Source organism: Lycorma delicatula, chromosome 3 (assembly GCF_047948215.1).
Source record: "Lycorma delicatula isolate Av1 chromosome 3, ASM4794821v1, whole genome shotgun sequence".
Classification (NCBI taxonomy): Eukaryota; Metazoa; Arthropoda; class Insecta; order Hemiptera; family Fulgoridae; genus Lycorma; species Lycorma delicatula.
The window spans coordinates 34,664,417-34,808,595 of NC_134457.1; positions in this window are offsets into that span (position 1 = coordinate 34,664,417).

Sequence of the window (144,179 nt, forward strand, 5' to 3'; positions counted from 1 at the left end):
CCATCCACTTTCTTCAACTTTTCTAAGTTCCAATTCATAACTACCCTCACTTTTTCTACCTTCTTTAAAGCTATTACCATTTCTATCATAAGGAGCATATGATCTAGAAATCCATCGACATTTTTAACTGAATTCTTATACCTTTCATGTACTATGATATGCTCTATCTAATAGCAATCTTTGTTTCCAGGGAATACTCATGCATATCTCATCATTTTATGGTTTTTGAATGATGTGTTGGTTATAATTTTTTCTACGTGAAAAATTTCTTCTCCCTTCCAATCCTTACCCCTAACACAAATTTCCTTACACATTTCCTTCTTCACCTTCTCCAACACACCCTCCAGTCTCCTATCACTACCTTACAGCAATTCTTTTTTATAATATTACATCATCAATATTCTCAAACATCTTTTCAGTATCTTCTTCTTCTTCACAATTCTATGTTGGCATATATACTTTTACTATAACTAAATCATTTGGAAACATTCTAATCATTAATAGTATTAATCTATCATTTATAACATACTTCCTGCACCACATTGTTTATTTTATTTCTCATAATTATTACCATTTTTTTTTCCTTTCTTTCTTTCATAATAGAATATGGTAACTTCTCCATTCATCCTTTCACCCTATCCTTCCCACCTTACTTCAACCTAGTCCAAATATCCATTCTATTTATCTTCATTCTTCTTTTGAGATTTTCTAATTTTCCACTCTATAACAAAATTTGGCATTCCCAAATCCTATAGGCAATCAGTCCTTTAACTTCTTTTGTTGCTTCTTCTGGAGATCTGAATGAGAAGCTGTTTTAATTTCAGAATATTTAACAGAAGAAGCCAGCATTGTAGCCTAATGAAAGGAACTATCGCTACGATCTTTAATATAAAGGATGTCTGTTACCTTTGTATTCTAACACCCACTGACTTCCCAAAGAAGTCAACGACTTCCTCTGTTTTTGTGGGCAGTTTCCCACCTCCAGGCCTTCAGAGTGCCCTGCACCACCACTGTTCAACCACCCTCTGAGGAGGTCGTTGGCATTTGTAATGGTGGGAACTTCTTATAACGGAAGAAACTCAGTCTCTTCACGTGTTAGCTGCTGGTGTATAACAGTTGTTAATAAACAAATTTAATCATTGCCTATCTCTATGATGGAGAAGTGAATATCAGGATTTTCCCTTCACCATATCTCAGAGCATTTCCTAGACTCTGTAGTATGTTTACAGAATTATTTAAAAAAGAAATGAATATAGATTAAAGAAAAATCAATAAAAAACTATTCACATTTTTTACTACTATTATTATCATCATCATCTCTTTTACTACCACCTTTTTTTGTATCTACATAATATTTAAGCATCAGTGTTTACATAGCTCTGCTTTATTGTTCAGGGGAAATAAATATTATAAATCAATTAATCAATATCTGTTCTAGTACTTTTATTAAACTTGTTTCTAACACAGTAAAAAATTTAATATTTGAAAGAGATTTAAAAAATTGTTATTTTTTAAAAGTAAACTGTTTATATGAAAACTTTTCTTGTTCTTGATTTTTATGCATACATGACTTGTTTCAATGATTGTAGTTTGGGGAATATAGTTTCAATGTTAAGTTAAAGTAATTTAATTAGTCTTACTTGTATGTAAGAAAAGCTACCCCCTGATTGCTTTTGTAGAACTTATTACAGTAGTTAAAACAGTCCAGTCATAAATCAAATTTATCTGACCGGTTGTGTAAGTTTTTGTTTGCTGATTAAAATTAAAATAAAAAACTGATATTTTCATTGCTGAAATAAAAAAATTAAATAAGTTATTGAATATTTCTTGTGTATTTTCTCAGTATATTTTAACAGTAAGTGAGATATGTTCTTGGTAATATATGTAATATAAGTCTACTTTAGCCACACAAAATCTTAGTAAAGTCTATCGACCATCATAATTCAGTTAGGTAATCTCAATTAAGTTGCACGAAGTTACTGTTTCCACAACGCGCCTTCTCCGCCTAAACTCTCTCTCCAATAGTTAATCCCAAGAAATTATATAATTTATAAATTATCTCCAACAGGCAATATTAAATTTTCATAACTGGAGAGGTTTAAACCACTTCATAATTATTTGTGGTCTACAGAATCTAATGTGTGTAATAAAATGAAAACAAACACACTTAAACAAACAAGTCTGTCTGTTTGTATTGTTTGTTTACTGAAGTTAAATTAACTGAAAATTTTCTTCCATAAATCATATTAATTTGGTTATCTTTGTCTCCTTTAAGTACAGTGTGTTCTTACTGACAGAATAGACTCGATTAATTCAGCTTCATTAATCTTTTATTTTTCTATTTTAATGATTACATAATACTACACAATGTTTACTGGATATTTTATGTACACAGCTTATGCTTGATTCACATCACATTATTATTCGATTTACACGAACTACAAATAAAAGTTATATTATTTAATTTTGTATTCAACCTAAGATTTATTGGCAGAATTTTAAGTAACAAAAAAAAATCAATATTAGAGAAATTTAAAAGTCACTAAGTATTTTATGATTTATATTTTCGTTACAAATTTAGTTAATATAAATAAATTTGCATTAGTTATTATTATTAAAAAATATGTTCGTTGGGAAACCCGCTGTATTTTTTTGAATAGACATCAAATGATGACTAACAGACTAGCAGACAGAGACGTTTAATGAAAAATTTGGCCAAAGAAATTTAAAGAAATCTTAAAAAATAGTTTAAGTTAATATCCCAAATTAAAAATAACTGTAACAATGGCATTTATAAATTGGAACAAAAACAAATTATTAAGACAAGCTAGATTTTTTTTTAATATTTAAATCCAATTTTAACTGCGAAATGTAAGAAAAAACTAGATTTTAGCATCGTATTCTAAATTACTAAAATGATTTTCTTATTCTCAGCAGAATAAATCTATTCATTTCATATCTTTTTTTCATTTCATTACACTAAATAGATTTTTAAAAATGAAGCAAATTCAGATTTACTATAAAATGTAATAATTATATTTTAATTTTATCTAAATTGATCTAGATAAAAAAAATAATTAAAATAAGTTTAAATTATACATATCAACTAAATGTTTAAAACTTAATTAGTAACTTTTACTGGAATAAAGTAATAAGTTAATAAGTATTTAAATCCTTATTCGTATGGTTAGGAGTAATATCGGATAATAAAAATTTTATGTTCATAACACATACACCTAAATTTATAATACAGATGAGTAGTATTCATAAACAATAATCGATAAGATTGAGCAATAGCCAAAAGATTTCGTTCTCTATAGATTGAAATTAGATAATGTGAAAATGATATGAAATAAGCTTAAAATATGTTAACCCACCGAGTTGGTCTAGTAGTCGAGTCTTTGCAAATCAGTAGATTTTGAAGTCGGGATTTCCAACGTTCAAAACCTAGTAAAGGTAGTTTACTTATACGGATTTTAATATTAGATCGTGGATACCGGTGTTCTTTGGTGGTTGGGTTTCAATTAACCACACATCTCAGGAACGGTCGACCTGAGACTGTACAAGACTACACTTCACTTGAACTCATACATATCATCCTCTGAAGTAATACCTGACGGTGGTACCCGGAGGCTAAACAGAAAAATAGCTTAGAATATATTAAAATTTACAACACAAAAGTAGGATTTACTTATAAGTCCGTTTTCTTTTTGTTACTTATATTTTCCACACACCGATTCATATCATTTTTATTTAAAATAAAATAAAATTGATTTTACTATAACATAAAAGCTGCTTTAATGTACCAACAGCTACCAATAAAAAAATTAAACGACATTCATAAATTTCAAATCAACTGAAATCAAAATAGGAAATGGTTAAATGCAAGGCTTATAATTTGGTTGTTTATAAACAGATGGTAAAATACAAATTCCAGCTATGAAGTTCGATTGGTTGAGGAAACAGGGAGAAAGTACTGAACGAACGTAGTAATACAATGTATCTACTCCAATCGCTAATCGTATGAAATACATGATGTTCTGCACTCATAGTTTGTAGAAATGGTATTCCTGATGCAAAGGAATTTAAGTACTTAAAAGATTAAGTAAGATTATCTCAGTAGACTGTATTGTAATTTTTACCCAGCAGTGTGTAATATAGATTCGGTCAAAATAAACAAATCGCAAATATAGTTATTCAACCGAAAGAAGTAGAATTTAAGCAACTAGCCTTGTTGAAAATATTGAACAGAAAAAGTAAAAATTATTGAACTAAACCAAGTATGTCAAACACGTGGCTTGCCGGAAACAGTTATGCGGCCCGCCAAGATTGATAACCAATATGTTTATTTAACTTTTGACCACACTAGATTCTTTAATTCAAATTATAATTAAAAATTCCTTAATGAAACAAAATTAGTTTTGAAAAAATGTTTATCAAAAAATAGACTGCAAAATACTGATTATAAACGGCGGTAACTTTGTACGGTGAATAACTAAATTCATGAATGCAAGAAGGCGACTGAATTCCCGCTTCTACTCAGTCCTTTAACGCATCTCCCTACTCCCCCCCCCCACCCGACAATATCATACTAGCATTGCTCAAACCACTTTACATGCCACTCCCAGTCGAGTTTCTGTGCATCCGTGTGTTTACACTTCTTTAACTTAGAATAGTTAAAACCCACCGAGTTGGTCTAGTGGTGAATGCGTCTTCGCAAATCAGATGATTTTGATGTCGAGAATTCCAGCGTTCAAGTCCTAGTAAAGTCAGTTATTTTTATACGGATTTGAATACTAGATCGAGAAACCAGTGTTCTTTGGTTGGGTTTCAATTAACGACACTCAGAAATGGTCGAACTGAGACTGTACAAGAACTACTCTTCATTTACACTCACTCATACATATCATCCTCTGAAGTATTATCTGAAAGGTAATCACCGGTGGCAAAACAGGAAAAAGAAAGAACAGTTAATCCACCGAGTTGGTCTAGCGGTGAATGCGTCTTCACAAATCAGCTGATTTTGAAGTCGAGAATTCCAGCATTCAAGTCCTAGTAAAGGCAGTTACGTTTATACGGATTTGAATACTAGATAGGGAAACCGGTATTCTTTGGTTGGGTTTCAATTAGCCACACAGAAATGGTCGATCTGAGACTGTACAAGACTACACTTTACTTACACTCATACATACCATCCTCATTCATCCTCAGAAGTAGGGAATCTGACGGTTTCCCGGAGGCTAAACAGGAAAAAACTTAGAACAGTTATACTTCGGGCGAATAAGTCACGAAATGCCAGTAGAGTCGGAAGCTATTCGTTAGCAGTCAGAGAACGAATGCTGCGTTCTAGTCTAGTTTGCACATAACAATTTTCATCAGGTTTTCAGGTGTTCTTTGTTTAGTCTTTAGCTGACGCTTTATAAAAACAATGCACAAGCCCTCCACAAGTATGAGCAGAAAACGATCGATTGAAGAAGAGCACGTGTGAAGAAAATTGGGATTTACAGAACTTTTTTATTCAAGAAAAAAATGAAATTTTATGTTGGATATATAGAAATTTCATAGCATTTTGTAAAAGTATAATATTAAAAGACACTATGATACATTAAAGAAAATTATGACATATATGTACGGAAGCTTCGTAAAGATAAATTGTCAGAATTAAGGTTGATACTTCCAAAACAACAAAGTATATTTGCCAAACCTATTGAAGATAATACAGCTGATGTAAAAACGAGCTATTTGACATTGCATTTAATTGCAACCAAATCGAAACCATTCACTGAAGGGAAATTTATTAGCTAATGTATGATTCAGAAAGTGGAAGTATTGTGTTCAGAAGAATTAAATTCAAAACTGTAAACTTATGAAGAACTACCATTGCCAGCAGAATTGAAGATACAGCCGAAAATTTACGTAATCAACCATACCAATAATTCAACGTTTGAAACTTATTCCATTAGAATTAACGAAAACACAGTCGCACAAGATAAAGCTTAGCTAGCTGTTTTTATTCGCGGATGTTATGCGAATTTGAAAGTAGTGAAGAGCTTCTGGAGATTATCTCAATGCACGATACAACCACTGGGTTGATATTTTTAACGCAATGATGGTTGTTCTGAATAAATATAATTTATCATTAAAAAAGAGAACCAGTAGAAAACCTTGGGTTTCAGACGATATATTGCAGCTGATGGATGAACGTAGAAAATATAAGAATGCTAGTGATGAAGAAAGTAAAAGGAACTATCGGAAATTAAGAAATGCTATAAACAGGAAGTGCAAACTGGTGAAAGAAGAGTGGATTAAAGAAAAGTGTTCAGAAGTGGAAAGAGAAATGAACATTGGTAAAATAGACGGAGCATACAGGAAAGTTAAGGAAAATTTTGGGGTACATAAATTAAAATCTAATAATGTGTTAAACAAAGATGGTACACCAATATATAATACGAAAGGTAAAGTCGATAGATGGGTGGAATATATTGAAGAGTTATACGGAGGAAATGAATTAGAAAATGGTGTTATAGAGGAAGAAGAGGAAGTTGAAGAGGATGAAATGGGAGAAACAATACTGAGATCTGAATTTAAGAGAGCATTAAAAGATTTAAATGGCAGAAAGGCTCCTGGAATAGACGGAATACCTGTAGAATTACTGCACAGTGCAGGTGAGGAAGCGATTGATTATACAAACTGGTGTGTAATATTTATGAAAATGGAGAATTTCCATCAGACTTCAAAAAAAGTGTTATAGTTATGATACCAAAGAAAGCAGGGGCAGATAAATGTGAAGAATACAGAACAATTAGTTTAACTAGTCATGCATCAAAAATCTTAACTAGAATTTTATACAGAAGAATTGAGAGGAGAGTGGAAGAAGTGTTAGGAGAAGACCAATTTGGTTTCAAGAAAAATATAGGGACAAGGGAAGCAATTTTAGGCCTCAGATTAATAGTAGAAGGAAGATTAAAGAAAAACAAACCAACATACTTGGCGTTTATAGACCTAGAAAAGGCTTTCGATAACGTGGACTGGAATAAAATGTTCAGCATTTTAAAAAAATTAGGGTTCAAATACAGAGATAGAAGAACAATTACTAACATGTACAGGAACCAAACAGCAACAATAACAATTGAAGAACATAAGAAAGAAGCCCTAATAAGAAAGGGAGTCCGACAAGGATGTTCCCTATCTCCTTTACTTTTTAATCTTTACATGGAACTAGCAGTTAATGATGTTAAAGAACAATTTAGATTCGGAGCAGTAAAAGGTGAAAAGATAAAGATGCTACGATTTGCTGATGATATAGTAATTCTAGCCGAGAGTAAAAAGGATTTAGAAGAAACAATGAACGGCATAGACGAAGTCCTACGCAAGAACTATCGCATGAAAATAAACAAGAACAAAACAAAAGTAATGAAATGTAGTAAAAATAACAAAGATGGACCGCTGAATGTGAAAATAGGAGGAGAAAAGATTATGGAGGTAGAAGAATTTTGTTATTTGGGAAGTAAAATTACTAAAGATGGACGAAGCAGGAGCGATATAAAATGCCGAATAGCACAAGCTAAACGAGCCTTCAGTAAGAAATATAATTTGTTTACGTCAAAAATTAATTTAAATGTCAGGAAAAGATTTTTGAAAGTGTATGTTTGGAGTGTCGCTTTATATGGAAGTGAAACTTGGACGATCGGAGTATATGAGAACAAAAGATTAGAAGCTTTTGAAATGTGGTGCTATAGGAGAATGTTAAAAATCAGATGGGTGGATAAAGTGACAAATGAAGAGGTATTGCGGCAAATAGATGAAGAAAGAAGCATTTGGAAAAATATAGTTAAAAGAAGAGGCAGACTTATAGGCCACATACTAAGGCATCCTGGAATAGTCGCTTTAATATTGGAAGGACAGGTAGAAGGGAAAAATTGTGTAGGCAGGCCACGTTTGGAGTATGTAAAACAAATTGTTGGGGATGTAGGATGTAGAGGGTATACTGAAATGAAACGACTAGCACTAGATAGGGAATCTTGGAGAGCTGCATCAAACCAGTCAAATGACTGAAGACAAAAAAAAAAATCATTAAAAAAACTATTTCTCTTGCAATTGATGGTGCTCTTACTATGATTGATGTTATTAAAGCAGTTATTACAAGTAAAAGAAAAATGGACAAAGGTAATAATTTTCTTCAGCACTTACAATGTATTATTCATCAACAAACATTATGCTCAGAAGTTCTAAACATCGGGAGTGTTTTAAAAAATATTACTAAAATTGTAAGTTATATTCGCGCACGTGGACTTATGGACTTAATCACCGTCAATTTAGTAAATTTCTAGAATATATAGGAAGTGAATACGTAAATCTGCCTTATCACACAGAAATTCGATGGCTTTCCATTCATAAAGTTTTAAAGCGACTCTTTCAATTGTTGAACAAAATTATCCATTTTTGTTGAATCCAAAAATTATGAATGTGAAATATTAAAACACGATCAATGGATAAAAGATGTGGCTTTTGCCGTTGACATTACAACTCACCTTAGTCAACAATATCTCAACCTACAAGGCAAACAACATGTAGTTACTACCTTATTTGACAATATCAACGTTTTCAAACAAAAATTATTACTCTGACAAAAACAAATTCGAAAAGAAAATTTATCTCACGTTGAATCTTGCCAACTATTATTACAAAAATCACCACAATTGAAATTTTCAGAATATGCCAATGAAATTATACGGTTATAAAATGAATTCGATAGAAGATTTTTGGACTTCAAGAAAAGTGAAAATCAATTTCAATTATTTACTTCTCCTTCGTCCATTGATGTTGAAACTGTTGATGAAAATTTACAACTGGAACTAATCGAAATTCAGTACTATTCCCTATTGAAATATAAGGATGTTTTGATTGCACATCTCTTAATTTTTTATCACCGGAACGATTTACCAATATGTTATTAGCAATTAACGTATTTTATCTACGTTCGGTACCACATATTTGGGCGAACAACTATGTTTCACTTTACAGAATAATAAAACTGCGAAAATATCAAGATTAACAGACAAGCATGTGCAAGTAATTTTAAAAATAACTAAATCTCAAAAAATTCAACCAAATTTTGTAGATTTAATAAATGAAAAACGTTGCAAAGTTTCTTGAAAAAAAAATTTTATTTAAATAACGTTAAACTGAATAAAAGATACTTTCCTACATACATGTGTATTTTTTAATATGTTTATATTCTGTGTATTATTTTGTATTTCATAGGAAATAATAATACACATGGAGATAATATTATAATATAATATGGAGAAAAAAAGGAAAAAAGGATGGCCGAAAGGAAAACCTAGGCTATAATTTAATTTAAAATCAGCGAGTCGATAGTACAATGGAGCATCAATGGATGTTTATCAAATATCCATGAGCTGCAACGCTTGGTACATGACATAGACCCGATTTGTATATGTCTGCAAGAAACATATTTCAGCCGAAATGAAAATTTTTAATTAAAAGGATATGATACATTTCGGCGAGATCAACCGCCAAATATAAGAGTTAGAGGTGGAGTAGCCATACTAACATCGACCAGAGCTACCGCCGAAGCTGTTGATCTAAATACAAACCTGCAAGCGGTCGCCATTAGATTCTGAAGCGTCCGCTTCAGGTCACTGTTTGCAGCATATACTAGCCAAATTTTGATTGGAAGGAGGATGAGATAGCGCGACTAATTTCTGAGCTTCCCCCACCTATTTTACTGGTGGGTGATTTTAATGCTCATAATTCTCTTTGGGGATCGCACCGAGTACATCCCCGTGGAAGAGAATTGGAAAGGTTCCTGATGAATTCTGAACTTATGCTTTTAAACGATGGGTCAGGAACCTTTTTCAATGCCAGAGATGGATCGACGTCGTGTATAGATCTTGCACTGATAAGCGGATCGATAGCACCGAGGTACAGCTTCCATGTTTTAGACGATTTGCATGGAAGCGGTCATTTTCCGGTGCAAATTGTAACTGATGTTACAAGAAAAACATATCCCGTCTCTATAAGATGGTTATTTGATAAGGGACGAGCTTCACAGCTAGAACGATACTCCCTGAAACAACTGGAGTTATCGGGGACGATGTCGACGCTATAACAAATGCAATACTTCAGTCGGCATCGAGATTCATTCCCAAAACATCTAGGAAACTTACGAAACGACCCGTACCCATGGTGGAACAATGAAATAAGTGAAGCTATTAAAAGAAATAAAAGGACGTATAACACCTTTAAGAAACGTCCTACCACAGAGAATCTTATTGCCTTTAAAAACTACAGGGCGTATGCAAAACGTCTCATGATAGACTCGAAGAAACGATCCTGGCAGCAATACGTGTCATCCATCGACAGAACAACTACTGCATCAGATGTTTGGAGGAAAGTGAAGGCGATTTGTGGGCGTAAAAATTTTGCACCCATAACTAGCCTTCAAGATGAAGATGAAATAAAAGATACTCCATATGAAATTGTAGAGTTATTATCCAATCACTTCGAGAAAGCCAAAAAACGGCTAACTACGAAGAAGATTTTCGAGCGAAAAAAGAAGAACTTGAAGGTCTACTAAATTTCCGTACTGAGTATAATTACTCATGTAATGTACTATTTAAAATGGATGAATTTGTGAAAGCGTTGGAAAAAGCAGGCAACACAGCTGCTGGTCCGGATGAAATCCATTATAATATGATCAGGCAGCTGAATACCACTGCAAAACGCGGACTATTCAAATATGGCGGGATGGATGTACCCGCAGCAGTGGAAAAAGGCTCATGTTGTTCCCAGTACCAAATAAAAATTAAAATTTAACAGATCCCAATAGCTATCGTCCTATTTCCTTGACGTGCGCTATGGGAAAAATACTCAAAAAAATGATTAATAATCGACTCGTTTGGGTTTTAGAAAAAGAAAACCTGATATCACCATATCAAGCAGGTTTTCGACAATACCACTCTACCACCGATCAAATGATCAACTTAGAGAATATTATATATAACAGCTTTATTACAAGAAAGCATTGTGCCGGAGTCTTCTTTGATCTTCAGAAGGCTTTCGATATGACCTGGCGACATGGAGTAATGCTCCAGATACATGAATGGGGCATTCTTGGCAATCTGCCAGTATTGCTCAGCAGCTATATGAATGACCGTACCTTCCAAGTACGTGTCAATAATGAATATTCATCTGAAAGAATGTTGGAAAATGGCATACCACAAGGTTCGCCGTTGAGCGGTACCTTGTTTACCATCGCCATTAATAAATGTATATTAGCCATTCCAGTAGAAATCAGCAAAAGCGTCTATGTTGATGACTTGGCAATTGTGTATGCCAGCAACAAGACTGCTATGGTGAAGTACAACTTGCAACGGGCGATTAACGCTCTAAATGAAGTTTCGAGGAATAATGGATTCCAATTTTCACCAGAAAAAACGTGTTGTGTATACTTCTGAAGGAAGAGAATTCCTCATCAAAGTCCTATGTTGAAAATTGGCAATGATCCAATACAATATAAAGACAACGTGAGTTTTTTAGGACTAGTATTGGATACATCCCTTACGTGGGGATTACACATACAGGACTTGAGTGTTAGATGCAAAAAAGCCCTAAACATTATTAAATGTTTACCGAACATTAATTGGGGCTCAGATAAAGAGATATTATTGAGATTGTATAAGGCATTGATTCAATCAAAACTAGACTACGGATGTATTATATATTAATCCGCTAGGAATTACATTTAAGAAAGTTAGACGTTATTCACAATAGCGGAATAAGATATGCGACAGGCGCTTTCCGCACAAGTCCGGCGACTAGTCTAATGTCTGAAGCCGGAATACTGCCACTACATTATAGAAGAGAGATCCTTTTGCTAAGATACGCAGCAAATATATGGGCTTTTCCTGCCCATATAAATAACAAACTTCTTAATAATCATCCTATGGCTGCATTATACGAACATCGTGCTACCTATTCCAGACCAGCCGGAATTAGGTACCACGAATTAAGAAGAAAATACGAAATTGCTATTCCGGAGACTCTAGCAATTTCCACAAGAGAAATAGCGCCATGGCTGTTGACAGCGGTAAATACAAGGTTGGATCTCTCTCAGGGAGAAATAAAAAAGAAACCAGCAGTGATCATCCAACAGGAATTTTTGGCAACCGTCAGTAGTTATGAAGAATATATTAGAATTTATACTGACGGTGCTAAAACCGAACATGGTGTTGGATGCTCCATATATGTAAATGGAGAAGCACATTCTTGGAAACTTCCAGAGATATGGCCAGTATTTATACAGCAGAACTTACTGCCATTCAGCAAGATCTTCGCTACACAGAACACTATTGCGAAGATGTTCCGATTCTCTAAGTGCACTTGTTGCAATTCGGAACAAAAACATTAAGGATGTCCTAATTTCAAACATCCTGTCCATTTTGTATGTTCTAAACCTACGAGGGCAGCGATGCGTATTTGTATGGCCTCCAGGGCACGCTGGTATTACAGGTAATGAAAGCGCAGACGAAGCTGCCAGAAAGGCAACAGTCTGCGATGATTTGGATGCATTTCCTGTAAGAGTGGCAGATGTTAAAAAATGTCTAACGAACATAGTAAGAAACAAATGGAATACTGATTAGAGGAGTTTAAATACAAAATTAAACACAGTGAAAACTTCTCCATATAAATGGAAAAGCAACTTTAAGTTGACTCGCCGTGAACAAGTAGCTGTGATCGGACTTAGAATCGGTCACATGCGATTAACAAATTCATATTTGTTAACCGGCGAAGAGAGACCAATGTGCGGTGTTTGCAATAAAACACTTACAATTAAGCATCTAATAGAAGAGTGTACAATATATGAGGACTCAGAAAGAGGTTCCGTCTAAGAAGTGACATTACTGCTGATCTGGATAATGGAAATGAAGAAGAGATAGTTGCATTTTTACACGCCAGTGGACTTTATAGAAGTCTGTAAAAGTTGAAAAATTTTTTAAAGCTGTGTTAAAGAATCTCTAAGTGGAATTCTTTATGTATATGGGAGTCTCGAAGCGTGGCACGTATAGTGACGGGAGGTAGCCCTCTTGCCTAGGCCATCCTGGCTTGTCTGCATTCAAGAGCAGTGAGTCGGGGTGTGTCAAATGATAGCATGGGGGACCCTCAAGGGTAAACTGAGGGCGCGAGGCTATAGGTAAGCGCAATGGATGCCTGTAGCCTGTTTATAAGGAGTCAATTGCCACGGCATCCTGGCGCGACTAATATACTGCTTCACGGCGGTTCTTGTCGCCCCGAGGGTGCTTAAACAAACTATAAACGAGACAGGTAGAAGAAAGAATTGGTATTGATAAGTTGTATTTTTAATTTCATGGTCTTTTTGAGAACCGTATCTCAAATGTTAATATCGGGGCCCTTTAAATCCCGTAAGTGCTGTGTTTGTCCTGTTGTTGTTGTGTCTTAATGTTTTTTTATGTTGGTTGTGCTTTTAAATAAAATGTAAGGGCCCTTTACACCCTTACATATGACGATCCTGATAGTGATACTAATTTCTTTTAAAGAATGTGACGAGGGCTAATGACCCTAGCAGTCGATGCCCGTAAAAATTCAGGAAAAAAAAATAAAAATAATACACGGAATATAAACATATTAAAAAGTACATATGTACTTAGGAAAGCATATTTTTTCAATTTACCATTATTTAAATAAAATAATATTTTTTTAAGAAACTTGGCAACGTTTTTCATCTTTATGATACTTCATCTTTATTTCCACTTGTTTTTTTCTTTTTTTTTGTTATGCGGCCCGCAATTTAATATATAATAGTATGGCCCTCGTTGGTTAACGAGTTTGATGCCTGAACTAAACTATTCTATATGCGGTGTACAGAATAAATGAATCCAGAAGTGACGTTATATGATATTGTTGTATTTAATATTGTTTATTATTTATTTATTGTTATACTTTTAAAACACTACTTTCTATTAGTTACCGGCTCACTCAACTATAACATTTATCAATTACTGTGGTTTATTTTTGGGAGATTACACTTAATATAGTATTGTTTAATATACTATTTTTCTTTCTTTAAAAAAAAAATGTTGACTGTAAAAGTAGATTGGGACAGATAAATTTATGTATAGATAAATTTATCTATGGAAATTGTGACGAAAAACAAACAGTGAAATTACAACCCCCGACTTAAAAATAAAATTCATGTTTTGTAATGAAATAACTTTAACAACCAACTCTTTCACTCTCTCACTCTCTAAATATATATATGTATACATATATTCAGCGCGCGCGCGCGCACACACACACACACAAAGTATGCACGCAATACCATGACAGCCGATTTGCATTCGAGTACGGTTTACCTGACTTAATGTGAAATTGCACATGGTAACACTGCTAAGCTCCTTGCTTAATATTACTCAATGAATACTTTATCTAGATTACTCTTTGTACAACGCTAATTACAAAAATATTGTACCGAATTACGTCTAAAAAATAAAAATTGTTTCGAATTCAAATCTCTAAAATTATTTAATATTTTCAGAATTTTCGGATCCGTTCGTACAATTAATTACTTTTACACTTTAATTTATTAATTTTATTTCTGACGTACATATATTGTTTCCATATCTCAGTTAATGAAAATTACACGAGTATCTGCTAATCAACTGATAATATCTGTTGTACATTTTATCGAGTTTTAGACGTAGGGTGACTGTTAATTATTTATTTATAAAGAACTGGCGCACCAGTCCCTAAATCGATTTTAGTAATCAACAGCACATTTAATTTTAAACAGATGTTTTACACATCTTTACCTTTTTACTAAGTAATGAAAAAATTGAAAATTAATTAGTGTAAAAATAGCGTTCCGATCGTTCAGACAGCGTGGGTGGTCACTCGTCATCATCAAAGTAACAAGATTAATTTTCATCAATTTAATTGATATTTTTTATTTATTATACACGTCAGTTTAACACAGCTTACGTCAACAGTTCTCTAAGTCTGCAATTGACATTTAAACTTTTTCATTGCAATATCTATAAATACGTATTTTAATTTATATTTTTATGAGTACGAGTAAATTATTAACACGATTAAAAAAATGTTTGCGGTTTCCTTGAACGTGAAAACAAAATAATAAAGAACTACGTAACATTCCTAATTTATCCGTATATAAAGCTTTAATAAATTCTCTTGAAAGGATAAAAAAATAAACTTTTAAGTATTTTTACATTTATATGGTAGTATTTCAGTTCACTTGGTAACTTAAGCTTTCTAAATTTCTGAAAATATTTATATATAAATTGTAAATTTTAAAATAAATATAAGTTAAATATCTTAAAATATATTATATTTTCTTTACAACAAAAGAGATAAAAAAAAGGTTAACTACATACTTTGTTAATTTTCTTATTGATTATTAGACTATATAACAGTAACACAATTATTGCATTCTAATATAATAAATTGAAATTGATTAAAAAATACAACAGATCAAAGATAACGTTGAATTTTTTGTACTTAATAATTAAAAAAATAATCCTATTTCTAACAACCGTTAAAAACTGGAGTTTCGAATTCACGCTTTCGTCTGGTTAAGTGCATCAGTTAAAAACATTCTAAAATCCATGTAGCAGAAGCCTGAATGTTTGAATACTGTATTCTCTATATATCACGCACTTTTGGCACATTAACATCAGGTTTCTGGGCTAAAGGTGCCCAAAAGTAACGACTTATATTAAGAGAATTCATTTCATATAATAATTTTATTTTTAAAGAAAACAGCAACTTTCAAGGTTTTATCGTAGGTTAGACATCTCAATGTGTGTACCTTTTTTAACTTTGCAGACGTCTAGACTATAATCTAACTCTTGCCAGGTGTTTAGGAGCATCTGTGATGCTATTAGACAAACAGCTTCAACAATTGCCCATTTTAAATCGTCCAAATCTCAAACTTTTCTATGTTATCCACAGCTCTTAATAAATCTCTAAGCAAACAAGTCCAAAGTATTGATATCTAAAAAGTTGGCCATCTATACCGAATGAATGGTATAGGAACGCCCGGTTGCGATGAAACTTTGGCGAGTTGTGCGAAGGTTTCTGAATTAGTTTGGACTCGCTAGGTGGTGCTGGGGTCGAGATAGTTCGGAAAATTGTATTTATGATCAATTTGGCTCATATGCAGAATATGTGATACGTACATGGAAAGAAATATCTCGGCAAAAAATGGACCCGCTAGATGGCGCTGGGTTTAGATATTTAGAAAAATTGTATTTATGAACCAATTTGGCTCATATTCAGAATATATATTAGTTACGCGAAAAGAAAAATGTTTGCAAAAACTATACCCGCTAGGTGGCGTCGGTGTCGAGATATTTACGAATAAAGGAAACAGACTTTCTTATATATATATATATATATATATATATATATATATATACGGCAATGTTCGTACGTGTGTCCACTATAAACTGTGTGTCCAGAGTAAAAAACTATTGACCAATTTACGCGTGGGGAAAAGAGGAAATGGGAAAAGGGAAATAGGTAAAATAAAAGGGAAATATGGAAAGGGGAAAGGAGGAAATAGGGAAAATGGGTAGCAAAAAGGGAAATAAGAAAAAAGAGAAGAAAGTGAAGAAGGAGAAAAGGGAAATAGGGAAAAGAGAAGAAGGGAAAAACAGAAAAAGGTAAAGAGGATAAAAGAGAAAAAGGGAAAAAGAGACTGAAAGGTTAAATTTTGTGAAGTTCCTTAATGTTCATTTTTTTAATGTTTCATCGAACTTTCAATTGTGTTCATTTAATCTATTATATATATATATATATATATATACTCAAATCTCGCAATAGCGAAGCATTGCCGAGTCTCCTAGTATTTAATAAAAGATATATTGGAGTAAAGAGAACATAAAATTATTTCTTGAAAATCGTTAAAAACAGAATTGCAATTTTGTCGTTAATATATATTTAGAATTTTCTGAATAAGTTACCAAGATTTTTTCTGATAACTATTGGTACTGAGAAGTTCCGATTTCAATCACAAAATCCTAAAGTAATCTTAATTTTATTTATGCAGCGAATCTCAAAATCTGAAATGTAAAGCACTGCCTAATTTCTAAATGGATATGGAATGTATGACTAAAGAATAATTTTATTAGGATATTACGAAATTATTAAAACTGTTTTCCTGATTAGCAGCAACTTAATTAAACCATTATAATTTAACCCAAAAATAAAATAGAAGAAAAAATTTATTTATTATTAATGATAAATACTTTTAAGTGAGATATGAAGTTTGGAATAATTAAAAGATTATAACTTTCATTTTTAATCGATTACCGCTGAACAAATATTAACCGCTGAGATAGTTTATTTATTCCTTTATGATCCCCGCAATATTATTTTTAACTCAAGGGTAACTTTCCTAAAAATTCAAAAGAAGCTTTACAATCTTTTTCCCCCGGAATGTTATATTAAAATTACAGGAACTAAAATTAAGAAAAAAATTTTTATGCAATAAGGAAGATTGAGCTTTCATTTAAAATAAAAAAAATAATAACGCTTTTCTCTTTCTATCAATTTCTATGTGTGTGTGTTTGTGTGTGTGTGTGTGTGTGTGTGTGTGTGTGTGTGTGTGTGTGTGTGTGTGTGGGTGGGTGGGTGTGTGGGTGTGGGTGTGGGTGTGGGTGTGGGTGTGGGTGTGGGTGTGGGTGTGGGTGTGGGTGTGGGTGTGGGTGTGGGTGTTGTGTTAAAAATTTTCTCAATGAGCGTTATGTACTGATCATACAAAAATCGTTACGACTATTAATAATTTTTAAGATCGATTTTAGTTTCAAGTACCTTTAGCTTCTATATTAATATAATGCAATAAGTCTTTTGATTCAATGGTTTTTTTTTTAATTTCAATTATAGCCACTTTCTGGATTTAACATTTTTATAATTTATTTCGCGTATTTTTGACATGATTACAATTAACTAAAACAATTACTAATTTATGTACAATTAACAATTTTATGTTACAATTAACTAATAACAATTACCATTAACAATTACAATTAACTAATGTTATGTAGAAACAATAATTTCAACGACTGAGATCTCATCAATATCAATTACTAGTTGTTGATTTAACAATATTATCATTTGGTAATCAATCTAAACAAAAAATAGTTTTTCCAGGCTTTATAGTCCTTCATGTATACACAAATACTTTTATTCAAAAATCAAAATTTTTTATTATACAGTTATTTTTTTATGTACAGTCAACTTCCGCTATTTTATTGTTATATGTATTTTACTTATTGTATATAGGAGAATAATGAAAAAAACAATAAAAATGTTTTATTCTTTTTACTTTTGTAATTAAATGAACATAAAAAATTAATATGTTTTATCAACTCGCATTCCGAATTTTATTACTCCTATTGCAACGTGTACTAAAATGCCACGATATACTATCTCGGAAAATCCAAAAACGCTATTTTCTCCTTGGTTTCTGTAAGAAGGGATGTATGTAGGTAATCAGGTAATTTAAATAGCCGAATGACATTTAAATTTTTTTTAGACGTAAAAAATAAGCACGTTTTGGATATATGATACAAACAGTCCCTTGTTGTTTCTTAGTAATTTAAATTTATATCGACAGGTTTGTAATAGAAATTTGTAATATATAAAATATGTATATTAGAAGGCCTAAATTCTTAAATAAACTGGATTTTTCTAATCAAAATTATATATAAAATACTATTTAAAGGTTCTCTTTAAATCAATCTTAAAATAACTAATGGTGGTAAGTAGAACATTGTAACGTTCTAAATCTGTAATAGTTGGATATTAACAATTGCATGCATTGAATTAATGAATAAAAGTTTTTAATATACATTTTAAATTAGATAAACATATACAAGTAAATTTTCATAAAACTTATACAGTAATCAACATATTCATGTTATTATTGAACACGAAATAGAGAGCACTTACCTTTATTGGGCTGTGTTCCTTATTGAAAATTTCCAACAATACAGATGTCTGACACGCCGGTCGGGTATGCAACTGAAACACAAAGGTAGCACATTTTAAGATTCAGTTTTACAAATATTTATTATAAAATTACATGCATATCTAAAAGTTTTGAGATAAAATAAAATATAATGTCATCTTGATTTTTCAGATCCATGACTTTCAAACGCATAATTTTCATGTTCTTTAGAACAAATATACGTAGTTATTTTACATAATTATATATAAAATGTACTATTATTTTAAAAATGATTTTTAATTACGATATGTTAGTATTTAGATCTTGGGCAATAAATTTCATTTAACGATTTGAGTTTTATTATGATATATAACTGTAAAACAATAATTATGCATTTCATTTCAAAAATTAATTATACAGATTAATTTTTAAAACTCGCAGAAATGGGTAAAATTTATTATTTTTTTCTTTTAAAAAGTAATACGTATTTTCTAGATACTTTTAAATCGACTGAAATGTCTGAAAAAAAGTTAATTTACATTTACACGAATAGTAGTTTTGTTTTTACAATATAATACTGGAATCTTTTGCCTCGTGTAATTGTATTTGCATATATATATATATATATATATATATATATATGTGTGTGTGTGTGTGTGTGTGTGTGAGTATGTGTGGGCGCGCGCGTGTGAAAATTACTTGATAATGAGTGAACCGTCATTTGACAGTCAAGTAGTATTTTATTTAAGAAAACGTTCGACGTTTAATTATAAACTATATTTTCATTTAGTTGAAACTGCTAAAGAGGAAAATCATGATGAGGCAAATTTTATTGTCTATAAGAATATAAAATTTACCTAATGTATAAAAATATGTACACGATAGGCTATTATATTAGCAGGGTTATATGTTTGATGAACTTATTCTGTATATGTTGTCTTTTATGTTTTTTTTTTTTTCAGTTAAGGATATTTTTTTCTTTCCTTTTACATTTAAACCATTAAAAATTAAAGTAGAATAATGGTGAACGTAATTTGCTACATAAATTGTAAGCTACAAGAATATAATGAAAATTAGGGTTGGCAGCACTGCATGGTTTAGTTAGAAGTCAGTGTGTTGTTGTTTTGAGTGGTTTTTTCACTTTTTTTGGTTGAATTCTGGTTTAAAATGATTGTGTGAAATTTGAGTATAAGTTGATAATTTTCTAATTAATAATTTTATCTTTTATTAATTATAGTTAAATTAAATGTGCGGAGTCTTCGTAACCTAAAAACAGGTCCGTAAACTAGTATATCTGGTCTTGTTATTTAATTATAGCTCGGTTCTTAGAAAAGCACGTACGCTTTTTCCTGAGGAATGTGACTCACTTTGTTTACATTTAAAACTCGGGTTTAGTCGAGAATGACTAGTTAAGTCTTGCAATATGTTTTTATTTAAATTAATTTTTACGTTTCTAAGAATTCAATTTATGCTCTTTCTCTCATAACAACATTCAGTGTTTTTTATTTTTTATTGATACGTAATTAGTTTACAAAATTGTATTAGTCATTCTCTGATTTTTATTTTTGATTATTATTTTAATATTATCCCGTCTTCTGGATTCCGTTATTGGGACCAATCTATTCAGGGGCTTCCTTCTCTCTCCAATGCTATGATAGCCCTCTTGGCGACTCCTCGTTTTTCCTGTGCATCATATATCATCTATTGAATAATAATTAAATTTTTAGGTAACAGTATCTTTTGAAGTTATAAGGTAATAAGCTGGAATAATAACGTAGATGGTGTATTTAATATTGTATTTGTACATTTTGCGTTTCATCAATGGATATGGAATTATTGTTATCTCTTTTGGAGAAATTAAAAACGAAATTAAGTCTGATATGGAGGAAGTAATTAAAAGAGAAATATGTAACTTAAATGTAGCCGCTTATATGAAAGATCTGAATAAAAGGATGAAAAGGTTACCTAAGGAAAATGTTGAGTTAAAGCAGCAGAATATCTTAGATTTTATACAGCGACAATATAATTTGGTCTTTTATGGTATCACTGAGACGAAAGGTTAAAATCCCGGTGATTTGAAAGACGAAATTGGTGAATTGTGTTCAAATGTTATGGGCTTAGAGTTAAATGAAACAGAACTTAATTATATCATAAGGATAGGAGTCAAATCAAACCGGGCTCGGCCTATTATAGTTTCCTTTGTGTCTAATATAAAGAAAGTAATGATTTTACGCAATGGGGTGAAACTAAAGGGTAAGAAGATTATTGTTTCTCAGGATTATGATGCAGAGACGTGGGAAAGCGTAAGGTATTGATGAATAGTACAAATAAGTTGTACGCATCAGGGCAGTCTTCTAGATTGCGTCGAAATGGATGCTTATGAATGCGAAATTTAATATGTATGAACATCTTGTAGAAATATATAATAATGAAGCTAACACGGAGATGGATACAAATTCTACAGAAGAAAAGGTTAAAAAGAGAAAAAGGGGTGTCTATCAAAAACAGTGACAAAAAGAAAAAAAATAGTCAAATGATTTTTTCGTCGCAGAACCGATCATACAATGTCCTCTGACTGAACTGAAGCCTAAGGACAACCCTAATGTATCATAACAATCTGACAATTTACGTATTATAGCATAAAATGTATCTAGTATTAAGGATAAATTACATAATCTAGAATTTCTATGCTTTTTAGAGGAGCACCATGTATGTGTTCTTTCTGTTTGAAACTTTTACATTTGAGAAAACATTATTTTGTTAAGTTTAAGATTCTTTTGCTAATTATGATATAAAATGGATACCTGCTGAAAACATCTCACTTTGGAAGGGCAAGTGGAGGTTCCATTTTTGATACGAGTATAAAAAAGGGACGGAAACATAGTTAAGATGAAGTGCGATTCTGAATCGGTGTGTATTTTGCCGGTATTCTTAAATTGTAATGTTTGGAATCAAGGATAAACTTTACAATTCTCTTATCGAACGCATGACACAATTTGAACAATTATTTAACAATTTGACACATGACACATGTACCGGAGTAAAGAAAGGATGTCCTATCCTGTTCTTTCTATTTTTGAATGATATCGATGAAAATATGGAAGATGGAATAAAAATTGGAAATATAAAAATAAAATGATTTGCTTATGCTGACGATATTGCCCTATTGGCTTGTGATCAACTTTCTTCGCAGAAGAAGATAAATATGTTGGTAGAGTATTGTCAATGTGGAATTTAAAAGTAAACCTTAATAAATCAAAAAATGTCGTTTTTCGTAATGGAGAAAAATCAGAAAAATATGAGAATTGGTGGTAAATATTTCATACATTTTCTTTATAATAATGAATATACTTTTTCTTATATTATTTAATAATTGCGTAACTGAAAAGTTAACTATTTAAGTGTTGAAAAAATGAAGTCTATATTTATTTAAACGTTGTACATTTTAAAAATATTAGTATGTTTCTATTTTCATTACAAATTGAATTTCAAGACATAATATCTTTTTTCTTTTCTTTTCTAGAGTGTAAATTGCAGTCTGTTCAAATAGTGAACAATAAGATCCTTCACGGCTCAATGAGATAAGGATAAGGATGAGGTGTAGTGCTTGTACAGATTGGTTTAGTGGTGAACGCATCTTCCCAAATCAGCTGATTTGGAACTTTATAGGGACTTTTTTTGGACTTTTTTTTTTGGAGGGATTTGAATACTAGATTGTAGATACTGGTGTTCTTTGATGGATGGGTTTCAATAAACCACACATCTCAGGAATGGTCAAATTGAGACTATAAGACTACCACTTCATGTACACTCATACATATCCTCCTCATTCAGCCTCTGAAATAATACCTGAACAGTGATTCCCGGAGGCTAAACAGGAAAGAGAAAGAAAGTCTTTAATGAAAATTTATTAATATTTTTTTCAAAAAAAAATTTAATCTGTTCTTGCCTTATTTTTTGTTAATTTTAATTAAAGTTTTTGCTTAAAAAATTATAATAATAAATTTTATTATACTTATTTTTATTTTTCATTTTAAATACTGTTACTGAAAAATGAATTTCAGGTTTGAAATTGTAATTAGATAAAAAGATTGAAATTCATGATTATTTATACTCTGATTATCATTATCATTACCAATGATGTATACTTAAGTAATATATCAAAGTAATATATATAAGTAAGTGATATGATATAAGTAATACTTAATTACAAGATACACCTTGTATTACGTTTTTGGCATAAATTACTGTTACCACATACATTTTTTTCCGCAATTTATTTTTACCATTATGTGGCATAAAAAGTTCATTCAGGTTATAGAAGAAACTTTATACTGTAATTAGAATATTTATTATATATTATAATTTAAAATAGATAAGATTTATTAGCATATAGCTAGTTTAAATGATGCAATTTACTAAATGACAAATGATAAAATTTACTAAATTTTGTAATTTACATATGGAAAACTTTTAACTGTTTATATGTTTCTATTTTTATTCTAATAATTCTTTTGTGGAAAAATAAATTTTAGGGTAGATGAAATTTTATTAGAGAACAAACAGTTTTGATAATTGTTAACATCTAATTATGGTATTTTAAATTATTTTTTATCATCTGTGTGAATGAAGTATGTATCAAAGTATACTTGGTTGCTTTGAGCATTAAATATTTTTTTTTTGTCAATTTATTAAAATTTTATTTTGAATATTTTATACTATTTTTTCTTTATACAATCTGCACCAGTCTTTCTTATAACTTATAGACACCAGTAGAATTGCTTTCTTTGAGAATAATGATACTCACTTTATAGCCAGTCCCTATGGTGAACCAAATAAAGGTGTCACTTACAGGTTTGGCTATCACCTACATTCTAATAAGCTTGAAATTGTATGCAATTTTATTTATGCTACAATTAAAAGACAACAAGAAAACACTTCATTTCTCTTCTTTTTTTTTAAACTTTTTATGGAATCTTGTTATTCTTAGAGTTAGTTATTTATTTCTGGGTGTCTTGTGACTCATTTTCAGGTTACTTTCAACCATGAGATCAGACAACAAACAGAGAATGGACCTTCAGACTGATGGCTGGACTGCAAGTCTGGGGAACTGGGATACAAGCTGATCCAGTTCCTGACCGATCACGATTGCCTTAAAGCATACTGGTGTGCGTGGTTATTGAGAACTTTCACAAAGTTTGATTATTGTAGAAGGGAGGAATTGCAAACCACATGGTGTTCGAGTCTGATCAGTTTTTGCACCACAAGGAAATATGCCTCAGAGAATTTAACATGCACACCCCATGATAATACAATGGAATATTACACTGCAGATTGAACGGATACTGCACAAGGTGTCAAAGATGTTGGTAAGAATTATCTGCACAAAAATGGTGAAAGTACAGAGTGAATTCTACCTTGCTTTTCCTGTTTAGCCTCCGGTAACTACCGTTCAGATAATACTTCAGAGGATGAATGAGGATGATATGTATGAATGTAAATGAAGTGTAGTCTTGTACATTCTCAGTTCGACCATTCCTGAGATGTATGGTTAATTGAAACCCAACCAACAAAGAACACCGGTATCCACCATCTAGTATTCAAATCCTTATAAAAATAACTGGCTTTACTAGGACTTGAACGCTGGAACTCTCGACTTTCAAATCAGCTGATTCGGGAAGACATGTTCACCACTACACCAACCCAGTGGGTTAGAGTGAATTCTACCAGATTTTCTCTTGGAGTTGTGTTTAAATTCAAAACAGGTCAAGTCCCATGCAGAAGTAAAAGAAAACAAATATGCCTTCAACCATTATAGCTGTGGAATTTAACATACTCATATTGTATTTTAAAAACTAATGCTTAATTTAAGCTGATTTTCATCAATTAACAGAATTATTTTTCTTGGATCTGTAGACAGAAACTAAAGTACAGAAATTATTTTAAATTTGTATCAGAGCTTTTTTACGTTTTGCTACTTTATATATATTCCTTAATATTATAATTTACCCCTTATTGGTTTCATTATTAAAAAGAAAAGTTATTCAATATTCAAAATGTTTGTTGATAATTAGAAGATATCTTTAAGCAAATCTACGTGATCATTATTAGTGAAGTATTAATAATAACCTATTTATTCTGAAAGTAAATAAAAGAATATTTAGAATTATGATTTTCTATATATAGGTTATAAATGTTATACTACGTCAATAATATTTTGTTTTATCAACATACAGGGTATTACTTTTCTTTCAAGTTCGTGCATTAATGTACACATTAAACTATATGTATTCAAAAACTAGTTTTCATAAATAGTACAAAAATCAGACACACTGGTATATTACAAACTTGATTGGTTGCACAGTGTTATTTACATAACATTAAATATATAATATTATATTTCTTTGTTTAGTAGATGACTACACACGTTCTTATAGACTACTTCTCTAAATTACTAAAAGCGTTATAATTCCAATGAGATACAAATGTATACATAATAATTCATCGTGTGTTAATCTCATAAAGGTCTTTTTTTTTTGCAGTTTGCAGACACTGTTATATTACAGCAAAAACTAATACAGCTTTAATATCTGTATATGTTATATATGTATAAGTTATCAAACGTGAATGAATTATATGAATAGATTTAAACTTTGCTTGCTTGATAGGGATTCATACTTATATTATTCTTTTTTTTAATTTTTTATACTGTATCCATGAAGAAGGAAGTACTGTATATCCTTTTAATACCATTTTAAAGTAAAGGGATATGCAGTCCACCAATTATATTTAACCTGAACATTCTTTCTTATTTTACGGTTTTTAAATATACTTGAGCATTTACTAGTTTATATATGATGATGTGATTTTGAATCCTTTGTTAGTTATTTACTTTGATAGAACTCATACTTTATATTACCTTTTCTTGTTCTTCTTCTATCATGGTATTGGATAGATCGGTTTTATTTTTGGATATTAAAAGACTCTTCAGCATTAAGAGTTTGGTACATATGTCTGTAAAATGTGAGTTTTTTTTTTACTTTGAATTAATTATCTCACAATTATCTGGGCTAAGAAAAACCTGGTTCATCTTTCTCACTAAATTTCCTACTTCATCTGCTTTTGAAGTCTCTATTCCCTGATTTAAATTACCTAATATATCACCCTTATTTAACTATGCGAATATAAACTGTAATTTGATGAATGTCTTGATTTTGATATTTTATGATAACTTCCTTGACTAGTCCTCGCCCAGAGATTCTACTGAGAGATTATTTAGCTTCCAAAATATTTTACCCAGAAGAACGTCATTATATAAAAAACTAAAAATAATATGAAAGAACATAACTTAAAAATAGATTTCAGTTCAGTACTCAAGAGATAAAAAAATAGTAATTTCAAATTGTTTCTTCATATCCACTATCAATTTTTTTGTACCCTGAACAACCACTGAAAACAATGGTGCACTCATTATCCACTAATATTTATCCTCATGATAGTACTTCAAGAAAGACCTTCTAAAAAGGCATGCAAGCATTTCACTTCTGAGTCAGGAATATACAGACTCCTCCTTTTACTCCTGCATTATGGTGTAGTGTCCTTATCGTACTTCTTAGTAATTGAACTCCATCCTTTGACATTAGCTTACTCAGATCTTTTAATTTTATTCTACATTTCATTCCTTATTATATTTGCCTTGACCGCTAGTTATACTGTCCATAACTCTGATCCATAACTGAAAATTTCCCATTGGTCATTACTCTAAATTGATGTGGAATCAAAATTAAGTTTAAAATTGTTATCACAAACCTTAAATACACAAATTTATATAACTTAATTTTAAATCATTTCACAAAATAATAATAGAAAGATGTCACATATTCTATATAATTGTCATAATTGCTGTAATAACAAAAGATGTACATACAATCAAAAAATTATAGCTGGATTACATTACATTTTATTTTAAATTGTTGTTGAAGTCTTATGACAGTTTTCAAATAATAATTGCATTTAACAGTTATAACACAATCTGCTAAATTATTAAACACTCAAGTTTTCAGTATAAAACTTGAATTAGAATGAAGAACTTGGAATTAGAATGCTACTAAAGATATACAATTAAAACTTTAAAACTTAAAGTTCACTATTACGTTATAAACTTACGTTAACTATTAACTATTACAAATTTCTCTTTGTATTTAAAAAAATTCCAAGTTGTAGTTTTCATTTTATCCTTGCAATAATTATACTCCTTTTATTAAACCATGAATAGGACATCCATTCATATATATAAAGAGAACATTTATGAAAGGTACAGCTAGCTATATGAGTACTTGTATAACTTGAATCGTACAGCCACTATGAATTCATAAGAGCTGAGTTGAAACTCAACATTCGTCCTTTCTGTAATTTCTATAACTATTTTATCGTTCTTCTTTCTGTAACTATATTAAAAACATAGTTATAACGTTTGTACAAGTAAATTAAAATTTTATTACTGATAGAAAATATGAACATATATAGTTTGTGTACATAGACTCTAATGAAGATGAAGAATCAAGCTAATTAATGATGTATGAGACTGAATAAGTGATATATAAATATATACTTCTAGTTACAGTAATTTTTTATGAGTTTATTATGAATTAATAAAAGACCGATTATGATTTTTCACACATCTATATTTCTGGCATGGAAATTTTATAAAATGCGGAAAAATATTTATTATCTAGAAAATAATGGTATGAACACAATTAAGTAAATTGTTTTTTGAAACCCTTAATGTTAAAGTCCTTTTTTATTCATTATTTTCTCAATGATATATTTATAATATAAATAATATATTTCTATCTCTCAAAAAATTATTTTCCATCATTATTTGTCACTTACAGATACCATATTTTAAAACGAAATAAAATAATGGTAACTAAATTTTATAAGTAATTTTGTCTGCATATATGTAAATACTACATTTGCATTCGCCATATTTCTTTTTTTAGATGTTAATTCACCATATTTGCTTCAATTGATGGGAATATGAAACTGAAATTTTTCAGCTATGAAAAATTCCGTGCCTAACCAGGATTTGAGTCCCAGACTTCCAGATGAAAGACTGAGATGCTACAAATTATGAAATTTGTATAAATGTAATTATTATATAAACTAATTTATATCCAAGAAAGAATTTAATTTAAAATAATAAAATTTTGTTTGGTACTTATTTACATGTTTTCTTATAACATAGCATTTTTTTCAAGAATTCTTATTACATAAGATTTATAATGTATATAATCCTAACTGTAATTCAGAACAGTAATTTGATGAAGTTGTTCATTTGAGTTTTTAATCCGCTAATCCATTTAACTAAGTTAAGATAAATATCTGCTATTTTTAACAAACAACATTGTGTAATATGATTAGCTTATATATGTTTCTATTTACTTCCGACAATTGTATACCATATAGCAGGTGTCTGAAAAAGAACTCCACAGTTTTAAATTTAATTTACTTTATTACATTTAGATTACTAATGTATGTGTTTATTACACATTAGTACAAAGACTAAAGCTTTCTACACCTTTTAACTCTTTCACCCATGGATCGACCACAACATTAACAGACATTACCAGCACAGAAATATTTGTTGTAAATTTTACCCAAATTTATTAGTATTTCTTACTAAGTAACCATAAATGTAGAAGGAAAAAATATTTTTAAAAAATAAAAATAAAATTATTTATTAAGTAGGGTAGGTTCATATTTTAGACCATCAAACCACAAAAGTAATTTTTATACCTTCATAAAACTAATTTTTACATCAACATGTAAATTTCATTACAATAAAATAATTCATTCAAGATGTTCAGTAATAAACTGTTTAATATCATTATTTGTAAAATAAAAAACAAGCATAGTTTAAAACTATTATGAACACAATCAGTTTATAAGGGACAACACCTCTACTATATTCCTTGTAAAACTATGTACCTACATAAATATATTTGTAATTTAACATAGAAAAATGGTTTATTAATACTTTTAATGTACCTAGAAATACAATTAATATTCAGAATGTTGTAGTAATCTATAATTAATATACAAATTACATTGCATCAAATGTAATCAAAATTTGCAATGAAACATAATAAAAAAAAAAAACTAAATTTAATTAATGAAAATTTATACATGTTACTTTTTTAGTATGATATGTTTGGAAACATGTTTATTTTTTCCCCAGATATGATGCAACATTGCAAGTATTACAATCCCAGCAGTAACTTCATATAGGTTTCTTCTTTGTACTACACAAGCACAGTGTCTTCTGGTACTTCTTTCTGGTCGATGAGCTGAGACATTTAGTCATATATAGATATTTGGTTTGCAGTGATTAATTTCAATTGATAGTAAAGCAGCAGATCTCTTTGTTGACAACTCAATTAACTTCTTACTTACAAAGCCATCAATGACCTTATGATGAAACTCTTTTAGGGTTTTTTTTAGTTGTTGCAGATTTTTGTAAAACATCTAAGTGTTGACAACACTGGTATCTAATTGAAAGAATATACGATGCCACTACTTGTGGTTTTTCTATCTATTTCATATATTGACTTCAATTAATCAAATTTGATAACCGAATTCAAGTTTAAATAATAATCTTTAATGATTTTTGGACATGATACTGCCGAAACATCACAATGTTGATCCCATCTAGGGACTGTTTCAATATCAGCAGAATTATGAAAATTTGAGAAGACATAAACACATCTTTTGTCTTTCCACAATAATGTTAATAAATCATTTTGTTTCCACCAATCAATTTCATCCTGATGAAGATATTTTCCATTTACAAATTTTAGCAAATTTCTCCTGATCTTATTAACAGAGATCCAAAAGCTAAAATTCAGTCCATTCTTAATTTTTCCATCAAATCTACACTATTGAAATAATTGTTGAAATAGTGTGAAAGTTGCTGTATAACAGATGTCATTCTTAAAATCACTTGCTCCTCTTATTTTTTTACTACTGTACTTTCAATTTTTCCAGTATTAATGTCAAAATCAAGCATATACACTGTTTTATCAGCCAGGACCCACACCTTATCCCCCTTTTTATGGGCTTGTTGGGTAAATACTGTTTAATACTGACCTTTAAACTTAATCATGGTCTTATCAACAGACACAATAGCTGATGCCAAGAAATATTTTCTTTCAGGCTGTCTACATAAGGTTTTAACTTGTACAGTTTATTGTAATCTGGGGAAGTATGAATAGGCATGATACTATTGTTATTTATTTGCAATTACCTAATAACCATTCAAATCTAATGACGTTCATTAATTTGGATATGTATAAATCATTAAGGTCTGGGGCACTACTCCAATAATCTTTGTAGCTGATTTCCTGATTCCTATCAGTAAATTGATCCCAAAAAAAGTTTTTATTTTAGCAAAATTGATGGAAATTTACCTTTTACCAGACTGCTGGGTAAAAGTTTGTTTGAAATACTAAATTATTAATAATACCATCATCAAATATTAATGAAAATTGTTTATATGGGCTATATTCCAGATATTTAACTACTGCTGTTGGTCCAGTTTCAATGCCAAACATTATTTTTATTCCAGTTTATATATAATTCATCAGGTAACAGTTTGTTTATGTTTTCTTCTATCAATTCTTTAGAATCACTATCACTGTTAACACACATTTCATCTGTAATGACAGTAAAATCGGGATCATCTACAGTATTTTCTTAGTTTTCATCAACTGATTCAACATCCGATGGAATTTCATCCATTAACACATCTTCAACAAACAAAGACATAAGTTGACTTAACAGAATTCGTTCCATTTCATATGAATTATGAAATAAAAAACATACACATCGCTGCATTATGGTCGAAAATGTGAACTGCAATAAAATTACCACAAAGTAAATAAATAAATGTGGTAATGTACAACAAATTACTTACACATCATCAAAACTTAGTAATAATGAGAATTATTACAAATCCAGACGAATAAAACACTTTTAAATCATATAAGTAAATATTAGCACATTACACAGCAACAATGGTAGACATTTATTAACAGCTGTTAAATGTTGATACGACTAGTTTTGCCATCTCTGATGTAAAATAGAACTACATGAATACAAAATACTGTAGGTGTTTCAATTTCTAAACTATCGGTATCCAAATAAGTATTTTTTTCTTGCGTAGTCTAAATTCCAAACCACATGGATTAAAAAAAAGTTTCAAATTCTGTGCACCATAGCCAAAAGAGTTAATGTAACTCATTATGAGGATAGTTTACAACCCTGTAGGTGGCAAACTTGTAATCCACCTCATTCAATACTCTGGCGAGCATGTCTCCAAGAATCAGTTCTGCAGCTGCTGTTTCTTTGGAGCACGTGGTCAAGCGACTGGATTTTTTGTTGGAATGCGATGTCTTTTACGTAGCCCCATAAGAAGAAATCCATCGGAACTTCACTGTGGCCAAGCGTTAATAGCTTCTCTGCCTACACAGGCTTCTGAGAACCTATCATTGAGTGCAGTCCGCACAACTTCTGCATGGTGTGAAGGGTTTCCATCCTGTTGGAAAATTAAGCTCTCCATGTTTTCAATTCACAAAAACACAAAGTGCTCTTATCTAACATGTCTGTGTACACTATATCCGTAATAACTGCTTGTGGAGAAAAATAAAACCTAGAAGTTTTATTATGCATGATACCACAACAAACATTAATTTTTGGACAGTTTTCAGTGAATTAAATCATGTCAATTTTAAATCAATGAATTAAATCATGTCAAATCCTAGTAGAGGCAGGCAGTTGCTTTTATATGGATTTGATTACTAGATCGTGGATACTGGTGTTCTTTGCTGATTGGGTTTCAATTAACCACACATCTCAGGAACGGTCGACCTGAGACTGTACAAGACTAACACCTCATTTACACTCATACATATCATCCTCATTCATCCTCTGATGCAATACCTTATGGTCGTTCAGAGGCTAAATAGAAAAGATAGAGAATTACGGATGAGTAATCTTTCTCCGTATACAATGTTATTCATAAACCCTGTATGAATAACATAAAAGTGAAATCAAAAAATTTAAACATTTAAAATTATGAATTAGATTTTATTTTTTTATTTTTTTTTTAGCTATTTTATAGTAATTTAATCCATGTTATCACTATTACGAAGAAAAATAACATTATAAAATGATTAATACGAGTGTATAACAGCATGGGTAATTTTTTTTAAATCGATATTTTATGCAAACAAGGTTCATGCAAATAAATTTTTATATCTCTAAAAATGTTGACTAGTTATTTAATCATGTCAATTAATTTATCTATATATCCAGACAGATAAAATTTAATGCAGGTTTGTGTAACCGTGTGTGTGTTTCCATATAAATTTAGTAACATTGAACAGCGTGCATTTAGATGGTTGATTCTAATTGTCACACTCACCGATCAATACCAATTTCATTATATTATTACAGTATACTGTATTTGACTAACTCCCTAGGGAATTTACACTAACACTAGTTATGAAACTGTCATTTTATCTTTATGCTTGCACACATAGAACTCATCTGCACCTACGTAAATAACAATGGGTTGGCATATGTTTATGTAATCGTTCAGTTATGATAACAGTACTAATGTTGAATGCTTTTGCCTTTGTATAGATATTAATATAGCTATATTTTATTAACTATGAGTATTATCTATTAATAAATGGATGGTTACAATTGAAAATAATTATTTCTTCTGATTTACAAATGACTTAAATTATATGAAAAAAATTAGATCCTAAATTAAAAGAAATTAATTTTAAGATTTTAATAATATGCCTAATAAAATTGAAAGTTGAATTGATAAATTTAAAAAAATAATATATTTAAGTTAATTTTTTTCTTTTTTTTTGTAAGCGTGTAAGCTTACTTGTACTGTTTAAGAATTCAGAGGCATTGACTGGTAAAAACAAATAGAGAAATTATATATAAAATAAAATTATTCAATTAATTTTTTATAGAGAATTTTATTTTAACAAAGTAATGAGTGAGAAATCCATCTAAAAGTTTTATTACAGTACATAATTTTATTTTCATTTAAATTTGATTAGATGATGGGTGGTCTAATTTATTATTGCCGAGATTATTCTGCATTATAACAGATTGTAACTCTAAATTACAGTTCATCAATTTGTCTTGTGTTATCTCAACCTATTAATTTATGAGAACATTTAGTTAATTAATCCTCAAGTAAGGGAAAGTGAATTTTTAACTTGTATACAGTGTTTAATTATTTATCTTATTTAATCATATAAAGTAAATTTGCTTGCTAATTAAAAAAAAAAAAAATTATAATAATACTTTGAAATCCAATTAAATCAAATATTACAAACTTTGATTTTTTTTTTGTTTTTATTTTTTTTTTAAATACTTTTATTTATAGTCGCATCAATAATTAACGTCATTAGCAACTTATCAGTCTAATATAACTTTACCGGTAAATTTTCAGGAACAAACTCAGGTCGACTACTGAGACGTGTGGATAATTGAAACCCAGCCACCAAAAAACACCGGTAACCAGGATCTAGGATTCAAATCCGAATAAAAACCTTTATTAGAATTTGAACCTGAGAACTTCGATTTCGAAATCAGCTGATTTACGACGACGAGTTTACCGAGGTTGGTGTAATAATTCTAATTATTATTCTATCTTATAATCAAAATTAATTTATACTTCTTAATAATAGAGTTTAGACAACACTGCAAATTACGGCAAATTATTGGCCTTAGAGGCAAGCCTGTTTCAGAGATTACCAGCAATATTATTAATCACTATAACAAGAAGAAAATTAATTAATTTTATACTAACATAAAAGAGGCGAAAGTGGTATTCGCTATAAACTTATCGTATAACGTATTTTCCATTAAAGAAACATAGGATTCCATTCAAATGACATTTGACCTTTATTTCTATAATCAAATTTGAAAACTCAATCATCCAAATATAAAAAACAAATATCATAACATATCACACGATTATAATTTCACAACAGTTGTATATCATATATATATATATATATATATATATATATATATTGAACAAATTGAAAAGCCAGAGCGGATAACATATATTCGCCGTCAAACAATTCAAATAATCTTGTAAAAACGTCACCAACCGTCAATTGGTCAATCGGTAGAAGAGACGAACTGGATCATCCACCTCAATTACTTTATTTGAAAAGGATATTTTTCTCGCATGATTGGTTCCACCTTCCCTGATATCAGCAGGTATTAAGTTATAAATTTTAGGAACCATATAATCAACTATCTTTTGAAATTTTCACTTTTTGGATAGGGAACAATAATTTTCCCCTTATTTCTACCAGACTGTACGATACTATGATCTCATTCAATACGTCCTGTTCTTAAATAGAAGTTAATCATTAATCTAAAAACGTACTTGTAGGTAATCTTGTAGGTAATATTTTTAACATTTATTTTTTTATTTTAATATTTTTTGTTAAGTAATAATTTCCTAAAAATAGGCAACGATGAATTTAATCTAGATTTATAGGTTACGTAGATCTAATCTATATGTAAGTACAGTAAGTAAAAGTTATTGGTTAATTTTATACCACGAAAACTAAATTTTGCTGAAAGTTGTCAATATAAAAATAAATTTCTGGTCTAAGTAACCTTCGTCATATATTTTCCGATATCATGCATAAGCGTGCATGTACTTCAAATATTCATGTTTGATATATTTAAAAATAGAATAATATAAAATATTATAATAAAAATATTTATGAAATAAAAAAATTCCATGCCTAAAAGAATATTAATAATTTGCGTGTAAAATTTTTTAAATTACCCACAAAATGTGTATAAATGGAATACACTTATTCTAATGTATCACAGATTAATACGAGATTCTTTAAAAAAATCTAGGAAAATCTAGGTTCATTCGGATTAATACCGCGATTTACATCTAATCAGAATACAGTTTACGTAACAATTTAAAACAATGGATATACGAGTATATACATATATATATATATATATATATATATATATATATATATATATATATAAACCAAACAGAATTCAGCATATTTTAATATATCACAGTACTGAATGGCTCTGATGGATTAAAATAAAATAAATTCCAACCAATCATAATTTTATATTGTTTAATCCGACCGAAGGAGTGAATATTGGGATTAATCGGAATTTTCCAAATTTAAACCAATCGCAATTCGTACCGACATACCTTAACCAACAACAAACCGCGTTTTTACTCGGTCATAAATATATATGTGCAAAATTATTCCAAAAATACTAAGTTTCAATCAGTTTCAAAACGGAATTATAATTATCTGTACTAAATAAATAGGTTTCCGAATTTTCAAACTGTTAATATGCTCATAACCCAACATTTCAATATCCTTATAAATTTTGTTCATTTAGCAGCTTAAGAATTTAATTTAAAACATAAAATTATTTGTAACTATACGATTATAATGAGCTTTGTAAATAACACGCAAGAAGTTGGCAGTTTATTATTTTTCTATTACAACTGAATCGAATTTCTTGTCAAAAAGTTGAGAAAAAGCTTAAGTACACGCAGTTTACAATTTATAAAAATTAACGTAAATTACAAATTAATACAGAAATATAATACAAATTAATCTAACGTTTTTACACTGATGTAACTGAAAGATCACTTGGTATGTGTTAGTGAAAAAACTCGCTTACCCAGGCACACTAGCGCACACAGTTAATACGTATGACACACACGACAGAATCATGGATGATCCTTACGTAAATCGTTCGAATAAATAATGTCATAGAAATGTTACCTGAACAGTTTCTAAACTGTTAATTGCTCTATTAAAAAGTGCACAAGACCTATCACTTTTCCTCAGTTTACTGCAGGTAAAAATATAGTAATATTTTTTGTGACCTTGAAATAATGATTGATTTAGTTAGTTTTGAAAACGTGTTAAGAGTAAACAGAATTATGAAAATATAGTCTTACCAGGTAGACGAGATGTAACCATTTCCAACATAATTAAGGAATAAATACTGTTTGTCATTTACTTCGTTTAAACTTTTTTAAACAAAAGTTTTTAAAGGAAAATAATTGCTTAAACATTTTTTCGAGTATGAATTTGAATTGTATACATAAGTGTAAATCCTAGTACTTTTCATAAGTGTACTTTTGGAGCTGTTACTCCATCTTCAGGAATGCTAATTTAAATTCAAATCAGTAATTGTTTTTAAACTTAACTATTATGTTCATAATAGTCGGTCGTCAAGAAGAAAATTAATTCGAACATTAATAAGACAGTAACATCATGTTTGCGACTATTATATTAATAGTCGCAACATAACAGTTTAATTTAAAAACGATTATTGATTTGAATTTAAATTAACATCCCTGAAGATGGACTAACAGCTCCGAAAGTACTAGGATTTAATTTTTATAATTGTATTAATACCAACGGTGCCAAATGCTTAGTAAATGAAATGAATTTGAATGCATAAAAGTTTTACGTATTTAGATGGTGTGAGGGTAATAACTTAATTTTTATTAGTGAGCGACAGAGAAAATTACTGCCAGGACAGTATGCTGGTTTTACAATTAACTTTTAACAGTTTTATTATTTATTGATTTTAACGTTAAAAAACCGTTTTTGAGTTAGTATGATTTTTATAATTATCAATATTTTTTTGCTGTTTCTCTTTATCCTATTCCATTTTATTTAATTATTATTTACAAAGAAAATTTTATTTAAAAATTTCAATTCAAAGTTACACGAATTATTTTTTGATAGAGTAAGTAAGGTTTTCATTTAGACACTGAAAATACACTCATTGTGTTTAATTACAAAATAAAAACTGAAATGCCTATTACAATACTAGGCCCAAAATCTATACTACAATTTTTTTTAATGTATCTTGAACTATACCTAAATTTTAGCTGATTATACTCTTACATCTTTTTTATATTTAACAAAGTTTTAAAAGTTGTATAACAAGTAAGACGGGATCTTTGAGGATACGAATTTATTATATTTATTTGCGTAAATCGACTCTGCGAGAAAAACTGACAAAAATCTTTTTTTTGCTCGTCAAGACAGGGTGGCGTGCTTATAAATGCTTCAAGGAGAAATATATAAAATGTTGATAAAATTTCCTGTATAAATTTCTATATCCAGTTAAAATAAATTTCTTGTTAATGCTTTTTTAAAGTTATTTACATTTACTTGCTTTAACCCGTTAAAACATCATATTGATATGGCGGTTACGTTGAAAAAAAATTAAATAAAAGCTTTTTGCAATTGTTTTGCACGGAACAATGGTAACATACAAAAAAGATCAATTTTAGGAATTACTTTCAAAAGCAACGTTAACTGTATACACAACATAAAATATAAATTCTTCAACATATAAATTATTTATATGTTCTATATAAACAATTTTGGCATTAAAGTACTTCCGAAAATAGTGATATAGAAAAATCATCAATTTAATGCATGAATACCAAGTGACGAGAACAAGATTTAAATAGATTACATTTTATTCTATATATTCATCGTTCCCGAACTATATGGGTATTTCTGACCGATCTTGATTTATTTATTAAATCAAATTATTTCTACACTTAAAATACCATTATAAAAGAAGACTCGAACTCAATTTAAGCTTTCTACTCACAAAATAACGAAAAATCAGCATAATTTTAAATTTATCTACAACAGTCATCAATTTTCAATAACAAACTTTGTTAAACTAATATCCAACTTCCTGATGATTTTTTTTCAATCACAAATTTTCCTACACAAACTTACTTAACAAACATAAAAGCCGATATATCCAAATTTGGATATTAACACAGATGAATATTGTTTATTACCTAAGTTAATCACCTAAATTCGCTATTTTGATGTAATAAATGACAATGTAAATATTTTGTTTTTGTTGGGAAAAATCTGAAAACAGAGTTGTTATACTATCCTGGCACTGGTTATTTATTCTTATGAGTGTAAATCAATTATTATCCGCAATTTAATTATATTTTTGTTTAAGTTGGTAGTACTGTCGTGTTGCGTAGATGACACATTCGTGGTTTAATTGTTGTTATGTATGTGTAGGTGTGATGCTTCTAGGGTAGTTACATTATCGCTGCCCTGCCGTTAATCATGGTTGCTCTGCTTTCTGTTTGCACCAAAGAAGAGAACGTTCACTGATCCGTTTTTTGTGGTCGGAAGGTGTATCCCTCATACACCTAAATTCATCAAAGACTTTCGGTACAGTACGGGAACAGTGTGTTGCCGCAACGGAGTGCCTACGAATGGGTTAAAAAATTCAAAAATGGTCGCACAAATGTAAGAAAGACGAAAGAGCCGGACGACCGTTTACCACCACAAATGAGGAAAACATTGAGCGTGCACGTGACATGGTTTTCTTAGAGACGAGTAACTATTGATGAAGTGGTACATCGTCTGCAAATTAGTCACGGTTCTGCCTACGAAATCATTCGCAACAGACTTGGGTTTCATAAAGTTTGTGCAAGATGAGTCCCAAAACAACTCACACAGTTGCACAAACAAACGCGCTTGGACATCTGCCAAAAACATTTGGATCGCTATGGTAACGAACGGGACATCTTCTTGGACAGAATCATCACTATTGACGAAACATGGATCCATCATTACGAGCCGGAGAGTAAACGGCAGAATATGGAATGGAAACATCCAAATTCGCCCTGCAAAAAAAAGTTTAAGACCCAATCGTCCGCAGTAAAACTGATGCTTACGGTTTTTGGGACTCACAAGGCCCAGTACTGGAACATTATGAGGAAAGGGGCACGTCAATAAACAGTGCGCGTTACAGTCAGATGCTTACTGACATGGTTAAGCCTGCAATTCGAAGCAAACGCCGAGGACTGCTGTCGAAAGGTGTTGTGTTGTTGCACAACAATGCCCGTCCACATACTGCTGCCCGCACCGCTGAAACTCTCCAGAAACTCGACTTTGAAGTACTGAATCATCCTCCGTATAGTCCTGATCTTGCCCCTTCTGACTACCACTTGTTTGGTCCACTCAAAGAGACATTAAGGAGCCGTCGATTTACCTCGGACGAAACGGTGAAAGAAGTTTCCTGGCTCGCAGCTCAACCGAAAAACTTCTTTTATGAGGGCTTCACGAAGCTTAAGCAACAATAGACCAAGTGCGTTGAAATGCAAGGGGACTATGTTGAAAAATGATGTAGATTTAAGTTTCCTATTGTTATTGCAATAAAATGTATAACTACGTTGCGGATAATAATTGACTTACCCCCATATAGTGGAAAAATAATGGTACGTGAAAAAATTCAAAAAATTGATAATTTTTTTTCCTGCTTCCTTATCCCCAGATTCTTTTGATTTACAACATTTACTATATTAAGTGGAAGAAAATAAAAAAGGTTCACTGAAAAATATACAACCAATAAAAGACTGACCTATAATTTTATTTTTTGGGGGGTGAAAGTGAATTTGGATGACTTTTTATTGTAATATTATTATTAAAGTTTTAAATAAACTATGAAAGTTCTTAAAAGTTCATAAAATCAATACTTTAAAATTTAAATCGGCTTCCTCACCCCTCAATATTGCCTCAAAGTATTTTTTTTTTTTAGTCCACTTCTACTATGATATAAAGCCATAAAAAAAAAATCTGTTAAAATATGCAATAACTGAAAAGACAGCGTTTTCAATTTTTGGGGAAGTAGGTTAATTTGGGGACTTTTTTAAATGGTAATTTAAGCATGTCCACCCTACGCTCATACATGCTTAATAAAAAGTGATGTCTGTAAAATTTTGAAAAAATTGACTCCAAAGAAACGCTCTATCCCACCCCCCTGAAGATATTTACCCCAAACCTTTACCAACAAATGCTCTTTATACACGAGTCTTAGTGCCAAGTTTCATTAAATCGGTTTAACCAGTCAAAAGTCATTATAATAGCTTCAAAGAAGCCAACACAAATACATAATACGTACGTACATACAAACATTACGCCCTACACTTCCTTGTTTTATTTTTTGGGATAACTGGATGCATCGTCAAAAATGCAAAATAAAAAGCCTCGTATGGGGTTTTTTGTATAAAAAAGCTATCCTGGCTAGCATAACACTAGAGCTATGATGCCAGGTAAGTAAAATCAACACATATCAAATTAATTCAAATGTCCTAAAAGCCATAAAAGAAATAGATTAATGGTAACCCAAAACAACTTAGTACAGGCTCGGAATATCTAGTCGAAATTTTATCTTTAGCAATATTAGCGTAACTGAAAATTTCGACTTTTTTGATGTAACAATAATAATATTTAGAAAACTACTACTTGAAATATAATTACCTACAATTCTTCTTTCTTAAATTTTCTTATCCTTAGCAATCTTTAATAAATTCTATAATTTGTATCTGGAAAAATAATTATATGCGTGTATTTACTAAGTTAGAAACTATAGAATGAATGTGATTTTTTTGTGGATGTTTAAAATAAAGACTGTCATTTTGTCTCTAGTGTCACTTCAATCAATTGTTTTTAAAAAATACATTTTGATTTAGAAACAAATATTGCACAATACTACGAAACAAAACTGATTTATACTGAATATCATGAACAAAATTGTTCATATATTTCAAATGCATAAAATGATTTATTAATCTGCTCACAATAACACTTGTAATCTGAAATAATTCTTCTCTAATCTATACACAAACACAATGAGTCTAAAATATAAATTAAACTGTTCCGATCGCAAATTGTTCTAAATTGGTCAAACAGAACGCAATTACAAACAAAGATACAATGAACATTTAAAAGCCCTTCAGAGTAACACAGTCAATATTTGCTAATCACCTCATTGTCACAAATTACAACTCCACTCTCACTGACATGTACCTTGATGTTTTACACGCAAAATCCCAACTTAATATTTCAGACACTACTTACTTTAACATTATGCTATATATATATATAAAACTTAGAAACCCTAAAAACGATGTATTAAATGAACACGGGTAATTCTCTTCAAACAAATTCTTAATACGTGTTTGCCTAATAAAAAATTAAACATTCTCAGTAGTAACGTTAACTGACGTCATTATGGAAACAGCATAAGTAAAAATGGTCAAAAAAGCACTGAAAACGTTATAAAATAAATTATTTAAAAAGTAATATTTTAAAAAACAAACGTGTTAAAATTTTATATTTAAAAATCATTAATGAAATCCTGATAACTGCTCCTGAATATTTACTAAAGAACAAAGCTTATCTACATGATATACATAAGTAATATTAATTTAGCTGAATTTTTGTAAATACTTAAACTACATATAATAATATCGTATAGGTTAAAAGATATGATATACTTATAGGTAATGAATTTCCATAATCCGTCAATAAACTATACGAATCTTACATTAAAAACGAAAAAACTAAAAGTATCACTCTATAAAAAACTCTAATATGGACAACACATTACTTCCTTGTTGTACGCCTATTAAATTACAAATATTTTTTATTATATTTTTTTTGTTATTACTGAATTATTATTTATTGTAATTTTTTCTACAATCGCAGGTTAATAATTATTAACAAATCAATATATTTAAATAAAAAAAAAACAAACGAAGTCGGACTCTTGCCGATTTGCAAGATTTTGTAAAATTCAAATGTTTCATTAATTAAAATTTTATTAGGCTATAACTCTGGAACCACAGAAAATAAATACTACTTATGATATACCATTGAGAAGCTCTCAATGATGTCTTATTACTGCAGTTAAAAAAAAGTCCAAAATCAAAGTTTTTTGGACGCTGTTGGTCCAGTCAATTGCAATCAAAAGGAGAGATGCACAACTAGACGTTACAACAATTCTAAATCCAAAAATTACAACCTTCTACGGCTAATCGTTTTTGAGTTATGAGAGATAAATACAAACGCACATACTAGTACACACGAACGTACTTACAGACGTCAAGCCGAAACTAGTCAAAATGGATTCAGGGATGGTTAAAATGAATATTTCCGTTGAAATCTGAAAACCGAAATTTTTCGCGATTACAAAGGATGATGCCTGAACGGTTTGTTTGTTATACGTCCTCACATTTTTATTTAAGCTGCTACTGATGCAAAACAGGCCAATGATGGTGCGCCAGGCGGCTGCGCGCAACGCACGAACTATTCATTCCTTCGAACGATTTATTCATTAAAACGATTTATACTTCTTGATACGAACGATTTATCTAAAATTATATTTGTGTTTGGAGATAAAGAAGGAAAACAAGATTAGAGCTATCTTAAAAAAATCATAACTCAAGAAACAGCTAAAAATGTTCAGGATTTTGAAGCTTTCGCTGTACAGGTTATTGTTGTTAATATTTTAAATTGATGAATGTTATCTAGTTCCAACTGCAAAAATATTTAACAATATCATGTGTAATGAAACATAAGCCATGTAATATTTTCGCGGCGGGCCGTAGGGTTACCTTTATTCTAGTTAATGAATTAACAGTTATCAGTTTTTATTTGTTGTTCACTTTTGGATTAAATTTTAACTACCTACATCTGCGAGTTATATGAAGTTTATCAATCAAATAATATACTACTTGCATCACTGTCAAATCTATCTACTTAAGAAATAATTTATTTATATACATTATAAAATTCCAGTTAGCAGGAGGCATTTATACAATGATCATATGACATACGGATAAACGAACAGACTACCGGTATAAGAGTTGGTGAAAAGAAGTGAAAAAATTATTTATCATAATTTTGCAATAAGCTTGTTGAATAATTAACATTTTTCAAACTCTATTTTCGTCATTTTACAGAAATTCATACACTACGGAAAAATTCTACAGTAATACACGAAAGTAAAAGTTTGAGGTAATTTGAATTAAACATTATTACAAAAGAAGTTTCCAAGATGTCATATTTTGAAAGCTATCCATCGCCTCATACATCTGCACAAATGCAGTATTATGACCAACAACAAATAAAAATACTTTTCTATTGCTTCTCGGTGAACCACAAGAAATTCAAGGTTACTTAAAACACTAAGATAGTCGTCTGTTAGTATTTGGAAATTTTGATTCGTTATTTTGTCTTATTTCTAACTGGAAAAAACTCGATAAACTGCATTGCTTGTGATTAAATGGTAACTACATCATTTACTTATTTAAAACGACAAAGAAAGACGTTTAGAGATTGAAATTATAGAAATACTGTTATATTCAAGTAATAACCGGTTGAAAGGCTTAAAACTGAATAAAAAGAACAGATATATTAACAGATTATGTGTTCAACAATCTACGTATAAAAAAAATATTATTCTTTACGACATAAATTATTTCGGAAAAAAATAGATAATTTCAAAATAATTGTTAACTTCGATAATTTACCAAGAATTATGTACAAAGCAATTATTAAAAAAAAAGGTTTTTTTTACATAACACAATATAGGTTTTTTAAAGAGTTCCTAATATACATTTAGAACAAGAAACTCTTAGAAAATATTAAGAAATTTTAATTTTATGAACAGAATGTGTTTTGCAGAACTGTAGAAGATTCAATGTTATAAGTTTATTTAAACTCTGGTGTTATCCTTCCCCATATTTATAAATCTTTACTATTATACAAAGACGAAGAGGGATTTTGTTTATTCGTATAAACAAAAACTACTCATTATTCGCAACCAAATTTTTACCAATGTTCTTACACAAAACTGAGAAGGTTTTTAGATATCTTTTATCTCGAAAAAAAAAAATATATGTAGTAGGGCGCCAATTTTCCGGAACGGAAAAAAAGTAATTCAAAAATCCTTGGATTTTATTAGGAAATTAATCTGACGTTCAAGCCTCCATGTGATACGCCTAGATAGGAGATGGAAGTAGGACCTCTCTGAACTAAAGCGGAAGAATTCTGAGTGTTACTACTCGGTTTACTGTAAGAATAAGGGAAAACCTGCCCCCCCCAAATCAACTTCAATCGTTAGGCATGATGAAAAAGTCAATCAGTCTGATAACAAGGAGTAATCGTAAAGGAGAAGCCCTCACCGTACGCGATGCAATTAGGCCTTTGGATTCTCGGGACCCTAGACCCTCATGTTCTAAAGTATCAGAGCTTTCTTTATCGGAAAACCTTCAAACGCACTTACTAGACTTAAAAAAGAGACAAAACACTTCTTGGCAGCGTTTAACGTCAACACACTTACACAGACTGGCAAGCTAAAGCAACTGGCTGACAAACTAGATGCGAAAAACATACAAAAAGCAGCACTACAAGAAACTCAATTTGGGAAGAACTTCATATGGACTCAAGAAATTACAGGATTTACAAAGGAGAAACAGCCATCACAAATAATGATGGAGTAATCATTTTAGGAACAGCTTTTGCAGTAAGGAAAAACATCACAGGAAGCATACATAATTAATTTTGTATCTATATCAGAAACAATTTCAACACTATCTTTCAGGTCAGTAAATAAACGATATACCCTCGTAAATGCACACGCCCCAGTAAATAAAGATAATAGGTAACCCAGATAAATCAGAAGCATTTTGGGAACCATCAGAAGGCATTACATAAAATTACACACATAAAATTCCACATCACATCAAAATTTTACTTGGCAATTTTAATTTCCAAATGGGAATAGAAAAATATTCAGGAACATGGTGGGAGATTATCCGGCACACAAAAGAACAAACAAAAACGAGGAAAGACACACCACCTTCTGCAAAATCTTTAATCTTAAACTAATGACAAAGCGCTTCAAAAATGCGCTCAAGAAGACGAAGACATAATTTGCACCCAACACAAAAATAGGAAGAATAAACCAAGGAGAATTAGGAACGGACTGTAAAGAGATCCTGGAACGAGAGACAATTAAAAAAAGCAACGGAAGGAATTGCAAAACCTAAAAGAAAGCCCAAGCACATATAGTGGAACGTTAAGTGCAACGAAGCGCTAAATAGAAGGGCGGAGGCATAGAATCGATGGAACTCCCATAAAACGGAAAAAACTTGGAACAATTGTAAAACACAACGAAGAAACACAGCGAGAACCATCAGAAGAAGCAAAAGGCAGCATGGCATCGCTAAATTGGAAAAGATGGAAAAAGACTTAACGCAGTACAACACTAGGAACTTCTACAACAGTTTCAAACAACTCCAAGGATACCATCCAATGATACTATGTTTATAAAAGGATAACGGTGAACTAGCCTTAAATAATAAAGAAAATTGGGATATTCCAGCTAAATATTTTAAAGATCTATTAAACTGTGAAACCCTTAAAGACTTATTAAATTTTCGAACTAATAACAATCCCAATCCAGACTGAAACCCCTTCCCCCACAGAATAGGAAATAGAACAAACCATTAAGACACTGAAAAACAATAAAGCACCCGAGGAGGATAGAAAAATATCGAAAATATTGAAATGGGCAGAAGTGAAAATAGTAAAGAAGATGCAACAAATCTGCGAAGAAATTTGGAAAATGAAAAGATCCCGGAAAAATGGAAAAGCGCCTTCATACACCTTCTGCAAAAGAAAGCAGGCAAAAGAGACAACAATAATTATAAGGAAATCTACCTCCTACCGGTAGCATAAAAAATTTTATCAAAGGCCTTCCAATATAGCATCAATAACCAAACGGTCATCTAATCGCTGAATATCAGGGAAGATTTACGAAGGGTAGATCATGTGCCGAACAAATTTTCAACATTATGAGCATTATAAGGTAATAAGAAAAACAGTTAAAATAAGTTATTATGCCACTCAGAGTGCCATAATGGAATATTTGTACTGATATATAAACAAAAAATCACTTTCGAAAAAACATAGTTATTATCAAGAGAAGAAATCTTGTTAAATTTTTTAGAAACAGCTACGATGCAACGGCTAACCAGTCATATGTCGTACATATCGTTAGTACGATGGTAACGTAGTAAAGGAAATAACATGTTCTACATAGCAACAGGACCATTGTGACTCGTATTGAAGCTGGGTGGAAGACAAGCTGATTATGCCTGCATCACTGATGTGTTCCCATTATATGGTAGTGGGCGTCGATCAAAGTCAAGAGTGATAGACGAGAATATGATTGACTGTGACCTTGTTGAAGATGATCGGAATTCTACGGTTGATGAAACCAGTCAGGAAATAAAAGTGTCCATTCCATCAACATAAAGCAACTAGAGTTCAGCAAAGTCTGTGAGAGATAGGGTTTAATATTTGAAATGGTTAGACATGGGTTCTTTATTACACTCCCGACTCGGAATCGGCTCGTAAAGTTTCATAAAAATGTACAGCTTTTCATCGTAAAGGTGAAAACGCGAACGTTATCGTAAATTCAATGTGTGTTAAAGTGTCTATTAATTGCCTGTAATACATTAGGAATTCTTGCTCTGTATAAATTAAAATTAACAAACACATTGCTAACGGAAATTATTTTTTCTAAAGGGATAAGTCCTAAGAAATAACACGATAACAGATAGTAACGAGCAATAAAAATCATGTTTCTTAACACTGATAGACTGATAGAGGTAGGATAAAAATACATTATACATAGATAGAAATAAATTATTAAAAGCAAACAGTATAAAATTACGTTCGAAAAAACAAGAATAGACATTTTTCTTATAATATTTTATGTCTGACAAACACATTTTAAGTAAAAATATGTAACTGATGATATTATGGTGAAAGCACACTGGATACTCCCAAGAAGCGAACCCAATATGTACAGAAAAAACGTCGATAATATCAATAACAAATTCACGAATTAGAAAATTACATATTTTAGTTTTTAGAAAATGTAGGGCATCAGAGCCAGAATGGGCTACTTATACAGGAGAGACATATGAAGAATGGTGAAAAGAAACAAATACCAAAAATTAATGTTTGGTAAAATCAAACTGAGAGAAAATAATTCCTTTACAAATTTTTATTCGAATAAGATATACGAATACTTACTGTATCATACAGTGGAGTATCTCGCTCATGCATTGATACGATAAATGATTGGCATTACTCCCGCCACCGCCCTAATTAGTATCAATTTGTAGGGTAAAATTTCTAACTTAACTTTCGTTACATCGGATTTCATCATTCAAAAAATATATATTATTACACGAGAAGTAATCAATTTTGGACACCTAATAACCCCATCTGAGACGCCGCCCGGAAGGAGGGCCTACCTGCGGACTATACACCTAGTTAATTATTAAATCTTTATTCAAATATTGAAATAAAATAATTAAAAGATTTCTCAACAATAAAAAAAATTAAATAAAAATACATTAATTTTATTGCTACAGAAACGTTGTTAATAAATTATCATTTCTCTCATAGGAATTGCAGATTTTACACGTACAACTGCCTTTGTCAGTGGAATGAATTTTTAGTTGATTTTACAGAGGGTACCTCCCCTCCGATCCTGTTATTACGCCAGAAACATAACACAAACAAGTTAGTCAGGAACCTAGTACGTTAGGGCCGGGAAGGGCAGCTCCGCTGTGCAGGACATCTCGTAATATCCACAAACGGAAAGTTTGGTTGTTCCAACTATCAGGAGGAGATTCCGATGAGGGCCTCTGATGGGGCCATTCAGAGTACGTAAATCTGCTGCGACACCAGCAGTCGTTCAGTCTTAGCGAGAAGACTAAATTTCTTTTTCTCATTTTCATTACAGTTCAATGTATACACACACACACAGGGCCGCGAGACGGGCAAGTACCGTTCAAAACTTACTAGCCTCTTCCATGGTAAAATACAAAAACACACAAGCAGGAACACACACGTAGGGGCTTGCCTGTCAAATGAATGTAGATACCAAGTGTGTATTAGCAGGAAGGAGTGGACGTATCCTCACAATAATATTAATTTAGGATTTCTTTCAAGAAACAAAAACCAATATACACAAATTATTTTTAAAGAAAATAATAATTTTTCACTAACGTATTAATTTCATTTACAACTATAACGTTTAAAATAAATGCTTTTGATTACTATTATTATTAAAAAAAATATATATTTATACGTATGTAAGAATATATAACAAATCCATAGTAAACTGTACAATGGTTAAATCATTTTTATTACTGCTTTATTATTATTACTTTTTAAATTATTTTTTTGTAAGCAATTACTCGTGAAAAATACTAAGATGATGTGGGAATACATTTACGAATAGAGTACTGCAGTCACAGCCAAGCTCATATTTTCGTCTAGCGCACGGTATACGTAACTATGGTACAAGGAATTTTGTTAAAAATTGCAAAACTGATCAAATTTGACGCACCTGAATACCTTAAAAATATTATGAAAGATACCTACGCATGTAGTATCGTACAAGGCTTTGTATAAATAACAAAGATTATGTTATATAGTATTTACGAGAGTCAATTATAAACCGGATATATCACCCCCACCCTCCGACAAAGTTCAGCACAAATCTTTTCTTGATGTCTCGTATACGAGCATCATGGAGCTCTTAAAAAGGGAAATGTAAGTTGAAGCCATAGATTCCAGCAGCCTCAACTTCCGTCTTATGATCAGCAGCGTCTTGTCGGAGCAAAATGCTATTACCGAGAACTACTTCAAGAATGACGGCTCAAATGTCTGAAATTTTGACTATACTTCTTGCGTATTTTGGGGATATGACGTCATCTCCCAAATTCTACAACTGAGTCACCACATTTAATGAAGGGAAAGAAGCTGTAGAAAGCGAGTCGCAATAGGCGTTCACGGTCAAGTGTGATAGGCGAGAATATCGATTGACTGTGACCTTGTTGAAGATGATCGGAATTCTACGGTTGATGAAACCAGGCCGGAAATAATAGTGCCCATTCCATCAACATAATGCAACTAGAGTTCAGCAAAGTCTGTGAGAGATAGGGATTAATACTTGAAATGGTTAGACATGGGTTCTTTATTACACTCCCGACTCGAAATCGGCTCGTAAAGTTTCATAAAAATGTACAGCTTTTCATCGTAAAGGTGAAAACGCGAACGTTATCGTAAATTCCTCACGAGCGTCTTTTTGGAAGAAAGAAACACGTACTGCACGTCGTTTTTTCCACAACCGTTGCACTGTAAATGGTACTTAATAGGTCCCGCTCTCGGAAAAAAGTGAAAACCACCTATGGAAACAAAAGACACCGTCAGCCGATCAAACAAAGGTGTGATTCTTCTTCACGACTACGGCAGGCTTCATATAGCCGATAGCAAGCGGAATAAGCTGGCCGAAATTTACTGAGGATCCTTAAAGCGTCGCCCGTACGATCCAGATCCTGTTCAGATTAGTATTTGTTTGGGTTAATGAAAGAGTCACGGAGAGGACATCGATACCGTAACAACGTAATAGAAGAGTTAGTGCGCAAATGTATCGTGCAGAGTAAGTTTTCACTATTCTGAGAAAAAAATGCAGTTTTCATATTCATTATTTATATATCTCTTAATATTCCCTCAAAAACTGAGTGTAGCTTTAAAAATTTCACACAGTTCATGGAAAGATAAGTTATTTAAGGCTTAGGAGTTATTCTGAGCAACTGTTATTCTCTCTGTCTCTCTTCCCACTTTCTCGCTTCGCCCTGTCTCTCTCAGGCTATATATATCTCTCACTCACTCGCTCTCTCTCCGTGTGTTAATTGCCTGTAATACATTAGGAATTCGTGCTCTGTATAAATTAAAATTAACAAACACATTGCTAACGGAAATTATTTTTTCTAAAGGGATAAGTCCTAAGAAATAACACGATAACAGATAGTAACGAGCAATAAAAAGCATGTTTCTTAACACTGATAAACTGATAGAGGTAGGATAAAAATACATAATACATAGATAGAAATAAATTATTAAAAGCAAACAGTATAAAATTACGTTCGAAAAAACAAGAATAGACATTTTTGTTTTAATATTTTATGTCTGACAAACACATTTTAAGTAAAAATATGTAACTGATGAAATTATGGTGAAAGCACACTGGATACTCCCAAGAAGCGAACCCAATATGTACAGAAAAAACGTCGATAATATCAATAACAAATTCACGAATTAGAAAATTACATTTTTTAGTATTTAGAAAATGTAGGGCATCAGAGCCAGAATGGGCTACTTATACAGGAGAGACATATGAAGAATGGTGAAAAGAAACAAATACCAAAAATTAATGTTTGGTAAAATCAAACTGAGAGAAAATAATTCCTTTACAAATTTTTATGCGAATAAGATATACGAATACTTACTGTATCATACAGTGGAGTATCTCGCTCATGCATTGATACGATAAATGATTGGCATTACTCCCGCCACCGCCCTAATTAGTATCAATTTGTAGGGTAAAATTTCTAACTTAACTTTCGTTACATCGGATTTCATCATTCAAAAAATATATATTATTACACGAGAAGTAATCAATTTTGGACACCTAACAACCCCATCTGAGACGCCGCCCGGAAGGAGGGCCTACCTGCGGACTATACACCTAGTTAATTATTAAATCTTAATTCAAATATTGAAATAAAATAATGAAAAGATTTCTCAACAATAGAAAAAATTAAATAAAAATACATTAATTTTATTGCTACAGAAACGTTGTTAATAAATTATCATTTCTCTCATAGGAATTGCAGATTTTACACGTACAACTGCCTTTGTCAGTGGAATGAATTTTTGGTTGATTTTACAGAGGGTACCTCCCCACCGATCCTGTTATTACGCCAGAAACATAACACAAACAAGTTAGTCAGGAACCTAGTACGTTAGGGCCGGGAAGGGCAGCTCCGCTGTGCAGGACATCTCGTAATATCCACAAACGGAAAGTTTGGTTGTTCCAACTATCAGGAGGAGATTCCGATGAGGGCCTCTGATGGGGCCATTCAGAGTACGTAAATCTGCTGCGACACCAGCAGTCGTTCAGTCTTAGCGAGAAGACTAAATTTCTTTTTCTCATTTTCATTACAGTTCAATGTATACACACACACAGGGCCGCGAGACGGGCAAGTACCGTTCAAAACTTACTAGCCTCTTCCATGGTAAAATACAAAAACACACAAGCAGGAACACACACGTAGGGGCTTGCCTGTCAAATGAATGTAGATACCAAGTGTGTATTAGCAGGAAGGAGTGGACGTATCCTCACAATAATATTAATTTAGGATTTGTTTCAAGAAACAAAAACCAATATACTCAAATTATTTTTAAAGAAAATAATAATTTTTCACTAACGTATTAATTGCATTTACAACTATAACTTTTAAAATAAATGCTTTTGATTACTATTATTATTAAAAAAAATATATATTTATACGTATGTAAGAATATATAACAAATCCATAGTAAACTGTACAATGGTTTAATCTTTTTTTATTACTGCTTTATTATTATTACTTTTTAAATTATTTTTTAGTAAGCAATTACTCGTGAAAAATACTAAGATGATGTGGGAATACATTTACGAATAGAGTACTGCAATGTGTATCACAAGCTCCTTTTTGTCACAGCCAAGCTCATATTTTCGTCTAGCGCACGGTATACGTAACTATGGTACAAGGAATTTTGTTAAAAATTGCAAAACTGATCAAATTTGACGCACCTGAATACCTTAAAAATATTATGAAAGATACCTACGCATGTAGTATCGTACAAGGCTTTGTATAAATAACAAAGATTATTTTATACAGTATTTACGAGAGTCAATTATAAACCGGATATATCACCCCCACCCTCCGACAAAGTTCAGCACAAATCTTGTCTTGATGTCTCGTATACGAGCATCATGGAGCTCTTGCAAAGGGAAATGTAAGTTGAAGCCATAGATTCCAGCAGCGTCTTGTCGGAGCAAAATGCTATTACCGAGAATTACTTCAAGAATGACGGCTCAAATGTCTGAAATTTTGACTATACTTCTTGCGTATTTTGGGGATATGACGTCATCTCCCAAATTCTACAACTGAGTCACCACATTTAATGAAGGGAAAGAAGCTGTAGAAAGCGAGTCGCAATAGGCGTTCACGGTTAAGTGTGATAGACGAGAATATCGATTGACTGTGACCTTGTTGAAGATGATCGGAATTCTACGGTTGATGAAACCAGGCCGGAAATAATAGTGCCCATTCCATCAACATAAAGCAACTAGAGTTCAGCAAAGTCTGTGAGAGATAGGGTTTAATACTTAAAATGGTTAGACATGGGTTCTTTATTACACTCCCGACTCGAAATCGGCTCGGAAAGTTTCATAAAAATGTACAGCTTTTCATCGTAAAGGTGAAAACGCGAACGTTATCGTAAATTCCTCACGAGCGTCTTTTTGGAAGAAAGAAACACGTACTGCACGTCGTTTTTTCCACAACCGTTGCACTGTAAATGGTACTTAATAGGTCCCGCTCTCGGAAAAAGTGAAAACCACCTATGGAAACAAAAGACACCGTCAGCCGATCAATCAAAGGTGTGATTCTTCTTCACGACTACGGCAGGCTTCATATAGCCGATAGCAAGCGGAATAAGCTGGCCGAAATTTACTGAGGATCCTTAAAGCGTCGCCCGTACGATCCAGATCCTGTTCAGATTAGTATTTGTTTGGGTTAATGAAAGAGTCACGGAGAGGACATCGATACCGTAACAACGTAATAGAAGAGTTAGTGCGCAAATGTATCGTGCAGAGTAAGTTTTCACTATTCTGAGAAAAAAATGCAGTTTTCATATTCAATATTTATATATCTCTTAATATTCCCTCAAAAACTGAGTGTAGCTTTAAAAATTTCACATAGTTCATGGAAAGATAAGTTATTTAAGGCTTAGGAGTTATTCTGAGCAACTGTTATTCTCTCTGTCTCTCTTCCCACTTTCTCGCTTCGCCCTGTCTCTCTCAGGCTATATATATCTCTCACTCACTCGCTCTCTCTCCGTGTGTTAATTGCCTGTAATACATTAGGAATTCGTGCTCTGTATAAATTAAAATTAACAAACACATTGCTAACGGAAATTATTTTTTCTAAAGGGATAAGTCCTAAGAAATAACACGATAACAGATAGTAACGAGCAATAAAAAGCATGTTTCTTAACACTGATAGACTGATAGAGGTAGGATAAAAATACATAATACATAGATAGAAATAAATTATTAAAAGCAAACAGTATAAAATTACGTTCGAAAAAACAAGAATAGACATTTTTGTTTTAATATTTTATGTCTGACAAACACATTTTAAGTAAAAATATGTAACTGATGAAATTATGGTGAAAGCACACTGGATACTCCCAAGAAGCGAACCCAATATGTACAGAAAAAACGTCGATAATATCAATAACAAATTCACGAATTAGAAAATTACATTTTTTAGTATTTAGAAAATGTAGGGCATCAGAGCCAGAATGGGCTACTTATACAGGAGAGACATATGAAGAATGGTGAAAAGAAACAAATACCAAAAATTAATGTTTGGTAAAATCAAACTGAGAGAAAATAATTCCTTTACAAATTTTTATGCGAAGATATACGAATACTTACTGTATCATACAGTGGAGTATCTCGCTCATGCATTGATACGATAAATGATTGGCATTACTCCCGCCACCGCCCTAATTAGTATCAATTTGTAGGGTAAAATTTCTAACTTAACTTTCGTTACATCGGATTTCATCATTCAAAAAATATATATTATTACACGAGAAGTAATCAATTTTGGACACCTAACAACGCCATCTGAGACGCCGCCCGGAAGGAGGGCCTACCTGCGGACTATACACCTAGTTAATTATAAAAATCTTAATTCAAATATTGAAATAAAATAATAAAAAGATTTCTCAACAATAAAAAAATTAAATAAAAATACATTAATTTTATTGCTACAGAAACGTTGTTAATAAATTATCATTTCTCTCATAGGAATTGCAGATTTTACACGTACAACTGCCTTTGTCAGTGGAATGAATTTTTGGTTGATTTTACAGAGGGTACCTCCCCTCCGATCCTGTTATTACGCCAGAAACATAACACAAACAAGTTAGTCAGGAACCTAGTACGTTAGGGCCGGGAAGGGCAGCTCCGCTGTGCAGGACATCTCGTAATATCCACAAACGGAAAGTTTGGTTGTTCCAACTATCAGGAGGAGATTCCGATGAGGGCCTCTGATGGGGCCATTCAGAGTACGTAAATCTGCTGCGACACCAGCAGTCGTTCAGTCTTAGCGAGAAGACTAAATTTCTTTTTCTCATTTTCATTACAGTTCAATGTATACACACACACAGGGCCGCGAGACGGGCAAGTACCGTTCAAAACTTACTAGCCTCTTCCATGGTACACACAAGCAAAAACACACAAGCAGGAACACACACGTAGGGGCTTGCCTGTCAAATGAATGTAGATACCAAGTGTGTATTAGCAGGAAGGAGTGGACGTATCCTCACAATAATATTAATTTAGGATTTGTTTCAAGAAACAAAAACCAATATACACAAATTATTTTTAAAGAAAATAATAATTTTTCACTAACGTATTAATTGCATTTACAACTATAACTTTTAAAATAAATGCTTTTGATTACTATTATTATTAAAAAAAATATATATTTATACGTATGTAAGAATATATAACAAATCCATAGTAAACTGTACAATGGTTTAATCTTTTTTTATTACTGCTTTATTATTATTACTTTTTAAATTATTTTTTAGTAAGCAATTACTCGTGAAAAATACTAAGATGATGTGGGAATACATTTACGAATAGAGTACTGCAATGTGTATCACAAGCTCCTTTTTGTCACAGCCAAGCTCATATTTTCGTCTAGCGCACGGTATACGTAACTATGGTACAAGGAATTTTGTTAAAAATTGCAAAACTGATCAAATTTGACGCACCTGAATACCTTAAAAATATTATGAAAGATACCTACGCATGTAGTATCGTACAAGGCTTTGTATAAATAACAAAGATTATTTTATACAGTATTTACGAGAGTCAATTATAAACCGGATATATCACCCCCACCCTCCGACAAAGTTCAGCACAAATCTTGTCTTGATGTCTCGTATACGAGCATCATGGAGCTCTTGCAAACGGAAATGTAAGTTGAAGCCATAGATTCCAGCAGCCTCAACTTCCGTCTTGTGATCAGCAGCGTCTTGTCGGAGCAAAATGCTATTACCGAGAATTACTTCAAGAATGACGGCTCAAATGTCTGAAATTTTGACTATACTTCTTGCGTATTTTGGGGATATGACGTCATCTCCCAAATTCTACAACTGAGTCACCACATTTAATGAAGGGAAAGAAGCTGTAGAAAGCGAGTCGCAATAGGCGTTCACGGTCAAGTGTGATAGACGAAAATATCGATTGACTGTGACCTTGTTGAAGATGATCGGAATTCTACGGTTGATGAAACCAGGCCGGAAATAATAGTGCCCATTCCATCAACATAAAGCAACTAGAGTTCAGCAAAGTCTGTGAGAGATAGGGTTTAATACTTGAAATGGTTAGACATGGGTTCTTTATTACACTCCCGACTCGAAATCGGCTCGGAAAGTTTCATAAAAATGTACAGCTTTTCATCGTAAAGGTGAAAACGCGAACGTTATCGTAAATTCCTCACGAGCGTCTTTTTGGAAGAAAGAAACACGTACTGCACGTCGTTTTTTCCACAACCGTTGCACTGTAAATGGTACTTAATAGGTCCCGCTCTCGGAAAAAGTGAAAACCACCTATGGAAACAAAAGACACCGTCAGCCGATCAATCAAAGGTGTGATTCTTCTTCACGACTACGGCAGGCTTCATATAGCCGATAGCAAGCGGAATAAGCTGGCCGAAATTTACTGAGGATCCTTAAAGCGTCGCCCGTACGATCCAGATCCTGTTCAGATTAGTATTTGTTTGGGTTAATGAAAGAGTCACGGAGAGGACATCGATACCGTAACAACGTAATAGAAGAGTTAGTGCGCAAATGTATCGTGCAGAGTAAGTTTTCACTATTCTGAGAAAAAAATGCAGTTTTCATATTCAATATTTATATATCTCTTAATATTCCCTCAAAAACTGAGTGTAGCTTTAAAAATTTCACATAGTTCATGGAAAGATAAGTTATTTAAGGCTTAGGAGTTATTCTGAGCAACTGTTATTCTCTCTGTCTCTCTTCCCACTTTCTCGCTTCGCCCTGTCTCTCTCAGGCTATATATATCTCTCACTCACTCGCTCTCTCTCCGTGTGTTAATTGCCTGTAATACATTAGGAATTCGTGCTCTGTATAAATTAAAATTAACAAACACATTGCTAACGGAAATTATTTTTTCTAAAGGGATAAGTCCTAAGAAATAACACGATAACAGATAGTAACGAGCAATAAAAAGCATGTTTCTTAACACTGATAGACTGATAGAGGTAGGATAAAAATACATAATACATAGATAGAAATAAATTATTAAAAGCAAACAGTATAAAATTACGTTCGAAAAAACAAGAATAGACATTTTTGTTTTAATATTTTATGTCTGACAAACACATTTTAAGTAAAAATATGTAACTGATGAAATTATGGTGAAAGCACACTGGATACTCCCAAGAAGCGAACCCAATATGTACAGAAAAAACGTCGATAATATCAATAACAAATTCACGAATTAGAAAATTACATTTTTTAGTATTTAGAAAATGTAGGGCATCAGAGCCAGAATGGGCTACTTATACAGGAGAGACATATGAAGAATGGTGAAAAGAAACAAATACCAAAAATTAATGTTTGGTAAAATCAAACTGAGAGAAAATAATTCCTTTACAAATTTTTATGCGAAGATATACGAATACTTACTGTATCATACAGTGGAGTATCTCGCTCATGCATTGATACGATAAATGATTGGCATTACTCCCGCCACCGCCCTAATTAGTATCAATTTGTAGGGTAAAATTTCTAACTTAACTTTCGTTACATCGGATTTCATCATTCAAAAAATATATATTATTACACGAGAAGTAATCAATTTTGGACACCTAACAACGCCATCTGAGACGCCGCCCGGAAGGAGGGCCTACCTGCGGACTATACACCTAGTTAATTATAAAAATCTTAATTCAAATATTGAAATAAAATAATAAAAAGATTTCTCAACAATAAAAAAATTAAATAAAAATACATTAATTTTATTGCTACAGAAACGTTGTTAATAAATTATCATTTCTCTCATAGGAATTGCAGATTTTACACGTACAACTGCCTTTGTCAGTGGAATGAATTTTTGGTTGATTTTACAGAGGGTACCTCCCCTCCGATCCTGTTATTACGCCAGAAACATAACACAAACAAGTTAGTCAGGAACCTAGTACGTTAGGGCCGGGAAGGGCAGCTCCGCTGTGCAGGACATCTCGTAATATCCACAAACGGAAAGTTTGGTTGTTCCAACTATCAGGAGGAGATTCCGATGAGGGCCTCTGATGGGGCCATTCAGAGTACGTAAATCTGCTGCGACACCAGCAGTCGTTCAGTCTTAGCGAGAAGACTAAATTTCTTTTTCTCATTTTCATTACAGTTCAATGTATACACACACACAGGGCCGCGAGACGGGCAAGTACCGTTCAAAACTTACTAGCCTCTTCCATGGTACACACAAGCAAAAACACACAAGCAGGAACACACACGTAGGGGCTTGCCTGTCAAATGAATGTAGATACCAAGTGTGTATTAGCAGGAAGGAGTGGACGTATCCTCACAATAATATTAATTTAGGATTTGTTTCAAGAAACAAAAACCAATATACACAAATTATTTTTAAAGAAAATAATAATTTTTCACTAACGTATTAATTGCATTTACAACTATAACTTTTAAAATAAATGCTTTTGATTACTATTATTATTAAAAAAAATATATATTTATACGTATGTAAGAATATATAACAAATCCATAGTAAACTGTACAATGGTTTAATCTTTTTTTATTACTGCTTTATTATTATTACTTTTTAAATTATTTTTTAGTAAGCAATTACTCGTGAAAAATACTAAGATGATGTGGGAATACATTTACGAATAGAGTACTGCAATGTGTATCACAAGCTCCTTTTTGTCACAGCCAAGCTCATATTTTCGTCTAGCGCACGGTATACGTAACTATGGTACAAGGAATTTTGTTAAAAATTGCAAAACTGATCAAATTTGACGCACCTGAATACCTTAAAAATATTATGAAAGATACCTACGCATGTAGTATCGTACAAGGCTTTGTATAAATAACAAAGATTATTTTATACAGTATTTACGAGAGTCAATTATAAACCGGATATATCACCCCCACCCTCCGACAAAGTTCAGCACAAATCTTGTCTTGATGTCTCGTATACGAGCATCATGGAGCTCTTGCAAACGGAAATGTAAGTTGAAGCCATAGATTCCAGCAGCCTCAACTTCCGTCTTGTGATCAGCAGCGTCTTGTCGGAGCAAAATGCTATTACCGAGAATTACTTCAAGAATGACGGCTCAAATGTCTGAAATTTTGACTATACTTCTTGCGTATTTTGGGGATATGACGTCATCTCCCAAATTCTACAACTGAGTCACCACATTTAATGAAGGGAAAGAAGCTGTAGAAAGCGAGTCGCAATAGGCGTTCACGGTCAAGTGTGATAGACGAAAATATCGATTGACTGTGACCTTGTTGAAGATGATCGGAATTCTACGGTTGATGAAACCAGGCCGGAAATAATAGTGCCCATTCCATCAACATAAAGCAACTAGAGTTCAGCAAAGTCTGTGAGAGATAGGGTTTAATACTTGAAATGGTTAGACATGGGTTCTTTATTACACTCCCGACTCGAAATCGGCTCGGAAAGTTTCATAAAAATGTACAGCTTTTCATCGTAAAGGTGAAAACGCGAACGTTATCGTAAATTCCTCACGAGCGTCTTTTTGGAAGAAAGAAACACGTACTGCACGTCGTTTTTTCCACAACCGTTGCACTGTAAATGGTACTTAATAGGTCCCGCTCTCGGAAATAGTGAAAACCACCTATCGAAACAAAAGACACCGTCAGCCGATCAATCAAAGGTGTGATTCTTCTTCACGACTACGGCAGGCTTCATATAGCCGATAGCAAGCGGAATAAGCTGTCCGAAATTTACTGAGGATCCTTAAAGCGTCGCCCGTACGATCCAGATCCTGTTCAGATTAGTATTTGTTTGGGTTAATGAAAGAGTCACGGAGAGGACATCGATACCGTAACAACGTAATAGAAGAGTTAGTGCGCAAATGTATCGTGCAGAGTAAGTTTTCACTATTCTGAGAAAAAAATGCAGTTTTCATATTCAATATTTATATATCTCTTAATATTCCCTCAAAAACTGAATGTAGCTTTAAAAATTTCACATAGTTCATGGAAAGATGAGTTATTTAAGGCTTAGGAGTTGTTCTGAGCAACTGTTATTCTCTCTGTCTCTCTTCCCACTTTCTCGCTTCGCCCTGTCTCTCTCAGGCTATATATATCTCTCACTCACTCGCTCTCTCTCCGTGTGTTAATTGCCTGTAATACATTAGGAATTCGTGCTCTGTATAAATTAAAATTAACAAACACATTGCTAACTGAAATTATTTTTTCTAAAGGGATAAGTCCTAAGAAATAACACGATAACAGATAGTAACGAGCAATAAAAAGCATGTTTCTTAACACTGATAGACTGATAGAGGTAGGATAAAAAATACATATTACATAGATAGAAATAAATTATTAAAAGCAAACAGTATAAAATTACGTTCGAAAAAACAAGAATAGACATTTTTGTTTTAATATTTTATGTCTGACAAACACATTTTAAGTAAAAATATGTAACTGCTGAAATTATGGTGAAAGCACACTGGATACTCCCAAGAAGCGAACCCAATATGTACAGAAAAAACGTCGATAATATCAATAACAAATTCACGAATTAGAAAATTACATTTTTTAGTATTTAGAAAATGTAGGGCATCAGAGCCAGAATGGGCTACTTATACAGGAGAGACATATGAAGAATGGTGAAAAGAAACAAATACCAAAAATTAATGTTTGGTAAAATCAAACTGAGAGAAAATAATTCCTTTACAAATTTTTATGCGAAGATATACGAATACTTACTGTATCATACAGTGGAGTATCTCGCTCATGCATTGATACGATAAATGATTGGCATTACTCCCGCCACCGCCCTAATTAGTATCAATTTGTAGGGTAAAATTTCTAACTTAACTTTCGTTACATCGGATTTCATCATTCAAAAAATATATATTATTACACGAGAAGTAATCAATTTTGGACACCTAACAACGCCATCTGAGACGCCGCCCGGAAGGAGGGCCTACCTGCGGACTATACACCTAGTTAATTATAAAAATCTTAATTCAAATATTGAAATAAAATAATAAAAAGATTTCTCAACAATAAAAAAATTAAATAAAAATACATTAATTTTATTGCTACAGAAACGTTGTTAATAAATTATCATTTCTCTCATAGGAATTGCAGATTTTACACGTACAACTGCCTTTGTCAGTGGAATGAATTTTTGGTTGATTTTACAGAGGGTACCTCCCCTCCGATCCTGTTATTACGCCAGAAACATAACACAAACAAGTTAGTCAGGAACCTAGTACGTTAGGGCCGGGAAGGGCAGCTCCGCTGTGCAGGACATCTCGTAATATCCACAAACGGAAAGTTTGGTTGTTCCAACTATCAGGAGGAGATTCCGATGAGGGCCTCTGATGGGGCCATTCAGAGTACGTAAATCTGCTGCGACACCAGCAGTCGTTCAGTCTTAGCGAGAAGACTAAATTTCTTTTTCTCATTTTCATTACAGTTCAATGTATACACACACACAGGGCCGCGAGACGGGCAAGTACCGTTCAAAACTTACTAGCCTCTTCCATGGTACACACAAGCAAAAACACACAAGCAGGAACACACACGTAGGGGCTTGCCTGTCAAATGAATGTAGATACCAAGTGTGTATTAGCAGGAAGGAGTGGACGTATCCTCACAATAATATTAATTTAGGATTTGTTTCAAGAAACAAAAACCAATATACACAAATTATTTTTAAAGAAAATAATAATTTTTCACTAACGTATTAATTGCATTTACAACTATAACTTTTAAAATAAACGCTTTTGATTACTATTATTATTAAAAAAAATATATATTTATACGTATGTAAGAATATATAACAAATCCATAGTAAACTGTACAATGGTTTAATCTTTTTTTATTACTGCTTTATTATTATTACTTTTTAAATTATTTTTTAGTAAGCAATTACTCGTGAAAAATACTAAGATGATGTGGGAATACATTTACGAATAGAGTACTGCAATGTGTATCACAAGCTCCTTTTTGTCACAGCCAAGCTCATATTTTCGTCTAGCGCACGGTATACGTAACTATGGTACAAGGAATTTTGTTAAAAATTGCAAAACTGATCAAATTTGACGCACCTGAATACCTTAAAAATATTATGAAAGATACCTACGCATGTAGTATCGTACAAGGCTTTGTATAAATAACAAAGATTATTTTATACAGTATTTACGAGAGTCAATTATAAACCGGATATATCACCCCCACCCTCCGACAAAGTTCAGCACAAATCTTGTCTTGATGTCTCGTATACGAGCATCATGGAGCTCTTGCAAAGGGAAATGTAAGTTGAAGCCATAGATTCCAGCAGCCTCAACTTCCGTCTTGTGATCAGCAGCGTCTTGTCGGAGCAAAATGCTATTACCGAGAATTACTTCAAGAATGACGGCTCAAATGTCTGAAATTTTGACTATACTTCTTGCGTATTTTGGGGATATGACGTCATCTCCCAAATTCTACAACTGAGTCACCACATTTAATGAAGGGAAAGAAGCTGTAGAAAGCGAGTCGCAATAGGCGTTCACGGTCAAGTGTGATAGACGAAAATATCGATTGACTGTGACCTTGTTGAAGATGATCGGAATTCTACGGTTGATGAAACCAGGCCGGAAATAATAGTGCCCATTCCATCAACATAAAGCAACTAGAGTTCAGCAAAGTCTGTGAGAGATAGGGTTTAATACTTGAAATGGTTAGACATGGGTTCTTTATTACACTCCCGACTCGAAATCGGCTCGGAAAGTTTCATAAAAATGTACAGCTTTTCATCGTAAAGGTGAAAACGCGAACGTTATCGTAAATTCCTCACGAGCGTCTTTTTGGAAGAAAGAAACACGTACTGCACGTCGTTTTTTCCACAACCGTTGCACTGTAAATGGTACTTAATAGGTCCCGCTCTCGGAAAAAGTGAAAACCACCTATCGAAACAAAAGACACCGTCAGCCGATCAATCAAAGGTGTGATTCTTCTTCACGACTACGGCAGGCTTCATATAGCCGATAGCAAGCGGAATAAGCTGTCCGAAATTTACTGAGGATCCTTAAAGCGTCGCCCGTACGATCCAGATCCTGTTCAGATTAGTATTTGTTTGGGTTAATGAAAGAGTCACGGAGAGGACATCGATACCGTAACAACGTAATAGAAGAGTTAGTGCGCAAATGTATCGTGCAGAGTAAGTTTTCACTATTCTGAGAAAAAAATGCAGTTTTCATATTCAATATTTATATATCTCTTAATATTCCCTCAAAAACTGAATGTAGCTTTAAAAATTTCACATAGTTCATGGAAAGATGAGTTATTTAAGGCTTAGGAGTTGTTCTGAGCAACTGTTATTCTCTCTGTCTCTCTTCCCACTTTCTCGCTTCGCCCTGTCTCTCTCAGGCTATATATATCTCTCACTCACTCGCTCTCTCTCCGTGTGTTAATTGCCTGTAATACATTAGGAATTCGTGCTCTGTATAAATTAAAATTAACAAACACATTGCTAACGGAAATTATTTTTTCTAAAGGGATAAGTCCTAAGAAATAACACGATAACAGATAGTAACGAGCAATAAAAAGCATGTTTCTTAACACTGATAGACTGATAGAGGTAGGATAAAAAATACATAATACATAGATAGAAATAAAGTATTAAAAGCAAACAGTATAAAATTACGTTCGAAAAAACAAGAATAGACATTTTTGTTTTAATATTTTATGTCTGACAAACACATTTTAAGTAAAAATATGTAACTGATGAAATTATGGTGAAAGCACACTGGATACTCCCAAGAAGCGAACCCAATATGTACAGAAAAAACGTCGATAATATCAATAACAAATTCACGAATTAGAAAATTACATTTTTTAGTATTTAGAAAATGTAGGGCATCAGAGCCAGAATGGGCTACTTATACAGGAGAGACATATGAAGAATGGTGAAAAGAAACAAATACCAAAAATTAATGTTTGGTAAAATCAAACTGAGAGAAAATAATTCCTTTACAAATTTTTATGCGAAGATATACGAATACTTACTGTATCATACAGTGGAGTATCTCGCTCATGCATTGATACGATAAATGATTGGCATTACTCCCGCCACCGCCCTAATTAGTATCAATTTGTAGGGTAAAATTTCTAACTTAACTTTCGTTACATCGGATTTCATCATTCAAAAAATATATATTATTACACGAGAAGTAATCAATTTTGGACACCTAACAACGCCATCTGAGACGCCGCCCGGAAGGAGGGCCTACCTGCGGACTATACACCTAGTTAATTATAAAAATCTTAATTCAAATATTGAAATAAAATAATAAAAAGATTTCTCAACAATAAAAAAATTAAATAAAAATACATTAATTTTATTGCTACAGAAACGTTGTTAATAAATTATCATTTCTCTCATAGGAATTGCAGATTTTACACGTACAACTGCCTTTGTCAGTGGAATGAATTTTTGGTTGATTTTACAGAGGGTACCTCCCCTCCGATCCTGTTATTACGCCAGAAACATAACACAAACAAGTTAGTCAGGAACCTAGTACGTTAGGGCCGGGAAGGGCAGCTCCGCTGTGCAGGACATCTCGTAATATCCACAAACGGAAAGTTTGGTTGTTCCAACTATCAGGAGGAGATTCCGATGAGGGCCTCTGATGGGGCCATTCAGAGTACGTAAATCTGCTGCGACACCAGCAGTCGTTCAGTCTTAGCGAGAAGACTAAATTTCTTTTTCTCATTTTCATTACAGTTCAATGTATACACACACACAGGGCCGCGAGACGGGCAAGTACCGTTCAAAACTTACTAGCCTCTTCCATGGTACACACAAGCAAAAACACACAAGCAGGAACACACACGTAGGGGCTTGCCTGTCAAATGAATGTAGATACCAAGTGTGTATTAGCAGGAAGGAGTGGACGTATCCTCACAATAATATTAATTTAGGATTTGTTTCAAGAAACAAAAACCAATATACACAAATTATTTTTAAAGAAAATAATAATTTTTCACTAACGTATTAATTGCATTTACAACTATAACTTTTAAAATAAATGCTTTTGATTACTATTATTATTAAAAAAAATATATATTTATACGTATGTAAGAATATATAACAAATCCATAGTAAACTGTACAATGGTTTAATCTTTTTTTATTACTGCTTTATTATTATTACTTTTTAAATTATTTTTTAGTAAGCAATTACTCGTGAAAAATACTAAGATGATGTGGGAATACATTTACGAATAGAGTACTGCAATGTGTATCACAAGCTCCTTTTTGTCACAGCCAAGCTCATATTTTCGTCTAGCGCACGGTATACGTAACTATGGTACAAGGAATTTTGTTAAAAATTGCAAAACTGATCAAATTTGACGCACCTGAATACCTTAAAAATATTATGAAAGATACCTACGCATGTAGTATCGTACAAGGCTTTGTATAAATAACAAAGATTATTTTATACAGTATTTACGAGAGTCAATTATAAACCGGATATATCACCCCCACCCTCCGACAAAGTTCAGCACAAATCTTGTCTTGATGTCTCGTATACGAGCATCATGGAGCTCTTGCAAACGGAAATGTAAGTTGAAGCCATAGATTCCAGCAGCCTCAACTTCCGTCTTGTGATCAGCAGCGTCTTGTCGGAGCAAAATGCTATTACCGAGAATTACTTCAAGAATGACGGCTCAAATGTCTGAAATTTTGACTATACTTCTTGCGTATTTTGGGGATATGACGTCATCTCCCAAATTCTACAACTGAGTCACCACATTTAATGAAGGGAAAGAAGCTGTAGAAAGCGAGTCGCAATAGGCGTTCACGGTCAAGTGTGATAGACGAAAATATCGATTGACTGTGACCTTGTTGAAGATGATCGGAATTCTACGGTTGATGAAACCAGGCCGGAAATAATAGTGCCCATTCCATCAACATAAAGCAACTAGAGTTCAGCAAAGTCTGTGAGAGATAGGGTTTAATACTTGAAATGGTTAGACATGGGTTCTTTATTACACTCCCGACTCGAAATCGGCTCGGAAAGTTTCATAAAAATGTACAGCTTTTCATCGTAAAGGTGAAAACGCGAACGTTATCGTAAATTCCTCACGAGCGTCTTTTTGGAAGAAAGAAACACGTACTGCACGTCGTTTTTTCCACAACCGTTGCACTGTAAATGGTACTTAATAGGTCCCGCTCTCGGAAATAGTGAAAACCACCTATCGAAACAAAAGACACCGTCAGCCGATCAATCAAAGGTGTGATTCTTCTTCACGACTACGGCAGGCTTCATATAGCCGATAGCAAGCGGAATAAGCTGTCCGAAATTTACTGAGGATCCTTAAAGCGTCGCCCGTACGATCCAGATCCTGTTCAGATTAGTATTTGTTTGGGTTAATGAAAGAGTCACGGAGAGGACATCGATACCGTAACAACGTAATAGAAGAGTTAGTGCGCAAATGTATCGTGCAGAGTAAGTTTTCACTATTCTGAGAAAAAAATGCAGTTTTCATATTCAATATTTATATATCTCTTAATATTCCCTCAAAAACTGAATGTAGCTTTAAAAATTTCACATAGTTCATGGAAAGATGAGTTATTTAAGGCTTAGGAGTTGTTCTGAGCAACTGTTATTCTCTCTGTCTCTCTTCCCACTTTCTCGCTTCGCCCTGTCTCTCTCAGGCTATATATATCTCTCACTCACTCGCTCTCTCTCCGTGTGTTAATTGCCTGTAATACATTAGGAATTCGTGCTCTGTATAAATTAAAATTAACAAACACATTGCTAACTGAAATTATTTTTTCTAAAGGGATAAGTCCTAAGAAATAACACGATAACAGATAGTAACGAGCAATAAAAAGCATGTTTCTTAACACTGATAGACTGATAGAGGTAGGATAAAAAATACATATTACATAGATAGAAATAAATTATTAAAAGCAAACAGTATAAAATTACGTTCGAAAAAACAAGAATAGACATTTTTGTTTTAATATTTTATGTCTGACAAACACATTTTAAGTAAAAATATGTAACTGCTGAAATTATGGTGAAAGCACACTGGATACTCCCAAGAAGCGAACCCAATATGTACAGAAAAAACGTCGATAATATCAATAACAAATTCACGAATTAGAAAATTACATTTTTTAGTATTTAGAAAATGTAGGGCATCAGAGCCAGAATGGGCTACTTATACAGGAGAGACATATGAAGAATGGTGAAAAGAAACAAATACCAAAAATTAATGTTTGGTAAAATCAAACTGAGAGAAAATAATTCCTTTACAAATTTTTATGCGAAGATATACGAATACTTACTGTATCATACAGTGGAGTATCTCGCTCATGCATTGATACGATAAATGATTGGCATTACTCCCGCCACCGCCCTAATTAGTATCAATTTGTAGGGTAAAATTTCTAACTTAACTTTCGTTACATCGGATTTCATCATTCAAAAAATATATATTATTACACGAGAAGTAATCAATTTTGGACACCTAACAACGCCATCTGAGACGCCGCCCGGAAGGAGGGCCTACCTGCGGACTATACACCTAGTTAATTATAAAAATCTTAATTCAAATATTGAAATAAAATAATAAAAAGATTTCTCAACAATAAAAAAATTAAATAAAAATACATTAATTTTATTGCTACAGAAACGTTGTTAATAAATTATCATTTCTCTCATAGGAATTGCAGATTTTACACGTACAACTGCCTTTGTCAGTGGAATGAATTTTTGGTTGATTTTACAGAGGGTACCTCCCCTCCGATCCTGTTATTACGCCAGAAACATAACACAAACAAGTTAGTCAGGAACCTAGTACGTTAGGGCCGGGAAGGGCAGCTCCGCTGTGCAGGACATCTCGTAATATCCACAAACGGAAAGTTTGGTTGTTCCAACTATCAGGAGGAGATTCCGATGAGGGCCTCTGATGGGGCCATTCAGAGTACGTAAATCTGCTGCGACACCAGCAGTCGTTCAGTCTTAGCGAGAAGACTAAATTTCTTTTTCTCATTTTCATTACAGTTCAATGTATACACACACACAGGGCCGCGAGACGGGCAAGTACCGTTCAAAACTTACTAGCCTCTTCCATGGTACACACAAGCAAAAACACACAAGCAGGAACACACACGTAGGGGCTTGCCTGTCAAATGAATGTAGATACCAAGTGTGTATTAGCAGGAAGGAGTGGACGTATCCTCACAATAATATTAATTTAGGATTTGTTTCAAGAAACAAAAACCAATATACACAAATTATTTTTAAAGAAAATAATAATTTTTCACTAACGTATTAATTGCATTTACAACTATAACTTTTAAAATAAACGCTTTTGATTACTATTATTATTAAAAAAAATATATATTTATACGTATGTAAGAATATATAACAAATCCATAGTAAACTGTACAATGGTTTAATCTTTTTTTATTACTGCTTTATTATTATTACTTTTTAAATTATTTTTTAGTAAGCAATTACTCGTGAAAAATACTAAGATGATGTGGGAATACATTTACGAATAGAGTACTGCAATGTGTATCACAAGCTCCTTTTTGTCACAGCCAAGCTCATATTTTCGTCTAGCGCACGGTATACGTAACTATGGTACAAGGAATTTTGTTAAAAATTGCAAAACTGATCAAATTTGACGCACCTGAATACCTTAAAAATATTATGAAAGATACCTACGCATGTAGTATCGTACAAGGCTTTGTATAAATAACAAAGATTATTTTATACAGTATTTACGAGAGTCAATTATAAACCGGATATATCACCCCCACCCTCCGACAAAGTTCAGCACAAATCTTGTCTTGATGTCTCGTATACGAGCATCATGGAGCTCTTGCAAAGGGAAATGTAAGTTGAAGCCATAGATTCCAGCAGCCTCAACTTCCGTCTTGTGATCAGCAGCGTCTTGTCGGAGCAAAATGCTATTACCGAGAATTACTTCAAGAATGACGGCTCAAATGTCTGAAATTTTGACTATACTTCTTGCGTATTTTGGGGATATGACGTCATCTCCCAAATTCTACAACTGAGTCACCACATTTAATGAAGGGAAAGAAGCTGTAGAAAGCGAGTCGCAATAGGCGTTCACGGTCAAGTGTGATAGACGAAAATATCGATTGACTGTGACCTTGTTGAAGATGATCGGAATTCTACGGTTGATGAAACCAGGCCGGAAATAATAGTGCCCATTCCATCAACATAAAGCAACTAGAGTTCAGCAAAGTCTGTGAGAGATAGGGTTTAATACTTGAAATGGTTAGACATGGGTTCTTTATTACACTCCCGACTCGAAATCGGCTCGGAAAGTTTCATAAAAATGTACAGCTTTTCATCGTAAAGGTGAAAACGCGAACGTTATCGTAAATTCCTCACGAGCGTCTTTTTGGAAGAAAGAAACACGTACTGCACGTCGTTTTTTCCACAACCGTTGCACTGTAAATGGTACTTAATAGGTCCCGCTCTCGGAAAAAGTGAAAACCACCTATCGAAACAAAAGACACCGTCAGCCGATCAATCAAAGGTGTGATTCTTCTTCACGACTACGGCAGGCTTCATATAGCCGATAGCAAGCGGAATAAGCTGTCCGAAATTTACTGAGGATCCTTAAAGCGTCGCCCGTACGATCCAGATCCTGTTCAGATTAGTATTTGTTTGGGTTAATGAAAGAGTCACGGAGAGGACATCGATACCGTAACAACGTAATAGAAGAGTTAGTGCGCAAATGTATCGTGCAGAGTAAGTTTTCACTATTCTGAGAAAAAAATGCAGTTTTCATATTCAATATTTATATATCTCTTAATATTCCCTCAAAAACTGAATGTAGCTTTAAAAATTTCACATAGTTCATGGAAAGATGAGTTATTTAAGGCTTAGGAGTTGTTCTGAGCAACTGTTATTCTCTCTGTCTCTCTTCCCACTTTCTCGCTTCGCCCTGTCTCTCTCAGGCTATATATATCTCTCACTCACTCGCTCTCTCTCCGTGTGTTAATTGCCTGTAATACATTAGGAATTCGTGCTCTGTATAAATTAAAATTAACAAACACATTGCTAACGGAAATTATTTTTTCTAAAGGGATAAGTCCTAAGAAATAACACGATAACAGATAGTAACGAGCAATAAAAAGCATGTTTCTTAACACTGATAGACTGATAGAGGTAGGATAAAAAATACATAATACATAGATAGAAATAAATTATTAAAAGCAAACAGTATAAAATTACGTTCGAAAAAACAAGAATAGACATTTTTGTTTTAATATTTTATGTCTGACAAACACATTTTAAGTAAAAATATGTAACTGATGAAATTATGGTGAAAGCACACTGGATACTCCCAAGAAGCGAACCCAATATGTACAGAAAAAACGTCGATAATATCAATAACAAATTCACGAATTAGAAAATTACATTTTTTAGTATTTAGAAAATGTAGGGCATCAGAGCCAGAATGGGCTACTTATACAGGAGAGACATATGAAGAATGGTGAAAAGAAACAAATACCAAAAATTAATGTTTGGTAAAATCAAACTGAGAGAAAATAATTCCTTTACAAATTTTTATGCGAAGATATACGAATACTTACTGTATCATACAGTGGAGTATCTCGCTCATGCATTGATACGATAAATGATTGGCATTACTCCCGCCACCGCCCTAATTAGTATCAATTTGTAGGGTAAAATTTCTAACTTAACTTTCGTTACATCGGATTTCATCATTCAAAAAATATATATTATTACACGAGAAGTAATCAATTTTGGACACCTAACAACGCCATCTGAGACGCCGCCCGGAAGGAGGGCCTACCTGCGGACTATACACCTAGTTAATTATAAAAATCTTAATTCAAATATTGAAATAAAATAATAAAAAGATTTCTCAACAATAAAAAAATTAAATAAAAATACATTAATTTTATTGCTACAGAAAATTAGTTAATAAATTATCATTTCTCTCATAGGAATTGCAGATTTTACACGTACAACTGCCTTTGTCAGTGGAATGAATTTTTGGTTGATTTTACAGAGGGTACCTCCCCTCCGATCCTGTTATTACGCCAGAAACATAACACAAACAAGTTAGTCAGGAACCTAGTACGTTAGGGCCGGGAAGGGCAGCTCCGCTGTGCAGGACATCTCGTAATATCCACAAACGGAAAGTTTGGTTGTTCCAACTATCAGGAGGAGATTCCGATGAGGGCCTCTGATGGGGCCATTCAGAGTACGTAAATCTGCTGCGACACCAGCAGTCGTTCAGTCTTAGCGAGAAGACTAAATTTCTTTTTCTCATTTTCATTACAGTTCAATGTATACACACACACAGGGCCGCGAGACGGGCAAGTACCGTTCAAAACTTACTAGCCTCTTCCATGGTACACACAAGCAAAAACACACAAGCAGGAACACACACGTAGGGGCTTGCCTGTCAAATGAATGTAGATACCAAGTGTGTATTAGCAGGAAGGAGTGGACGTATCCTCACAATAATATTAATTTAGGATTTGTTTCAAGAAACAAAAACCAATATACACAAATTATTTTTAAAGAAAATAATAATTTTTCACTAACGTATTAATTGCATTTACAACTATAACTTTTAAAATAAATGCTTTTGATTACTATTATTATTAAAAAAAATATATATTTATACGTATGTAAGAATATATAACAAATCCATAGTAAACTGTACAATGGTTTAATCTTTTTTTATTACTGCTTTATTATTATTACTTTTTAAATTATTTTTTAGTAAGCAATTACTCGTGAAAAATACTAAGATGATGTGGGAATACATTTACGAATAGAGTACTGCAATGTGTATCACAAGCTCCTTTTTGTCACAGCCAAGCTCATATTTTCGTCTAGCGCACGGTATACGTAACTATGGTACAAGGAATTTTGTTAAAAATTGCAAAACTGATCAAATTTGACGCACCTGAATACCTTAAAAATATTATGAAAGATACCTACGCATGTAGTATCGTACAAGGCTTTGTATAAATAACAAAGATTATTTTATACAGTATTTACGAGAGTCAATTATAAACCGGATATATCACCCCCACCCTCCGACAAAGTTCAGCACAAATCTTGTCTTGATGTCTCGTATACGAGCATCATGGAGCTCTTGCAAACGGAAATGTAAGTTGAAGCCATAGATTCCAGCAGCCTCAACTTCCGTCTTGTGATCAGCAGCGTCTTGTCGGAGCAAAATGCTATTACCGAGAATTACTTCAAGAATGACGGCTCAAATGTCTGAAATTTTGACTATACTTCTTGCGTATTTTGGGGATATGACGTCATCTCCCAAATTCTACAACTGAGTCACCACATTTAATGAAGGGAAAGAAGCTGTAGAAAGCGAGTCGCAATAGGCGTTCACGGTCAAGTGTGATAGACGAAAATATCGATTGACTGTGACCTTGTTGAAGATGATCGGAATTCTACGGTTGATGAAACCAGGCCGGAAATAATAGTGCCCATTCCATCAACATAAAGCAACTAGAGTTCAGCAAAGTCTGTGAGAGATAGGGTTTAATACTTGAAATGGTTAGACATGGGTTCTTTATTACACTCCCGACTCGAAATCGGCTCGGAAAGTTTCATAAAAATGTACAGCTTTTCATCGTAAAGGTGAAAACGCGAACGTTATCGTAAATTCCTCACGAGCGTCTTTTTGGAAGAAAGAAACACGTACTGCACGTCGTTTTTTCCACAACCGTTGCACTGTAAATGGTACTTAATAGGTCCCGCTCTCGGAAAAAGTGAAAACCACCTATCGAAACAAAAGACACCGTCAGCCGATCAATCAAAGGTGTGATTCTTCTTCACGACTACGGCAGGCTTCATATAGCCGATAGCAAGCGGAATAAGCTGTCCGAAATTTACTGAGGATCCTTAAAGCGTCGCCCGTACGATCCAGATCCTGTTCAGATTAGTATTTGTTTGGGTTAATGAAAGAGTCACGGAGAGGACATCGATACCGTAACAACGTAATAGAAGAGTTAGTGCGCAAATGTATCGTGCAGAGTAAGTTTTCACTATTCTGAGAAAAAAATGCAGTTTTCATATTCAATATTTATATATCTCTTAATATTCCCTCAAAAACTGAATGTAGCTTTAAAAATTTCACATAGTTCATGGAAAGATGAGTTATTTAAGGCTTAGGAGTTGTTCTGAGCAACTGTTATTCTCTCTGTCTCTCTTCCCACTTTCTCGCTTCGCCCTGTCTCTCTCAGGCTATATATATCTCTCACTCACTCGCTCTCTCTCCGTGTGTTAATTGCCTGTAATACATTAGGAATTCGTGCTCTGTATAAATTAAAATTAACAAACACATTGCTAACGGAAATTATTTTTTCTAAAGGGATAAGTCCTAAGAAATAACACGATAACAGATAGTAACGAGCAATAAAAAGCATGTTTCTTAACACTGATAGACTGATAGAGGTAGGATAAAAAATACATATTACATAGATAGAAATAAATTATTAAAAGCAAACAGTATAAAATTACGTTCGAAAAAACAAGAATAGACATTTTTGTTTTAATATTTTATGTCTGACAAACACATTTTAAGTAAAAATATGTAACTGCTGAAATTATGGTGAAAGCACACTGGATACTCCCAAGAAGCGAACCCAATATGTACAGAAAAAACGTCGATAATATCAATAACAAATTCACGAATTAGAAAATTACATTTTTTAGTATTTAGAAAATGTAGGGCATCAGAGCCAGAATGGGCTACTTATACAGGAGAGACATATGAAGAATGGTGAAAAGAAACAAATACCAAAAATTAATGTTTGGTAAAATCAAACTGAGAGAAAATAATTCCTTTACAAATTTTTATGCGAAGATATACGAATACTTACTGTATCATACAGTGGAGTATCTCGCTCATGCATTGATACGATAAATGATTGGCATTACTCCCGCCACCGCCCTAATTAGTATCAATTTGTAGGGTAAAATTTCTAACTTAACTTTCGTTACATCGGATTTCATCATTCAAAAAATATATATTATTACACGAGAAGTAATCAATTTTGGACACCTAACAACGCCATCTGAGACGCCGCCCGGAAGGAGGGCCTACCTGCGGACTATACACCTAGTTAATTATAAAAATCTTAATTCAAATATTTAAATAAAATAATAAAAAGATTTCTCAACAATAAAAAAATTAAATAAAAATACATTAATTTTATTGCTACAGAAACGTTGTTAATAAATTATCATTTCTCTCATAGGAATTGCAGATTTTACACGTACAACTGCCTTTGTCAGTGGAATGAATTTTTGGTTGATTTTACAGAGGGTACCTCCCCTCCGATCCTGTTATTACGCCAGAAACATAACACAAACAAGTTAGTCAGGAACCTAGTACGTTAGGGCCGGGAAGGGCAGCTCCGCTGTGCAGGACATCTCGTAATATCCACAAACGGAAAGTTTGGTTGTTCCAACTATCAGGAGGAGATTCCGATGAGGGCCTCTGATGGGGCCATTCAGAGTACGTAAATCTGCTGCGACACCAGCAGTCGTTCAGTCTTAGCGAGAAGACTAAATTTCTTTTTCTCATTTTCATTACAGTTCAATGTATACACACACACAGGGCCGCGAGACGGGCAAGTACCGTTCAAAACTTACTAGCCTCTTCCATGGTACACACAAGCAAAAACACACAAGCAGGAACACACACGTAGGGGCTTGCCTGTCAAATGAATGTAGATACCAAGTGTGTATTAGCAGGAAGGAGTGGACGTATCCTCACAATAATATTAATTTAGGATTTGTTTCAAGAAACAAAAACCAATATACACAAATTATTTTTAAAGAAAATAATAATTTTTCACTAACGTATTAATTGCATTTACAACTATAACTTTTAAAATAAACGCTTTTGATTACTATTATTATTAAAAAAAATATATATTTATACGTATGTAAGAATATATAACAAATCCATAGTAAACTGTACAATGGTTTAATCTTTTTTTATTACTGCTTTATTATTATTACTTTTTAAATTATTTTTTAGTAAGCAATTACTCGTGAAAAATACTAAGATGATGTGGGAATACATTTACGAATAGAGTACTGCAATGTGTATCACAAGCTCCTTTTTGTCACAGCCAAGCTCATATTTTCGTCTAGCGCACGGTATACGTAACTATGGTACAAGGAATTTTGTTAAAAATTGCAAAACTGATCAAATTTGACGCACCTGAATACCTTAAAAATATTATGAAAGATACCTACGCATGTAGTATCGTACAAGGCTTTGTATAAATAACAAAGATTATTTTATACAGTATTTACGAGAGTCAATTATAAACCGGATATATCACCCCCACCCTCCGACAAAGTTCAGCACAAATCTTGTCTTGATGTCTCGTATACGAGCATCATGGAGCTCTTGCAAAGGGAAATGTAAGTTGAAGCCATAGATTCCAGCAGCGTCTTGTCGGAGCAAAATGCTATTACCGAGAATTACTTCAAGAATGACGGCTCAAATGTCTGAAATTTTGACTATACTTCTTGCGTATTTTGGGGATATGACGTCATCTCCCAAATTCTACAACTGAGTCACCACATTTAATGAAGGGAAAGAAGCTGTAGAAAGCGAGTCGCAATAGGCGTTCACGGTCAAGTGTGATAGACGAAAATATCGATTGACTGTGACCTTGTTGAAGATGATCGGAATTCTACGGTTGATGAAACCAGGCCGGAAATAATAGTGCCCATTCCATCAACATAAAGCAACTAGAGTTCAGCAAAGTCTGTGAGAGATAGGGTTTAATACTTGAAATGGTTAGACATGGGTTCTTTATTACACTCCCGACTCGAAATCGGCTCGGAAAGTTTCATAAAAATGTACAGCTTTTCATCGTAAAGGTGAAAACGCGAACGTTATCGTAAATTCCTCACGAGCGTCTTTTTGGAAGAAAGAAACACGTACTGCACGTCGTTTTTTCCACAACCGTTGCACTGTAAATGGTACTTAATAGGTCCCGCTCTCGGAAAAAGTGAAAACCACCTATGGAAACAAAAGACACCGTCAGCCGATCAATCAAAGGTGTGATTCTTCTTCACGACTACGGCAGGCTTCATATAGCCGATAGCAAGCGGAATAAGCTGTCCGAAATTTACTGAGGATCCTTAAAGCGTCGCCCGTACGATCCAGATCCTGTTCAGATTAGTATTTGTTTGGGTTAATGAAAGAGTCACGGAGAGGACATCGATACCGTAACAACGTAATAGAAGAGTTAGTGCGCAAATGTATCGTGCAGAGTAAGTTTTCACTATTCTGAGAAAAAAATGCAGTTTTCATATTCAATATTTATATATCTCTTAATATTCCCTCAAAAACTGAGTGTAGCTTTAAAAATTTCACATAGTTCATGGAAAGATGAGTTATTTAAGGCTTAGGAGTTATTCTGAGCAACTGTTATTCTCTCTGTCTCTCTTCCCACTTTCTCGCTTCGCCCTGTCTCTCTCAGGCTATATATATCTCTCACTCACTCGCTCTCTCTCCGTGTGTGTGTTAAAGTGTTTATTAATTGCCTGTTATACATTAGGAATTCGTGCTGTGTATAAATTAAAATTAACAAACACATTGCTAACGGAAATTACTTTTTCTAAAGCGATAAGTCCTAAGAAATAACACGATAACAGATAGTAACGAGCAACAAAAATCATGTTTCTTACCACTGATAGACTGATAGAGGTAGGATAAAAATACATTATACATAGATAGAAATAAATTATTAAAAGCAAACAGTATAAAATTACGTTCGAAAAAACAAGAATAGACATTTTTGTTTTAATATTTTATGTCTGACAAACACATTTTAAGTAAAAATATGTAACTGATGAAATTATGGTGAAAGCACACTGGATACTTCCAAGAAGCGAACCCAATATGTACAGAAAAAACGTCGATAATATCAATAACAAATTCACGAATTAGAAAATTACATTTTTTAGTTTTTAGAAAATATAGGGCATCAGAGCCAGAATGGGCTACTTATACAGGAGAGACATATGAAGAATGGTGAAAAGAAACAAATACCAAAAATTAATGTTTGGTAAAATCAAACTGAGAGAAAATAATTCCTTTACAAATTTTTATGCGAATAAGATATACGAATACTTACTGTATCATACAGTGGAGTATCTCGCTCATGCATTGATACGATAAAACATTGGAATTACTCCCGCCACCGCTCTAATTAGTATCAATTTGTAGGGTAAAATTTCTAACTTAACTTTCGTTACATCGGATTTCATCATTCAAAAAATATATATTATTACACGAGAAGTAATCAATTTTGGACACCTAATAACCCCATCTGAGACGCCGCCCGGAAGGAGGGCCTACCTGCGGACTATACACCTAGTTAATTATTAAATCGTAATTCAAATATTGAAATAAAATAATTAAAAGATTTCTCAACAATAAAAAAAATTAAATGAAAATACATTAATTTTATTGCTACAGAAACGTTGTTAATAAATTATCATTTCTCTCATAGGAATTGCAGATTTTACACGTACAACTGCCTTTGTCAGTGGAATGAATTTTTGTTTGATTTTACAGAGGGTACCTCCCCTCCGATCCTGTTATTACGCCAGAAACATAACACAAACAAGTTAGTCAGGAACCTAGTACGTTAGGGCCGGGAAGGGCAGCTCCGCTGTGCAGGACATCTCGTAATATCCACAAACGGAAAGTTTGGTTGTTCCAACTATCAGGAGGAGATTCCGATGAGGGCCTCTGATGGGGCCATTCAGAGTACGTAAATCTGCTGCGACACCAGCAGTCGTTCAGTCTTAGCGAGAAGACTAAATTTCTTTTTCTCATTTTCATTACAGTTCAATGTATACACACACACAGGGCCGCGAGACGGGCAAGTACCGTTCAAAACTTACTAGCCTCTTCCATGGTACACACAAGCAAAAACACACAAGCAGGAACACACACGTAGGGGCTTGCCTGTCAAATGAATGTAGATACCAAGTGTGTATTAGCAGGAAGGAGTGGACGTATCCTCACAATAATATTAATTTAGGATTTGTTTCAAGAAACAAAAACCAATATACACAAATTATTTTTAAAGAAAATAATAATTTTTCACTAACGTATTAATTGCATTTACAACTATAACTTTTAAAATAAATGCTTTTGATTACTATTATTATTAAAAAAAATATATATTTATACGTATGTAAGAATATATAACAAATCCATAGTAAACTGTGCAATGGTTTAATCTTTTTTTATTACTGCTTTATTATTATTACTTTTTAAATTATTTTTTAGTAAGCAATTACTCGTGAAAAATACTAAGATGATGTGGGAATACATTTACGAATAGAGTACTGCAATGTGTATCACAAGCTCCTTTTTGTCACAGCCAAGCTCATATTTTCGTCTAGCGCACAGTATACGTAACTATGGTACAAGGAATTTTGTTAAAAATTGCAAAACTGATCAAATTTGATGCACCTGAATACCTTAAAAATATTATGAAAGATACCTACGCATGTAGTATCGTACAAGGCTTTGTATAAATAACAAAGATTATTTTATACAGTATTTACGAGAGTCAATTATAAACCGGATATATCACCCCCACCCTCCGACAAAGTTCAGCACAAATCTTGTCTTGATGTCTCGTATACGAGCATCATGGAGCTCTTGCAAAGGGAAATGTAAGTTGAAGCCATAGATTCCAGCAGCCTCAACTTCCGTCTTGTGATCAGCAGCGTCTTGTCGGAGCAAAATGCTATTACCGAGAATTACTTCAAGAATGACGGCTCAAATGTCTGAAATTTTGACTATACTTCTTGCGTATTTTGGGGATATGACGTCATCTCCCAAATTCTACAACTGAGTCACCACATTTAATGAAGGGAAAGAAGCTGTAGAAAGCGAGTCGCAATAGGCGTTCACGGTCAAGTGTGATAGACGAGAATATCGATTGACTGTGACCTTGTTGAAGATGATCGGAATTCTACGGTTGATGAAACCAGGCCGGAAATAATAGTGCCCATTCCATCAACATAAAGCAATTAGAGTTCAGCAAAGTCTGTGAGAGATAGGGTTTAATACTTGAAATGGTTAGACATGGGTTCTTTATTACACTCCCGACTCGAAATCGGCTCGGAAAGTTTCATAAAAATGTACAGCTTTTCATCGTAAAGGTGAAAACGCGAACGTTATCGTAAATTCCTCACGAGCGTCTTTTTGGAAGAAAGAAACACGTACTGCACGTCGTTTTTTCCACAACCGTTGCACTGTAAATGGTACTTAATAGGTCCCGCTCTCGGAAAAAGTGAAAACCACCTATGGAAACAAAAGACACCGTCAGCCGATCAATCAAAGGTGTGATTCTTCTTCACGACTACGGCAGGCTTCATATAGCCGATAGCAAGCGGAATAAGCTGTCCGAAATTTACTGAGGATCCTTAAAGCGTCGCCCGTACGATCCAGTCCTGTTCAGATTAGTATTTGTTTGGGTTAATGAAAGAGTCACGGAGAGGACATCGATACCGTAACAACGTAATAGAAGAGTTAGTGCGCAAATGTATCGTGCAGAGTAAGTTTTCACTATTCTGAGAAAAAAATGCAGTTTTCATATTCAATATTTATATATCTCTTAATATTCCCTCAAAAACTGAGTGTAGCTTTAAAAATTTCACATAGTTCATGGAAAGATGAGTTATTTAAGGCTTAGGAGTTATTCTGAGCAACTGTTATTCTCTCTGTCTCTCTTCCCACTTTCTCGCTTCGCCCTGTCTCTCTCAGGCTATATATATCTCTCACTCACTCGCTCTCTCTCCGTGTGTTAATTGCCTGTAATACATTAGGAATTCGTGCTCTGTATAAATTAAAATTAACAAACACATTGCTAACGGAAATTATTTTTTCTAAAGGGATAAGTCCTAAGAAATAACACGATAACAGATAGTAACGAGCAATAAAAAGCATGTTTCTTAACACTGATAGACTGATAGAGGTAGGATAAAAATACATAATACATAGATAGAAATAAATTATTAAAAGCAAACAGTATAAAATTACGTTCGAAAAAACAAGAATAGACATTTTTGTTTTAATATTTTATGTCTGACAAACACATTTTAAGTAAAAATATGTAACTGATGAAATTATGGTGAAAGCACACTGGATACTCCCAAGAAGCGAACCCAATATGTACAGAAAAAACGTCGATAATATCAATAACAAATTCACGAATTAGAAAATTACATTTTTTAGTATTTAGAAAATGTAGGGCATCAGAGCCAGAATGGGCTACTTATACAGGAGAGACATATGAAGAATGGTGAAAAGAAACAAATACCAAAAATTAATGTTTGGTAAAATCAAACTGAGAGAAAATAATTCCTTTACAAATTTTTATGCGAAGATATACGAATACTTACTGTATCATACAGTGGAGTATCTCGCTCATGCATTGATACGATAAATGATTGGCATTACTCCCGCCACCGCCCTAATTAGTATCAATTTGTAGGGTAAAATTTCTAACTTAACTTTCGTTACATCGGATTTCATCATTCAAAAAATATATATTATTACACGAGAAGTAATCAATTTTGGACACCTAACAACGCCATCTGAGACGCCGCCCGGAAGGAGGGCCTACCTGCGGACTATACACCTAGTTAATTATAAAAATCTTAATTCAAATATTGAAATAAAATAATAAAAAGATTTCTCAACAATAAAAAAATTAAATAAAAATACATTAATTTTATTGCTACAGAAACGTTGTTAATAAATTATCATTTCTCTCATAGGAATTGCAGATTTTACACGTACAACTGCCTTTGTCAGTGGAATGAATTTTTGTTTGATTTTACAGAGGGTACCTCCCCACCGATCCTGTTATTACGCCAGAAACATAACACAAACAAGTTAGTCAGGAACCTAGTACGTTAGGGCCGGGAAGGGCAGCTCCGCTGTGCAGGACATCTCGTAATATCCACAAACGGAAAGTTTGGTTGTTCCAACTATCAGGAGGAGATTCCGATGAGGGCCTCTGATGGGGCCATTCAGAGTACGTAAATCTGCTGCGACACCAGCAGTCGTTCAGTCTTAGCGAGAAGACTAAATTTCTTTTTCTCATTTTCATTACAGTTCAATGTATACACACACACAGGGCCGCGAGACGGGCAAGTACCGTTCAAAACTTACTAGCCTCTTCCATGGTACACACAAGCAAAAACACACAAGCAGGAACACACACGTAGGGGCTTGCCTGTCAAATGAATGTAGATACCAAGTGTGTATTAGCAGGAAGGAGTGGACGTATCCTCACAATAATATTAATTTAGGATTTGTTTCAAGAAACAAAAACCAATATACACAAATTATTTTTAAAGAAAATAATAATTTTTCACTAACGTATTAATTGCATTTACAACTATAACTTTTAAAATAAATGCTTTTGATTACTATTATTATTAAAAAAAATATATATTTATACGTATGTAAGAATATATAACAAATCCATAGTAAACTGTGCAATGGTTTAATCTTTTTTTATTACTGCTTTATTATTATTACTTTTTAAATTATTTTTTAGTAAGCAATTACTCGTGAAAAATACTAAGATGATGTGGGAATACATTTACGAATAGAGTACTGCAATGTGTATCACAAGCTCCTTTTTGTCACAGCCAAGCTCATATTTTCGTCTAGCGCACGGTATACGTAACTATGGTACAAGGAATTTTGTTAAAAATTGCAAAACTGATCAAATTTGACGCACCTGAATACCTTAAAAATATTATGAAAGATACCTACGCATGTAGTATCGTACAAGGCTTTGTATAAATAACAAAGATTATTTTATACAGTATTTACGAGAGTCAATTATAAACCGGATATATCACCCCCACCCTCCGACAAAGTTCAGCACAAATCTTGTCTTGATGTCTCGTATACGAGCATCATGGAGCTCTTGCAAAGGGAAATGTAAGTTGAAGCCATAGATTCCAGCAGCCTCAACTTCCGTCTTGTGATCAGCAGCGTCTTGTCGGAGCAAAATGCTATTACCGAGAATTACTTCAAGAATGACGGCTCAAATGTCTGAAATTTTGACTATACTTCTTGCGTATTTTGGGGATATGACGTCATCTCCCAAATTCTACAACTGAGTCACCACATTTAATGAAGGGAAAGAAGCTGTAGAAAGCGAGTCGCAATAGGCGTTCACGGTCAAGTGTGATAGACGAGAATATCGATTGACTGTGACCTTGTTGAAGATGATCGGAATTCTACGGTTGATGAAACCAGGCCGGAAATAATAGTGCCCATTCCATCAACATAAAGCAATTAGAGTTCAGCAAAGTCTGTGAGAGATAGGGTTTAATACTTGAAATGGTTAGACATGGGTTCTTTATTACACTCCCGACTCGAAATCGGCTCGGAAAGTTTCATAAAAATGTACAGCTTTTCATCGTAAAGGTGAAAACGCGAACGTTATCGTAAATTCCTCACGAGCGTCTTTTTGGAAGAAAGAAACACGTACTGCACGTCGTTTTTTCCACAACCGTTGCACTGTAAATGGTACTTAATAGGTCCCGCTCTCGGAAAAAGTGAAAACCACCTATGGAAACAAAAGACACCGTCAGCCGATCAATCAAAGGTGTGATTCTTCTTCACGACTACGGCAGGCTTCATATAGCCGATAGCAAGCGGAATAAGCTGTCCGAAATTTACTGAGGATCCTTAAAGCGTCGCCCGTACGATCCAGATCCTGTTCAGATTAGTATTTGTTTGGGTTAATGAAAGAGTCACGGAGAGGACATCGATACCGTAACAACGTAATAGAAGAGTTAGTGCGCAAATGTATCGTGCAGAGTAAGTTTTCACTATTCTGAGAAAAAAATGCAGTTTTCATATTCAATATTTATATATCTCTTAATATTCCCTCAAAAACTGAGTGTAGCTTTAAAAATTTCACATAGTTCATGGAAAGATAAGTTATTTAAGGCTTAGGAGTTATTCTGAGCAACTGTTATTCTCTCTGTCTCTCTTCCCACTTTCTCGCTTCGCCCTGTCTCTCTCAGGCTATATATATCTCTCACTCACTCGCTCTCTCTCCGTGTGTTAATTGCCTGTAATACATTAGGAATTCGTGCTCTGTATAAATTAAAATTAACAAACACATTGCTAACGGAAATTATTTTTTCTAAAGGGATAAGTCCTAAGAAATAACACGATAACAGATAGTAACGAGCAATAAAAAGCATGTTTCTTAACACTGATAAACTGATAGAGGTAGGATAAAAATACATAATACATAGATAGAAATAAATTATTAACAGCAAACAGTATAAAATTACGTTCGAAAAAACAAGAATAGACATTTTTGTTTTAATATTTTATGTCTGACAAACACATTTTAAGTAAAAATATGTAACGGATGAAATTATGGTGAAAGCACACTGGATACTTCCAAGAAGCGAACCCAATATGTACAGAAAAAACGTCGATAATATCAATAACAAATTCACGAATTAGAAAATTACATTTCTTAGTTTTTAGAAAATGTAGGGCATCACAGCCAGAATGGGCTACTTATACAGGAGAGACATATGAAGAATGGTGAAAAGAAACAAATACCAAAAATTAATGTTTGGTAAAATCAAACTGAGAGAAAATAATTCCTTTACAAAATTTTGTTCGAATAAGATATACGAATGTTACTGTATCATACAGTGGAGTATCATGCTCTAGCATTGATACCATAAATGATTGGCATTACTCCCGCCACCGCCCTAATTAGTATCAATTTGTAGGGTAAAATTTCTAACTTAACTTTCGTTACATCGGATTTCATCATTCAAAAAATATATATTATTACACGAGAAGTAATCAATTTTGGACACCTAATAACCCCATCTGAGACGCCGCCCGGAAGGAGGGCCTACCTGCGGACTATACACCTAGTTAATTATTAAATCTTAATTCAAATATTGAAATAAAATAATTAAAAGATTTCTCAACAATAAAAAAATTAAATAAAAATACATTAATTTTATTGCTACAGAAACGTTGTTAATAAATTATCATTTCTCTCATAGGAATTGCAGATTTTACACGTACAACTGCCTTTGTCAGTGGAATGAATTTTTGGTTGATTTTACAGAGGGTACCTCCCCTCCGATCCTGTTATTACGCCAGAAACATAACACAAACAAGTTAGTCAGGAACCTAGTACGTTAGGGCCGGGAAGGGCAGCTCCGCTGTGCAGGACATCTCGTAATATCCACAAACGAAAAGTTTGGTTGTTCCAACTATCAGGAGGAGATTCCGATGAGGGCCTCTGATGGGGCCATTCAGAGTACGTAAATCTGCTGCGACACCAGCAGTCGTTCAGTCTTAGCGAGAAGACTAAATTTCTTTTTCTCATTTTCATTACAGTTCAATGTATACACACACACAGGGCCGCGAGACGGGCAAGTACCGTTCAAAACTTACTAGCCTCTTCCATGGTACACACAAGCAAAAACACACAAGCAGGAACACACACGTAGGGGCTTGCCTGTCAAATGAATGTAGATACCAAGTGTGTATTAGCAGGAAGGAGTGGACGTATCCTCACAATAATATTAATTTAGGATTTGTTTCAAGAAACAAAAACCAATATACACAAATTACTTTTAAAGAAAATAATAATTTTTCACTAACGTATTAATTGCATTTACAACTATAACTTTTAAAATAAATGCTTTTGATTACTATTATTATTAAAAAAAATATATATTTATACGTATGTAAGAATATATAAAAAATCCATAGTAAACTGTACAATGGTTAAATCGTTTTTTATTACTGCTTTATTATTATTACTTTTTAAATTATTTTTTAGTAAGCAATTACTCGTGAAAAATACTAAGATGATGTGGGAATACATTTACGAATAGAGTACTGCAATGTGTATCACAAGCTCCTTTTTGTCACAGCCAAGCTCATATTTTCGTCTAGCGCACGGTATACGTAACTATGGTACAAGGAATTTTGTTAAAAATTGCAAAACTGATCAAATTTGACGCACCTGAATACCTTAAAAATATTATGAAAGATACCTACGCATGTAGTATCGTACAAGGCTTTGTATAAATAACAAAGATTATTTTATACAGTATTTACGAGAGTCAATAATAAACCGGATATATCACCCCCACCCTCCGACAAAGTTCAGCACAAATCTTGTCTTGATGTCTCGTATACGAGCATCATGGAGCTCTTGCAAAGGGAAATGTAAGTTGAAGCCATAGATTCCAGCAGCCTCAACTTCCGTCTTGTGATCAGCAGCGTCTTGTCGGAGCAAAATGCTATTACCGAGAATTACTTCAAGAATGACGGCTCAAATGTCTGAAATTTTGACTATACTTCTTGCGTATTTTGGGGATATGACGTCATCTCCCAAATTCTACAACTGAGTCACCACATTTAATGAAGGGAAAGAAGCTGTAGAAAGCGAGTCGCAATAGGCGTTCACGGTCAAGTGTGATAGACGAAAATATCGATTGACTGTGACCTTGTTGAAGATGATCGGAATTCTACGGTTGATGAAACCAGGCCGGAAATAATAGTGCCCATTCCATCAACATAAAGCAATTAGAGTTCAGCAAAGTCTGTGAGAGATAGGGTTTAATACTTGAAATGGTTAGACATGGGTTCTTTATTACACTCCCGACTCGAAATCGGCTCGTAAAGTTTCATAAATATGTACAGCTTTTCATCGTAAAGGTGAAAACGGGAACGTTATCGTAAATTCCTCACGAGCGTCTTTTTGGAAGAAAGAAACACGTACTGCACGTCGTTTTTTCCACAACCGTTGCACTGTAAATGGTACTTAATAGGTCCCGCTCTCGGAAAAAGTGAAAACCACCTATGGAAACAAAAGACACCGTCAGCCGATCAATCAAAGGTGTGATTCTTCTTCACGACTACGGCAGGCTTCATATAGCCGATAGCAAGCGGAATAAGCTGTCCGAAATTTACTGAGGATCCTTAAAGCGTCGCCCGTACGATCCAGATCCTGTTCAGATTAGTATTTGTTTGGGTTAATGAAAGAGTCACGGAGAGGACATCGATACCGTAACAACGTAATAGAAGAGTTAGTGCGCAAATGTATCGTGCAGAGTAAGTTTTCACTATTCTGAGAAAAAAATGCAGTTTTCATATTCAATATTTATATATCTCTTAATATTCCCTCAAAAACTGAGTGTAGCTTTAAAAATTTCACATAGTTCATGGAAAGATAAGTTATTTAAGGCTTAGGAGTTATTCTGAGCAACTGTTATTCTCTCTGTCTCTCTTCCCACTTTCTCGCTTCGCCCTGTCTCTCTCAGGCTATATATATCTCTCACTCACTCGCTCTCTCTCCGTGTGTTAATTGCCTGTAATACATTAGGAATTCGTGCTCTGTATAAATTAAAATTAACAAACACATTGCTAACGGAAATTATTTTTTCTAAAGGGATAAGTCCTAAGAAATAACACGATAACAGATAGTAACGAGCAATAAAAAGCATGTTTCTTAACACTGATAAACTGATAGAGGTAGGATAAAAATACATAATACATAGATAGAAATAAATTATTAAAAGCAAACAGTATAAAATTACGTTCGAAAAAACAAGAATAGACATTTTTGTTTTAATATTTTATGTCTGACAAACACATTTTAAGTAAAAATATGTAACGGATGAAATTATGGTGAAAGCACACTGGATACTTCCAAGAAGCGAACCCAATATGTACAGAAAAAACGTCGATAATATCAATAACAAATTCACGAATTAGAAAATTACATTTCTTAGTTTTTAGAAAATGTAGGGCATCACAGCCAGAATGGGCTACTTATACAGGAGAGACATATGAAGAATGGTGAAAAGAAACAAATACCAAAAATTAATGTTTGGTAAAATCAAACTGAGAGAAAATAATTCCTTTACAAAATTTTGTTCGAATAAGATATACGAATGTTACTGTATCATACAGTGGAGTATCATGCTCTAGCATTGATACCATAAATGATTGGCATTACTCCCGCCACCGCCCTAATTAGTATCAATTTGTAGGGTAAATTTCTAACTTAACTTTCGTTACATCGGATTTCATCATTCAAAAAATATATATTATTACACGAGAAGTAATCAATTTTGGACACCTAATAACCCCATCTGAGACGCCGCCCGGAAGGAGGGCCTACCTGCGGACTATACACCTAGTTAATTATTAAATCTTAATTCAAATATTGAAATAAAATAATTAAAAGATTTCTCAACAATAAAAAAAATTAAATAAAAATACATTAATTTTATTGCTACAGAATCGTTGTTAATAAATTATCATTTCTCTCATAGGAATTGCAGATTTTACAGGTACAACTGCCTTTGTCACTGGAATGAATTTTTAGTTGATTTTACAGAGGGTACCTCCCCTCCGATCCTGTTATTACGCCAGAAACATAACACAAACAAGTTAGTCAGGAACCTAGTACGTTAGGGCCGGGAAGGGCATCTCCGCTGTGCAGGACGTCTCGTAATATCCACAAACGGAAAGTTTGGTTGTTCTAACTATCAGGAGGAGATTCCGATGAGGGCCTCTGATGGGGCCATTCAGAGTACGTAAATCTGCTGCGACACCAGCAGTCGTTCAGTCTTAGCGAGAAGACTAAATTTCTTTTTCTCATTTTCATTACAGTTCAATGTATACACACACACACAGGGCCGCGAGACGGGCAAGTACCGTTCAAAACTTACTAGCCTCTTCCATGGTACACACAAGCAAAAACACACAAGCAGGAACACACACGTAGGGGCTTGCCTGTCAAATGAATGTAGATACCAAGTGTGTATTAGCAGGAAGGAGTGGACGTATCCTCACAATAATATTAATTTAGGATTTGTTTCAAGAAACAAAAACCAATATACACAAATTATTTTTAAAGAAAATAATAATTTTTCACTAACGTATTAATTGCATTTACAACTATAACTTTTAAAATAAATGCTTTTGATTACTATTATTATTAAAAAAAATATATATTTATACGTATGTAAGAATATATAACAAATCCATAGTAAACTGTACAATGGTTAAATCGTTTTTTATTACTGCTTTATTATTATTACTTTTTAAATTATTTTTTAGTAAGCAATTACTCGTGAAAAATACTAAGATGATGTGGGAATACATTTACGAATAGAGTACTGCAATGTGTATCACAAGCTCCTTTTTGTCACAGCCAAGCTCATATTTTCGTCTAGCGCACGGTATACGTCACTATGGTACAAGGAATTTTGTTAAAAATTGCAAAACTTATCAAATTTGACGCACCTGAATACCTTAAAAATATTATGAAGGATACCTACTAATGTAATATCGTACAAGGCTTTGTATAAATAACAAAGATTATTTTATAAAGTATTTACGAGAGTCAAATATAAAACGGATATATCACCCCCACCCTCCGACAAAGTTCCGCACAAATCTTGTCTTGATGTCTCGTATACGAGCATCATGGAGCTCTTGCAAAGGGAAATGTAAGTTGACGCCATGGATTCCAGCAGCCTCAACTTCCGTCTTGTGATCAGCAGCGTCTTGTCGGAGCAAAATGCTATTACCGAGAATTACTTCAAGAATGACGGCTCAAATGTCTAAAATTTTGACTATACTTCTTGCGTATTTTGGGGATATGACGTCATCTCCCAAATTCTACAACTGAGTCACCACATTTAATGAAGGGAAAGAAGCTGTAGAAAGCGAGTCGCAATAGGCGTTCACGGTCAAGTGTGATAGACGAGAATATCGATTGACTGTGACCTTGTTGAAGATGATCGGAATTCTACGGTTGATGAAACCAGGCCGGAAATAATAGTGCCCATTCCATCAACATAAAGCAACTAGAGTTCAGCAAAGACTGTGAGAGATAGGGTTTAATATTTGAAATGGTTAGACATGGGTTCTTTATTACACTCCCGACTCGAAATCGGCTCGTAAAGTTTCATAAAAATGTACAGCTTTTCATCGTAAAGGTGAAAACACGAACGTTCTCGTAAATTCCTCACGAGCGTCTTTTTGGAAGAAAGAAACACGTACTGCACGTCGTTTTTTCCACAACCGTTGCACTGTAAATGGTACTATGATAGTACCATTTACTATGAATTTCATGCATGAATTTCAGAATAGGTCCCGCTCTCGGAAAAAGTGAAAACCACCTATGGAAACAAAAGACACCGTCAGCCGATCAATCAAAGGCGTGATTCTTCTTCACGCCTACGGCAGGCTTCATATAGCCGATAGCAAGCGGAATAAGCTGGCCGAAATTTACTGAGGATCCTTAAAGCGTCGCCCGTACGATCCAGATCCTGTTCAGATTAGTATTTGTTTGGGTTATTGTAAGAGTCACGGAGAGGACATCGATACCGTAACAACGTAATAGGAGAGTTAGTGCGCAAATGTATCGTGCAGAGTAAGTTTTCACTATTCTGAGAAAAAATGCAGTTTTCATATTCAATATTTATATATCTCTTAATATTCCCTCAAAAACTGAGTGTAGCTTTAAAAATTTCACATAGTTCATTGAAAGATAAGTTATTTAAGGCTTAACTGTTATTCTGAGCAACTGTTATTCTCTCTTTCTCTCTTCTCACTTTCTCTCTTCACCCTGTCTCTCTCACTCACTCGCTCTCTCTCTGTGTGTGTGTGAGTGTGTGTTAAAGTGTCTATTAATTGCCTGTAATACATTAGGAATTCGTGCTCTGTAGAAATTAAAATTATAAACACATTACTTAGGGCAATTATTTTACCTAAAGGGTAACTCTTATGAAATAACATGAAAACAGATAGTAACGAGCAAAAAAAAATCATGTTTCTTAACACTGATAGACAAAAAAATAATTGTTAAAAGTCTTTGTAAGTGTTTTTTGAATACATTACTGATATATAAATACAAATTTTCTATCACCCTTAGTTTTCAATAAATTACGCTTCAAAAAAATAAGTGAAAACACAGTTAAAATTTATAATTTTGCATGGCCATACCTGTGCTAGAATGATTTCGCTGATGCTTTTCTTTTATAAATAGCTTTAGGCACATGCCAAATTAATGTCTAACAGTAATCGGGTAGCATGTTAGTATTCCATTTCCCTTCACTATCATCGAAATGTCTTGATGGAAACGTCTTCAATACGAACACAGTTTGTCACTTACGTCTCCGAGGTTATTCCGGAAAAAAGCCGGATGTGAGTGGTGGATTTTCCAAGGGATATTACATCTCATCCCTGTATATGAAGTAAAAAGTTTATTAACAATATCGTTGTAATTGTCCGATTATTGTTTGATGAGAAATGTTTTGCAAACGTCTTTAAATGAAGCCAAAGCTGCACTTTCTACATTATTTAACATTGAATTAAGCACGCCATCTTTGACCATCTCTCATATTTGAGGACCAGCAAATATTCCTTCTTTAATTTTTTTTTTACTTACATCCGGAAATTTCTGCCTGATGTACAAAAATCCGGGACTATCCTTCTTCATCGCTTTTACTGAATGTCTCATTAAATCTAGCTTGAAATAGAGAGGAGGTAAAAATATTTTTTTGGGTTCAACAAAGGGATCATTAAAAAATATTTTTCTCAAACTGTTAAGTTGTCTCGTTTCTTTCACTCTTTCGTAACATAATGTTTATCCCTTGCTCGGCTGTCCCAATCGAAAAAAAAACACATGTATTTAGTTAGTATAGCCTAACCGCATGCCTAACAAAAGAGCTATAACTTTCAAATAGCTATATGTTCCAGCTATGTTTTTCATAATTTATTATTTCAAGAGCGTCATTCATCAGATCTTATGTCTCTTTAAAATTAATACCATAGGCGATTGGTATCGAAGGATATTTGTTACCGATGTGTAGTAGAACCACTTTTAAACTATACTTGGTCGAGTCTATTAAAAGGCCTCAGGTTTATGAACTTGTCCTAAGTACTACGTAAGCTCATCAATATTTGTGCAATAAACCAACTTATTTTCATCAATAAAGTACTGAAAAAGTTCTTTTTGTCCGCTTCGAAAGCCTGAAATTTTTGTATTTTTGTGATATACAAGATGTGGCTTATTGGAAGATAATTCAAAAACCAAAAACATTGTTGTCTTCTTCAGTAGTGTCTGATTCTTCGTCGCTGCGTTCGAAACATACGTTCGCAGATGGCTCAGGAACTGAAATAATTTCACTGTGAGGTACAGGCCTGATTGGAGATTGTGATGAAGGATATATTACTGTACGTTTAGATTTTTTAGAAATTCCAGACACACTTGTTAAACAAAAGTAACAGTCGGGTACATGGTCCTTTGGTTCACACCAAACCACAGGTACACCAAATGGCAAAGCTTTCGTGAACTTTTCAGCCATCATCTTAAATAAAGAGAACAATTATTGCTACTATATGATGAGCCTACGTCTTATCCTGATCACCAATTTTAAACTGAAAGTACAAACGATATGCTTTTTTAAATTAAGGTGTAATGTTATTTTTATTTGATTTTACGGTAAACTCACCGCATTCATAACAAAAGGCATTCGTATCATTTATACAATTTCGAGGCATTATGACACTGCACAGTTAACAAACTTAAGACAGCAATAAGACGAACAAAATCAATTCACTCCTAAATCCAGCGCTTAATACAAACAACACAGCTGAGCTTTCAGCTACATGTTTTAACTTAAACAGACATAATTGATCTTGTCCAGGAAGGTTCACTCTGCAGTATTAGATATGATATCATAATATATGACTAGTTTAACTAGTCATACATCAAAAATATTAACTACAATTCTGTACAGAAAAATTGGGAGGAGAGTGGAAGAAGTGTTAGGAGAAGACTAATTTGGTTTCAGGAAAAGTATAGGGACAAGGGAAGCGATTTTAGCGTCCAGATTAAGAGTAGAAGGAAGATTAAAGAAAAACAAACCAACATACTTGGCATTTATATACTTAGAAAAGGCATTCGATAACGTAGACTGGAATAAAATATTCAACATTTTTTAAAAATTAGGGTTCAAGTACAGGAATAGAAGAACAATTGCTATCATTTATAGGGAGCAAATAGCGACAGTAATAATTGAAGAACGTAAGAAAGAAGCCGTAATAAAAAAGGGAGTCCGACAACGATGTTCCCTATCCCTAATCTTTACATACAACTAGCAGTTAATGATGTTAAAGAACAATTTATATCCGGAATAACCAGTAGAAGGCGAAAAGATAAAGATGCTACGATTAACTGATAATATAGTATTACTAGCTGTGAGTAAAAATGATTTAGAAGATACAATGAACGGCATGGTTGAAGTCCTACGCAAGATCTCCCGCATGGAAATAAACAAGAACAAAACGAAAGTAATGAAGTGTAGTAGAAATAATGTAGACGGACCATTAAATATAAAAATAGAAAGAGAAAAGATTACGAAGGTAGAAGAACTTTGTTATTTGGGAAGTAGAATTACTAAAGATGGACGAAGCAGGAGCGATATAAAATGCCGAATAACACAGGCGAAACGAGCCTTCAGTCAGAAATATAATTTGTAAAGAGATAATTTGTAATTCCGTGATATGAATTCAATACGGATGTATAAATTCAATTTGAAAATAAATAAATTAGGAATAAAAAAGAAGTTAATGAAATGTGACGTAAACGAAGGTAATTATAAGTTAAATATTTTGTTTTTTTTTGGTTTTTTTTCTCTACTTCCCTGGGCCGGACCGACTTGATGGTACTACGCCACCCAGGGGAGTGTCCGTTACTCTAATAGGCCCTCCCCGCCTACCGGCATGGCAGGTCAGGCCTACCGGTGGCTCTTTTGAGATTTTTATTCTCTATTATGTCCTCTATGAAACCACATCATACCTACAAGTTGTGATGTGATCCCCGGAACTTTCATAATACTCTCTTGTCCCTACAGCACACCCAAGGAGTCCTCAGCGGATCATTGAAACCAGCACACCTAACCATGCTGGCTCTCACCGCTGAGGCTATCCACCCAACCTAACATACTAGAAACGCATACTTCTTTCATCTTCATTCTTCTGTTTTAGTACTGTCTTTATATAATCAACGACCTTCCTCCAGTTCTCCTTACTGCTGAGCATGAAATCCATGGTCTCCTTCGGCGTTTTTCCACGAATACCCGCGTCGTGTCTTAGTCTTATCCATTTATTACATACTAAAAACGTATGCTCAGAATCATCGTCCTGTTCGCAGTACATGCACGTGGGTTCATTCCTTCTTCCCACCTTATAGAGATAACCATTGAAACACCCATGACTCGTCAGGAACTGGGTGATCCAATAGTCAGTTTCTCCATGCCGTCTGTTTATCCATCCTGTTAATTCTGGAATTAAGGTTCTTGTCCATCCAGCCACTCCAGCCTCCGCCCATCTCTCCTGCCAGATTCTATGTATGTTTTCCCTGACTTCATTTTCAGCTCTCCGTAAAAACCTGTCAGTTCTATATCTGGCGATAAGTTCAATCGGTAACATTCCCGAGAGCACACAGAGGGCCTCGTAAGAAACAGTTCTATAGGCAGATACTACTCCCAGTAGTATCCCCCTGTGTGCTCTCTTCAACCTGTCTCTATTTCTGCTAATAGTGAGAGCACAACTCCATGCCGGCACTGCATACATCATTGTTGACACTACGGTTGTCGCTAAAACTCTTCTTTTTGATGCCCGAGGAGCGCTCTGCTTTGACAAAATTATATTTAGGCACTTAGTCAGTTTCTCCGCACTCTGACAGACACTTAGTACCTGCTCAGTAAATCTGCAGTTTTTCTGTAAGATGACTCCAAGATATTTTAATACTGTTACTTCCTCAATATTATAGTCTCCAATTCGTATATCTACTGGCTGCAATACACGTTTTCCAGTGAATTTAATGTATTTACATTTTTCAATCGAAAGCTGCAATCCCCTATCAATGAGCCATCTACCGACTGTCTCTAATGCAGCGTTTGCCTTGTTTCTAACTTCATCAATCGTTCTGGCCTGCACAAGGATTGCCAGATCATCTGCGTATGCTATAACTTGTACACCCTCAGGAAATGTTAGCCGAAGTACACCATCAAAGGCAATGACCCATAAAAGTGGTCCAAGGACTGAGCCCTGCGGTACTCCGGCGCTCACACTAAAGGATATCTCTTGCTTGCGCCTTGACTTTACAGCTGCGACTTTTGAGGTATTCCTCTACTTGCCTTCTCAAGTACGGGCTAATTCCCTTTTCAACCATGGCCGCATTAATATGTTTCCATGGAATCGACCCGAAAGCATTCTTCACGTCTAAAGAGACAAGCAAAGGAATGTTTCTTGTCCGCCAAGTACCTCTTCTAGTTTCGTTAGCCAACTAATCACCTTACTAATTGCCTGAACTGTTGACCTGCCTTTCCAAAAACCAAACTGATTAGCACTTATTTTCGCACCATCTTCCACCTCCTGCACTATGCGGCCAGCCAACATTTTTTCAACCACTTTTCCCATCGTGTTGAGGAGGCTCAACGGTCTATATGTCAATTGTCCTGTTATCATTTGTGCCTTTAGGCAAAAACACAACTTTTGCCTCCTTCCAACACTCCGGGAAAGTCTTGTGAATCAGGCCGTAGCTGGCCACCTCGAGTATCTCCCAAGGTGCTTTCTTGATGAGGTTCTTAATTAATGCAGCTGGTATTTGGTCCGGTCCGGGGCTATTCTTAGTCGCAAGCATGCTGCCAGCACATTGCAACTCGCATAAGGCAAATCTTCTGCTATCGCATTCAGTGGGGTTGCGCTCCTCAACAGTTATATGCGGGAAAAGACTAGATACTTGTGTTTCAGCCCAATCCTTGGAGAGTATCGGAAGCCTTCTGCCAAACCTCTTTGTAACAATTTTAAAAGCCATGCCCCATGCGTCACTGTCTAGTTCAGCACACAACCTCGACCAGTGTATTCTCTTCTCTTTCTTTATAGCTTTATTGAGAGCTCTTCTAGCCTCTTTATAGTTGCTAACTGCCTCCTGATATCTCGAGTCACCCGCGGGTCTGAGCCTTTGCATTACACATCTCCTGGTTTGTAGCGTCTGTCTAAGGAGCGCTATTTCACCTGTCCACCAATAGACCGTGTGTCCTGAGGCCATTGCACGATTCTCTATCCATCTCTTGCATAACAATATTGGTCAAAGTATCTGGCGTAAGATGTTCAGCCGCCTCTAGACTTGTAGCCACTCTATTGGTAATTACTTCTATTTGGTACGCCAAAAATCTAATCAACGAGGGTTGTTCAATCGTCTTAAAACTGACATCGTTCAATGATATCATCGTGGCATAATAATATCGCTAGCTATATCATGCGGTATCACCTCTCAATACCACTGCTGACTCCTCCATCTATTGTCAAGTATGGTGAGGTCCAGGATAGAGGTATGTCCCCTGGCCTCTAATGTAGGCATCTCATCATTAACGCAATGGCAGCCAACGGTCTCCATCAAGTCTGTTAATAATTTACCTCTCTTATTCGTACATCGACCGCCAGCCGCCACCAGCCTACTGTTGAAATCTCCTACCATGATGATCTTCTTATCCGTGTTACTAATTAGTTCTTGTATCGTATCAAGGGTGCTAGTGAATTCACTAAGTGCCACATTGGGAGATATATATACGCCAATTATCAATGTTTTGGACGTTTCTAGCGCCACTGTGCCTTTGCTTCTAAAATTTAATCTACTTGCCACTCTATTACTGACATCTTTAATCACTACGTCACCCTCAGTGTCTGCATACCAACCAGACCTAGCTGCCTCATAAATATTTGGTTCGGTAATAACCAATATGTCAACTTTCTTCTGTACAACCAATCTAGATACTATGCTGTGTGATAGCGTGCTCCTGTTTACATTTGCTTGTAATACTCTAATCATTTTTATTAATATCGCATTGCCAAGCACCAGTCCTATACTCATGGCTGTTACACGTCAGACATTTCTTGGGCCCCTGACAATTCGCAATAACGTGGCCTCTGCCACCGCAATTAAAACACAATTCAGATCTGTCAGGACCTTTACAATCCTGACGACTGTGACCCGTACCCCAGCATCTGTAACATTTTTCACCATCTTCTCGTATGAATGCTCGGCAGTTCACCCAGCCGATACGTAAACGCTGCTCCACCATCCTACAGGCTGCCCTATAGGATGTGATCACCGTAACATTCCTGGTCTCCGCGAATCCGGGTCTTATTGAAGAGATCCTGACATCTTCAATATCACCAACTCTTGCAGTTATAGCCGCTAAGATTTCTTCTTCAGTGGTGTCTCCTTCGACGTCTCTACGTATGTACAATAGTGCGACGCCCGGCTCTTGTTTTAAGATCCACTTTTAGGTCAGCAACTTTATTTTTTAGAATCCTCGTAAATTCGTCAGCACTTTTGGAACCCTGTATTCTTACCAGTACCTCCTCATTTCTTCCTTTTTTCAGTGAAATTACATCTTTAGCATCATCTTTTGCAACCGCCGTCTTCATGGCACCCAGAAGCTTAGCGTATGTTTTGCCCGCAGCTTTGACGACTAACGTTCTACTATCCTCCACAGGAGGGATTGACTTCTTAATACGCATTTGCCCAGGCCTAACCTGAGAGTCTGCACCGTCCGTATGTAAAGTCAGAACTTTAATATCTTCTTCTCTTTCCCAATAGAGGTACGACAATATCTTTTTAGTATAATTTCCTATACTATTGTTCGGCAGTATATATGCTAATTCATTAGTATTTCCTTTAATTCTTCTCAGAGCTTTCAGTATAGTAAGCATAGTGTTCTTCTCTTCCATGCTAGAGTCGTAGAAAATTGTATACTTCCTCCGCTTCACTTCTGTCTTCTCTCCGAAGACAGTTTGCTCATCCCTCATAATATCTCCCGCCTTATATTTGGGGCTCCTTGTGTCGTCATCTTCACTCACGCGGATTCTGCAAACATCTCTCAGGCTACAAGTATCTCCTACTCCAGCGGGCAATTCAGAAACCATACTCAAGTTAGCCCTAACTACGTTCGGCCATCTCTTATGTAGTAACTCAATAAGTTCTTCATCCTCTAGCTCTTTTGTGAGTATTTGTTCTATATCATCTTCTCTATAGGTGGACATCGTCTGTGTGGCCTGCGTGATTAAAGTCACAGGCGCCGACGGCTCGGTCAAAGCATTTAAGCCTTCATAAATCTTCTTGAGTTCCATTTCATGGGTGCCTATATACTTAGGCAAACCGGGTCCTATATGTTGCTTAAGTGCCGCCATCGTGAGTCCTAGTTGGTGAACCAGACTACCCAATGTCTCTGGCAAAGGATCCTCCTCATCTGTGGACCCTTGCCTCGCCCTCTTTTTTCCCTTAACGTCAGTTTTCTTGACGTGAGGTAACGTTTGTGCACTAGTACTTTGCGTGGCTGTAGCTTCCAGCAGGAGCGATCCCCGTCTTCTCATGATGTGTCACTGAGTGATTAATAAAAATAAAATAAAATTAAATTAAATTACAAAAAAAATTAAAAAAAATATTAACAGTTACTTAAAGTTAACAAGTTAACTTATTACAAGTTAAATATTAAAATAGGAAACCATAACACAACCACTGTTCGAAAAATATATCCTACATAGATAGAAATAAATTATTAAAAGTATAAAATTACGTTCGAAAAGACAAGCATAGACATTTTTGTTTTAATATTCCATGTCTGACAAACGCATTTTAAGTAAACGTGGCAGTTTTAGACGCATGTCTAAAACTGATGAAATTAAGTATCACTAGATACTTCCAAGAATCGAACCCAATATGTACAGAAAAACGTCTGATAATATCAATAGTAAATTCACGAATTAGAAAATTACATTTTTTAGTTTTTAGAAAATCTAGTGCTTCATCAGAGCCAGAATGGGCTACTTATACAAGGAGAGAGATATAAAGAATAGTGAAAAGAAACAAATACTAAAAATTAAATGTTTGGTAAAATCAAACTGAGAGAAAATAATTCCTTTACAAATTTTTATTGGAATAAGATATACGAATAATTACTGTATCATACAGTGGAGTATCAATCATGCTCATGCATTGATACGATAAAAATCATAAAATAACCATGCGGCTATACATGGTACATATGGTATATAGCATAGGCTATATACCTATGCGGCTATATGACCATGTTAATTAACTATTTAGCTATTAACCTTCTAGACAATAGTGAAGACGGTTAGAAGGCTAATGTGTCCTACTCCATATGCAAGACATCTTGGTAGTTGAGTGTGGATACTCAGACAGAGAGGTTGAAGTAGACTAGCTCCGCGGAAAATTGTTTTTTTTTTTTACGGGTTATTAAGGTTTTTTCATCGTAAAAGTAGGACGGTTTATTGTGTTAAGGTTACTGGACAATTGTTTAAAATGTTACGATTTTTGGTTCACGGATTACTTTTTTATAACATTTTTTTCGATTTTTAAGTCATTTGGCTTATAGAAACAACAGGTGTCGGAATAAAGTGTTTTTTGGACAGGAAATTCTTGGTGTCAGGCTTCGGAAGTAGACAGGACTACAAAAGGAAGGTGTCATAATGTAGTATGTAAAATTTCATGAGTATTGACCAACAGATAAATTTTTAATTAAGTTTTTTGGTTATACATATAGTGTATTGTTGAAAGTTATTCAGTGTAAAATACTCTAAGTCGATTGGCAGGACAATACAGGCCTGCCAAAAGTAGTAAACAACCACTTAGAAAATGTTTCGTTGTTTTACTGTAAGACAGGAGAATTATTCTCCTGTCAAATCGTCCAGTTATTTGGGAAACTTTAATCCCTAATAACTTTTGACTTGGTGGACCTAGAGAAAACTCCTCCCGGTTCTGCACGAATGAGAAGATTTCACATCTTTTGACGCCATAAAAAGTTTTTCCTAAATTGGAAATTTTTGTCAAATTCCCTAGTAATTTTGGGAATTTTGATCTCTTATAACTCTTGAACGGGTGGACCTAGAAGAAACTCCTCCCGGTTCTGCACGAATCAGAAGATTACGCATCTTTTGGAGCCCCAAAAATATTTTCCCCAAAATTGGGGGGCCCGAACCCAAAAATTTTGAACCCCCCATTGTGGGGTATTAAATTAATAGGAATTGGGCAGAGTACCCAGAAATACTAAAATAATCGATTTACTTCAACCCCATTAAGGAGGGGATGGAGACAAGCGGCCCTGGGCCATCTAAGACTCAAGAAAAAAAGACCTGGAAGATTGTGGAGCTCAAAGGTGCTAAAAGAGCTAGGGCGGGATCATCTGAGGAGGAAGATGCCCCGCTCACTCTTAAAAGTGTTACATGCAGGTTGGGACTCGCCTTACTTCAACTGCGACAGGGCTTGGGCAAATCCAGCCCGGCATTTATAAAGGCTCACGAGCGGGAGCTAACAGATATCTATAGGGAGCTCCAATCGGTAGAGGAAGAAACATCAGCGATGGATACAAAAACCCAAGCGACCCAAACTGACAAGTCTCGTAGGGAGGATGACATACTGGATATAGACTTGACTGACGATCAATTGTTAGAAAGACTGCCAACAAGATGGTCATCTTGGGCAATGAACAGGATCACCCAGATAACCAATTTAGAGGAAGGGGAGGACAGTTGTCATTACTTAAATCTAACTAAAACTAGACCCGGTAGTCAATTCCATGGCACCAAGCCTGGGGCCATGATGATTCAGGACTCTACTGTGTTGGAGGACAATAGAGTCACAATAAGAGGCACGAGATACACGGTTGTGTACAGTACGGAGGAGGGAGAAAAAGCAGCTGCGGCGCAGATAATTAGAGCCATGCGAAGAGTCGTCGGCAAGGAGGTTGTGTTTGTCATTCCATCCGGACCAGAGGGTGTGATAATAAGGAAGATAATTATTTATTTGTCCCGTGCAAAACAGGTGCCTCCGAAAATGATTATACCCAGTACGGGGGATCAAGCACGTGCCAGGTCCCGTTCGACTTCGCCGCGGAGGACCAACCCACCCGTCAATGATAGTAAGACAGTGGTAGTGAGAGCGCCGGGGAAAACCTATGCAGACCTCCTAAGGGCGGTCAAAAACAAAGTCACTAAGGAGGAGGCTGGCGAAGTCCTTTCAATAAGGAAAGGCCGCAATCAAGAGTTGGAGGTCCGAATTCAGGGAACACAGAGGGCTGGCGAATTCACCAGCATGTTAAGGGACGAAGCGGCAGACCTCCAAGTGGATTTATAAACAAGAGGTGATAGAAGGACTGTGGTGCATATCAAGGATCTTGATTATGACACCACAGAAGACTAGATCAAAGAGGCTTTAGACAGAGTCCTTGGAAAAGATGAAGATTATAAGATTACATCTATTAGAGGAGCATACGGTGACACGAAAAACGCCACGGTAATTACTACCCACAGAGGGGCGACTAAGCTGGTGGCTTCCAGGCTCCAAGTAGGGTGGGTCAACTGTCGGGCCTACATCCGGACGGAGAACGAACGATGTTACAGATGCTGGAATACGGGACATGGTAGTAGGAATTTCAGGGGCCCTGACCGGGGTAACCTGTGTTATAATTGTGGTGGATCGGGGCACCTCATCCGAGAATGTAGAGAGGCCACGAAATGTCTCGACTGTAAAAGCCCAACACACAGGACCGGGAGCACTGAATGTAAAAAGACATGTTAAGAATTCTACTAACAAATAATAATCGGAGCCTTCTCAGCAATGACCTAGTAGAGGAGATAGCTAGTCGCGGAAGATACAACTTTGTAGTGGCCACCGAGCCGAACGTTTACGCGGCCGCTCAATCACAATGGGTACCTGGCGTGGCAGGGAAAGTAGCAGTAAAGCGGGTTACCGGCAGTCGTGACTATTGCCTATATCACAGAGCAGAGGGTGTGGTAGCCGTCGAACTTGAAGATTATATAATATACGGAGTATATATTAGCCCCAATGTGTCAATAGAGGAATATGAGCATAGTATCATGCAGTTACAGCGACTAGTGATGCAGTCCCCCAAAAGAGTTCTTATTTTGGTGGACTAACTGTAGGACCATGGTAGCGGGGGCAGGAACTACGAATGCCAGAGGAAGGGTCCTGGAGGACTTCCTGGCGGCTACCGGCACAACATGTATAAACGAAGGGACCCCAACCTATCGAGCGAGGGGGCACGAATCCATATTGGACCTGGCAATTATGGATGGAAGGGTGGACACTAACAGAGTTGTGCTGCGCGTATTGGAAGATGAGACAGGGTGTGATCATCTTGCGGTCTCCTTGGAAATACAAGGTCGTTTGGCGCCCTCTGCTGCGTCGCAACTGATAAGGAGACTCACCGACTGACAGGTGGAAATTGTGGTGGAGCGAGCGGCAAGAAAAATATCAGATGCCAGGAGACTAGATATGGAGGTTTTCCAGGAAATAGTTAAGCACGAAATTTCTGAAATACCGGAAGTAACACATAGACATCACCCTGCGTACTGGTGGAGCCAGGAAATAGCTGAACAAAGAACAACACTACAACGATGCAAGCGAATGGCTCAGCGACTGAGGGCAAGACCAGGACCCGAGGCCCATCGTGAACTGGCCATGGAAGCCTATAGGGAGGCTCGGAAAAGGCTGAATTTTTTTATCAAAAACGCCAAGAGGTCCAAGTGGAGGGAATTGTGCGGTGAGCTTGACGCTGACCCGTGGGGGCGAGCCTTTCAAATCATAATGAAACGGCTGGGGAGAAGAGTACCTGTGCTGAGTAGAGAGCAAGCAACACGTCAGATGTCTGTGCTCTTCCCGCGGGAGGAGGTGATGAGACAGGAGGTAGTACTGTGCGAACGTGGCAGGTTCGCACAGGACGAAGTAATGGCTGCTATTGATAAACTTGATAACAAGAAGAGTCCGGGCCCAGATGGAATCCCGGCTGCGGTCATCAAAGGCTTCGGTCATCATCATTCAAGGCTGCGGTCATCAAAGGGTCCCATGGGAGATTACGGACGTTCTGAGTCGCGGAATACAGCACCGCAAATTCCCCCATTGTTGGAAAGAGGCTAGAACAGTATTCCTGCCAAAACCTGGCACAAACCCTGGTACCTGCGAGTACCGCCCTATTAGTCTTCTAAATAACATGGGCAAGGCTGCTGAAAGACTTGTTGCGGTTAGGATTCAAGCTGAACTGGATCAAAGCGGAAGTCTGCATTCTGGGCAATACGGGTTTCGTAAGGGCTGTTCGAACATGGACGCTATTGGACGCATGGCACGGAGGGGAACCTGGAGGACCAGAAAGATCCCGCTGATGATCCAACTGGACATAAAAAATGCGTTCGGGTCGGTGCCTTGAGAGATCATCATAACAGTGCTTGGACAAATGAACATAAGCGACTACTTATTGAATCAGGTAGACAACTATCTGGCACAGAGATGGACGGAGGTCCGTACAGTGGAGGGAGTGGAGAAATTTCAAGTCTTGGTGTCCCGCAGGGGTCCGTTTTAGGGCCTCTGTTGTGGAACATTTTCTATGATCAAGTGCTACAGTTACGGTATCCGGGAGGAGTCGACGTGGTTACCTACGCCGATGATATTGCGATACTTGTCAAAGACAAAGAGTTGGATGATGTGGAGAACAAGGCAAACCACACTCTACAGCTTATAGATGCATGGCTTACTAGCAACAACATGGAGGTGTCCCCGGCCAAAAGCAGGTGTATCCTCTTCACGGGCAGAAGAAGACTTCGTAGCGTTCGAGTTGCGATCCGTGGAGAGGATATAACAGAGGTCAGCAGCACTAAATACCTTGGAGTAACCATAGATAAGACCCTCAAGGGCGCATCGATAAGGTGTATAAGAGAATTGTACCTACTATCAAAGCTATAAGAAGGTTATTTACAGAGCATACAGTACCGGGGGCATCTAAAAGGAGGCTGATAACATCTACAGTGGTGTCTGCAGTGCTGTACACGGCCCCTGTCTGGGCAGAGGCAATTAGAGTGCAAAGGAACAAAGAGAAGCTAAGAAGTATGTATCGCACGGCATTGCTAGGAGTGGTGGCTGGCTATAGAACATTGTCATATGAGGCATTGTGTGTTTTGAGGCATCGGTTCCGCCGATAGACCTGCAGGTCAGAAGTAGGAAACTAAGAGTGGAAGGGTGCAGTAGGGCTGAGGCTGAAGCAATGACCAGACAGTGGTGGAAGGAGGCGTGGGATGGGGCCAATGTGACGGCCTGGACCAGAAGGCTCATACACAATCTGGATGCTTGGTTGGACCGCCAACATGGTGAAGTAAATTTTTATATTATACAACTTATGTCCTGTCATGGGTGTTTTGGACACTACCTTAAAAGATTTGGCAGAAGAGATATGCCTTATTGCAACTACTGCCAGGAGGTGGACGATGTGAATCACACGGTGTTTGACTGCTGGAGGTGGGGACAATATAGACAATTTATTGTAGACAACAATTTGGATGCTAACAATATAATTGATTTCGCTAGTCAACGAGCAAAATTGGAATGTTTTCAAAAACTTTGCTAGAACAGTTCTTCGAACCAAAGAAGAGGAGTCAAGACGGGGGAACCGTGGGCGTATTCCGTGATAGGGAAGGGTGGACAGCCCCGTCTCTGAGAGCCTGCATGCCTTAGTGTGCGGGTTTCAATGATGAGACGGGGACACTCCAGGGGAGAAATCGCGGGAAAGAAAAGACCTAGACCCGGCCGGCGGGGCTGGTTCTGGGGGTGCGTGCGCCCCCTGTGCTGGTTACGCCGGTTAGAGGCGAAAAGGCATAAAGACCGAGACCCGGTTCCTGTCGTGAAGGGGGGGGGGTTGGGAACGGCATAGCCGGGCTTGACCACCCTTGGTGGGAATTAGAGGCAGGCCAACAAAAGATCTGTACCGGGGCGGTTGACCTGCCATACCGGGTGCAAAACCGGCGGGTGGGAAGACCGCCTTAGAGTCAAAGACACGTCCCTGGGCCGAGTATACTTAACTGGATGTCCGGCCCAGGGATGTAGGGGAAAAAAAAGATAAATAAAAAAAAAAAGAAGACACCTTGGTGACTTTTATGTCATTTGAGATGGAACTGCATCAACTTAGTGTTATCCATCACATCACTATTTCCCTTAGTTTAATTTTAATTATGCTTTCATTACTAATTACAGTTTTTTTTATTTTTTGTTTTTTTTTTTATGAATACTTTGATTGCCTTTGCTTTATGTTGAATTACCAGTGACACTGTTCTCTAACCTAACTTTAACTTTTTTCTGACCTAACTTTGTTACTTACATTAATAGAATGGAGGTACATAAAGTAATTACTTACATTACCGTATGCAATATATGTAATTTTTTTAGGAGCTTTGATGGAAGCCTCTCCTACACCAATGATTGGATCATTTATACTTATGGTTTCTACGATAGTGTAACAGATAGTACATTTTATTTTAAGGCAAAAAAATAAACAAATAATCACAAAATCCTGCAAAATTTCTTTATCCAAATAGGAGGCAAATATTAAATTTGACTTTTACTTTGAACTCAGTGTAAAAATATAATACACGTACTATTACAGCATCTTTTTTTAACATTTTTTATACACATTTACGTATTCATATTATCATTTGCATATTACATTATTATATCACATATTTACATTTATATTATTTTACTTAACCTACGTATAATTTACATTACAGTCGATGGCAAATTTAAAATAGATTAACAAAATTAATTCACAACCTAATGAAGGAGTAAACTAACTGAAAAATACGGATCATATAACATGCAACTAGCTTTAATATGTGATCCACTTACACACTGGAAAACCTGATATAATAAGGTTCTATGTGTGAATACCCTTCTCTTCAATTTTGTTTTATGTATGTAAAACTTATTCCTAAAATTTGTTAAATTCTGTTTTATAAAAAATGACAAGTAAAAAAAAATATTAACAAAATTGGAATTAATAATATTTTCATCCTCACTTAAAACAATCTTTTTAATTTAAATGATTTTGAAATTCACTGTTTCCATACCTTTTAAAATAAATTAAATTTTAGTATTATTTTAATAATAAAAAAAATAAAAAAAAAGTTAAATAAAGCCGTGATATTAACAACTTAATTGCTTAAAAATTCTATTTTCACAGTCAAAACTGTGCAACATCTGGAGGGTAGTAAAAAAATCTAGAGCAAGTTACGTGTCAGGTTAATAATAATAATAATTAACCTGTCAAACAGGTTAATAATTTTCTTGGAAGAGTTCAATATTTTTTTATAGAAATAAACTTTAATTGGTTATGAGAAAAAAAAATCAATAAAAAAGTGCATTTTGAAGAAATTTTTGAAGTCATAAATAAATTTGAATGATTGTTTGCTGGAGGCATTATAATTTGCTTCCTAGATTAACAAAAATAGAAATCTGGGATAAAATTTAAAAAACTCTTAGACAACAAAACTACTAAAGCTATTTGCTGTATTTAGGGAGTGGCGTAAGAGATAACCTTTCTACATCAAAGCAGTTTCCATAGCCAATTCTCACATAGGCTTCCTTTGCTTAAAATTGAATCTTAAAGAAAACTCGGACAAGTTATATGTTAAAGCCAATGACTTCCCGGTACTGTCTCATGAAAAAATCCTTTATTGATTTTTAATTAATAGCACCTGACAGTGAAAATTCAGGGTTATAATATATTACAAATAGAGTCAGTATTCAAAGGGATGCGGTTATCTATAGGCCCCGATTTAACAAAACTCTACAAGATCTCCAAAAATTTCTGTACTGTCATATGAATTACATTTTCACTCATTAAATGTTTGACTAAACGGGAGGTTCAACTTAAAAGACTATTAACATACTCAGCAAGGTGAAACCACGCTTCATCTGTGAAGAACACCTGACATAAAATGTCAATGTTGCGTCTAATGAAGTTCTTGAACTATTGACAGCAGTGAACCCTTTTAGTATAATCAGAGTTAGTTAGCTCATGGAAAACCTGCATTCAAAATAGAGAATATTTCAGCATTCTCTTCACTGCATGTAGGGTGGGCTGAATCTGGTGATATAAATATCTGCTGAAACTGCTTAGTCTCCGCAAAGATTTACAAATCTTGTAATTGCTGCTGTAATATCCTGTATTGCTTGAATCATTAAAACTGACTTGTGTTGGGCATATTTCTGGTCTAACACCAAACCTGTTTCACAAAATTTTTTAACTAAGTCCTGAATAACATCACTTTTCATTGGTGCCTCAAATTCAAATTTCTCCCTGAAATTTTGCTGACAACATGAAATTTCTCCTCTAAATAAGTTTCCATCATGAATTAACATTACTCAACAGTTAACTGCAATTTAACAAACAACACACGATTACACAACCTTGTTCAAAAGCTAGTGCTCAAAACATTCTGGCAATACTCAAATGTGCAGGCACTAAACACTCCCCACATTCCAGCTTCGTAGTACCAGCATCTTCCATATTATTTTACCCATCTCGCACCAATATACATTTAAAAATAAAATATGCATTTAGTATAAACTACTGAGTAACAGGACATTAAGTTGAACACTGTAGAAAAAGTAATAACATTATATGATCTACTTTAAAAAATATATTCTTTAATTTTCAAAAAATAAAGATTTTTTCAATACAAAATAAATAATCTTTGATTTTTACTTGTTTACAATTTAATATAGAATCTTCTTAACTTAATAACATTACTATAATAGTGTACCATATTCATCAGATACACTGCAGAATAACACTAGTAGATTTTTTTTACAACATAACATTGATGCTTGCATTTAGATAGGTTACTCTTTCTGTATACAATATCCCAGCATATGATCAGAAAATATTTTTGTTATTTTCTTTATTTAACTGATCTTTATTTTCATAAATTTATTACAACTTTTTTTTTATTACTGCAATTTATGACAAAGCTATATGAATATATAATAAATTTATTACGTGTATCCTATAAAAATTAGCAAATGATTACAGCTTGACAAAAAGGTGCTTGTTCTATTGGTGAGGGTGAATCTATGTAACATTAATTATAGTGATACGAACAAAAAATAAAGAGATTTACCAATCATCGACCAAGATTTACATCAAAGCAGTAATCTAAAAAACATGGAAAAAAGTTGTTATTTTCAGGACAAAAGGAAACAAAGACGTAACTATTAATTTATCCATACAAAAAAGTTGCAAATTCTGAAATAAGATAAATTACTGAAGAAAAATTAAGACATTAAAATCACAAAAAAGTAATGTTTAGAGTAATGCTCCTTTTAACTGGTCTGAAAGAAGAAAATCAATTCTACTGCATCAGAATTGTAAATAAAGTTTGGATCTAATATAACTTTTTTTAGCCTTTACATTAATTATAAATATCTCTATTTTTACTAAACTGATTCAAAACTTCTTAAGCTGATAGAGTTTTATTCAGTATAAGTAAAAAAAAAGCTATTTTTGGCTTAACATGTAAATTTCATATTCAGTTATCACGCACTTTCTATTTTATTTTAAGTAAAATTTATAAAACTTAATTTTATCTAAATTTAAAAGAAAAAACTGAAACATGGGAAAACATTTTGAATACATAAGTATGCCATTGGTATCATTTTCTGAATTTTTTGTGACTGTCTAGGTTCAGTGATGTATGAAACAGAAAATGTTGAAATCTGTTGAAAAAACCAATTTAAAGCAATTTACTAATTAGTAATACAGATGTTATCTGGAAAATAAGTCCTGTTTGAATGTACATTTCTCATACATTTTTTAAGTGTCATGGTTGTCCATTTTTCATCAGCAAGCCATAGGCACCATTAAATTGATACTTCAAGTATACAATTGTTACACTGTGTTTAGGTAAATAAAACAGTGAAACTGTAAAAGTAGTGTCTGCAATTTGTTTTAATGCTATGAATAATTAATTTTATTCCTGATAACATTTAAAACTGAGATATTTGATAGTACAGTTAGCAAATGGGCCTATATGTTGAATGAAGAATGCGAGAATGTGCAAACAACAATAAAAATATCATATCATTCTAAAATTATGTTTCTAAAAGAACCCATGTCTTAAGGCTTGATAATTAATTTTCCTTTTTATTGTGAAATTGCAAAATTTCATCCAGGACAAAATAAATGGAATACATGGAAGGACAATATACAAAAGCTTGGGCCTCACTTTTACAAATGTTGAGTAATGGCGGAATTAATATTAAAAAAAAAGTCTATAGTTTTAAATTTAATTTTATGCCTTATTTTGATAGCCTATAGAACTTCATTTCTGGTAACCCTCCATATGTGTTCATGAATCATTTGAATACCTTTTTAAGTCCTTCATTTACTTCCACAAATATTTATGTTTATCAGACAAATGTGTTACACATGTTTTTTTAATATTTCTGAAGCAAAAAGAATCTCAATATACAAAAAATTTATCAAGATACTAAGACAGCATGACAATTTTATAAGATGTAATTTATATATATCAGGAGTGGAAATTTACTGAATAAACAAAAGAACATCACAAAAAATAAAATAGCAACATCTTCAAAATAAACAAGTGAGGAATTCACCTTCTTATAGTGTTTAATGTTAACAAAATAATTAAATCATCAAAGTTGCAAGACTTTTAATAGAACATCTTATTTTACAATAAAGAAAGGAATTTAATTTTTTCATAAAATTTTGATCTAATGCAATAAGCAATAAAACAATTATTTATCATGAAGCATCCAGTTCAACTTTTGTTGAATGTATAAATATGTAAATAAAAAATCGGACTACATAATTGTTTCTGATGCAACCCACAATTTAATTTAACATACTTATTTTATTTAAATATAATATTTTCTTTCATTTATTTAATTCAATGATTCTAACTAAAGTGTGCGCACACGTAATTAATTTGCACAGGTGTGGAAATTAACGACAACAATCAATGCTAACAATAATCAACATAGAACAAATTTCACTTGTATAGTTGGCAGTCTGCCAACTATACAACATTGTGGCAACACCAGTCTGGTGTTGCCACAATGCTTAACGCACCAAGTACCAATTCAACCACACAATAGAGTTCAAGTCCCAGCCAGACCGCATTACTTTATTACACTTAAATATTATTTATTTATTTAATTCTACCGCTCACCTGTGACATTAGCAAATGACTACAACAGCATTTTTTGGGATGGTGGTGCGATTTGGCAAAATCTTTTTTGGCAAATATTGTTAGTTTTTAATTGTTAACAAGTGTACCTAAGAAAAATATGACTTTAATTAGACAAAATTCTGAGATACTGGGAGATACCTTACTTTATAGCCTCACCCTGTTGACCTTTTAAGTTGAAAAAAAATAATGGCATCAATGTCTCATACACACAAGTAATCTGACCAAGTTTGGTCAAAATCAGTCCAGCAGTTCTAGAGATATAAGGTGATTTAGAGGCCAATATCGAACAAAAATGCACACGCGCATGCACATACAAATATTAACAACTGGAAAATTTCCATCCAGTTTTTTGGTTTGCTTAACGCGTCAAAACATCACGATCTGGTAAAAACTGCATATGCCCAAATTGCACCAATTACCATTACTTTCCCTTCTTCAACTATAGCTCTTTTATAGGACTAGCGAGGAAAATAAAAATATATACCTTTAATCTTTGTTATTATAATGTTTATGACGATAAAAATAAGCAATAAAATGGGACAAATCCATTTTTCAGCCCAAAGAGATAGTCTAAGATTTCAAAAATATATCAGATGAAAGTTGTTTTAGAAATTATGCTTTAATTTTTGTTCTATCTAGTTTTTTTTTGACAGAATGCAAACTAAACAATAATGCGATAGAAAATCATTTTTGACAACTACCTTTCTTTTTGATGTCCAAGCTTTCTAGTGATGAAGATTTCAATGAAATAGTGAATCAAATTAAAGTTCTTGAGTCATATACAGGAAAACTCTAAAAAAAAGAATGGCAAACACCTTCTCTACTTAATAAGAATGAACTGAAAAACTTTAAAGTTAAAAAAATTGTGAATGGAAATCACATAATTCAATATATCGATTTTATGTTGTTTTAAAAGAAAATTAACTGGTACATTTTTCTTCAAAATGCTTCTTGCTCAAATTTTTTTCAAGGTAACATACATTATTTAATAATAATGTAAAACAATATGCAATTTAACATCAACCTTTGGAGATTGCACAAGTTAATATCAATCTGTATAACCTCTAAAAACAAACAAAAAGTATGGGTATGAAACGGCAACAAACAAAAATCAAGTAATAAAACAAATATAAAAATATATATATATATATATATATATATATATATATATATATATATATATATATTAAATAACATGATTTAGATCTTGTAGTATAGCACTATATAGTTGGCAACTAATTTTCTAAAATTATCTGACTGTAGGCAAGATAGCAAACATTAATCAAGACAGCTCATGAATGAACTTTCTAAATCCCAAATCCCTCTACAAAGAATATAAGAGGATTAAAAACAAGTAACTGAATGAATAATTTTCTTATAATGCACTATCTTATAGTAGTGGTCTCTTTTAACAGTTTACAGACTAGTTGGATGCTTCTGTATGCCATAAGAAATAGACAAAGATGTTTCTTTAGTAGCCCTGATCTCAAATACTCTTTACTTTGTGAGAGAAAATCAATTTCTATGCAACATATAATAATGTTATATAATATTTATAATGTTAATAATAACAATTTCTATGCAGCAGAGACTGAAAAATAATTGATTAATGAATACTAAAACAAATTTAATAATTACAGTTATTTAATAGAAAATTAAAAATGTCATCAGCTGTTGTAATACTATTACAAGTTTTGATAATACACTTATAATAGTCATAACTAGACGGTAATTAGTACACTAATTGTTAGTAACTTGTTTTACATTCTATCAGAATTTTTTTCTCAATGTTAACTGCAAACCTACACCCATTTAATTACAACTCTCTACTTTATATGATAATGAATTTTGTGGTATTTGAAAAGATTTAAGTTAATCAGAAACTTGGAAGCTTCCAGATGAAAAGCAGAGATACCACCATTTTACCGCAGTAGTCTGAGGAATATAATTCAATTTTATTTTAAAAACATAATAAATATTAATTTACACATTAAAAAAAATATAAATAGAGTAACAAAATTAAATAAGGAAATAAATTAAAAATATCCCACACGTGTGGCATAGAAACTATAGTCTAGTTAAGTAATTTCTGCAAACATAAAAATTTGAATTTTATTATATTCTAATATTCTTTTGCTTTCTTTTTATAATAAAAACGATTGATACAGTGTAAGTAATATATTTTTATTGAAATAATGTTTCATTATTCCATCAATTATTCAAAGAGAAACTTGCTTGATAAATATTTTATCAATTACTTTATACGCTGAATTTTTGATACATTAATAATATGGATATATAACCATCTAAACGTAAGATATATGGATTATTCATGATAGTAATGGTTACAAACAGAAATGTTTTCTGTTTGAAAAGTTATTTGAGCACTTTCTGCACATTTTGCTAGCAAAAACATTAAAGATTTTCCTATGGACAGTGAATAATAGTAGTGAAGAGAAACTGCAACATTTGTTTGTTGTAAATAAAATCCATTCATTATGGCCGAAGGAGCATTATTTGGTAAACTACAAACTTTAATATGTAAAATTTAATACAACAGACTTCTAAGCAATTGAGTGACTAGTAGATGTGGCTAATTTTGGGGAAAACTAAGGCTCCTTATCCCTTCCAAAACATAAAGAGTACACATATCTATACATAAAACTGATGTGTATGGTTAAAAAAGCCTTTTTAAATCTTCACATTTCATATAAAAATTAAATAAAGTAGACTTCAATGGTTCCATTATTCTGAACAGATCATCTATATTTTCATCATGTAAGAACACCAAAATCAATGCTAAAAAAAATTACTATTTATTCTTATCTATCAAAGTATGTCTTAAGTTAGCATTTATAAAGTTGTTTTACACATTGATATTTTTTTCATTTTATTTTGTTCCATAAACTACCCACAAAAGATTATTCAAGAAAACATCACTACCAATGAAAAAAATTATTTTAGGATTTCTTCATGCAGGATTCATTGTGCAACAAAAATTTAAAACATATAATAGAAAATTCTCAAACAACTTACTGCGAAACATTTCCTTTTTTGAAATGTGTCTCTTGACAATCATGTGTCTGGAATGTGGTTTACATGTCTGAAATAAATATTAATAAATAATGATTACAGAAATAACCATCACTCTGCTGACCTTTGCGGCAGAGTGGTAACATTTCATATGACAGTTAGGTTTGTTTGTGATTTACTTATTTAGGAAATGCTTAAGAAAAATCAAGGAAAAAATTAAAGCTAATAAAAATTGAATTTTTCATAACAAATATGGAGTAATAACAAGTACATAATTTAGTTAATGTGCTCATAATTATCTATCACATATTACTAAGCATAAAATACAATCTAAACTGTGTATGTAAAACTCAATAAATTAATTTAAACAAACCCTTTTTAGCGGAGGCCAAATTCTTCCTTCTGAACCATCAGCAGGTACTTGATATTTCTGTTAAATTCAAATTAATTCTTAAACTTAATTCTACCAATCCAGTCAAATTACTAAAAGTATTTGGTCCAATCTTCTCTAACTTTTGCATCCAATTTAAATGTAAAATTTCCAGATCAGGTTATGATGGGAAACTGCTAATATTTAAAATATAGAGGTTAGACTCTATATTCTGTGTGTGTGTGTATATATATATATATATATATATATATATATATATATATACACACATATAACTTAACTGAAACTTTCTGAAAATTCAAATAACGCATCAACATACTGACCACTGCAACAATTAAACACAAAAAAATAACCTAAACACCAAACACAGTAACAGAAAAAACAAAAAAACATACCAACCGACTTTCGCGGGATCCTGTATCATCAGGCAGTATATAATTCTACAATTATATAAAAAAACAAAAACAAAAAACTTAAAAATTTAGAAAACGTAAATTCTTACAACCACAAAACTTAAATACGACTTCATTGCCAACTGAAATGACGTAAATTTAAAACGTCTCGCAACGATGTTCGTAAACATTGTTGCCAATTGCTAAAACGCACTATGTCTTTAATTAAAGCATCATCCCAAAAAATATGTTAGTAAATCATTTCGTACTTTAATTGTGTTTAATTTTATAAATATAATATTTCTGAGGTATTCTCAATTTTTTACTGTTGTTACAAATTCCCATAATCTCTAAATTATTTTTTATAATCAGTAAACTATGTTTTTTTTGTATGTGTATCCTCCGGGTCCACTGAGATGAATGATTTGTAGCGTGCATGAAAATGCCGTGCCTGACCGGGATACGAACCTGGGACCTCCGGATGAAATGCCGAGACGCTACCACTCGCGCCACGGAGGACGGCAGTAAACTGTGTTTACATTGTAACAAATGGTCGGTCATATTAGACACACCTCTTTCTGTTTACTCAATGCGGGATCCCGCGAAAGTCGACTATTGGTATTAGTTTTTTAAAAGTTTTTCTGCAGGTGTGTGTGTGTGTGTGTGTGTGTGTGTGTGTGTGTGTGTGTGTGTGTGTGTGTGTGTGTGTGTGTGTGTGTGTGTGTGTGTTTAAATTTTAAATATTATATATTTTATATATTAATAAATATAGAATATATATTTTTAAATTTAATAATTAGATTTAAATATCAATTTTTATAATTATGATAAGTAATAACATAAACGTTTATGAGGAAGGAAAAATAAGACTGGCTGTATTTCAACAAAATAAAAGGGTAAAAAAATGCATGAGTATTTTAGCTAAATTTTCTCTTTCTTTATTAGTCTCAAATTTTTTTCAGTAGAAAGGAATAAAGAAAAAAAATAATATTATGGAATCAAAAAATTAATGAATAAAAACAAAAATTATTATTGTCTGTGGATTGACAATTTAATGAAGATATCCATATTAAATAAACACTGTCAGATTTTAAAGCTGCTACCATACCAATAATAATTTTTTTTGTCATGTATAATAGATTCTGCTTTTAAATTTCACTTAGTCAAATACTCATTCTATACAAATTTTTTTCCTTTCAGAAAAAAGTGGATAAGTTGTTACTTAGTAGAACTTTATTTACTAGTAGATATTACTTAGTAGATAATGTTTAAAGAGAAATCTAAAAGGATTTAAAGCTCAAAATAGTTTGCAATTAATATTGGCAGAACTGGATTCAAACTCTTGGAAACCATTACGAGTATAAACAGATAATTCAGGATGTAGGCTGTAGTATAAATATAAATAAATATATATATTTTTTAAATTCTATATAAAAAACTATAGAACAGTAAATTTACTACATTGTATTATTACTACAGAACAGTAGTAAAAGAAGTGAACAATTTGTGTTTTTTTTTTTTTAAATAAACAATTTTTTAATGATGATTCAATTTGTTTAAATGAAATGCACTGGTTTTTATGATATTAAAAATATGACATTCATGGAATAAAAAAACAATTCAACAATTTCTGTTTATGTTATTCAATAACAAATAATAAAAAATGTCATGTAACATAATAGAGTATTAACTTCAAATTCTGTAATAGTCATTTTAAGAGTCTTTATGAAGAACCATAACAAAATCATGATTTTATGAGGTTCATGTACATTCATGAGTAACTTAGTAAATATATGCCAGAATAAAGTAAATATATTCTCCGTCTGGATAATTAATTCAGTACTATATCAAGCAAAAATGGAACAACATATAACAAAGCATTCTTTTCAAGTTGTCGAGGAGCAAGGTGAACCAGAGGCCAAGGCTATGACCCTGTTTCAGAAGAATACCAAAACCCTTTTAAATGTAATTGGGTTCTTTTAATTTCATGTAGTTCTAAATTCTAAGTAATCCAAGCTTTAAAGAATTAAGCTCAAAAAAGGAATGTTACAATTCTTTACTTTCCAGGTAAATATAGCTAGAAAAGCTATATTAAAGGGAAAAGTATGGCGATCACATTAAAAATGGAGTAATGGGTTTTTTGTAATTAGTAATTGTAAAGTGGGTTGTTTACAATTCAAATGTTTCATCTAGACTAAATATATGTATGTATAATGCATACAATGAAAGTAAAAGTTTGTGCTAGAGAAGGTCGAGACTACATTACAACAAATGTGAAAACATTTACACCCATCTAACAGGAAAACAATATTTCCATGTTTTATTAGTTATAATTCATTATTACATAATTTGTATTAATAATTCAGTAACTAAAGATTAAAAAAATATTAATAATAATAATTCTAATTTTAATCTAGGTATGTTTTAATTTGGTGTAAAATAAAGAAAACAAGAAAAGAAGAAGAAGAAGGTGTATTAAAATAAAGAATTTTAAGTATACTTTTAAATTAAAAAGTTCTTAACTACTGTTTAAATTTACAAGTACATTATATCCATAATTAGACTAAATTAGATGTACAATTACCGTGCAAATCTTTTTTGTACAATATTTATAGATTTATTAAGAATTTTTTATTATGTATATAGAATTTCCAAATTTATTGTTGATTGTACTACTATTATTATTATTAATTACTTGAAATTTGCATTATATGTACAATTGTGCAAGTCCAGCAGCATCTTCACTGTCTTTATCGGAACAGTCACCTTGCATTACCAGTGTCTAGATTTATCAGTCATTTCTTCGATTAGTGGTTCCATCTTCTAATCAGTTTCAGCTTTTTTATACATGATTGCAAAATGGTTTCCACTCATACTTATTCATTTCATTCATCTTTTCTTCAGATAATCCGTTTTAGGTATTTTTCATAAGAAAGCTACAGAGTGGTTTTTAGTCCTGTTACCCAATTTTAAACGTAATTTAAGAAAGGGAAATTTAGGTGGAATAAAAAGATGTATTTGTTACTTACAAAAGAGATTTAATAAAAAGCTGTTACTAACATAATTGTTAAAGAATATGCTCAAATTGCCCACCCCTTGAAGGTTATACATGTACGGACTCTTTTCAGCATATTAGCAGAACCGTTTTAAGAGTTGCATTGGAAATATTCGTGATAAGTCTGTAAGTTCAGGATTGTTTTTGAAGGGTTCGGACTTAATATAGCTTCACAAAAAGTAGCCAGGAGATGTGAGGTCTGGGAACCCTGGAGACCATAAGCCCTTGCTTATTATTCGATCATCAAAGAACTCTTGCAGAAAATCCACGGTTTCTCGAGACGTGTGGCATATAGCGCCGTCTTGCTAAAACCAGCAATACCGTTTTTGAGGTTCCAAGAGGGACACAAATTGGCGCACAATATTCCTGTATACTTCACCATTTACTGTCTGTTCGAAGAATATGGGTCCGAATATACGATGACAAGATATCGCACACCACACACCAATTTTTTCAGAATGCAAAGATTTCTCTTGCAAAGCGTTAGGATTTTCAACCGCCCAAATTCGACAGTTTTGACTGTTCAAATAACCATCGAGATGGATCCTAGCTTCATCACTAAAGAACACTGTGTTTAAAAATTTGATTCCGTTATCGTTTACGAGACCTAAACCAACACCAATATTGCAATCGCTTGTTTAAATCTGGAGGCTAAAGCTCTTGGACTAATACACCGTACGCGATACGGATACAATTTCATTTTTTTAGCAGCTTTCTGAACACTCGAATATGACAAACCAACTTGCGTGGAAAGTTTTCGTAAACTTTTCCGACAAATTTAATTTGTTGGTGATTCTTCTACACTCGCATACGATTTCGTAGTGAAATATTGTTCAAGAATGAAAACTCGTTGTTCTACGGTAAAAGACATTCTGTTCGTAACACGACCGGAAACGCAACAAAAGTTTACACAGCTCAAGGAGAATCAACTCACACTGCCGTATCTATACCGGTTGAGTGCTACCAACTTCGTGTCACAAAACAAAATTTCCCTTTCTTAGAAAAAAATTACCAGACATTAACAATTGGGTAACAGGACTAAAAAATCAGCTGTACCTATTGTAATGGGTACCATGATTCGACTTCCGTAAAATTTCGACATATCTTCCCGTTTCACATCTCCCAGACCCTAAAACCACCTTCAGTTCAAAAGTTTATATATATTTCACTTTCTTGTGGACACGATAACTGCCGGAATTTTGCGCCACTTTTAAATTGATACATAAAATATAACGATCCAAAATTTCGGTTGTGTTTGTTAATGGGCAAAATTGGACCATGGCGGTGGAAATAGGAGCGGCTTTTTCGAAAAAACAAAATGTCGCTATAACGTTCTTATTAAATAAAATATCGAATTCGTTTAAAGTTCCTATTATTGTTTGGGTAAGGGCCTAAAACATATATTAGTAAAGTTTTTTGATATCACCAACCATTGGCCCAGGGAGGGGGAAATGGGGTTTCGAAGAAAAAAATATTATACTCCCTTATTAGGTGCAGTATAAAGTAGTTGTTAGTCCTTTAAACATTACCTAAAACTTTTGTCGGTAACAATTTTTTATATAATCAACCCTAACGGCAAGGGATGACCAAAATATTGCTGGAATTATAAAAAGATGGGGCTTGTCGTATGCTAAACATGTGAAACTTTTTTTCACAAGCAACCATTGTCGTATTGAGTAAATTTGAAGTTTTTATTAGCTTCAAGATGGAAATCTTTTTTTCTTTTTTTATTCCCTACTTAATATCGGTGAAAGCTACCTCCGCTTTCCGGCGTGCTGAAAGGGATTTTTTTAATATCTGACATTTAATAGTTCATGAAAATGGCACTTTAAATTTCTATGTGATTTAATTATGTCGCGTAATTTGGTTTCAACATCGCTTTCTTAAACAGAATATTCTTCTTTTCTAACCAATTAATCATGCAAATTTTCTTAACATTCCGAGATTTCTCTAGGAGTAAATTCTGGTAAGGCGCATTATTGATAACAACCACTAACTACGGAGGAAGACCAGGAATTAATTTTTCAATATCCATTTCATGTGATTGTTATTTTTGACGCTATTGTGGTAGTCACTGCTTTTTGAACTTGTTTTCCAAGTTAATCGGAATAAATTCCATTTCTCTTTCAGCAGATTTTATTAACTTATCACCTTTTTAATCGGTACTTCTACTCCTGCACCACTGTCATCCGACCACGATTTTGTCGTCGAATGGACGTTTAATAAACGATTCGTCCAAATAAACACCGAAAATTTTTCTTTCGAAATCGGTATTTTTTCTTAAATATTCTATCCTCTTTCACCGGATGTTTTGTACTGTATACAGTACAAAAAAAAAAATAGTTTATGCTTGTATTTATAGATTACTATTACACTCCTTCCATCAAGAGTCATAAAATGTTTCATTCGAGTTATATGCACTTGTTGTAATGGGTATTAATATCGTTGATGATGTTTATAATGATAAACCATCATTAAGTAATAATCCTATATCCAACAAAAAAATTATAATTTATTAATAGCTTAGTCATTTTATACGTTTTCGTAGAATAGCTATGTAATTTTTGATTCGCATTTTTGACTAATATTCAATACTAATGTTTCCTTTAATTTTCAATAAACTAATTTAGTTCAATTCTTGACGCGTGCCGGTTTGAATGGTATAGTTTTTCCTTCTGTAATGTGTAGAATATTATTTAATATTTTGTTTGTATTGATGAATTTTTAAGTTTTATGTTAGTTTTTTGCGATGGCAGAATTTAAGTCCATAGTTAAAAATAAAAAGCTCCGTATTGAAGCTCGTAAAATAGCTAATAATGTATATGATTTTATGAAAAAATAAATTATAAAGTTAGGAAAATTACACTAGCAATTATCCTGAAAGAGTTAGGGTTTAAGTGACGTAAACTGATAACAGGAAACTACTGACTGGAAAAGAAATCATTTGGTGGAAGAAGTTGGAATATTTAAGAAACATTAACGATTTCAGAAAAGAAAATTCTTCAATGTTTATTTGGATGAATCATTTATATAAGATCTCAGTCGACGACAATAAACTATTCGTTTTGTACTGTATACGGTAAGAAAAATATTTATGAATATGCTAAACATTTTTTTGAACAAAACATTGCCTGGAATTAAAAAAAATTATAGTACATTTTAATTGTGGAAAGAATTTTTGCTATTTATAAAAATAAACATACTCTATTGCAGAATACTCGGTTTCTGAATGAGCCTATTGGTATGAAAAAAGAGTAATCCTCCTATAATGCCCTGCACAGTGTGGCCTCGTGCAAGCAACTTTCATTTTCATCGTACGCACTATATACAGACTTTCTTTTTCGTGTTTAGCCTCCGGTAATTATATTTCAGATAATCCTCACAGGATAAATGAGGATGGTATGTATGAATGTAAATGAAGTGTAGTCTTGTACAATCTCAGTTCGACCATTCCTGAGATGTGTGGTTAATTTAAATCCAACCACCAAAGAACACCGGTATTCACGACCTAGTATTTGAATCCGTGTAAAAATAACTGACTTTACTAGGACTTGAATGCTGGAACTCTCGACTTCCGAATCAGCTGATTTGGGGAGACGCGTTCACCACTAGACCAAGCCGGTGAGTTACTATATACAGACTGAGCAAAATAAAGCCGAACTATAATGAAACCACTACCCAACACTATTTATGAAAGACTCTCTCATAACTAACGCGGCCAGTGGATGTATATGTTACTACGGACTGTTACTGCCGTTTGTCAGGTGGTTACGTGTCAGTACAGTATACGTTTTGTTGCAGTGCAGTGGCGTTTGTGTAAAATATCTCATTAAATCCAGGAGAGGATAGCTGTAATTGAGCCTATATTCCTTCTGGATCGTTTGAAGAATAACGTCAAGATTCGTAGAAAAATTTCCGAATGCCTGTATCCCAGCGAAGAGTAGCGTACACGATTTGGTTAAAGAATGGCATACAACAGGATCGGTTTCAAATGCAAAACGAAATAGGCAACCTTCTGTTAAAAATCCACAGGCCATTGCCGATTTTGAAAGGAGAATTACTGCCAGTCCAGAAAAATCACTACGCAAGTTACCTCAAAATCTGGTGTTAAATACACATCTTGTCGTAAAATTCTTCAAGAATTAGAATTGAAACCATTCCGCGTTACAACTGTGCAACAACAAAGAAGACAGACAACGAGCTGTCACCAGAAGAAGGTGGCCTTCACGCTTCCCAGAGTTGTCTACTTGCGAATTTTTCCTTTGGGGCTTCTTAAAGGAGAGATTTTATGCATCTAATCCCTACAATATTGATGAATTGAAAGTGAACATTCAACACGAAATCAATGCGATTGACAACAACGTTTTGAGTCAGACGACTCTCAATATGATCGGTCAAGCACAAAAGTGCATTGATGCCCAGGGTGGTCATTTTGAACATTTTTTTGTTTCAATAAGGTCAATAAATGTAACATTTAAATTACGTTTTATGTGTTTCTTATTTAATTTATCCGTATCATTTATAAAATTTCATTCCAAACTACCGATTCTACAGCGGTTACACATTATGGGTTCGGTTTTATGTTGCACATTCTGTTTATCTATTATGTTTATCTATTATCTGTTTATATATTTAGTCATGTATACTTTTTTCTGAAGCCCACGTTCACCAAAATAATGTTTAACATTATAGTGTAAAAGAGAGTAAATTTTAATTTTATACCCATTATAATCTTTTACTAATTATTAATTAATAATTAAAAAATTACAATAACTGAAACGCAGATGACTTCTTCCGATAGCGAGATTTTATTTTACTAGTTGTACAAAAATATATTTATTTTAGCTATAAACTCCTAAAAATCATGCTATTGTGGCATTCACTACTCGTAAATGAATATTTCCAAATAAAACAAAAGTTCATAATTTTATGTTAAGGATGAAAATCAATCGCACAATTTTATATTATTTTTAAAACGATTAACATAGGACCTTTCTTGGTAAATCATAGTTAAATAACATTTTTCTTGTTGTAGTATACGTTATACAAAAACTTAATGAATATTAATTTGCAGTGTTAGAACTATATTTATTAATTTCTCAAACATGGTACCACTGATATGTTAAATAATTAAATTAACAATTAATATAATCCACCTTACCAGCACTTTGATACGATCTCTATATCTTTCGGCTTACTTGGAAGCCATCATCAGGAGTTAAAATTAATACATTAAAATCAAAGTTTAAAAATCATAATTAAAATTTAAAAACAGTCATGACTGTCGCGATCCTACTAGTATTCTGAAGGATATGTATATTCCTTCAGGATAAGGATAATGTATATTCCTTCAGTATACTTCTAGAACCGCAACACTCATGTCTGTTTTTACATTTTAACTATGATTTTTAAACTTTGACTTTAATAGATTAATTTTAACTCCTGATGATGGCTTCCAAGTCAGCCGAAAGATCTAGAAAACGTATCAACTTGCTGGAAAGGTGGATTATATTAATTGTTAATTTAACTATATTTATACTACAAACATACTATATTTTTTAGTGAAAAGCATTTAATTTTTTTTTTCTTTTAATATTACTCTAATTATGTAATTTGACCATTAACAATAATAAAATATTGAATTCTTATCGATTAAAGTGATAACTATAAATACTTACGTTGTGATTTCACTAGTCACTGACCTGAACAATAAAAAAGAAAAAGTGAAATATTCTGCTTTCTAAAAAATACTCAATTTACGTGGTTTGTTTTTCTTTTTAAATAAAATATTGTGTAGGATAGTTCTCACAGAAAAGCAATTGCATGCTATATACCCATATCCATAGATAACCTGGAAAGTGGTCTTTCGCATTCACTACTTTGTTTAGCTGTCACTTCCTTTTCAGAAAATCTGTCTCACACACACACACACACAATCCGATTTTTGTTTCAGTTGAACCAAAGTAGTAGATCTATTTTTATAGCTATGATATATTTGTTATTTTAAGCAAATAGAAAATTCTACCGACCTCCGCGGCTGAGTTAGTAGCGCCTCGGCATTTCGTGCGGAAGTCCTAAGTTCGAATCCCTGTCACGTATGGTATCTTTCATGCGCTGCCAATTTCCACCGGGCTATTTACCACAGCTGTTGATGCCCACTCTTTCATAACAGAAAAAAAAGAAATAAACTTGATATGGAAAAAAATAATATATCAATATAAATAATTTTCATAAAATAGTACTTACGACGAATTTAAATTCATATTAAATAATTTTTCAACCGATTTTAGAACACAGTTATATAATCTATATTATTATTATTATGCCGATTAGTGATTTGGAATCGAAGGTAATTGCATATTTTAATTTCTAATAAATTTAAAAGTATTCCAATTTACCAAAATATTTTGGCATCACACGCACGCACTATGTAATATTTAATATTTTTCAATACTTTTACCTGATACCTTATTTTCTTAACCATACTTTTTACTTCCTTGTACAAAGGTAAAGGAAGTATTGTGATCGCGAAAAATTTCGGTTTTCAGATTTTAACGGCAATATACATTTTGACCATCCCTGAATCCATTTTGACTAGTTTAGGCGTGACGTCTGTACGTACGTACGTACGTATGTGCTTATGTATCTCGCATAACTCAAAAAAGATTAGCCGTAGGATGTTAAATTTTTTTATTTAGAAAATCTAGTTGTGCACATCCCCTTTTGATTGTAATTGGCTGAACCAAAAATGTCCAACATTTTTCCTAATTGCAGTATTAAGCCCTCATTGAGAGCTTATCAACAATATATCATAAGTGGTACTTATTTTCACCAGAGTTATAGCCAAATAAAATTTTAATTAATGAAATATTTGGATCTTACAAGGGGAAGGCACATCGATTCAAGTTCGACTTCATCTCGTTTCTTTTTAATTTAAATATGTTGATTTATTAATAATTATTAATCTCTGATTGTAAACAAATTTTTACAATAGATAATAATTCAATAATAACAATTAAAAAAATGTATATATGATATATACATTTACATGAATATAAAATATTTATAAATATATATGAAAAGAATATCAGAAGTTATTAATGAAATAAAATTTGATATACTTTTCATTTAAAAAAAATGTGTTTATGTAATTTAATAGGCGCACAAAGAAGTCCCTATCAGATTTTTTAATCTGATATTTAATAGTACCTATACAAATTTTTACTTCTATTTTTGTCTGAAAAATGTTATAAAACTTTCATTTAAAATTAATCAAACCAGAAAGCTGAAGACATTCAATCTATATTGGCCAATTTTGTATTATTCAGTATAATTATTTTTTGGCTATGTGTAGGGCACTTTTCAACTAATTATATTTTTAATATCATGAATATAATCATATTTTTAATGCTTATTTTAGAACAATCATTTCGTTGGACTAACAATAGTAATTAATAGCTGGTAATCTAAAATAATAAATAAAACAGGAATTAAAAATTAATTTCAGTTTGTAATTTAGAAACCTATAATTTATAAGGTATGCGGTTTCCACCTTTTGTTCTACTCAATTTTAGTTTGCTATTTAAATTTAAAAATCGAGAGTATGTAAATATTTATGGATTAGGTAATTTAAAATTCCCAGTCGGCAACATATGAAAATAAAGATTACCAAAATATTTCTAATATTCTGAATATTTCTAATCACATAAAATATTTCGTTTTCTGTGGTGACTTACTATCTAAGGACTTATTTTCCATGGTTGCTTGTTTTTTAATGTTATGGTAAGCAACTTATTGCTGAACAAGATAATATTATTCAAAATAATTAGCGCATAAGACCTCTTGAGATCAATTTTTCAATTTTCTTGAAAACGAAAATATAATATTTTCAGTTTTATTCAATCACGAATTTATGTTTATTAGAAACAGAACAAATAATTTACGAAATAATTGGAAGTAAATAAATCAGACTGTTTATTTTTCAAGATCACTTTATAAAAAATTTATGGGCAAATTTTTTTAAACTCATTTATTATCTTGTTTTTGAAATAAATTGCTCATTTTTTCTAACATACATTTTTTTCATAAATATAAAATATACATTACTGTAACCTATTACCCTATTTCTCTGTTTTCAGGCCGGGAAATTCAGAAAATATAAACTTAGTCAGGAATTTATAGAAAAATATCAGGAAAAATTGCAAAGAACTTCAGAGAATTGCATTTTTGTTACCAAATTAAGTTTAATAATGTTAGGTAATAAAGTATATTATAAGTTTTTTCATATTATATAGTACTTCTACGAGGGTCATTTAATAATCCACAATAGCTGTGGAGGCAAAACAGTTGGTAAGAGAGTTAGGATACTTTCAAAATAATTAGTTGGTAATCCTGTGATAACTTGTGATCAGCTATTTTAACAAAATTGTTTCGTTTATAACCTCAAAATTTCATTTAACGTTGGCGAGTCCATTTAAAGTATGCGAAGACTCATGCAGTGATTCGTCTTTTGCTTTCTGAAGGTGAAAAATCGGTTAACGTTTACCCTCATACGATAAAAAAATAAAGCAATACACACCAAGTTACATGAATTGTATGAACCGTAGAATAAGCGGGTAAATAAAATCAAAAAAGTCGATCGATCTTTAATGACTCACGAGCACCGTTCTGGATGTCCAATTGAAGTGTCAATGCCATCGTTTGAAACTCGCTTAGAATCCCACAACCAAGAAGATCAACGTAACTGGGCATCTCGTGGTGGGGACCATCGTTGGAACGATGTTACGAAGTTCGGTGGACTTCGACGCTGTGATGGGGTTTATGTCGTGAATACTGAAACTGAAATATCGGGAAGCGAGGGAGTGAAGGACAGCTCCATACGGAACTGCCGTTCGCCCGTGCTTACACGGGTGGACGGTGGTGATGAAGTGCGAGGACTCTCGAGCCCCTAAGCTAAAAGACTGAGTCCTGGCAGGGCCGTCCCTCCGGGGGTGTCCCCGTTAGAGGCGAAGCAGAAAGGGCCGAGTCCCGGTTGCTGGGTGATGGAGGCCGGGAACGGCATAGCCGGGCCTCCCTCGACTGGCGACTAGAGGCAAAGGCACTTTCTGGAACCGTGTTCGTGCTTAATTGGGAGTCTGGTCCCGGGAGTTAGGGAAAAAAAAGATGGGTGGACGGATTCTAAGAGAGTTCAGATCACCATAAGGAAACAAGATTTCGCATATCCACAGAGGTGAAACAACGGTATCAGCAATAAGGTAATGCTTTTCTGCACAGTATTCCAACCTGTGATGAGAAATGGATCATTGTCATAAACCGGAATGAAAGGACAAAGCATGGAGTGGAGGTACAGGAGTGAAAAAATCCCAAAGCCGACCATCAGTAAAAAAAATCAATATGACAATCTTTTGGGATACAAAGAGCCCTGTTTTTTTTATAGATTTTCTAGGATATCAGTGAGAAATTTACAGCGCATACATAATACTGTGAAATGCTTATCGACAAAGTTTTGACAGTAGTGCTGAAAAAATTGCAGTATCTCAGCGTAAAGCTATCATTCTGCTTCATAATAACGCGCGGCCTTTCACAGCTCGGGCAACTTGAGAAATCGTCAAAAGATTATCTCGGGAAGTATTACCTCACCTCTCGTACAGTTCTAAATTAGACCACCGGATTTAGGCTTGTTTGGTCCACTCAGAAGTTTAATAACTAAGAAGTTTAATGGCAATGGCGATGTCAAACAAAATGTGGTAAATTGGCTCAGAAATTAGCACCATGCATAAATAAACTGATTTAGAGGTAGAATAAGTGTAATGTTGGTGGAGATTATGTTAAAAAGTGAAAAAAAATGTGACACTGATTGAATCAACCGTTATAGCTCCAAAGAAATTTGACTCTTTAATTATTGAAGAACCCTCATATTTCATTTATCCCAACAGACAAATTGGGTGAAGATACTCAATTAATTAGCCTCTAACGTTCCTTGATAGTTATGGGTAAAGGGAATATAAAATAAATAATTTATGAAATTAATTACTAAAAGAGATTAATAAACGTTAATTAGATATAAATAAATCAAAAGCAATTTGAAAGCATTTGTGTTTCGTACCTCTTAATATTAGTAAAGGCTTTCTTTGATATTGTATGTCGCATTATTTTTTTGTATAAACAATCAAGAATTCTTTGAACAGTCTTTAAGGTATGCTGTTGATACAAATCAATATTAAATTACTAATTCAAACAACAATAATTATAAATATTATTTTTACTAGTTTAGAATTATGATAATTATTTCTTTTTTATATTCAATTTCAAGAAAAGTTGATATTTGTACAATTTTTAATAATTTTTTTATTTGCATAATTTACAAGTTCTACAAAAAAAATATTGTTGATAAAAGGGAGTGTTTTTAAAGTCAAATTACGCCTAGTAACACAAAATTTGTTTCGTAATTGATCCACAGATAATATATTATTTTATTATAATATAATATTAATAATATTTATTCATTTACGTTTATATTAAGGGAAAGTTTTCTACAGCTATAACTAAAAAAAAAATTCTAACTTGGGTTTATATGAAATTGTTACTTTTCCTTTGGATATAACTTTTTTTTTAACTGAATTTTTACTGGCATCGACTGCTAAGGTCATTAGCCCTCGTCACATTCTTTAAAAGAAATTGTTATCTCCATCAGGATCGTCATATGTAAGGGTGTAAAGGGCCCTTACATTTTATTTAAAAACACAAACTTCACAATAAACATTAAGACATAAAAGACAAGGACAATCACAAACACTTATGGGGTGTAAAGGGCCCCAATATTAAAATTTGAGATAGGTTCTCAAAAGACCATAAAATTAAAATTTCAGCTTATCAATACCATATATTTCTTTCTTCTACGAGTCTCATTTATAGTTTCTTTAAGCACCCTCGGGGCGACCAGAACCGCCGTTGAGCAGTATATCAGTCGCGCCAGGGTGCCGTGGCAGTTGAATCCTTCTTATAAACAGGCTATAGGCATGCACGGCGTACACCCATAGCCTCGCGCCCTCAATCCACCCTTGAGGGTCCCCATGCCATCATCGGACACACTCCGACTCACTGCTCTTGAATGCAGGTGAGCCAAAATGGCCTAGGCAAGAGGGCTACCTCCCGTCACTATACGCGCCACGCTTCGAGACTCCCTTATATGTATATATAAAACTACCGCTTAGAGATTCTTTTGTCACAGCTTTAAAAATTCATTTTATAGACTTTTAAGAAGTCCACTGGCGTGTAAAAATGCAACTATATTTTCTTCATTTCCATTATCCAGATCAGCACTAATATTATTTGTAAGACGGTACCTCTTTCTGAGGTCCTCATATATGGTACACTCTTCTATTAGATGCTTGATTGCCAGTGTTTTATTACAAACACCGCACATTGGTCTCACTTCGCCAGTTAACATATATAAATTTGTTAATCGCGTGTGACCGATTCTAAGTCTGGTCACCGCTACTTGTTCACGGCGAGTCAACTTAAAGTCGCTTTTCCATTTATAAGGAGAAGTTTTTACTGAGTTTAATTTTGTATTTAAACTCCTCCATTCAACGTTCCACTTATTTCTTACTATGTTTGTTAGACGGTTTTTAACATCTGCCACTCTTACAGGAAATGCACCCAAATCATCGCAGACTGTTGCCTTTCTGGCAGCTTCGTCTGCGATTTCATTACCTGTAATACCAGCATGCCCCGGAGTCCATACAAATACGCATCGCTATCCTCGTTGTTTTAGAACGTATAAAATGGACAGGATGATTTAGGACATCCTTAATGTTCTTGTTCCGAATTGCTACAAGTGCACTTAATGAATCGGAACATATTAGTACTTTCTCTTCGCAATAGTGTTCAGTGTAGCGAAGAGCTTGCTGAATTGCAGTGAGTTCTGCCGTGTAGACACTGGCCACATCTGGCAGTTTCCAAAAGTGGGCTTCTTCATTTACACATATTGAGCATCCAACACCATGTTCGGTTTTAGAACCGTCAGTATAAATTCTAATATGTTCTTCGTAACTACTGACGGTTGACAAAAATTCATGTTGGATGATCACAGCTGGTTTCTTTTTTATTTCTCCTTGAGAGAAATTCAAATTTGTATTTACCGCTGGTAAGAGCCATGGCGGTATTTCTAGTAGAAATTGCCAATGTATCTGGAAAGGCAATTTCATATTTACTTCTTAATTCGTGGTACCTAATTTCGGCTGGTCTGGAATAGGTAGCACGGCGTTCGTATAATGCAGCCATAGGATGGTTGTTAAAAAGTTTATTATTTATATTGGCAGGATAAGGCCATATATTTGCTGCATATCTTAACAAGAGGATCTCTCTTCTATAATGTAGTGGCATTATTCCGGCTTCAGACATCAGACTAACCGCCGGACTTGTGCGGAAAGCGCCTGTTGCGTATCTTATTCCGCTATTATGAACTACGTCTAACTTTTTTAAATGCGACTTTCTAGCGGATGAATATACGATACATCCGTAGTCTAGTTTAGACTGAACCAATGCTTTACACAATCTCAATAATGTCTCTTTGTCTGAGCCCCAATTTAAGTTCGATAAACATTTTATAATGTTTAGGGCTCTTTTGCATCTATCACTCAAGTCCTGTATATGTAATCCCCATGTAAGGGATTTATCCAATACTAATCCTAAATATCTTACATTGTCTTTATATTGTATTGGATTATCATCAATTGTCAACGCAGGACTTTGATGAGGAATTCTCTTCCTACAAAAGTGTACACAGCACGTTTTTTCTGGTGAGAATTGGAATCCATTATTCTTTGCAACTTCATTTAGAGCATTGATCGCTCGTTGCAATTTGTACCTCACCATAGCAGTCTTGTTGCTCGCATACACAATTGCCAGATCATCAACATAGACGCTTTTGCTGATTTCTGCTGGAATGGCTAATATCAATTTATTAATGGCAATGGTAAACAAGGTACCGCTCAACGGCGAACCTTGTGGTATGCCATTTTCCAAATTTCTTACAGATGAATATTCGCTACTGACTCGTACTTGGAAAGTACGGTCATTCATATAGTTGCTGAGCAGTATAGGCAGATTGCCACGAATGCCCCATTCATGTATTCATTATACCATGACGCCAGGTCATATCGAAAGCCTTCTGAAGATCAAAGAAGACTCCGACACAATGTTTCCTTTTAATGAAGCTGTTATATATAACGTCCTCTAAGCTGATCATTTGATCAGTGGTAGAATGGTATTGCCGAAAACCTGCTTGATACGGTGACATCAGGTTTTCTTTTTCCAAAACCCAGACGAGTCGATTATTAATCATTTTTTCCAGTATTTTTCCCATAGCACACGTCAAAGAAATAGGACGGTAGCTATTGGGGTCTGTTAAATTTTTATTTTTCTTTGGTACTGGAACAACATGAGCTTTTTTCCACTGCTGCGGGTACGTTCCATCCCGCCATATTTTATTATAAAGTTCTAATAATCTACGCTTTGCAGTGGTATTCAGCTGCCTGATCATATTATAGTGGATTTCATCCGGACCAGCAGCTGTGTTACCTGATTTTTCCAACGCTTTCTCGAATTCTTCCATTTTAAAAGGTACATTATATGAGTAATTATACTCAGTTCTGAAGTTTAGTAGACCTTCAAGTTGTTCTTTTTTAGTACGAAAATCTTCTTCGTAGTTGGCCGTTCTGCTGGCCTTTTCGAAGTAATTGGATAACAGCTCTGCAATTTCATATGGAGTTTCTTTTATTTCATCTTTATCTTGAAGGCTAGTTATAGGAGCAAAATCATTACGCCCACAAATCGCCTTCACTTTCCTCCAAACATCTGATGCAGTAGTAATTTTGTCGATGGATGACACGTATTGCTGCCAGGCCTTTGGATATATTCCCATAAACATACGTTAATTTTTTTTTTAAATAATGGTAATTAAAAGAAATTCGGTACGTTATGAAAAAATAGTTATAAAATATAATAATAGAAATTAAAATTATTAATATTATTTATAAAGAGAGAATGCTTAAATGTTTCCTGAAGTGGGCTAACCCAGGAATAGTTAAAAAGGAAATGCGATCCGGATGTTCTAAATTGAAACTGTTGAGCTTACATTTAATATTACAATAGGAACTCATTGTTATTTGAATGTTTAATGTAAAATAATATATTTTTGTAAAAATAAAGTAAATAAATTTAAAAAGAGATATAAAATAAACATTTCTATTATAAATGATATAATGGATTGTATTTTTTTGAAGAATTGTTTTTTTAATATTCTATAAATTTATTTATTTTTATTAACATCAAAAACTAATCGTGGATTAAATTTATTTAGTTACCTCTTTCTCTTACAATATAGGAAGTATAATAACACTGTGAACGCCCTGAATCTGATTTCAGAATTTAAAGCATCTAGTTTATTTTACGGGGCCAATTATCCAAAACCGTAATTAAAACTTCGACTTTTGATAGAAAAGTTATGCTCTAAATGCCATTAAAATAAATTTGAAAACTCTAAAGGATGTGCGAGCATAATTTGTGTGATAATACATTATGCATCACATTACATAATTAACACAGCCAAAACTCATAATTATTACAATGAAAATCTCTACGCGTGAAGAAAAAGGCGCGTTTTAATTAAAATTTAAGTTTATCTCCATAAAATTATAAGAATAATTTTATGGAGATAAAATTATTAAGTTTTATTATCTTAAAATTATTAAGATATTAGATTAAGTTTTATAATTCTCTGTTTTTTAAGCTAAATTAATAACACATGTATTAAAAAATAAACGAAAAGCTTTTAGCTATTCAATTTTATATTTTACTGGTTGCGTTGCAACTTAAAAAGATAAAAACTATTCATTCATACATACTCAAAAAAAGAAGAAAAAAAAAGAACTAAGATTCAGATAAAAACTGAAAGCAGAAGGCCTTGAGAAGCTAAAACATTACTGAATGTTAGATGTCTATACCGGGTGAAATGTGAAATTTATCCTCCATTTGAAAGATCGGCCCGCATTTTAGCCCGTACCTTATAACTTAAAGGGTAAAGGTATAAATATATCTAAAGATAACATTACAAAATCAGTTGAAATAAATATAGAGATGGTAAAAGCAAATAAATAAAACATTGAAAACGACAACATATTCAATCACGATTTTATAAAAATTTTTATCTTTTAGTGAGATTAAAAAATGAATTATAAATAATAAATTTATTACGTAAATACCATATCAATATAATACACAAATATCTTTAGAATAAACCGCGTCCTTTGTGAGAACTAAAGACGACTCCTGTTTATAGTAGTTTCATTAAGGGTAATCTCATCACGTTTTATCACTTCTGAATATATCTAATATATCGGCAAACACAACCAATTAATAAAACGCGATTATATAAAATACACGTGATTCATGAAATTCGCTATGCCTAATATACAAGCATCATATAATAAGATTAAAAAATCGGTTGCGGACATCACTTGGCTTCCTTGTACGTCTATTTAATAACATATACACATTTTTTGTTGCACTTCATTAAAACCTATTTCATTTGAAACGGAAATACGATCCTCCAGTTTTTTTAATAAAGAATTTAATCTTATTATTATTAGATTATTTTCAGTAAATTTTTTTTATAATCACAGGTTAAACATTTTTAATAAATCAGTTATTATAATTATAATTATTAATAAATCAATTGTTTATTAAAAAAAAAATAAAGTTAAAAAAAAGAAAAGTAATGAAGTCTGAATCGAACCTTCCCTTGTAAGATCCAAATATTTCATTAATTAAAATTTTATTTGGCTATAACTCTGGAACCAATGAAAATAAGTACCACTTATGTATATCTTTGAAAAGCTCTCAATAAGGGCTTATTGCTGCAGTCGATTGCAATCAAAAGGGGAGGTGCACAACTAGTTGTTACAATAGTCCTAAATTCAAAATTTCAACATTCTACGGCTAATCGTTTTTGAGTTACGCGAGATACAAACGTAAGTACGTACAGTCGTCACGCCGAAACTAGACAAAATAGATTCAGGGATGGTTAAAATGGATATTTCCATTGAAATCTGAAAATCGAAATTTATCACGATCACAATTCTTCCTTTTCTTTACACTAAGAAGTAAAAAAAACAACAAAAAAAGAGTAGTAGTTCCCTATTTCCTTCTTCAAGAAGAACTACATCAGCATACTATCTTACCTACAATTCAATGATATTCAACTCTACAGGTGGTACCTTCTCTGTGTTCACAACACGGGATGATTGTATAATTGTATCATTAATTTCACAGAAAGTAAGTTTATTAGTACTATTTGTACTTATAACATAGTAGTATGTTCAGATAATTAAAATGTGGCCAATCCCACAAGAAAGGGAAACAAATAAAAATAAAAAATTAACGTACCTGTTTGATAGAAAAAAACTTATTATATACACTTCTACCACTGAAAGGGAAAGTTTTCCGTTTACTCCTATAATTACAATTCTTCAATCTTTGCAAAATAATATACAAAATAAAATACTCGTAAATTATAAGAAAGCAATTTTCATGAAGATAAACTTTGATACTGGTCATGAATTTTGTGTTTTTGAAGAAAATTTATAGGCTACTTCTCTAAGATCTCTTTAAGTGGTTTAGATTTCCAAATATGGAAAATTAACAAAGTCATTAAGTTTAAATAACTGCGGAAAATAATTCAAATTAATGATTTAAATAAAGAATTCAATCAACAAGAAGGCGAAAAGTGAAACTGACCTACTATCTAATAAAAGATATTTTCAACAAAAAGGACATCTTAATAAAAACTAAAATCAGACAACAATACGGTAATCAAACCAGAATGCCTGTACGCATCAGAATGCATATTCAGTTTGAATTCAGGTGAAATAAATACAATAGAAAAAGAGAATCTTGAGAAAAATTCTACGACCAATAAACATATGTGAAAACCTATAAAATGTATAAGTAATTAGCAGACCCGGCAATGCTTCACTATTGCTAGATTTGCTATATATATATATATATATATAGATTAAATGAACACAATTGGAAGTTTGACAAAACATTAACACAATGAACATTACGGAACTTCACAAAATTTAACCATTCCCTTATCCCTTATACCCTTTCTCCTTTTTCCCTTATCCTATTTTCCTTTTTCCCGTTTTCCTTCTCCCCTATTTTCATTTACCCACATTTTCCTTCTTCTCCATTTCCCTTTTCCTTTCCCAATTTCCCCCTTTCCTTTCCTTTTTCCGTTTTTCCCATTCCCCCCTTTTCTTTTTCCATTTTCCTCTTCTGCCATTTTTACCTTTTCCTTATTTCCCTATTTCCCTTTCTTCCTTTTCCTTTTCTCCACTAGCGTAAATCAATCCAGTAGTTTTTTAGTCTATAGCGGGGCACAGATACGAACATATATACATAGAATATATATATTATATATACATAGAAGAAGAGAATCTGTAAATTTGTTAGTTTGTTTTGTAAATATCTCAACCCCGGCGCCACCTAGCGGATCCATTTTTGCAAAAAAAATATTTCTTTTCACGTAACTAATATATATTATGAATACAAGCCAAATCGGACCATGAATGATATTTTTCCAAATATCTCAACCCCAGCACCATCTAGAAGATCCATTTTTTGCAGAGATATTTCTTTCCGTGTAAGTAACACATATTCTGAATATGAACCAAATCGGATCATAAATACAATTTTTCGAAATTTCTCAACCCCATCGCCATCTAGCGGGTCCAAATTAATTCAGAAACCTTCGCGAGGGTGCGCACAACTTACCAAAGTTTCATCACAATCGGATGAATGGTGTAGGAATGCATAAGGGATAAACACACAAACATTCATTTTTATATATACGAGTATATAAACTTAATAAATAATGTAATTAAGAAAAATCATATTTCATCAAAAAAATAGCCAAATTCTTCGGCTACCTTATGAGAATGAACCATAACAGGCTCCAGTCTTCACCTATATTTACAACAATAAAAAAAAATGGAAATCACTGGACCTCAGTGGTTCAAAAAGAAATCAAAATATATGAAGAAATAGTACAAGATAAAACTATGTTCAGAAAATTGGTACAACTGATTTTCTGAACATAGTTTTATCTTTGGTTTCTAAGAGAAGGAGAAAAATGAAACTTACAACGTCTGGTCAAAAGGGAAAGATAAAAGCGAAAGAATGAATAAAAAGGAATGAATGCAAACAATTGCTTCACGTGATCCTCAGTCGGCCAATTTCGACGTTTTGTATGGACTAAGCGAATTGCTTTTATTATCTTCTGCTGCAGTTATTGTTTATGGCTATAATTACTGTTTCGGTTGCTATAAAAATGAAAACTTATTAAAATTATTAAAACAAAATATAATTTTTAAATATTTTTTATCTCTTAAGAGATAGAGAAAACTGGCCTTAAGTAAAATAAATAATTAATCTTTGTAAAAAAAATAATCGCATGTACTAGTAACAGTGGTAATTTCTTTTGCTAGTTTTATTTATGTATTTATATAATTTATGATGACGGAATAAAAATTATTATTATTTCGATTAGTGATTTATGTTTTTGGAATCGAAATAAAGAAATCGATTTCTAATGAAATCCAAACTGTATGGAAACTGAAAATGAAATTTTATGATCTTATTTGAGTTACGTAAATACGTATTGAATATTTCGCAGTTGCTTTGTCATATTTTCATTTTGTAAGAGCCAGTAATTATTCATAGCCCGATATTTTGTGGATCGGCTATGAATATTATATCTAAATATTATTTGGTGAAATATATATGAATATGATAACATTAGTTCTTTGTATTCGGTCATCCTTATATTAATTAATGACTCGGCTAAACATAATGGTGAAAGGTTATAAAATTTTCATTTTATTATTTAGCTTTCTAACCTAGAATACTTTAATTTTTTTGTCAAAAATTTTCTGTGATATTAAATTTATGAATAATCATAACGTGTTTTAACATAAAACAAAATTCTTATGTACCAGTGAACAAGTGTGGGAATATAACCCACTCCTGGTTTAATGTTATAACCCGTACAAAATTATATAAGGTTAGAATTCCTACACAAGGAATAGATAAATAAATACGTAAAAATTAATGCATACAGTTTCATAATTTTAGATTTTAAATTAATGAATATTGCAATATTATTCACAATAATGATTATTATATTTAATCATTTGAGTTACAAAAAATTTTAGTTAAAAAATATGCGAAAATTAGACATTGCAAAACAGTCATTTTACCAGAAACCCTATACGGAGCGGAATGTATTCAAAATGTTTCAAAAATTAGCATAATTAAAATATAAAAGAAAATATTAAGAAAAGTTCACTGCCCTAAAATCGTCAATGGAGAATATAGACTTGAAAGCTCAGAAGAAATTTATAGAAATTTGGAAATAATAGAAACTACTATGAGAAAAAGAAGACTTAAATTTTATGGACATATATACGAAATGAATGAGAACAGACTAACTAAGCAGTTATTTATATACTTTAAAAACAGAGAAAAGAAAATTGCACTGTTTAAAGAAGTTGACAAAAATTTTAAAATATTAAATACCTCAGAAGAAATAATCGATAATAGACACACATTTCAGTAAATTTTCAGAAAAGCCAAAAACTAAAAATTATAATGGAATAAAGAGAGAACAGAAAAAGAGAGGAAAAGAATGAAACAATTTTGGAAAAGGAGAAAGAAGTCTAAAGCTGTGCCACGTGATCCTTAGATATCCAAATGAAACAAAAAAAAATAAAAACTGACTGAAAATAATGCACAAAAAAATATAACGTTTATTAGTTTTCAAAATTTGAATTTTAAAAATCTGTATCAAAAACAAACAAAAGACCAACAAATTATTATAATCTAAAATTGGTATCAATTTTAATAAGTCGGAATTCAAAGAAAAGTTTTTAAAAAAAATTATTTAATTCATTGTGCATTTTTATTATTTTACATCCATATTTTAGATTTTTCATGAAATATTTCTTTTATATTTTGATTAAAAATTAAACAATTTTTTCATACTATATATGTAAAAAGAAAAAGTATTTACATACCTCAAATTATGTAAAAATTGTTGGCCATTTACGATACTTTCTTTTTATGAATATTCACTAGGATTAGTGTAAAACAGTATAATGATATACAAGCAACAAATATTTATTTTAAATATATATTATCGATTAGTACTATTAGATAATCATTATTAATATCATATAAATTTAAATAATGCTTAAAATAAATGCCCAGTAGCAATAGAGACAGACTAAGTAAACTACATGTAAACTGCATAGACTACGATTCTGTACAAATCATAACCCATCCCTAGTTTTATGTTATGACCCATTATGGCACTTCATACTCATTTAAATTTAACTCATGAACGGTTCAACCGATTTGCTTAATTGCAAAAGCAAAATGACATGGACAAAACATCCTGTCTGCTAGACTAATTACCATGTTTTTGCATATATGCCCTTTTAGTTAAATCTACCGAGGCTTTTGGTGCATGCTAGTTTCCTATATGTACGAACAAGGGATGTGTAATATAAATTATTATTACGAGTAGTAACTATAAGGAGGATATAGAGTAATATTTTACAAATTTACATCAATATTTCGAATCGAATTAAAAATAAAATGCACTTTTTTTCTAAAGTATTATATGGTAGATTTTATCTTTCTTTTATAATAATTTTCCTAAAATATTTTTGGTCATCAATTCTAAGCTTGTTTGATCTATTTATTGCTACTCAAAGTCTAAGCCAGTGCTAGAGAATTATTTTCAGCCCAGCAGTATGCGATACTTGTCATTAATTTTAATTTATTAAATAAATACGCAGCTGCGTATTTATTTAATAAATTTAACTGATACAGCAAGCTTGCTGTATCAGTTAAATAGACATGTACACTATACGAAGAGATTTTTCATTACAACATATATATGAGTCCCTATTTTTCTTGTTTTTTTAATATTTTACTCTAACCGCTATAAAGATCTACGAACTAGTTTATTTAAAAATTAAATGTTATTATTTCTTAACAAATGCCATTTCCCATCTTTTAATTTTTTTCGTTTGCTAGTAAAGGTAACTCTATAACACATAAGTATATAATGATTACATTCAAAATAAAATAATTATGTACAGTTAATTAACCATTTAATTATTACATTATATATTTATATATATATATGTATTTTTTTTATTTATTTTTTTGTGGCTACATTGGACCACTTTTTATCCATATTTCAGTTCCTCTTGAATTTCTTTGTATTAGTCTGGCCTTTCGATTTTCCCAATATTTCTTCATTCTATCGGATCTCGTCTGTGATCTCCTCTTTGTTATACTTTTCTAAATTTTAACGTTGAATCTATTGTTTTGAAGTGTGTAGTTAATTTTCATTTTATCACAGACGTCCTTAACCCTCAAACCAATTTCTTGAAGATCTTTTTTGATTTTTCCAGCATATTTTTCACAGGTTTTTTTGTTGATAATTTAATACATTTTTTATGCACTTTTTTTGCTACCAGGGCAATATATATACGCGTCTGGTGCAATTAAAGCATAAAACAAACAAAAAAAATTAATTTTATTGTACCGTAAATGTGCTTGCCACATGCTTAATCTCCCGCATTAATAAATTCTGTTATATTTTAAAGTTTTATGTTTGTATACGTACACAATTCCGTGTTATTCTTTTCGTTTCTCGTCAAGCGAAAATAGTAAACTATTAAAAATATCTAAAAACTAATATTTTACACATTTTAAATTTAAAAGTATTAAAGTATCCAATGAGCCGCTGGGGACTCCTGGGGATATAGTTTAGGGAATAATAGAATAATAAAACACAAGATATAGAGAAAAGACCTCGACACCACGTCACGACACCCCAGGTATGGCGTGGTGTCTGAAAGGAGGGCATACAAAATAAAAGATACTCTCAAAAAGAGCTACCGGTAGGCCGACCTGCCATTCCAGTATATAGCTGGTAGGCGGGAAGGCCTATTTGAGTATAAAGACACTCCCCTGGGTGGCGTAATACCAACAAGTCGGTCCGGCCCAGGGGAGCTGAGAGAGAAAAAAAAACAAAAAAAAAAATTAATTTTCAGTATGTCACGTTATAATTGAAAGGCATGCATTTTTTATTATTATTTCATTGAATACTTTTAATTAAATACTAATTAAACGACCATTTTTTTTTTTATTTCCTAAAATATTAACACAATTTAAGCCCTAAAGATCATCACACTGATTGAAGTTCCTAGCCCATCTGACAGAGTAGGTATGGTAAATATTTTTTCGTTAAATGATGTTGAAAGTACAACAATAAAGGGCAAAAATAAAATTTCCTTGACACAAAAATGAGGAAATATTTGTATTGAAAGACACATTAAAACTAAAATAAACACACATTAAATAAAATTAAAACTAAATAAACAGATAAAATAAGAAATTTGATGGGAGAAAATAACAAACATGTTTTTCAAATAAAACATATAATCTGTATTTAAATTATTTTTACATAAATTTCACTATTACTCATATTATCAGAACCAATTTTAAAAATTGGTAACAGAAAATTCAAGTTATAACAATATTTTGTTTTTGCAATATTCATTTCATTATGACATTTTTACAATTAATAAGGGAGTGGGGAAAACGCACTATACTACCAAAAAAAGTATCACATTATATTATGTCGCCGAATGGCTTCGACGGAACTAATTCATAACCTTGAGGTGGCCCTGAAAAGGGCCGTTTTTTAGCATAAGCTCTGAGAAGAGCTGTTGGGTTTAGAAGCTGGTCTTCGGCGAGGTCGGTGAGTTGCGGCTCGTCCACTGAAGTCCGACCGGGCTTTCCCTCAGCGGCAGTTGGGTCCCCACTACAGCATAGCAGTGTTGGCCCCCAGAGCCCCGCATCTCGATTCCCCGCCCGAGGGGAGAAGAACCCACCTCCCTAGCGTGTCCGGTCGCTACACCACCCCCTCCGTTCCTAGCCAGCAGTGGCTTTAACGGAGGACTTCTTCTCGCCCTCAAACTGATGCACACCACAACTTACAGTTTAGGCCCCGCAGTGTCGGATCGGCGTCGGTCGTCCTTCGCCGAGGCGGCTCTCTCCGAGCGATTCCACGGTGGGCCGGGTCCTGTTGCTCAGTCCGCCGCGGCCAGAGCGATTGAAGCCCTGCTAGCTGGAGCTGGAGCGGGAAAGTAGCGTCCGCGTCCAGCGGTTCCCTCGTCGGGCCGGCCAGGCCTGCTGCTCCGGCGGGAATGTTGGCATCCACCGGGAGATCCCACGTTGAACCGGCCAGGAAACTTATTCTGTCTTCTCCAGGTGGTGGTCGACGATTAATTGCATTCACGACGTGGTGCACGCTCTTTTATTGGATCCTGAGAGTGGTGGGGCTGCAGCGCCGCTATGGTAGGAGAACTGCGCGGTGGAAGTGATACCTTGTATCTACGCGTCCGTGTACTGTGCTTCAGTTCGCATTTGAGTTGCTACACCGTTCGCCCGCCGATATTAAATTAGGCATATATATGGTAACAATAATTATAATATAAAAACATAATAACAAAAAAATAAATATTAAAAAACTTAATTATGAAAGGAAAAATTACATAACACGATTAAATATTTTACCATCTGCATATTTCAGGGAACGGAAATAAAAAAAAAATATATACCTAAAGAAAAAAATTCTGCAGTAAAATAGAATTAATATTTCATTATAATGTAAGCAGATTACTACAGATTTTTTTAACCTTATTAATTCATAATGGTTATCTTGACAAAAAATATCGGTAATATAATTTCAAAAAATACAGAAAAATATTTTAAAACATATTCAACAAGAGATAAATATTAAAAATTAAAAAGCATGACTGCCAAAAAAAATATTACTGGCAATCATTACTCTTTAATATAGGATAATTAAATAGAGTGCGGGTGACAATTTTAAATATATTGTATTTGTATATAGTATACATTTTTCAATTTTTTTAAACTTAAATATTTATATATATTACTTTGTATACTTGAGATTGTATTACTTGTATATACTTTAGATACAGCCTATATAAACATGCTATACTGATGGTGACCGTAAAAAAATCCTGCCTAATGTTGAATAGGTAATATTTTGGTTGAGGCGGTAATTTTTCATGTTATTTACACTTTAATATATTTTGTATGTAGATTTTTTCTTTTCATAGTTGCTAAATTTTATTATGATCTTGCAGTGCTTTGTTTTGTGATTTTGAGATGTCTTCTGTATAATTTTGCTATCTCTGTTGTATGTATGATTGATCTGATTGACGTGTCCCTTTTGATGTATTATGTTAATGTATTATGTTATTTTGATTTATTATGTTATCTAGTTTTTCTTTATTGCGGAACCTTGTTGTGATCTGTCTGGATGATCGTGGGATTTTGTACATATGCACTCTGAAAGGAGCTGATTTGATAAGTTTTAATGTACTGTCTGCAATTATGCTCTTTGCGCATGTGGTGTTTGATGTGAACTAGTCTGATTTTCTTTGTTATACTTGTTGTTTTGTATATATGTCTTGTTTTGATTTGATTTTGTTTGATCATGATTTATATTGTCTTTCACTGAATACGTTCTCTTGGCGTAATGTTATTGCTGTGTATTGCTTGAACGGTGATGTAATGCATTGTGGTGTATGAATATGTGAGTGGGCACATCACCCCCCTTCCTGAAGTAATGCTTCTTTAAGCAATTCCAGAAGGGCGAGTAGTCAGGAATGTAGGTTTAGTCGGTAATGCTCAGGTACGCACACGCTTTTAACAACATCTTTTGGAACATGTTAGCGATCCCGACAATATAGCGAAATATAGCCTATGACAATCCTGGTAACGTAAGGTTTAGGTATAGCTTATAGCCTACGACACTTCTGGTAACGTAAACTTTCTATATATATATATATATATATATAAAGAGGACCACGTCTGATATATATACGTACATAATTACGGTGAGTTTATGACTTCTTAATTCCTAATTAAAGATGTGTTCTAAGTATGATTTTTAAAATACAAGTGGAAAATGTATTTTCAAATTACTTTATATTTATTTAAAGTTATTTTTCCAAAATCCATCATTAAATAAAATCTTGTAAAAAATAATTACAGTTTGTGTCACGGATATAAACAAAATTCAAAAATTTTAATTTTTGAAATTGTGAGGGTATAGTAACTGAAAATCCATTTATTCGCTATCATACTTAATAAATAAAAAATATATATATATATATTTATACATAAATAATAAGAATAATTATAATTATATAAATAATATTCTACACCCCAAATTATTTCCTTTATACCATATATAAGAGTTAATTAATATTCTATTAAAACCCAGTTAATTTCAGTAAATTTTATATAAGCAGAAGTATTGGCAAATAAAACTCGTTTATTACAATTAATTTCTTCTTAGCTCTTTAACTTTCTTAACTTTGATTAAGTTTTCTCATATATACCGTTCTAAAACAATGTTATAAGTTTTGTTCCGATTTCGGTCCACCATTAAAACTATTTCTTATCTAAACACTTTCAGTAATAAACTACCCTACCAGAACATAAACTATTAAACGAAGTGCTAAGCTTTTCCTTGCCAATAAATGAACTTGTTATTTATAATGCCATCAACTTATTAACAGTATATTATTTTAATTAACTAGGTTACTAATTTACCTAGGCCACGTATTATATTTTTTTGATCTAAATAAAGATTAATCTTATTTATAAAATAATAAATAATTATAGTTTGTAAATTATAAAACAAAAAATCAAATGTTTAATTCTTTCTGTTTAAAAATCCTGGTATATAAAGAATAATTCTCTAAAAAATAACTTATTTACAGAAAGTAAAACCGAAGGATTCAGGGAAACTTTGAAAATTAACTATTTTTATAAAAACGTTATTTCTTGTTTAGATCGCTCCCAGTTTTTGTCTCTGAAAGAATGTAATGTTTTGTTGCTGTATTTTGTACTAATTGAATTTTATTAGTTTTAATTTGAAATATTCGAATTGGTAAGTTCTTGTCACACTTTACGATTGGTTATAAAACATTGATTATGATTGGTTGGAATTTACTGTTTAATCATCGTTCAGTTCCTTTTACAGTGGTGATTGGTGTGAAGTAGTGACTTTTTGATTGGTCAATCGTATTCGTACTGGTGATTGGTTAGGTATATTCTTACTGGCTGTTACAGGCGGTTAGAGAACATTCTCGCGGGAGGCAGTCTGTGTTATAGCCGGAGTGAAACCAATAGATATCGGCTAATGAGCGTAAGGAAAGCTACGTTTCCAAGGTAACCTATTAACCTATTGACGACAGAACGAAAGCGAGATTGAAGATCAGGGCCTTGCGTCTTGGCAGGTCAGATGAGACGAATACCCTACAGATCGCTACACGCATGGTATATTTCCTTCAGGTGCGATTAGATGGGTTCCCCTCCCCACCCCATTTGGTACATCACACAGTTTCTCACCGGGCATGGTGCCTTTCGGAGAAGTTTGGCTAGATTTGATTAGGTGGAGTCAAGTCATTGCCTGGATTGTGGGACTAATGATACAGAGGACCACGTCCTCTATGTCTATCCCCGTTACGAGATCGAACGCTCACGAGCTGTTAGGGAACTTATATAAAATTTTATTTCATTAATAACTTCTGATATTTTTTTTTGTTATTAAATTATTATTCATCATAATTTTTTTTTTTACAAAGACAAGTTAATAATTATTAATAAATCAATATATTTAAATTAAAAAAAAAAGAAATGAAGTCTGAGTCGAACCGATGTGCCTTCCCCTAAGATCCAAATATTTCATTAATCAACATTTTATTTGGCTGCAACTGTGGAACCAAAGAAAATAGGTACTTGTTATCCCTGATATTTTCGTTTTGCAAAAATAAAAGTCCATGAATTGAACCTTCGATTTTCTTCAAAAGATTGGAATTAGAAACGTCATGTGATGAGATCTATTCAACCAACTGCTCAGCAGCGTTATACATGAATTTGAACAAATATGAACCTGTCCTAATCATATACTTTACATCCAAAATAGAAATCATTGATTTTTTTTATCAGTAGAGTTATATTTGTCCACTGAGACTATAATGATACCTTACCACAAATGCAGCAGAAATTGTCTGGATGGTTAATGTAACTGCATGGCATTTTTATTAAACACATCACTGCAATACATTTATAAACACGTATTAGACAATTTTAACACTTTATACCCACAATAATTTAGTGTATAAATGACTTTCAAGAGAGAAATAAAATCACAAATTGGCAGGAAAAGTAACTGCACCACTAAATGTTACACCTACGAGAGCTCGCACTTGACTGATGTAGTTAAGATTTTTCTTAGCCAGCATGATACATTATTTATTGTTTACCGTATCACATTAATCAATGAATACTATATCTACCAAACAAATTTCATATACGATTCCCAATGTTCGACTAATGGGTGATATGATTACATTCAGAAAAAATATAACATGAACCCTTCTTGTATCACTTTAATCGTTTTAATTACTGTGTAAGTAATAAAATAATACTATTTATTTTTCATGGTTACTTTTTAACTAAAATAAATCACAGTTTATTTAGCAACGTAAGAGCAGCAGTAAATAAAATAATGGACAAATAATATATTGTACTTGCATTATTCATTCATACGTACTTGCTGGAAAATATGAAGAGCAATTACAAAAATTCTGAGACCGATAGGGAAATTCTGACTGCATATTTGTAATCAGCGCCCAAAAATATATAAAGTTCAATAAATATTGACCATATAACAAAATCATTGTTGACCAGATTGTATTTAAATAATAATATATAATAAAATTTATAAAGACAGCATTAATAATTTTTTTATTGATAACACAGAATACACGTATCATAAAATACTGAATATAATACATCATTTAATCGGTTTTAAAAGAAATTGCTTGGTCGATATGTCTAATATCACTTTTACCGGTGAAATTCACAGTAAATTATCTTTCTAATACGAACAATAATAATTTTTGATTCCGTCTACATCCTCCCCACACATTAAATGAATCGGTTGACAGTCCTCATTCTATTTATATACACTAGTATAACAGAATAATTGAAGTTGGAGGGTACGTTTTAATTGGAGTATGTGTATTTAAAATCTGATCAAGAGCCGGTTGGCTACAACATTCATTGTTCAAATTCAGGTTTGTAGCTTCAGGCAACACCAGAGTAAACGACCGGAGATTTGGAAATAAAACAGAAAATAAATAGAACAAAATAATCACCATCCTAGAAATTTCTATTTATTAATTTTTTTTTTTAGTTTAAACTTCACTTCATAAAAGGGATAGATGAACTTAAATATAAAACAATTTCCATTAAAATTTAAGTCATAATTATGGGTTTTTTTACCATAAATA